Below are 127,600 nucleotides of genomic sequence, written 5' to 3' on the forward strand. Positions count from 1 at the left end.
ATCAACATCTGGGGTCTGTAGGTTGACCTACTAACCTCTGACCTGGATGATGTCATCTCTGAGCGCTGTATGGCTCATTCTGATAATAATGATTCCACTTTGGGTCCATTTTTAGCTCAACTAGCCAGAGCTTTAGTAAGTCCAGGCTGCGGAGAGGAAGCCTGTGGAAGCTGAACTTCATCCAGCTGCTCATTTTGTCCTGACAGGTCGGAAACATGCAGAAACCAGTCCCTCCAGGATTTCGCAGGCTTTTTTTGTGATTGTTGCGGCCTAAAATGCCTGATTTTGCGGCCACATTTTGAAAAAATTGCGGTGCATGTTGCGATGTTTTAAGGGCTTTTGTTGCGATTAAATTGCGGGAGACAGCGAAAGTTGAAAAAAAAAAAAGTTGCAGTTTTGTTTTAAATAATTAAAAATCAAAGGAAAATTGAAAATGTTTAAATGTTACAAAATAATGTGAGGTCCTGTTATACCAGCAATTTTCAACTTGTTAAGAAAGGCACAGGAAAATTACACAGAGTTGAAAGTTGTTTTACTTTTAATTAAAATGTCTGTGTAAAAAATTGCTGTAAAACAACTGTTGCCATTAAAACAGTCCAGTCTTTGAATAAAAAGGGGAGGGTGGCTACTCAAGTCCAGGGCCAGGGCCTCGGGATGGGGGAAGGGGCACCTGGCCGCCGGCTGCTCCGCTCCGGCCCTGCAGTGGCGCACTCACTGGATTCCCCCTCGGCGAGTGCTGCGGGGTTGATACACAGGCTCGGGTGGTCAACCAGGACAACTCACACACTCAACACGTTCAACTCAGCTTGTGTTCCTTTACTTATCACTTTGTGCACATTGTGTTAAGTTTCTTGCCATCAGCCCAGCCACGCCGTTCCTCCGTGGACTCACTTTCAACCACCGCTCCGTCCAGACTCACACTCTCTGCTGTGTAACTCGCGGAAAGCACCGACAATTGGTCCAATTTGCGGAAAAGTTGCAGTGATTGTACAAAATTGCAAGATTGCAAAAATTTGCGGGGATTGGTTGAATTTGCGAATCGCGAATTCCTGGAGGGACTGAGAAACGAACCGTAGTATTAGTAGTAGCAACAAGCTGCGCTGCGCCGCGCTCAATGATGACATCATCCAGGTCAGAGGTTAGTAGGTCAACCTACAGACCCCGGATGTTGATAACAGCTAACCCCGGACTCAGAGGGGAATAGCACTAGCGTGTCATAAGAAAATATTGGTGAAATGAACGAGTTTCTCTTCAGATAATGTGTTTGTGTGAGACACCAAAGTTATCTGGGTGAGTAAATGATCGTATTTTATGCTAGAAATAAGGTCCAGACTGTAAAAAACGGCAATTCCCGTGTTAAACCCACTCACGCCTTCTCCCCTCCCTGTTTCCCACTTGCACGGGTAGGAGGGACGAAAGTGGGAAAAAGGAGTACTTGCGCAGCACACCAAACTAGCAAAGTGCGCCTAGACACACCCCATTGGCACGGCACACCCGCGCTGCGCCTCGCTGGCACCTGATCTGTGAAACTAGAACCCTATGTCTCCAGGAGAAGACAACAACCTCCTGCAACAGGGAAAAGCAGTAGTCTGGGAGACCAGACCTCCTGCCTATAGTTCAGGTTTAAAACATTTATAAAACATATAATTTCCCCATAACTGTGTTAATAAACATGTTCAAGTTGAAACAAGCCTACTGATAGATTAAATCAGCCCAAGTGAAATTCTGAGAGGCTATCAGGCTTTGGAAGCTATTACCTAGCAGTGATTAATAAATTAGACCCAATCCCAAAACTTCATGACTCCATCAAAGCCATGGTAGGTGAAGGCCTCCAGTGTGGGACTGCACACCTCTTCAGCTAGGCATGCCATACTGTTTGTCTCACAGCTGTCCTCTGTGCCAGGGCTGATGTAGATCCCGTCACCAGAGTGGATGGATGGATCCTCGTCAAAGTAGTTGTGGGGCCGCAGCAGGACCCCACCCCCGTTTCCCACAGTCACTGTATTAGGGATGTCCTCCGCATGAGGGATGTGGAGGAAACCAGTGGTCACCCAGGCAACTAAATCCTGTGAACACATACACATCATGAAAGTTACCTCATGACAGATGTCCAATTTATTGTTAACATATATATATGTACTCAGTTTTTATATGTAGGTAAAAAAAATACTACTTACAGTATTTTTCTAAGTAAATGTAAATTACACATCAACACACCTCATCTTCAATGCTTTCATTGTCCTCAATGTACTTGCTGAAGTCAACAGCTGGAGTCCAGATGTTGTTTTGATTGTAGAGACCGCTGCTGGTCTGCTCTAAGTCCTTATGCTTGGTGATGGCCACCTTATACCTGGACACCAACAAAGGAAGGAGTGGTCATTAACAGCACACTGAATCTCTGTACATTTCATAGATACTCCAGAGTCACATGACCTCGCTGGGCGTCAGTAGACAATAATACTGGTAATGTATCATGTATTCACTTCTTTTTACTGTTTCTGTAATAAGCCACTGAATGGTTTTCAGTGACAGTATGTGTATTTTCTGCATCTTCTTATTTTTTATTCCCAGCCATGTTACACAACAAGTACTTAGGCAAGGCAATTTTATTTGTATATCCCATTTTTACAAACAGTTTGTCTCAAAGGGCTTTACATGGCATCATAACAACATCCTTTGCCCTTAGACCCTCACATCGACTTACTGTCATAATAGTTTATATTAAAGGAGAATTCCGGTCATTTTTGACCCCCTAAATCGTTGTCCTGATGGTCACCCAGTGTTGGGGGGAGCAAAAAACGCGACTAAAATTGATGCAGGCAAACCAGAGTTACACCATGGCTAGACGGCGCTAGGTATAGCTACAATATTAACACATGGGGGCATTTCTTTCAACCACAACAAACACTCAAAAAACAATCAAATATCTATGGTACATGACTGGAATCCTTGTGACTGAACTCATATAGTGTACAGTATAAACCTAACCTACCTAACCTAACCCTAACTCTGAAACATCCTGGAAGGACATTACTATCCGATCGCAGAGCGCCTGCTCTCCCCGCCACAGAAACAAACACTTTTTCCTTGTTGTGATGATTTCTTTACAAAAATAAACGATCGAGCAGTGCAGTGGTAATGTCCAAAATATCTCTGACCGTTTATATTTGAGTAAGTGAGTGATTACAAGCAAAAGCACAAAGTTTATACTGTTTACTGTACACTGTGTACACTATATGACCTTAGTGATGTCTTGTAAGCATTTGAGTCATGTACCATAGATATTTGATTGTTTTTTGAGTGTTTGTTGTGGTTGAAAGAATTGCCCCCATAGGTTACATGCTGTCATTCCGACATCCCACCATTCCAACACTGGGTGACCATCAGGACAACGATTTAGGGGCCAAAAATGACTGGAATTGTCCTTTAAGTTCAAATGGAGCCTACTGTAGGTTATAATTCCCTGGTCCTGTCGGCATGTACAACACTTCTTGTCTAAAACAATTTCTAATCATTCCCAGCTGTCCAGGCCTACCTGGCCCAGGACATGGACCTCTCCTCTGCCTCGCTCTCTGGGAGGTGGTCTCCTGTGAAGCTGAACACCTGCAGCCTGTAGGAGCGCTGGTGACCCCACTTATTGGTCTTGTTACTCGCAATGTGAAGGTAGCGAGGAGTCTTGGTGTTGTAGCGCAGAGCTGCCTCCTGTGGAAGTGTCACAGTAGACATTATTCATATGTTGGCGCAAACAAAAAAGTACATACATAACAATTCACTGTCTGTCTCTTTAGCTGAGACCTGTGTGGCCCCTGGAATCAGTCATGTGACCTACTGTAACCCAATTTCCTGTCTATCTCAACGGTCCTGTCAATTAAAGGCAAAAAGCCCGCCCAAAAAATGTATGCAGTATAAAAAAGATTAGAGTCAGTGCAAAGCAGACTTGAGAGTAGAGCCAGTGCAGTGGAGAGGAAGGTGAGGAAGGCTGCCAGTACTGTATGTGGCAACACACAGAGCAGAGTTTATAAGAGAACAACTGACTCAAACTGACTTTTGACTTATTCCCGTTATACTAAAGGAAGTGAATGAAAGCAGACCTGTTCTGTTTTTAGTTGCTTCTCCACCAGCTGAGGAATCATAGCATGGTGCTCAGGCATCCACGGCATTGACACATTAGCATACTCCATGTCTTTGGTCTGGAATACATTCTTCACTCCTGCAGAGGAAACAATGCTCAAATCATTGTAAAAAATAAATATTTTCTGTTGTAGTTTTTGTGCCAATAGGTATTTTGAGTCTTCTGTATATCCAATGTATTTTCCAGTTCATTTTTCAATCAATTACAAGATGCACAATAGGATTATTCTTGAGTCTACAATGTGGCAAAAGACTATCGGTAATGGATGGATGTGAAGACTCTTTATTGTTGATTGCTAATTGTAACAGTGAAAACAATAACACCTATGTATAAAGGTGTTATCATTTTTAATGTTAGTTGTTGAAGTGGAAATAATAATATTATGCCCATTATCAATAGATAACAGCAATGATAATAACGTGCCATCAGATTTTTCTCTTAATGGCTATGGTGGTGTAGGCTACATTGGTTTCATCATCAGTGACAGTGATGAGCAGCCCATTTTTTTCAACAGTTTGTCTCAACGGGCTTTACACAGCATCATTACAACATCCTCTGCCACACTGACTGAAGAAAAACTCCCTTTTACCCTTAACAAGTAAAAAAAAAAAAAGCGGTTCTGGCTCTGTTCTTGTGTGCAGACTTTGAATACAACTCTGATGGTGTGTCCCAAATCGCGCACTTGTGCACTTACACTTAATATTTTGAGTGCATAAGTGCGTTCACACTGAGCAGTGCGCGAAAATGTAGTGCGCTATGCGCACTCAATTGGCGCACTCAAACGGCCAGAAAATTGAGTGTGGATCGATGGACACTTTCCACACTTAACGGCCGCCATCTTGGTGACGTAGCGGAAGCATGTCACTACTTTTCAAACGGCAGCGGTTGCTTTGAGCAGCGACGGAGCTGACACCGGCTTAAATGTCTTTAAAAAACACTCATAACAGCACAACAACAACACTAACACAATAAAACACAACTTAATAGCTCGTTTTGATCGGCAAAAAGCGCTGTCAAGTGTCGGCGATAGGGCTCCAACGGCCAGTTGCTATGGTTGCAATCAGAATTTAAAAAATAGAAGAAGCAGCTGTCGAGTCATTTCCGGTAAGTGCGCAGCAGCAGTGTTTGATTTGAGACGGTACTAACCTGTCGCTTTACAGTGTACTGTAAAGCAGTGCACTAAGAGAAGTGTGCGATTTGAGACACAGCATGAGTCTTGCCACTTGCAGAAATTATATTGCCAGCTACATGAACCAAAATTAATAATTCTCAGAAAAACCTGGCTGACCGACAAGCTCCCTTGAGTAAAATTGAACAGTATATGAGTCAATCCACATAGCCTGGGTTTACCCATGCTGCCTCTGGCGATTTTATTCGCTCTGCAAGTCAGCCTGGAAACCATGGACCCAATTTTTCCTCAACGAGGGAGCCAATCAGAACGGGGGAGGGGGCAGCAAGAAGATGTCGACACACCGAAGCGACTTTGTTGATAGCTTGTCGATCCAACATGGCGGCAGATGCAGCGTTAGAAAGTGTTTTAATTTAGACCGCAAGTTTATTTTGAAAAAGAGCAACATTTAGCGTTTTTTCCTCATCGGATTTCTGTCGCTCTACGTACGTCATCGGGTATGATTGATACGATTGGCTATAAGCTACGCACAGACGCATTTGAAAGAAATTCGTAGCGCCCAATAAATAGCACTGAGCTTTCATAAACCACACTTCAAATACGAAAAAATGAATGGGTGGTTCCCAGACCGAATCTCAATCTACATTGAGATGAGGTCTGGTGTTAGCCAGCCTACAATCCACATATAATTTTAAGAATCATTTAAATATTCGCCATGCTATGAAATAATTATGTATAATTATGTAATATTAAGACACAAAATACTCTGAACTACTTGTCACTCCGCCCAGCAGCCATGTCTGGAATGTAGTTCCAGCTGCATTTGCCTCAAAAACAACTCCATTTCGTAATATTACATTATTATTTCATAGCGTGGTGAATGTGCAGGTCACAACTTGTCCACCAGAGTGTTTTGGAGTTGTTGGATTGTGTATTTCATGAGTTTGATGAGGGACAGGAGACCTGTACCATTCACCTCCATTGTGTTCACTGAGCAGCTCACGTCTCTGCCCCGCAGATCTCAAAATAACATGCACCAATAATTAAAGGGATAGTTCACCCAAAATTGAAATTTCACTCATTATCTACTCACCCTCATGTCGACTAAGGGCTGGGAGAAGTTTCAGAGTTATCGTCAAATTTGGACGAACCAGGGTCTGTCATCTTCCCAGTTCGTCCAAATTTGACGAACCGGGAAGAGGAGCTTCGAGAAGCTTCCGCTACAAAACAAGCTTGAAATATAGACTTATTTAATTTTTTTCGGGACAATTTCGCATTTCGGGGCTTCAATACAAGACGGACATTACATACAAGCAGCATGGGTATTTGGATGTTTTTTGGTGTGTCTTTTTGTTACGAAGACAGTTGGTATCCATTTGCTACCGTTATATGGACATGCACTGCTACGCCGAGACCCCCTGTAACTCAGAGAAGCCATGGAGGACTCTGAAACTTCTCCCAGCCCTTAGTCCACATGAGGCTGAGTAGATAATGAAATTTCAATTTTGGGTGAACTATCCCTTTAAAGCAGAAGTAAGCGATCCGGTCGTTTTGGCTAACTTCTTGTCAGCCGATGGAGTTAGCAGTCCCCGCCCTCGTCCCTACGTCACCACATTCACGCGCATCCCTTGGCTGCACACACAGAGAGGACCGCCCCTTCATGCCGTTCTCTCTCCTCATTGGATAAAGGTTGTAGGATACAAGGAAAGTTTTCTCCTCGGCTTACAGCAGAGCAGAGTGACTGACAGACCCGTGTTTCAGACCAAACACTCTATATAAGTGATTGCTGTCGGAAGACGGAAGATATAACTAAGGCTTATATTAACACAAACGTTCCGCTTACTTCTGCTTTAAAGGTAATGAACCTATTGCTATGACTAAAAGGATTATGGCAATAGGCAATTTTTTTCCAAAATATTAAACTATCCCTTTAACTCACCCAACACATCCAGGTCCACCTTAAAATTGATGAAGTGCGTGTGGATGTTTCCCAGGACCTTATCCGCCACCTGGTGCCCATACTTCAGACTCCCCTCCACCAGGTAGGAGGAGGAGATGTATCCGGTGGCGTGAACCTTGGCCTCCACTGATCCGGTCTGGTAGAAGATGAAGTCCCACATGTAGTCGTAGTTTCCTATGGCTGTGATGGTTCTGAACACTAAAGCGCTGTTCACCATCCCTCCATAACTGTTGTGGAAGAAGTCAGCGAAGTGCCTCCGCAGGGGTTGACCCATGTTGTGCTCAAATATGCAAATTGAGTTCCTGAATAAAACCGGGGCTGGGACATCGATGTAGCGATATGTGTCCACATATGCGGCTTCATAGGGGCAATCCACTCCACGGACCAGCTCGTGCGCAAAGCGTCCTATCCCGATGCTCGAATCTAAAAACTTGGTGAGGATCATCCCCGGTGACAGCGAACCATACACCGACATGGCCTCCTGTACGCTCAGCTCGTAGGCGATCCTCTCCCCCCTGAAGCGCACATCAAACACCCTCATCCCTGTCAGAGAGCTCAGTCCGAAAGCGAAGCTCCAGTCCAGATACAGGACTTGGTTCTTGCTGACACTGTAGCGCGCTCCGTTCGGATAAAACGGCTGCGGGCCGACTCCCACAGACTTGGTCCTGGGTTTCAGAGAGCCATAGTCACTGGACTCCTTGTAAACAATCTTCTTAACAGATCCATCATCATATTTCTGTTGCAGCTCCTCCGCCGTGTCGAAGTACTGTCCGTTATAAAGCAGCCGCTCCACTTTCCAACCAGACGCGTTTACGCCCTCGTGATTGATCAGCACCTCGAAGCCCACCGGGTGGATGTACATGCCGCTCACATCCCTGAAGAAAGACACCCAGGTCTTTCTGTCTCCGGATCGGACCCCGCGGGGCATCTGCTCGAATACGTTCAGCTTCTTCTCAGGTCCCGCGTCGAAGCTCTCCTTCAATAGCCGTGGCAGCTTGGTGAAAACCTCCGTTTCCAAAAGAATGAAGAGCAAACCGTACTCCCCGATGGTGACTGTGCGCGCATAGATAGGCAGGTCCACCTGGTACCTCTCCATGGTGACATCTCGGTGGTATTTCGGGTTGGGAAGAGGCCCCACGACGTATTCTTTAATTGCGCCTTTGGCACCGTAGAAGACCACCACGGTCGCCTCTCTTGTGGGCTTGCCAGCTTTGTTGTCCAAGTAAGCCAGCACGTCCGCTTTCTTTGGCAGAGACAGGTCTATTAAGAACAGGAAATTTTCCGACGGCTTGGTCATCTGCTTAGTGGATATGTCCAAGTCTTTCTGCAGGAGCATGTACTGCTGGACCTGCAGATACTCCTCCCGGCTCAGGTCGGCGAACACCAGGCTGCTGTCGTCGTGTTTGCCCCGCGGGGCTTGGACGCGCTGAGCGGAACATTTGGGCGCCCTGTTGGATCTGATGCCTATCAGAACTATGTTGAGGATGATGGAGACGAGGAAGAGGAGGATGAACGCCCATTTCAAAAGAGAGTTCATTTTCTTCTCTGCCATTACGCACGTGCTTGGACGCAGAGGGCAGAGGAATGAGCCAGGGGTTGGAGCGCGCGCGGCAAGAGGAGCGGCGCGCCTCCAACATAGTTTGTTCCCACCCTTATCTACATGGATTCCATAAATAATCGCTCCTCCCCCTGCTTTAGAAAAGTTACAGACCTGTGACTTTATGTAACCTTCAGTGTCCACAGCCATAGGTCTATGCTGCCCTACAAAGGCAAGGTGCAGTATCTGTAAAAATGCCAAACTGAGAAAAACAGCCTTTTGTGTTTTTCATTGTCAGGTTTAAGCATCAAATTATGAATAACTACCAAGTCTATAATTGATTAGATAAAGGTGGACTGAATTAAATGTATTTTCTAGTTTGTCTTTCTGACCAATTGTGTCTGTTTTATGGCAGATACTGCACTTACAGCAAAATAAAAATCCCAATAACTCCGGAAAGTTTAGCAGTACCAATATCAAATTCTACCGGAGAATCTGCCACACTTTTGATTGGTCAAAAATTTTTTTTTTGAAAAAATGCAGATACTGCACTTTGCCTTTGTAGGGCAGTATAGTTCTGTACTATGCATTAGTAATAATAATGATCACAGCTATCAAATCAATCAATCAAATTTGATTTATATAGCACCTTTCAAAGCAAATAAATGCCGTTCAAAGACATGGAGACTAATGCACGAAGATTAAAAACAACAATAAGATATAGCAATAGTAAAAAAAATAACAACTTTTAACAACACTAAAATTTAATAAAATAGAATAAAATGCAGGATAGGGCAAAATATAACAACACTCAAAAGAAAGATAATAAGAGAGAACAAAGTAATAAAATAGAAGAATGTAAAACTGTAAAATAGAATAAAATCACGATGAGACTATAACATAAAAACCAGATTAAAGAGATGGGTTTTTAGCCTACGTTTGAAAGTGTCAATGTTTGTAACTTCTCTCAGATCCTCCGGCAGGCTGTTCCACAGTTTGGGGGCAAAGTGGCTGAAAGCAGCATCACCAAATGTTTTTGTTCTGCTCCTCAGAGCAGAACAAATACTAAAAGAGAGGAGCCAGAGGATCTGAGGGGTCTTCCTGGTTCATACAATAAAAGCATCTCTGAGATATAATCTGGTGTAAATCCATGGAGTGCTTTAAAAACTAATAAGAGAACTTTAAAATTAATATGGAAACTAACAGGCAGCCAGTGTAAGGATTTTAAAATAGGCGTAATGTGTGCTCTCCTTCTGGTCTGAGTGAGGACTCGTGCTGCAGAGTTTTGAATCAGTTGCAGCTTGTTAACTGTATTCTTGTGTAGACCAGAGAAGAGAGCACTGCAATAGTCTAGCCTGCAAGTTATAAAAGCGTGCAGTCTCTCTGTGTTGCTCAGAGTGAGAAACGGTCACACTTTAGAGATGTTTCTTAAATGATAAAATGCTGTTTTTGTGACACAGCGTATATGTGGTTTGAAATTAAAATCTCAATCAAATGTCACTCCTGGTTTCTTGCCTCTTGACTTGGGTTTAGACCAAGTTTGTTTAGGTAAGAGGCCAGTTTCTCTCTCTGAGCTTTTGAGCCCATGATTAGTATTTCCGTCTTTCCAGCTTGAAGAAACAAACTAAGCATCCGGGTTTCAGTGAAAAGAAAATCTTTATTTGTGTGTTATTTGAAGTAGGCCTACAAACACACTCCATACATATGTGCACAAAAACACGGACATAGATTAGTAAATGCTGTCTGAAAGGCTTTTGTTATTCCATCCTTCTTTTAGGATAATTAAAATGTCTGAAACATACCTCAGAAGTACAACATGTAAAATGTGTATCATAAAATAAATATTTCTTTACAACTGTCTTATCCGTGACCTATATACAGTATACTGTGAGCTTCCACCAGTTTTGAATGAACACTTTAGCTTTTCCCTGTATTTTTGTGATTAATTATAATGGAATAAATCTAGTTATACAAAATATTGTGTCATTAAAAGTGTGAAGTATGAAATAGAATTTAACTAGATGTTAATGTCAAAGTGCCCAGAGCTAAAAGATTTCAGATCCATATCATGATTTTTTGCTGTAGGAAGGAAGCCTGATCTATATTGTATTGTAGTGTATTAGGTTTCAGGCTGTTTTTGTGTTTGCTGGATGTTGTTTGCACTCTCCATTCAATCATTTTTTCTCCCTAAAAACTAAAATGGTGTCATGTGTCGTGCTTTTGTGAAAGTCCTTTACCCTTAATCTCTTCTTTTCACAAAGAAAACAGTGTTAAATGTCACACTTTTGTGCCTGTCAAAAGTTAGGAACAAGACTAATGCAGCTAACATAATACGACGCCTCTGCAAGGAACAGGACCTGACATGTCTTTTTAAGGATTTTTTTTTTAGGTTATGTGAAAATCGAACATGGTGGGGGCATGTCCAACTTACTTTCCCACAAATCCCACTTGTGTAACTGCCCTTGACGTGTCTGTGAAGGCAGATGACCTGAGAACACAACATTCTGATGTTAAAGAATGCTGTGCCATCAGGACGCACACACACACACACATTAATGTTTATACACTGCACCCAAACTGAATTAATGGATCATATACATACAGCTCAAATTAATGCACATTTAAGAATGCGCTCTCTAACATGAGGGTACACACACGTCTGTTTCCACTTAAGCTATATAAATGAGTGTTTAGATTGACCCCGTGGCCTTCATACATTCCTGCTTTTTTCTGGATAGACTCCCAGGCTCAGTTCCAGATGGTGAACTCATCACGTCCTCCCTCTCTCTTGTAGGAGTACAACATGTGACATTCAATGTCTTCTCCTGCCATGCATGTATTTACACTATACGAAACATAGTTTGGTTTAATCAACGCAATCCGACTGTAGCTGCGAATCCTCAAGTGCAAGACTCCACAGTCAGCCTCAGGACTCTGTGAAATGACGAGCCATTATCAGTGGACTGGAGCCAGAGCTCCCTGGAGGCTCTTCAACACCTCTGTCAACGTATCCTTTTTGTGAAAGCTAAACCATTTTTTCTTGTATCAGACTGTAAACATTTCTGCTGTAATGTTGGTCAGGGAGGTCCATGGGGATCATCTAGCTTTTTGGAACCAGCCTCAAGGGGCCATATACAAAGAGTGGAGTTATAAGTACTTCTGTGTTGGCTTCATTTTTCAGCCTCAGAGGTTGTCTCCTGGTGCTGTAATGTGCAAATCTTTTTGTTAACAGCACAAAGAAAGATGCTTCTTGTTCCATTGGGTACTCCTCATGGGTGTTAATAGCCAAAAGTCATATGATCCCTAGCCTCGTAAACCAGCCTCTCGCGGAAATGCATTTCATTTCATTTCTCGGGAGAGTCTGGCCTCATCCCCCCTGCAAGCGTTTGGGGTGGGCGGGAGCTGGGCGGGAGTAGTAGCAAAGACGGTTTAATATCTTTGGTAGTAGCGTTGACAGACAACCCCATTCAGCCAATCAGCAAGTCGGTGTAGTGACGGGGCTTTGCACCAGTCGGTCCCTGATTGGCCAACGTGCTGTGTCACTCACAGCGGGCGACGCTGATTGGCTCGGCCTTCTGAGGGTTTCAGTCCAAACGTTTAGAATGGGGATGAGGCCAGACTCTCCCTCGGAATGAAATGAAATGCACTTCCGCGAGAGGCTGGTTTACGAGGCTATATGATCCCTACCCTGGGTGTACTCTGTTATGAAATTGTAAATGACAGCTCATCTACATGGAATGCTTCACACCAACATAGGACAGATCAAATAAACATTTTATCTTCAAAACTTGCTTGATAGCTGCTTTAGAACCTAGAGTCTTTTACTCCAGTTTTTTTTGTGAATTTTTGCCCACACTGTAAATGTTTGCATATGTATGTGTTGTAATGTAATATGATGCAAACACTTTGTTCTATGCTAGAATTTTCACCACCTGTACTTTACTTTGTTTCTATATTTCCTAAATAAAACACTTTACAGCAGCCGTAAATCCCCATTGGCCCCGCTTCTCTTTACGACAGTTACTGTTATCAGTACATCTTCCCCCTTCATGAATACAAACATATGAAGGGTTAATTTGCAAAAGCAGATAACTCGGTTTTTAAAAAATTCTAGAATCCTAATTTTTTACTTTTTATTTACATAAGGTGATATCAGTCAAACCAAAGTTGAGTGACTTTGAGATGTAACAAAACAGACATATCTCAAAAAAATATAGTTTTATTGAAAACAACACTATGCAAAGAATAATTACAAAGCCTCAGCTCATTTTTTTCAAAATGGCACTTATCTGCTTTTGCAAATGAACTCTTCATATACAGACAGAATCAGAAGCAATCTGTTGGACAGCAAGAAAGTGTAGTATAAAATGATGTGTATCTTGACTGAGTATGTAGTGACTTATTTTAATAATGATAAATTACGTGTAGATCATATTATGTAACTTTATATGTGAATTTATGACCCTTTAAACTTATTACCTGTCACTGAACTTATTAGCTTTGTAACATTTTAAAATGACAGACTGGTGCAGAGGAGTCAGGATGTAACACTATTCCTTCCTCTTGTGTTTGGGTCACCAGTGACCCGTTTTCAGGTTTTAAATGCATAGAAGTACCACATAAATTTGTTTATAGCATCAAAGCTTTTTGATTTTGTCAGAAACAAAAAAAAAAGTTTCACAAATTTCTAAAATTTTGACCCGGTTATAACAATAATGAGAGTTAAAACTGAAATCATAAGTGCAAAACCAACCTTTTAATGGATAAGGAAGCAGGGCCGGCTCTACGCAGGGGCAAGAGGGGGCAGCTCCCCCTCAAATAAATGTCTTGCCCCCTCAAATCCAAATTTTAGAAGTTGAGGAAGCACATTTTAATATACTCAAAAAATGTGTGTATTACAAGTTGACAAAATTATCTGCAGTAGCACAAAAATCCGCCGAAAAAGGGACACTGGGCCTCATTCACCAATATCTTCTTAAGAACCTTCTTAGATTCTTTCTTAAGTTGTTCTTAAGAAGTTCCTTAAGAAAACCCTACGTCAGATTCATCAACGCGTTCGTAAGCCTCAGAATTGTTCGCAGCTGTGTTCCTACTTGATGAATGCCATCTCCTCGTAAGTTGAGGGCGTGTGCCAGGTGAGTCTAATTAACATAGGATTAGCATAGGTAACAGCCCCATCAATACCCGTAAAAGGGCATGAGACTGCAGGGCCGTGTGCACACAGCACCCACAGGCACTGAGCAGAGAAGGTGAAGTGAGAAAGAAAGTTGAAATGCGCAAATGAAAATCTGGGAGGGAGCACCAGACTCCAAACGTAAAAAGAACGTAAGTAGTGAAGTGGCGCTACTGCGGCAGGAATTAAACAAAGAAACAAACAAAAGGCTTATATTTAGTTTATATTTTATATTTATATTTAGTAGCGTCAGCCGTGGATGCAGCTCTTCGGTTGTTATCAAAGAGACCACACTCTCACATGTGCCACCATAAATATCATCATATTATCACATATGAAAAAAAAACAGTTGTGTGTAGTGTGAACACTTACAGAAAGTGCACTGTTGCAGCCCGCAATTAGGAAAAAAAAATCATATCGGCAGCTGTATGCCCCCCCCCCCCCCCAAGAAAAGGGGGGAAAAAAATGATATGAATTAAGTGTCTATAATGTTTTTTAAGAGACTGAAATGATTCGTCAATTATTATTATTAATATATATGATTATTAAAAACATCATAAAAGATAAGAAAATAATTCTTATTCAAATCATATAGGCTAATATCATACAACTGCAGAACAAAAGAAAACACTAAAATCGGTTATTTTTGCAGAAGTCTCAGCACTTAAAAGTGCGTAAGTATACTCCTGACTGTTCGTAGATTTTGTTCTTAGTTAAGAACAAATTCTGGATAAGAAAACATTCATGAATGCCACAATCTTCGTAAAAACTTCGTAAGTAGGACTTAAGAACAAATTTGTTCTTAAGAACGGTTCGTGAATGAGGCCCACTGTTCTTTTCTAAAATGTTTTTTTTTTTAGTATTCATAAGACTACCTTTCAGTTTTGTAAATCTTGACCATAGTAGACCCCCCCCCTCTCTCTCTTCTCAGAGTACACCAGAATGCTTCACTCACATTTTAAAATCACAAAAATTTTCTGGGGGTGATACCTAAGGGGGTTAGGTACTCACTTTTTTCACCCCTCTGGGTTTGCAATGCATCTTCACCCCTAACCCCCCATATAATGTGGCTCTTTGCATTCTGACAGTAAAAAATTTGGTCTCTAAGACCTTGGTTGGCCACCCCGGTCCCTAGTTGGACAGGTCTGAAGGTAGAGGCCTGACAAAGTGCAATCCACTTCTCCAGGTTGGGGTTGGACACATAGCCAACAACCCAATTCAATGAAGTTACTATAAGCACGGAGAAAAAAAAGTGCCGGAGCATGATGTGTTCACATGATGCCCCCTTCACATTTCTGACTGCCCCCTCATATATGCCTGCCTAGAATCGGCCCTGTAAGGAAGCCTAACGTAACCAAGAGATGAGAAACAAAACTGTCCCTAACACCATAAATGGTAGCAGAAAGCTGACAAGAGGAAGGTTCAATTGATGACATGGTGTACTGACAAAAAAGGCCCAGGGACCCACACCAAAAAATATTGAAACCAATATTTTCATGGATAAGGAAGCCTAACAATGTAACCAAGAGAAGTAAAACAAATTGGATGAAAAATGTTCTTAGGGTATTTTACAGCTGATTTAAAACACGGGTCAAAACCGACCCTAACACCATAGATGGTAGCAGAAAGCTAACACAAGACGAAGGATATTCTAGAAAGCAACCAGCAAGAACACTGGATGTATCTGAGCAGCACTCAGCTGAGACACATGGATCACAATGGTGGAGAAACCTCTGGGCCGTCAGAGCTGTTCAAGACAAAAGGACAGCTTCAGGTCTGTCCCCACTGTGTGTCTCACGTATGCCACCATCACACAAAGTTTGTCAACTCAGCATTTTTGTGAAATATCAAAGCCAGTGTTGACGCCATTGTCTATGATTGGATTGGTTTGAATAAGAAAGGTGATATCTTCGCCAAGATAAGGATTATAAAAGGTGTATTGAGGGATGATATCAGTAGTGTCCAGCTGAGTAGTAGAGTATTGTTAGTTTTGTCTGTCCTCTTTTTCTTTTTTTCTGCTTTTCATCTGTCTTTGGATATGACACAGGTTTTGTTATCAAGGAATAAGATTGTATTGCATTAAAATACATTTGTCCCAGGTACCTGATAGTTTATTAGTGTATTTAAAGTATTAGTGGTGAGGTAGAAGTCAGGCCCAGTCCTGGATTTCAGGCTCCATTGGCAGCTTTGGTGAATCATTGATCCTAGATTGCAAGTTAATGCGCCAATTCGAGTTAGTGACACAACACCTGTGCTATAAGCAACTGAAGGGGAAGTACAGTAGACATGCATTGTCTATTAGGACGGATGTCATCATGGAAGCACCTGCTGCAGGCACTGCTGCTAGTATTACAACTCCAAACAATGACTCCCCTGGAAAAAAATTGTGAACGTACTGAACTCTGGGGTGGTTAACGTTTCAACCCACTGGCTGCATTTGCAGGAAATGTTTTTGTACACTGAATTGAAAGTCTCTTCCTGCCAAATTAATGTCCCTTTTCTGCCCCATTAAAGTTTATAATTATGCTGTGTTTCATCTTTGAATTTAGTGGAGTTTAGCCAGGAAAGTCCTGGAAAAGTATTTGAATTTGATGTTTAAGGATTATGCTTACGATAAGGAAGCCACATTTAAAGGGACAGTAGCATTTTTTTAAAAAGTGGGGTTGTATGATCTACAAATAGCCCCTAAGTACTTAAATTGTAGTAGAAGACTCTCTGCACTCCTCCCGTTAGCAACGCCAGCCCATAGCCCTGCCCAGAGATTTACAGCATACAGTGTTGTGAATGGACCCAAAGAAATGGCCTATTTTCGCGGCCTAAAAGAGGTTTTACCTGAAAAAAAAAATACACAGTTCCATTGTTCGCTATAATATAAATTTTTCCAGCCCCTCAAAGTGCAGGAAAAACACAGTTTTTATTTGGACCTAACCAACTGCTGATCGGCGGGTGCTAACCCTGGGCGGAGGGATACGTGAGTTGGTTAGCTCCAAATAAAAACTGTGTTTTTCCTGCACTTAAAGGGGCTGGAAAAAATTATATTATAGCGAACAATGGAACTGTGTATTTTTTTTTCAGGTAAAACCTCTTTTAGGCCCGAAAATAGGCAGTTTCTTTGGGTCTGTTCACAACAATGTATGTTGTAAATCTCTGGGCAGGGCTATGGGCTGGCGTTGCTAACGGGAGGAGTGCAGAGAGTCTTCTACTGCAATTAAAGTACTTAGAGGCTATTTGTAGATCATACAACCCCCCCCCCCCCAAAAAAAAAAAATGCTACTATCCCTTTAAGTTCATGTCTTTCTTTGTTTTACTTGGAAAAAAAAAGTTTTGATACTTAATCGAAGTACATACAGTATAAGATACTTTAAGATTTTTATTCAGGTAATAAACTTCTACCAAAGTTTGGTTGACCCAGAACCTTCTTGCTGTACCCCCCGTGCCACACAGTGTACAGACATGAAAGCAGAAATAATAAGTGAATATTCACTCATTTCATTCCAGAGTTAGTCAATATATTTTAATTTTCAAGACAGAAGATTTTATTTGAATTTGCACCTTGGCAACAAACAAAAATACAGTTAGCGTCTCTGTGCTAAATCTGATACTGGTATCAGGTATGCAAACCATTTATAATAATAATCCTACAACAAGTGCCATTTGATTTGATGGTTTGTTTGACTCCAACCCCAAATCCTTGAAGTCCTCTCATGTGCAAACAAAAGACAATCTTTAATCAATCTGGTAAACATTTCCTCCAAAAGACAACACAGACACACACACACACACACACAGGATAGCAAATTCATCCGTCACACAATAAGCCTGACAACACAACATCCACAGCTCTAGAGCTTTACATTTCCAATCAGCCTTCAAGCTTTCAGAAGAAAAAAAAATAAACACATCAATCTCAATTCTTTAACTAATGCTTCCAAATACTGTATAGGTGATTTCTGTATTCACATATTAGTGAGGAAAAAAAGATACACATTTCACACTGTCACACACTGTTTGATTCCAGTTAAGGTTCTGAAAGATTGTACTGTACAAACTCTTAATGTGCTGTGCCAAAGCAAGTACATAAGCTCCAAGACCTTACCGCTCCGAAGAAGTACAAAACAAATTAATATGAACATGTGAATTTGCTGTTTTAATTCACTAAAAATACTGGACCCTATTTCACTCAACAGTCACTCTAAGCAGTTTTTTAGTGAAGACCTTTATCATGTGTAATGTTACAAGAGAAAGACTGGAGTGAGATGTTTCCAAAGACTTTGGCTGTGTGCTTCAAAGGAAGAACTCATTACATCATCTAATACCTCCTCACCTGTAGCTTGCTTTATTGTTGTTTTTATCTCTGGTCTGTTATGTATTCATGCTGGCTTGTTAGAAGCAAATTTAAGAGCAAATGAGTGAATCGTGAATCACCAGCACTGAATTCACTTAAGTAAATGACCAGGTAGAAATTTGATGTAAAAAAGCCTTTCATTACAATAGTGCAGCCTCTACTTTTCACCCAGTATTTTAATTACTGTAGGAATTGCTGTAGCGGCCTACTAGGAGTAGACCGTGCATGTAAAACATTAGTGTTTTGGTTTTGATTTTCTTTTCTACTACAGAAACCCCCAAACACACCTACTGAAGTATGTATGTGTCCTGATTATCAAATTTATTTGTGACGTTGTGAAACACCACATCTATCTCCCCTAAAGTCCTGTGATTGGTCCATTTTCTGAGCAATGACAATGGAACAGCAGAGATGACAAGTGTCTGCACCTGTGTGACAGCTCTACCAGAGTTTGTTCACATACTGTATCTTACACTTGCCTATGTAGCCGGTGTTATCTGGCTCCACAGTGGGTGACAATGCAAACCGCTTTGCCAAGAGGTCAATGACCGCTTGGCAGTCGGGTTTGCACATCCTTTATGGGTGAGTGAGTGCACCCGGACCCTCCGTTACACCTACTGTCAATGTATTTGTTTCAAATGAACCAAACTGTGTGAAACGTCCTGTCATATAGCGGACAGAAGAGTCTGACTGGACAATTTGATAATCATGCTGCAATTAGCAAGGTATGCAAAGGTATCAAAAGGCTTGAATTAACTAGTTCATTTAAAGCACACTGAAACTTTCAGTCTGACTACAGGTAGAAAACCTGATCCAGAGTCATACAGAGGAATGTTTGCTTTCAGTGGTCATGTAATCATCTACAGCAGGTTACAGACATTACAGTAAAAGGTGTCTGAGATCAGTGTCTGTGTATTCTCCGGTAATACTGACAAAGTTTAAACAAAACAAAGATACAAAATAAATGCTAATAAAAATGCAGCCAAAATCTAAGATACTTTGACATACACAAGCAAATAATCAGCTTGTAAAACATGATGTGGTTCCAGTGCAGGTGGCATTACTCAGCACCAAAAACACAACCTAATGAGATTGGGGACGAGCAATTTGGATATCTTCTGTTATGGCATATATAAAACTCATAATTAATTGAAGTGTCTGTTTTAGACCCTATATAATGATAACAAATCAAGAGACTTTATCATATTTACTACATAAAAGTCTAACATTTGTTACACAGCAGCTCTGCCCATGATGTACAATACAGACTAATAAAACAAGATATATTAAAATAGATCCCTAGGAACAAATGTTGTAATGACAGATTTATATCATGTTCTGATATGTTCAACATTGCAACAACTTCAGTGATCAGATTTGTTCTGAGGCCTGAACCAGACCAGTTCTTAGTTGCCATGTTTTGCAATCCAGACTAAAGAACCAGAGCTATATTTGTGTTTGAACTAATACTAACTATTGGCTTGTCTAGCTAATGCTGCCATTGGCAACATTCTTGAGCATTGTGTACTTGGAACATGTGACAAACACGTGCATGCAGAGGGTGGCACAGTAAGACACTTGTTAATGAATTCACCTGAACTAATAAACCCAAGACGGAACCTTCCAGGCTCAGTCATACCAGCAGTTCCAACAAAAGCATTTTGCAATCATTACTTCATTTCAATGGAAATGCTGTATGAAGTTTAAATCGCTTGTAGGTAAACTCCTCCCCTTTTGCATCCATTCCATTCAAGTGAACTTAAACATGCAAATGTGTGCAGTTGACCTGATGCAAGACAGGGGTAGATGGTGTGTGCGTAAACTTTACTGTATGTCCCATTAGCTTGGAAAGTTGTTGTAAAAGAGTCAGTCAGTGGCTCACTAAATACAGTAGTTTACTGAATAATAGCCCTGCAATTAGTGACGACCCCTAGCACCACAGTTTTTGCAAGGTAGTGCAAAAAGTTCACCATAGTCTGGTAGGACTTAAAGTAGCACTATCGCAAATACAGCAGTAATAGCAATAAAAAAAAAAAAACAGAAATATGCAATAAATAGGTCCAGGGTACCTCCTCTCCTCTCAGTGCAGATGTGAATACTTGACAATGACTAATCATTACTTTCCCAGATGAAAGTAGAGCAGGAAAGTGTCTCTGTCTCATTTAAAAACTAATGAATGATTAATGTTTTCTATTCCGATGTTGTGGTACCACCAGTTAGCTTCAACATTGTTTCACTGCTGCACGCTGCTATAGTGCTCATGGGCTATGTGGCCTTCGTGTTTTTGAAATGTTATATTTTAACCTCAATCATTTGAGACTCTAGGAACATGTCTCTTTTTTTTCCAACTCTCTTTTAAACTGGTAAGCAAAAAAAAGCACCTATACTGAAAGTAATACCACAGGCAGGTGGTGTTTGATAGTTTATACAGGTTCACAGAGTTCCCAGTTTGTTTTCCCTCCGACTGGACCAGTCAGAACGGAGATAAGCAGAGGGACTGAAAAACATAAATGAACACAAATGAATGTCTTTGTTCCACCTCTTTCATCACCCAGCATTGTTCTTGTTCCCCGTGTCCTTTTTTCTTCTTCCTTCACAACTTGAACTCCTTGTGTCAGTAGTGAGTGGAGTACCAGTCATTGTCGGTCATCTGAACGAGCTCGTTGACGACATCCAGCAGGTTGTAATTGTGTTTCTTGAGCAGCCGCTGGTTCAGTAGCCGGTCGGCAAAGCCCATCTCCACCAACACGGCCATCATGGTGTCCTGAGTGGATGAGTCAACCGGAGGCTAAATGGAAATATGATCTCATCAATCCATTGAACCTGCTGTTGATTAAAAACTTGATAATACCTGGCTGCCCCAACCTCAAACAGAAACTCTCCAAACAGGAGGGACTTGTAGCAGCGACAGTTATGACATGATGCTATGATGTAAATTCTATTTCAACCCTTTCTTAATATTGCAGCTTAAAGCAGAAGTAAGTGATATATTTGTGTTAATATAAGTCTTAAATAGTTATATCTTCCGACAGCAATCACTTCTATAGAGTGTTTGGTCTGAAACACGGGTCTGTCAGTCCCTCTGCTCTGCTCTGAGCCCAGGAGAAAACATTTATCGTATCCTACAGTTTTTATCCAATGAGGAGAGAGAACGGCATGCAGGGCTGTGTGTGCAGCCAAGGTACGCCGTGAATGTGGCGACGTAGCGACGAGGACTGTTATGGTGCGTTCAAGGAAACTCGTATTTTTCCGACCGTGAAGTGGTACCAGTTCGATCTGGTACGAGTTCACGGGTCAGAAGTTACGAGTGGCCGTTATAGTGACTTTCACCGGTAAAACAGGTCGGAAAAACACGAGTGGGTTGCCTGAAACGCTACAAAGTCATAAGTTGTGACTTGAAGCTGTAATTTACGATTTCAAAAGCCTGCCTGGAACGCAGCATTAGCGAAAACGACCGGACCACTTACTTCTGCTTTAAGATAAGATAAGATAAGATAAGATACAGGGTTGCAGCAGCAGACGACAGCAAATAAATGTAGAGGACATATAATAAATAGCAAATAGCAATAGCAGATGGCAATAGGAAAGTACAGCTCAGTCTTAGATAGATACACGTTACTGTACCATTAGAGGATTCCAACTGAGGTCAGATATAAAAAAAAACAACTTAGAGGTGCATTTCTAATTTGAGAACTTTAAAAAGAACACCTTAACTACACAGAGATAAAACTGGGTTATGAAATAACATAATTAGATAAAGCACTTGCTGACCTGTGTGGGGCCTTGTCCAGTGAACAGGGCTTTGTAAGCAGAAGCAGCTACTGACAGAGCTCCCTTCACCAGGCCGCTGGTGATGCCTGGGTTCCTGAGGAGAAACAATAATCTATAATGTGACAACTCAGTGTCTAAAGTTCTGCTGTAAAATGACTAAACTTGACTTAACTTGAGCATAAATCTCCAGACTCTACCTTTAAAGTGATAGTTCACCCAAAATTCAAATTTCACTCATTATCTTGTATTATCTTGTATTGGAGCACCAACATGAGAAATTGTTCTGAAAAAAATTAAATAAGTCTATATTCTAAGCTTGCTTCCTGGTCCGTCCAAATCTCGCGAGATTTGCACCGGTGTCAATGCAAATCGCGCGTTTTGGACGGACCAGGAAGAGCAGTGCTGGGAGCTTCCGCTCCAAACAAGCTTAAAACAGAGACTTATTTAATTTTTTTCGGAACAATTTCTCATGTTGGGGCTTCAATACAAGAGGGACATTACAGACGAGCACTATGGAGGTATTTGGATGTTTTTTGGTGTGTCTTTTTGGACGAAGAAAAGTGAGCCCCGTTCTCAACCATCATATGGACATGCAGTGCTGCACGGAGCCCCGCTGTAACTCAGAGAAGGCTCGGAGGACTCTGAAACTTCTCCCAGCCCTTAGTCGACATGAGGGGGAGTAGATAATGAGTGAAATTTGAATTTTGGGTGAACTATCCCTTTAATAACTTTTTATTTGTGTTTTTCTAGAAACATGACTGGGTGACTTCTCAGCACTGACTGCACACCAGCTTCCATTGGAAGCCCAAAGAAGTCCAACAAAACTAACAAAACAAACTAAGCGCACAATGCAAGTTCCACTTTAAGGAGTATTAGACATTACTAGAAGAGTTCTCTGGTGCTCATCTCTGCCAAGAGAAAACAATCCTTCACAAGAAGTGACAAAAACATTTCCAAGATCCTCTCCTATAAGCTTCTTGGCAGAGGTAATATGATGTTATGCAACAGAAACTCTTCATGACCCTTGCCTCTAATTTGACATGTGACTTGCTAGATCTGTTCTGCGTCTTACTTGCAACAGTGTCTAAAACTTGCCTCACTCCCTACATATTACTTGGTAGATAGTAGACACACACTTCAGTGCGATCAAACAAAATCCAGCCATGCTGACAGTGATTACCATAACCATACCGGACTTTAACCTTTAGTAACACTAGCAACTGTGACTGACTGGTGCTAGCACGTCCTGGCAATTGTGTTCATGGTCAGCATCCTGCTGCAACCGTTCACCCACTAGTCACTGTCAAGCTATTAGACTAAAATAACAGTATGTCTATTTTATAATATTATTTATTATACATTATTAAACCTTATTATCCATAATAACAGTGCTTTTTCCTTTTATTCACATTTACATTCCTCACCTATTTGTGTATTCCTTCATAGTTCGAAATTGGCACACATGCTGTTTAGTGTGTGTGTGTGTGTGTGTGTGTGTGAGAGAGAGAGACCTGGGATCTTCAGGGTTGTCCTCTGTGTCCTCAGTAGCTTCTATATCGTCCCCCTGGCTGTGCTCTGGACCAGAGGCTGTGGGACAACAGATATCACATTATCCTGATTTCCATCACATCCATCCAGTTTGAAAACAGGGAGAAAAAAAAAAAAAAAGAAAGTAAATGAGGCAGAATGGGATTAATGGGATTTGATGGGATTGAAGCAGTTTGCAAACAGAGTCTGCAAACATTTCTATTCATAGTTTCACTTGACGTCATGGCCGGAATCTACCCCAGGGGGGCAGAACAATGCTCCTTGGCTGCCTCCCAGCCAACAGAGGGACTGAATCCCTGCATTTATTGAAAGGGTCAAACACCGTACATGTGGATTATTACATTTTTAATCATTATACTTGTATGTAATTGTTCTAATATGAAAATAATTTATTTTCATAAATTGTTCTGTTACACACCAGCAGAGTGTAACAACAAGGTGGAATATTATAATACAGTCCACAATGGCTGGAACTTAGTGACATGTTGTGAATAGTACAACCATGTGTCATGGATGTCTCCTGCACAAGGTGCCACACAGAAGCTTCTTTCTTACTACCTGGTAAAACCACTAAAATCACCTTTTTCCCCATTATAATCTGAAAGTTTAACTTCTCCTCTTAGACCATCAGATGTTTCAAAAGTGTTTCATGTTGTGCCAATGTAGAGCTGTGTATAACACATTGGTTCATTCAGCTCTTCTTTGTCCCAAGGAGCTGCTGTGTGCGTGAGTCAGGACTCTGGTCTCTGGTCAGAAATAAAATATGATCAGCTTAGCAAAACCAGAGGCTATCTCTGTGTTAAATACGATGGAAATATATTGAAAATATGCCGCACCTGACTTTTACAGGGAATGGGAGATCTTTAGATGGTTTTATTCGATATTACATAAAAAACACTACCCTTAAAGGAACAGTGTGTAACTTATAAGGCTTTTTATTAGCAAAAATCTAATGTTGCTCCTGTAAATACGTAGCCTATTTACCAAAGTCTGATACACCTTGACACAAACACGCTCCGTAACCTGTAATCTTTTGATTATGACGGTTAAGATAACACAAACACACACGTCGTAACATTGTGTAACGTTATCCACCGCTCCATGTATTGATTTTTCGCCGGCTTCATTGTAAACAAATGCACATGGCTGAGAGGAGGGTTAGCAAAACAGCAGAAAAGTGACCAGACTTGCATAATGTAGTTCCTCTTTGATTAAACATGCCATGTTGGCTATATGATAACTTTCTTAAATTTGTGTTTGTACTGCAGTGAAACTTGTGAGAGTCACCCATGTACAAGAAAAACATACTGAGGAATGTTGTCCTAATAACAGACGATATCTGTGGAAAATTAAAAAAAAAAAATCGTATGTGTAATGGCGTAAGTACTTGGTATCGGTGAGTACTCAAATGCAAGTACTCATACACTACTCGTTTTGGAAAAAAGTTGTATTGATGCATCCCTAGTTATCAGTAATCGGTTAGTTTGTGAACGTGTTTGTCCTCGGAGGCCACCGTCACTTTGCCGACGGGAGGGGTGAGCTCGAGCAAGTGAGTGAGCGCTGCAAACTAGAATATGAATGCTGGATGTCACGGTTTCCCCCCAATTATACACACTGGGCCTTTAAAAGAGATAAAGAACAACCCATTGGAATTTGACATATTAACCCAGACTACAGGTTCAGGTTATTTTTACTGGACCCGTAGGTACTGTAAACCTTTTCTGCAGTTGGAATAAAGTGTCCAGCCTCAAACAAAACAGACAGTTTGGACCAATCACCATTTCATAAATTTCACCAACCACCAACCACAACATTGCCTACGTTATACCTGATGACACCTTGTTTCAAATCCAACACACCGGTGAGCAAAGAGGTAGGTGCCAGCCTTTTTGTTTTTTTGTGTCTGTTTGAAAACAGGAAAGACACTTGGGTTGTGATTGGTGCTGAAATGAGAGAGAGCCCTAAGTCTTGTTTATTTCATCAGTGGTAGTGAGTGACATGGCAATGAGCTTACCATACTCGCTGTCACCATTTTGGTCCTCTTCAGAGTCCTTGGCTCCTTCCCCAGCTGCAGCACCAACATCTGTTTCTCCACTGGTCTCTGGACTGAAAGTCAAGAGCAAGACATCTTTCAATCATTTCCTGTGCGACAGACACTGAACGAAAGAAACGTACACAGGAAAACACATTATCATTAATTAAAAACGGAAGGTGAGAAGACTAGTGTGAGTTAGGGGTGGTGAAAGAAGTTAGTTATTGATTAATCACGATTATTGTATGGACGATTATGAGTCCATTATTAAATTTCCCAAAATCAATTATAATTTAGTTTTTTAAATTGTAATACAAAACAGGGAATACATAGTGACTCCAGGAAGAATAGTCTGCATCATTATGTAGACTAATGGGGATCCAAAGAAAACAATAAACAATAAACTCCTGCGGTTACTGTTATGCAGGATTGAACTGCATCTCAGTCTGGGCTCAAAGCAACATGACAACAGGTCACACACTCGTCTCCTTTCCGTTCGTCTCCGTGGCGGTTAAGCTCCGACTGACGTATCAAACCCTCTCCGTCTCCGGAGCCCAAAGCAGCTTGAGACCCGAGATCACAACATCACGAGGAGCTACACGCTGACGTGATAACAGCCGTGTATAAGTGAGACGTAAATGTAAACATCACATTGCCTTAATGAGGTTGCCTTGCTGTTGCGTTACTCCGTGATTTTTTTACTTTTCTGTTTGTTTTCTTGTAGAACAGATGTGTTGTATCGTAAAATGTTTCCATTTCCGTCCACTACTATTATTTTTTCTCCATCAATAACGTCATGTCAGCTTTAGCTTTAGGACCCATGATGTGAGACTAATATTGACAATTGATGATTTTATTGTGTTAAACGCTCTGGTGGACAAGTTGTGACCTGCACATTCACCACGCTATGAGATAACGGAATGTTACAAGACAGAGTTGTTTTAAAGGTAAATTCATGCTAAACCGCTGATACGCGTTGCCTTCAGGGACAGTTTTTCCAGTTTTCAGCAAGCAGTCTCTGTATTTACCTCAAAAACTGCTCCGTCTCATAGCGTTCCGATATTATCTCATAGCGTGGTGAATGTGCAGGTCACAACTTGTCCACAAAAGCGTTTTGGAGTTGTTGGATTGTGTATTTGATGAGTTTGATGAGGGAAACCAAGAAATCCCATGAGCCTCCGTAGCGTAGCTCTGAGCAGCTTGCAGCTCTGCTCCGCTGTTCTAAAAATAGCTTGCACCGACAAATACAGGTAATGAACCTACTGGTATGACTATAGCGATTATGGCAATGGGCCAATTTGCCAAAATGTTGAACTATCCCTTTAAGCAAATAAACACCCGTGTTTGGTGTTTTACGGTAATTGTAATCGAATCGGGAAGTCGGACCGATTACCCACCTCTAGTGTGAGTATGACATGATTGTTTCTATAGGGTTAGACATGGTGCTTGGGAAGGGGCATTAGACTGAATGTTTCCACACAGGTAAACATCGAGGAAGTGATGATTCAAATCAATAGTGAAATGAAAGCAGATCAAAAAGTTTATGGGGATTATAAAATATTGGGATATACTGACCTTGGCATTAGAATGGCATTAGGTGGTGCCACCACTTCGGGCGTGAGCGGCTCGTCATCCAGTGTCTGAGATGTACACAGCATGTCGTTGGCACTGCTGGTGCCCGACAGCTCCGTCCCTGCAGCTGGAGCCGTTTCACTGGCTTCACCCACCTGCCCCTCCACAGTGCTGCCTGGGGAGTCTGACAGAGTATCGGTGTCTGTGGGGGTTTTGGCAGGGATGTCACCAGGCTGAGACAAAGCAGAGCTGGAGCAGAGCAGGAGATGGAGATGGAGAATTAAACAGACTGAAATAACCAAGTCTCTCGTGTGATTATACAAGTCAGAGTGTTGAATGTATGTTAAATATAGACCTTTTCAGAGAGTATAAACAAATACAGGTGTTACCAAGGATACTAATTAAGGCTCCATTCCATTTAGTGTACCAGAGCGTTTTCTAATGAGCCACACCTGTCTTTGTTTATACTCTCTGAAAAGGTCTATACAGCTCCAGACCACTTCAAAATGTTCAGTTTCTCTGGTTTTACTATTTATAGGTTTGTTTTTGAGTAAAATGAACATTTTTGTTTTGTTCTATTAAAGGGATAGTTAAACATTTTGACAAATTGACCCATTGCCATAATCCCTATAGTCATTGTTACCTTTAATTGTCGATGCAAGCTATTTTTAGAATGGTGGAGCAGAGCCGCGAGCTGCTTAGAGCTACGCTACGGAGGCTAATAGGATTTCTTGGTTTCCCTCATCAAACTCATCAAATACACAATCCAACAACTCCAAAATGCTCTGGTGGACAAGTTGTGACCTGCACATTCACCACGCTATGAGATAATGACAGAACGTTACCAGGCAGAGTTGTTTTAGAGGTAAATTAATGCAAAACCGCTGATGCGCATTCCCATCGGGGACAGTTTTTCAGCAGCAGTCTCTGTATTTACTGTACCTCTAAAACAATCCTGCCTGAAGTTCCTTTAATGCAAAGAAAACATATCGTTCATATTCATTCCTCAACAACACAACGTGAATATTTTAACTTAGGAAGGGTTTATAAATCAGTTTTGGTGATGATAATGTCATAATGTTTAATCCCAGCAGTGGTTTTTATAACCTTCCTATAAAACCAGATGTGCTTCAGGTGATCGATCAACTCATCAGTGTCTCATTAAGTAGAAGGAGTTGTGTTTGTGTTTAAAACGAGTGTCGTACATGTAGAGATGCTTTTTAAGAAACATTAGTAAATGTGGTCTCTTTGTTTTTTCCAGAGCTGTATATGCAACCAGTTTTTTTTTTTTACAGGGAACTCCGATTCCTGCATACCTGTACATGGACTCCCCCAGTGGCCGACTGGTGTCAAAGCAATCAGGGAGGATGATAATGTAATCTTCTGAGGAGGTGGAGGAGGAGCGACTTCTAGCCCCCTCTCTCTTGTCCTCTCCCTCTCCCTCTTTCTCCTTCTGCTCCTCTGGCTCTTTCTCTGCCCTCTTCACTCTGGACTCCTCACAGACACTCTTCATGTGGAGCTCTTGAGCCTCATCTGTCATGGGCCAAGACAAAAAGAGCATTCAGTAAGACTCACTCATCATCACTAATTATGTAAAAGTAGCCTATACTGGGTCATTTGCAGTAAACTTGGTGAAAGAACTGCACATATGCAGGGGAACATAATAACCCATCAAATCTAGAAAAGCATCTTGTTACAGGGTGGTATCCACTATCCAGGATGTATCATTAATCTCTCGGGAAATTGTGGTTGCTGTAGAAAAATCAAGACTATGATGTTGTTTGTAAGCAAGATCTGGTGGAAGAAAACTTTTGGCATGCACTCTAGGCTCAATTCTGTTGTTGTTAATTAACTTTAATTGACCAAAGACAAATACAAAGCATTCAACATGTGAGGGAAAAAAACACAATGTCCTGTACATAAACAGTGTTTCCTCAAGGTTAAATGCATAATTCCATTTGGTCATTGCACCATTCACAAGTCCTGAGTGCAGATGCCAGATCTAATGTATGGACTTTTATTTTCACCCATTTAAAGGCTAATTTTCAGCTTCCAACATGTGGAACAGAAGTTAAAGATATAAGATTAAATTGAGCAGAAACACCGAAGCTTAGAGTGGTAAAGAAGAAAATGAGATGAGGAGCAGATTGAGTTTGTGACTCACTGAGTATCATAAATAATTGTTTTATATATTTATAAATTTTGACAGGTCCAAAATATATAAATATTTACATCTGGTTACGTTGGCAACGTCGGCATGAAATGATCTCTGCGCCAACAGCATTAGTACGTTTATGTCAGTCACGTGAGGCGGAGCTCAGGCAGGGCCAGATTCTCTGTGGAGAAAATGGAATCGTGCTAATGCTAATGCTAACTAACAGTCAGCCGGTACTGTAACGTTTCCGGTGCAGGCGTGATGCTGCGGGTTTGTCGGGTTTATCTGCAGTTGAGTTAGTGTGAAATGAATGATGTGTTTCCAGTCTGTTGTCAACACCAGAGCTGCTGCTCGTTAAATACGGTTAGTGTTAGCTTAGCTTTAGCTACTAGCTGCTTCCTATAGGCGTATACCTGGCAACCAGTACAATTGAAGGTTGGAGTGAGAGAGGACGAGTTTGACACTTACTGGTCGGGAGGAATTAAACTTGTAGCTAACACCTTTAAACCAGCAAAACATTTAAATAAATAATTTAATTACTTGCTGATGTAGCCTACAAACACATCTGGAACAGCTTCACTCACTGAAGTCACTGCAGTGAAGCTAAAACTCGAAATCGGAACCTCATAAGAAGATGTTTTAATCATTTAATTGTTAGTACCATTCCTGCACAAGATTCAAACATCAGGTATCAAGTGTCAAAAACGCAAACCCTGTGTCACCTGTAGCTGCCTGGTCCCTCAGCGTAGAGACAGCGGCCGAAGCGTGGAGCAGGGTGGGTGCTGAGCTGGGGCCGGGCCCCGGGGTCGGAGCCACAGACGTAGGAGCAGGCAAGGAGGCTTTCAGAGGGGAGGGGAGGGAAGCCTTCAGTGTAGCCGGTGGTTTCATGGTGTTATTGGAGCTGCAAGGGTTACTGTCAGGGCTGTCCTCTCTTTGGATGGTTTTACTCTTCACACAGGAGGAGCTGCCCTGAGCAGGTAGACAGGGAACTAACAGCAAACAAGGATGATGTTAGACACTGTGATGTCATACTTTTCTCCTTCTCACTGTGGGAGAAAATGGGGAGGACTTGAGTACAAGGTATATCAACTGACTGTGTCGTCACAGACTAGGGGTGTGACGATACACTCAGCTCACGAGACGAAGCGATACACCATATTGGGTCCACGAGAACGAGATGAGACGATATTTTAATATTACTTTTGAGAACTACAATGACAAAATATATGACTGGACAAACTTTTTATTTTTTAACTGAGTCACAAAACAATGCAGGTGCATTTTGAAATGTTTTATAACTTTGTAAGCATGACCTAAGCATGAGCTTTTAACTGGTGAACTTCTCTCCACAAGTTGAAACTAAAACTAAAAATTATAAAAGTTAAAATAAAATAAATGTGTCTTCTCTTTTTCTTTTTTTTTTTTTTACAGTTTTTTTTACAGTTACAATATGCAAAACTTGTAATCAAAGTACTACAATTTTTTTATTGCCTGTTTATTCGGATGGGGCGGTGTGTCAGTGTTATCACACTACACGCACAACTCATCAACCGACCCTGTGCCTGCTAGACAGCTTTTCACTTAAACGAGAAATATCGTAAATTCTAATCTTGCGAGATCTCGTCGCACCCCTGTCACACCCATGAAGCACTGACATATTTCATGAATTACTTCACTTTTATTTAATTGTCTGGATATTTGTTATGACCCCTTAGGAGCAGCAGAACAATCTGTCAACACAATAATGATGTTATCTGTTACAGATACTCCAGAAAAATGCTGTTATGATGTTTATATGGTGCAATAGGTTGATAAGAATATCCTGAGTTCACCCCAAGTGAATTCTATGTGTTGCTGGGTGACGGCTCAGCATCATGTCTGATATGACTGTATTCCTGCTGCTGATTTTCCAAAATGCATTTTTTCAAGTTCCAAAATGATCTTTGTTTTTTTAATGATTACTTTACATATTCTTATTTTAATTACACACTATGTTCAATGTGATTGTTTCCTTACTTGTATTGTGGTGGAAATTTGCTATGATTAGTATTCTCCTTGTAATGAGTAGTAACGTAGTCTTTGAAATAGTTGTAGTCGAACCTTGTAGTAATCCTGTTAACTCCATTAGTGGAGACATTTGTGGACTGACTACAATAAACCTGGGGGCAGAGGAAGGACACTAGGATGACCCACATACAACCTTGTTTACTAGCTGATCGCGGGTGTAAATTCCTATAGATAAAACAACAACTGGGGTAGACATTTGTTGAGTAACACATCTGTTGAACTGTTTTATTGCCTGGGAAAGCTAGAAGTGCTTGTAGTAATTGTGTTCTGTTCCCTTCTCTATAGAGAATAAACGTGGGTGCACGCTACCTCTCCAGTCTTGTTCTTTGACTCTCCACCTGCAGAACCAACATTTCCGCGACAGTATCTTTTTCCAAGAATCAAATAGTTCAACATTTTGGCAAATTGGACCCTTGCCATAATCGCTATAGTCATAGCAGTAGGTTTGTTAACTTTATTTGTCGGTGTAAGCCATTTTTAGAACGGCGGCGCAGCAGGCTGCTCAGAGCTACACTACGGAGGCTAAAGGAATTTCTTGGTCTCCCTCATCAAACTCATCAAATACAAAATCCCAAAACTGACAAACGCTTTCGTGGACAAGTTGTGACCTGCACAATCACCACACTGTGAGATAATAATGGAACATTACGAAACAGAGCCGTTTTTGAGGTAAATACAAAGTAAATACAGAGTCTGCTTGCTGAAAAACTGTCCCTGAACGCAACGCGCATCAGCGGTTTTGCATGAATTTACCTCTAAAACAGCTCCGTCTCGTAACGTTCCATTATTATCATCTCATAGCGTGGTGAATGTGCAGCTCACAACTTGTCCACGACAGCGTTTTTGAGTTGTTGGGTTGTGTATTTGATGAGTTTGATGAGGGAAACCAAGAAATTCCCTGAGCCTCCATAGCATAGCCCTGAGCAGCCTGCTGCTCTGCTCCGCCGTTCTAAAAATATCTTACACCGACAATTAAAGGTAACGAATCTACTGCTATGACTATAGCGATTATGGCAATGGGCCAATTTGCCAAAATGTTGAACTATCCCTTTTAAACCAACAGCACATTCATAAAATGTGACTTTACCTGTCCTTGGGCAGGAGCCTCTCAGAGGGGCGTGGTCAGGGGCCTCCTCCAGGGTCATTGAGCGAATTACAGTCTCACAAACGAACTGGGTCCCACTGATGTCATCCTCCCCCTCCTCCTGAGCCGGGACTCCGCCCCCCTCAGATTCTGAAACTGCTCCACGAGGGAGATCTGAGGACCAATGACAAGCGGAAAAGTGCAGTGTGAGACAAACCAGAGAGCCTGTGTGTCCTCAGTCAGCTGTTCACCAGGACCACAGTGACACACAGGTGGAATTACAACAAACTCTAAATGAAAAGGAATGAAAGATCTATTGTTGACTGTGCGAATATAACTGACTGACAATAGCATGTCATTTCTAAAGATTTCTGAGAATTTCACTTGTCAAAAAAAAAGAAAAAGGAATCAGTAATTTCTGACCAAAATCATGTCATTATTGCTTATTTCATCTTTTTTCTATGTGTAGCCGATGTTAAAGCAGATATCAGGGGCACGGCCGTTTCGGCTAATGCTGTGTTCAAGGCAGGCTTTTGAAACCGTAAGTTACAGCTTCAAGTCACAACTACGACTTGGTAGCGTTCCAGGTAACCCGTAGCTCGTGTTTTTACCGTCCTGTTGTCTGTGAAAGTTCCCTATAACGGCCACTCGTAACTTCCGACCCGTGAACTCGTACCAGATCGAACTGGTACGACTTCACAGGAAGGAAAAACACAAAGTACGAGTTTCCTTGAACGCACCATGAGTTAGCAGCCCCCGCCCTTGTCAGGCATCAATTGGTCCTCGTGCTACGTCACCACATTCACGCGCATCCCTTGGCTGCACACACAGCCCTTCATGCCGTTCTCTTCCCTCATTGGATAACACTTGTATCCCACAAGGAAAATTTTCTCCTCGGGTTACAGCAGAGCAGAGTGACGGAGAGACTCGTGTTTAGGCTGAAATACTTCATGTAAGTGATTGCTGACGGAAAATAGGACTATTTAGGACTTATATTAACAAAAACATTCCACTGATATCTGCTTTAATCTGGCCCTCTGCGTTGTCTTTCGGTACAGACTGCCCCAGGTAGGGTTTGAATCCTGGTCTCCTGCACAGCGGGCGACGATGCAAACTGTTGTGCCAAGAGGTCAATGACTGCTTGGCAGTCAGGTTTGCACGTCCTTTATGGGTGAGTGAGTGCACCGCGGACCCTCTGTTACATATGCATCACTTATTAATTGTGGCTCCAGGTGATCCATTAATGACATTCAGGAACAATTCACTTCTGATACCATACTGAATGCTTGTAGCACTAGTGCCCTCCCCTGGAGTTGTGACGCGTCAACCCCAGTCTCCCTGAAACTGCCAGTTTGCGTCTGCCATTGGTTCACAGCAATTTGAAGGAAATGCAATTTTGCACTTCCTTTTCTGCTGATATGTGCTCTAACACAAGAAAAATGCCACAGGAACATGTGAAAAGCACGAAAAACACGATTTTCATGGGAGGGGGTCTTTAATGATGTGCAACTGCCACAGCTTGTCTATTCCATATCATCACAAAAAGAACCATTCCCTGTCTTTTACAGTGGAAGAGACAAGGCCCTGGTGTACAGTATTGTGTGTGTCCAAGGCTGTGAAGGCTGTAGAAGACATCATGTCTTGCTCTGGGACCTCAAGTAGAGAGACCAGGGGCCTGTTGTTCGAAACCTAGATAAGGGATTAAGCCGGGATTTAGTTTGAATTTAGTCTCAAATCAGTTGTTTGAAAGCGGGTTAAATTTATCCTGGTCAAGTTACTACAGTGATTTATTCTCTGCAGCTAACCTGTTCTTGGCCTGATGACAAACAAAATGCATTTACAATAATCAAAAAACATGAAACATTACAATATTTATTTTTTTATTTTTCCATTATTAGGCCTATTCATGTATTTCATGATTTCCAGTTCCACTTTTCTCAAGGTTTTTTTTTCTTTTTAATTTCTCTATCAGGCTCCATATCCTGCAGCTTTCTCTTCTCACACTAAATCTTTGCATCTGCCAGCGCTGCCTGCTTCTTGAGATGCAGGCCATAATACACATGTCTGACAGTTTGTGAATTCTGTAAAACACATATCAATTAGCACAGAATTGTGGACACTGTGGATGTTCTTCAGGCAATACTCACTATTATTGTAGGCAGGCTGTCAGGGTGTTCAGCATCTGCGTCCATCTGTTACATATGATATTTTCTATGACCACCGACTACATCACTGGCTTCTCATAAAAAGCAATGGAGCAAAAAGAGCAATAGATTCATTTTTGTTTTTATTTTTATGAAATATGTTACAAAATAAATATTTGTCAAAGTAAGAAAATAATAATACCGGTAAAATTAAATGTGTGAGCAGGCACCTTCCAACTAATTTAGACGCCTCATCTTAACATTGTTATCAGCAATTTATTGAAGCACCAGACTGCATAATGTTCTTATATTTAATTAACTTTCACCTGTTGTGCTTTTGGCCACTTGGATTTGTGCTGTATAAACGTTACTTTAGATTATAAGACATTTGTGCAATGAATCAGCTTCATTGCAAGTGCACAGCTGTTAATTTGTGCAAGGAACTTGAGTTGTCTTTATAGTTTTGGATTACTTTCACACTCAATCAGTTTGCGGTTTTCCGCCATGCTCTCTCTGAGCTTTATGAGCGGTGTTTCCTTTTTTAAAATTTTTTAAATTGTGTCACCCTTCGTCAGCATTAAGATCCGCTGTTCATTGGAGCAAAGTAGCCACATCTGTCCTCTCATCTGTGAATCTGCGATCAATCTCTGTGGTCTATCAAAGAAAGCTGTGGCTGCGCACTTAGACAAATGAGTTCCACCTGGCCTGACAAGCCTGTTTTGGCGTTCGAACAACGGATTTATGTTTTCCACTTATCCTGGATTTCTTTATTCTACTTTCAAACAACAGGCCCCCAGCTTAGATAAATGACTTAGACCAGTAGCCCTCCTATCACACATCATGAAGACTTTGGGGCAGCTACTTCTTGATCTTCAAGGAAAATCATCTGCTGGAACACACATAAATCTGTTGGAAGACTGGAAGACTTTCCTAAACACCTGCTCCTGAGATACTACAATATCAACAAATCTCTACCAACAACTTTAACAAAGTATGAATAGAAAACTCATTACCCATGATACTATTGATGACTTCTGTCTCTTCCTGGATCAAACCCAAAGAGGGACTACTCTTGTGTTGCAGGTGGCCATCTTGAGAGGACACACAGGGGGTCACATCTAAGAGACATAAACAGAAACATTTACTGAGCTCTCCGGTCTGTTTGCTAGTCAGCAAACATGTACCAAAATACAGACTGCAGCACAGATCCCAGCAGTACCAGGATCAGCTTTTAAACACACTGCAGCAATGAGTGTGTTTACATGGACACAAATCTCTCAGCTAGGATTGTATTTTTGAGTTTGCATAGTAAACATCAAACTCTGCAAAAACATATCCTGGTTTTGAAACCAATTATGCTAGACAGAAATGGCAGAGAAATGGAAACATCTCTGAATACTGCTGACTACCTGCACAGGTGGGGCTTCCACCAACTGAAGGTCATATCCGGAGTGTGATGAAAACCAGGATGAGCCCCATTCCTGGGACTCTGGGCCTGTCCCAATAAGCACACTCCAGACGATCACACTTACACACTTGGGCGTGCGCGTTCATGGGCTTTTAGGCCCAATCCCATTTCTCTTTTTTACCCCTACCCCTTCGCCTACCCCTTGCCCCTCGCCCCTTGAAACGGAGAGACAAGGGGACACCCCTTCAACAATCACATACGTCATCACGTAGTCTCCACTGGCTTTCACGTAAGCTGATGCGGCGAGCTTTTGCCAGAAATCCAATCGCCTTGTACCATATAACTTAATAAAATAAAATAAAACTTAATGCAGACTGATCGGTTCACTGTAAAACATTTATTTATTTTTGTAAATGTGGTGATTAATGTACGTAGGCTACAGAGCCCAGAGGCAGCGCTGCTCTTCTATCCAAGAATACACATGAAGCTTCACTTTTCATTCAAACAAACAATGCTACTGCCACAGTTGTTAGATTTCATCAATGAGACCAACATTTATCTCCTAAAAAGGATTTACTAAGCCAGTAGTAAACCTCTAAAAACCTGCGGGTAAGTTAATTAGCGATGGCCTTCTCTCCCGGGTCGAGAACGTAATTTGGCCGGCGGAGCAGCGCTGCAGACCGGCTGCTGCCTCTGTGAGGAGCCGCTCCTCCTGGAGCTTCACTTCTCCGAAAAAACGTCGGAGCAAACTTCTAACCAGCCGTCATTTGGATAAACTAACTGCACATTTGTGACCTAAACAGTTACTTTCTCCCATGAAAAAATATTAAAACTTAATAAAGTGACGTAATAACAGCGCTACAGCAAGAAATAAAACAGCTTTTCGTTTTACAGCTACCGCTGCCGGCTGCTGCAAGATGCATTTTGATATTTTGACTTTTCATATCCCTCCGTTTGAAGTGTGCCTCTGAAAAATCTCCGTTTGAAGGGGTATGTAGCCCTACCACTTCCCCCTACCCCTCTGTCCTAACAGGAATTTGGACACCCCTACCCCTACACGTGAACGCGCAAAACGGAGGGGGTAAGTGGTAGGACCATGGGGGGAAATGGGATTGGGCCTTAGTGTCAGTGCGCAAGTGTGTCCCATTTCTCCAACGACCGAAAGTGCAGCGTGCTTGATTTGCACTTTACCTACACTTAACGTAAGACCGCATTGGTGAAGTCACTGGGAGCCACAAGCCACGTTTAGGAAATGCGATTGAATTAATTTCAATAAAATGAAATGAACTTTCTTCTTCATAATTATAACTTTGTAATGTCATATTTTATATTCATCATGCTCTGTTCATGTTTTTATTTTATTTTTTTCATTTTTCTTGTTTGTTTTATTTAGGGTTGTGCATAGAGACACTTTTGGAGTAGACGAGACTGTAATCCAGCAGCACTGTTTATTTAAACTGCTGTGCTGTGCTCTGTGTGTGTGTGTGTGTGTGTGTATGTGTGTGTGTGTGCGTCATAGTTGTGCTAGTGTGCGCAATGGCACAGGCTGCACTTGTAAAGTTTGTCTCGATTGCTTTTAAATATCCCCCCACGCGCTTGGCCACTTAATACATGCTTGCACACTATATGCAAATATACACTCCGCCGGCAAAACGTCACCAAAGTGTGTGCATAACCAAGCGCACTGAGCCAAGTGTGGAGAAATGGGACAGGCCCTCTGTCCATGTTCAACACACTGCAGCAGCTGGAACCACTTAAAGCCTTCTTACCAGCAGGAGTGTTGTTTGGGACGCTCTCCAACTCCTGGACGATGTTTATGTCCAGCAACTCGAAGGACAGGAGATCCTGACAGAAAAAAAACAACAGACTACTAAAGATGCTCTAAAGCGAACTGTGAGAAATAAAGGAGGGGAATGCGTACAGAAATAAAATAACAGACAGTTAATGACTACAAGCTGAGGGGTTAGGACTGTAATTGGACAGACAGATGAAAATATTTGAAAATGTAAACTTGTGCCTTATTTTGTGATGGTTTTTTTTTTTGCCATGATTTTTCAGTTAGTCATAAAACATGAGAAAGATATTCTGTCTGAGTCTTTACGTTTATGTGCAGTCACATCACATCTGTTGGTAACTGAGTTCAAAATTAAAGGGATAGTTCAACATTTTGGCAAATTGGCCCATTGCCATAATCCCTATAGTCATAGCAGTAGGTTTGTTACCTTTAATTGTCAGTGCAAGCTATTTTTAGAACGGCGGAGCAGAGCTGTGAGCTGCTCAGAGCTGCTACGGAGACTAGGAAATGTTGGGCGAGCCGACCACAAATAATAATAACAAAATAACGAGAAAGACAAAACGATATATCGAAAATGGACCCATTAACAAGTCTAGGTAACGTAGATTCATCCACATTAATATGAGACTCTTTTATAATCAAATACAAACTCCTTGTTGTCCCTTTAAAGGTAACAAACCTACTCCTAAAACTATAAGGATTATGGCAATGGGCCAATTTGCCAAAATGTTGAACTATTCCTTTAATTTTGAACTCAGTTACCAACAGATGTGATGTGATATGTGACAGTTTGACGGTGGGAAGAGTATACAAAGGTGTGTGTTTAATAATAAAAAGAAAAAGGTATGTGTTAAAAAAAACAAACAAAACTAAAAACAAGTATGACTATGGCCAACTTTTATTCAGTAGAACTCAAATCGTTTGGTCTCTTATTGTTGATATGGTAATTGTGGTTATAGTAATTAAGTTAATCAATAAAAGTAATCATTTAAGACCAGCTATCTTCTCAGAGCTTAAAACTTAAAATTTTATTTCAATGGTTTATGACAATTAAATAATCAATGTCCAGCCTTTGCGGCTTACATTCCATGTGTACACCAGTGTAAAGATTGCAGCTTTCATTACCTGTGCAGTGAGCAGGTCTACAGAGGGAATGTAGTACTCTTCTTGGTCCGATGACATTAAAACTTGCTCCCTAGAGCCGACATAAGCTTTTCCATCCTTTGACAATGGGTTCTTACCCTGCAGATAAAGACGATGATTTCAGTCAGATAGTTACCCATAATTACAGTGTGCCTCTGTGTTTGTGCATCTCCCTGTGTGTACTTTAAAGGTCCAGTGTGTAATAATTGGCTAGGTTTATTGGCAAAATCTTAATATACTACCCATTTATACATATTTGTATATAAAAAATATATATTTGTTATAAAATGAATTTGGTTTTTGTAGCCTTATAATTATTCTTTTATATGTGTCGCCATCTTGTGCCGCCATGTTTGTACGGCAGCCTGAACGGAAAATCCAGCCAGCCAGAGAGCATGTCTCATGAGTTTCGTGTTCATAATTAAACCAACACAGAAGAAGAAGGAGGAAACAGCAGACATATTGTAAAATGGTTTAGATCTTCACCTCATCGCTCCATGCTCCTCAAATACTCCCAGTCGTGGTAAACAAGTTTTTTTGTCCTCGGAGGCCACCATCACTTTGCCGACGGGAGAGGTGAGACAAACTAGAATCTGAACGCTAGATAACACAATTTTTTCCCCCCATTTTACGCACTGGACCTTTAATTTTTTTTATGTTAAGGGGATAGTTCACCCAAAATTAAAATTTCACTCACCCTCATGTCGACTAAGGGTTGGGAGAAGTTTCGGAGTCATCCGTGCCTTTTTGGAGTTAGAGGGGGGGTCCGGGCAGCACTGCATTGCCATATGACGGTGGAGAATGGGGCTCACTTTTCTTTGTCCAAAAATACACACCAAAAAACATCCAAATACCTCCACAGTGCTCGTCTGTAATGTCTTGTATTGAAGCCCCAACATGAGAAATTGTTCCAAAAAAATTAAATAAGTCTATATTTTAAGCTTGTTTGTAGCGGAAGATCCCAGTGTCTGAGTTTACGGCTCTGCCGGTGTCAGTGCGGCTCTGCCACTGACACCAATTTCTCATGTCGGGGCTTCAATACAAGAGGGACATTACAGGCGAGCAGTATGGAGGTATTTGGATGTTTTTTGGTGTGTCTTTTTGGACGAAGAAAAGTGAGCTCCGTTCGCTACCGTCATATGGACATGCAGTGCTGCCTGGACCCCCCTTGTAACTCAGAGAAGGCACTGATGACTCTGAAACTTCTCCCAACCTTTAGTCGACATGAGGGTGAGTAGAAAATGAGTGAAATTTGAATTTTGGGTGAACTATCACTTTAAAATATCAATTCAGTATGTAGCACTTAATTAGTGTGACTGCTGAAGCAGTCACACTATTGTTCTTCTGTTTGGCCATTTTCTTCCGCCTTTTTACGGTCTTCTTCTAGTCCTTCATACTTTGTGCTATTTCAACAATTCATATATCAAACGTGCAGCTTTTTTTGAACTTTATCGGCATTACTTTTCTCTTTTTAACTATTTATACTTTTTAAAATATTTAACTTTTTCACAAAAAAATCTCACATTCATCAAAGTCTCAACCTCTCTTCTTCACAACTCCACTGTAGTGTAGGGGTTAGGGTGGATGTTTGCCAACCCTAAGGTCACTGGTTCGAATCCAAGGGAAGAACTCTTGTTATGTTATGTTGAATTCTGCTCTCCTCCCCCGCCTTCAATTGGTTACAGGTGTTTGTTATCTCCTTGATTACTCGTACCAGTTTGCAGCACATCATCACATTACAATGAATGACAACAGGTTTGAAAGCAGTGTGCTCTCTGTAGCCGAGTGGCAGAGTAAAGGTTTAGTGATCATATGGTCATGGGTTCAATTCCTGCCTCAGTCTTTTCACTTCATTGCTTGACTTTTGATTCCAACTAGAAAAAGCATTTCCAAGAATGGAAATGGTGTGACTGCTGATAGCAACTGAACGCTGTTGCAGAATTAGCAAATAGTGCAAGCAGTGATCACCATACAAATGTTTGACCAAGATCGGAATCGAACCCACAACCTCATGGTCATTAGACTTCCACTCTGCCTCTAGGCCACGGTGCACACACAGTTGCAGAGACTGTTGTCTGTTAATGATCTGCACACTGTCAACATCAAGAAAGCTTGAGAGTCAAGCTTGAATGACTTACAATGAAAATTTCTGTGAATTTCAGGCTGAGAGCAGCAGTTTCAACATGAAGCAAGTTATCAGAAGTCAACAGAGGACGACTGGGAAAATAATTCACTATAATTGTTGTTGAGGCAAGATTTGAACCAGCAACCTTCAGGTCTCCAGACCAGCAAGCTAACCACTAGGCTACAGACAGAGACAGTATGTGAGGGGTAAAGAAAACCTTTGATAAGAGGATCACTGGCTTCTGCTTAAAAACAAAAGTAAGGAATCGAACCCATGACCTCATGATCAATAAACCTTTACTCTGCCACTTCGCCACAGAGAGCACAGACATAAGCATGTTGCCATTGTAATGTGATGATGTGCTGCAAACAGTGGCAGAAGCAATTAATGCGTCTCTTAACAAACACCTGTAACCAACTGGACTACAGACAGAGTTGTGGAGAAAACTCTCAGCATTGGGCTCTGAATGAGAGCAGAGAGCTCCCTGGCTGCATTTAAAAAATATTTTAAATTATTATCTAAGTCTCTTTGCATTTTTGACCAGAATTTTAGCCAGAAAACAAGTGTGGCTACAAAACTGGAGAAAATAATTTGTCTAGAGTTTAATTTGCAGAAAAAGTTAAATATTTGAAAAAAGTATTAAATAGTTAAAAAGAGAAAAGTAACGCCGATAAAAGTTCAAAAAAAGCTGACGTTTTGATATATGAATTGTTGAAAATAGCACAACACCTAACACACTAACCATATGGTCACAGAGAACCTGAGAGTTACAATGAGCTTTATACTATGAGGAATCAAAGACTGTCCAATGACAGCTGAATAATTGGAATCAAAAGTCAAGCAATGATGTGAAATGACTGAGGCAGGAATCGAACCCAGTGACCATATGAATCACTAAACCTTTACTCTGCCACTCGGCTACAGAGAGCACACTGCTTTCAAGACTGTTGTCATTCATTGTAATGTGATGATGTGCTGCAAACTGGTACGAGTAATCAAGGAGATAACAAACACCTGTAACCAATTGAAGGCGGGGGAGGAGAGCAGAATTCAACATAACATAACAAGAATTCTTCCCTTGGATTCGAACCAGTGACCTTAGGGTTGGCAGGCAGTTACCCTACCCCCCTACACTACAGTGAGTTATGAAGAAGAGAGGTTGAGACTTTGATGAATGTGAGATTTTTTGTGAAAAAGTTAAATATTTTAAAAAGTATAAATAGTTAAAAGAGAAAAGTAATGCCGATAAAGTTCAAAAAAAGCTGCACGTTTTGATATATGAATTGTTGAAATAGCACAAAGTATGAAGGACTAGAAGAAGACCGTAAAAAGGCGGAAGAAAATGGCCAAACAGAAGAACAATAGTGTGACTGCTTCAGCAGTCACACTAATTATTCAGCTGTCATTGGACAGTCTTTGATTCCTCATAGTATAAAGCTCATTGTAACTCAGGTTCTCTGTGGCCATATGGTTAGTGCTCAGCCTGAAATTCACAGACATTTTCATTCTAAGTCATTCAAGCTTGACTCTCAAGCTTTCTTGATGTTGACAGTGTGCAGATCATTAACAGACAACAGTCTCTGCAACTGTGTGTGCACCGTGGCCTAGAGGCAGAGTGGAAGTCTAATAACCATGAGGATGTGGGTTCGATTCTGACCTTGGTCAAACATTTGTATGGTGATCACAGCTTGCACTATTTGCTAATTCTGCAACAGCGTTCAGTTGCTGTCAGCAGTCACACCATTTCCATTCTTGGAAATGCTTTTTCTAGTTTTCAATTCAGTTTCCTGTTTTCTTTATTCATCTACCCATTTGCTCTACCTGTGGCGTGACGCAAGGTGACACCAGTATCCCATCAGCCATCATGGGTGCGGGGGCCAGTGGGTCCACCAGGATGCTGCACCACACCCTCGGTCCAAACTGCTCTCCAGCGTGAGCTAGGCGCCAGTGGGAGGTGTAGGAGCCCTCCAGGGCCGGAGCACAAAGCGCTATGCTCACTATACCAACCTGGATACAATCAGTATCACAACAAATCACACTCTTGAGCATAAACACAGTGCACATGTCGCAGCAGCAATGTGCTTTACTGACGATATCTTTGCAACTCATTGCAACACAGAGAAAGCGAGAGGTATGACCTTCACTGACTGTGCTTTTCTGCAGATAAGTGAGGATGAGAACTTCCCTCATGTGGCCACCTCACCTGTCCTGGCTGAAGGAAGGGAACAGACACTTCTCTCCAGCGGTCCCCAGATCCCACCGCCAAGTTTCCCCACATGAATTTCAGCTGAAGGAAGCAAACAAAGCGCAAAAGGTCTGTATCTCATGTATTCATAGGGATTTATTAAACCTGCAGTGATTACGGTTCTGTTGGCTTCCGTCTGCCTGCACTGGGGCAGTTTACAGCCAAGGCGATTGAGAGAAGGTCTCTTGTCGCAAAAACAAAGCGCAGTTCTAGCAGCAGAATGGACATTGTACCAGAGCACTGTGGTGAAGAGGGAGCTGAGCTGGTGGTCAAATCTCTTCTTTTACCACTTGATCTTAGTTCTCTCCTCGGTCTATGGTCAAGACACTGTTGATACAAGCGGCTGAAATCTGAATCAGAATCACTTTATGGATCCCCAGAGGGAAGTTTTTCAGCGCACGTCAAAACAACCACTGCGTTGCTTCTCTTCACACCAAAGCTCTATTTCCAGCTGTGCCCCCGCCTACGCCTTTTTCTTCATGCGCTGACCAGCTTCCTTAAAGGAATAGTTCACCAAATAATGAAATTCAGTCATTAGTGACTCACCCTCATGCTGATGAATACTCCCGAGTAGTTTTTTATTCCTCAAAGTGCATCTGGAGACCTGGGAGGCCGGTTCGTAGTCCAACAAAAACTTTATATGAGTAATAGGGCCTGACACAAAAACGTCCATAAAACTACACAAAAACCATTTAATATTCCTCCACACGTGTCCTGAAGGGATATAGTCCAGAGTAGTGGAAACAACGTAATTTAGGACATTTTTAAACTGTCTAAACAGTCCTGTATTGAATTTGCCTGGTGCGTGCTCTTGCGTTCACGAGATGCACGTGGACATGACCGGACTTGCCTAAATGACGTCATTTCGGGTAAACTCTGGACTATATCCCTTCAGGACACTTGGATTGCAGTGGACGAGCAGTGTGGAGGAATATTACATGTTTTTTGTGTAGTTTTATGGACGTTTTTGTGTCGGGCCCTATTACTCTCATATGAAGTTTTCGTTGGACTACCAACCGGCCTCCCGGGACTCTAGATGCACTTTGAGGAATAAAAAAGTACTCCAGAGTATTCATCAGCATGAGGGTGAATTCCCTTATTGTCTACCCCTGCGTAGCTTGATTGACATAAAACATAATCGCAATTAACATTTATCCAGCAAAGAACTGAACGCATACATTTTGTATCGATCAAGAGAAAATTCGATGAGATCGACCGTATTAACTTTTTATCGATGTTAATGATATTTAATCGTATTTTACTGTTTCCATAAGGCATTTGCTTAATGCAAATAAAAGTGTGTGGATGGAAACATGGTTACTGTTGGGTCAGATTTTCTCTACACCCACATAAGGTTTGAAATCTAATGAATCTCTTGGTCATTTTGTGAGATCACAATACAGTTATAAATCAGGATCGGCTCTGAGCAATCCGGCCATATACTACTGCTACTACTTAGTTAGTACTGTTATGGCCGTGGAGGTCCTTACCTTAGTGTCAGAGCTCCAGCTGACTGTTCCAGTGTTCCTCATCTTCCAGTACTTGATAAATTTGGTTCCAGGACGCAGTCGAGTTCCATCGGGAAGGTTCTCGTCCAGAAATGCAGCCGTCATGGCTGGAACCACCAGGGGACATGGGCGTTTTGGACGTCTGAGATGAAGGAGAAATGGAGTTACTTTAATCCACCACTGCATCCAACTTGATCTGTGCTTTTAGCATTTTTTACCAGTGTTCTTCAGGCCAATGTCATATTTCCCTTCACAGCAAATGTAATTGTTGAATTGTTGTTCCCCTACATTCATCTATATTATTTCCATCCATGTTATTTTTTTTGCCAATTCTTGCAACTGTTCATCCATTACCTCAAGACCAACTATTATAACTTTGTATGCATTACCACTTCCACAGTATTGCATGGCAAACAAATGTGTATTGTTCTCCAAGTAGCCATTTCAGGTGTGAATGCACCTTTACACACTTAGGATACATCTGAGATCTGATCACACTGCTAAAAGAATGAGGCCACATGTTCTCCACACCTAACCCTAACCTCACACACATCCAGTATGTACAGGTGGACACACTCCTGCTCTAATCTCCTCTGTCACAGTCGAAGTCTCAACACAGTTTCATCATGAGGAGGGTTAAAAGAATAGTTCACCCAAAATTCAAATTGCACTCACTATCTACTCACCCTCATGTGGACTAAGGGCTGGGAGAAGTTTCAGAGTCCTCCGTGGCTTCTCTGAGTTACAGGGGGTCTCGGCGTAGCAGTGCATGTCCATTTAACGGTTGCAAATGGATACCAACTGTCTTCGTAACAAAAAGACACACCAAAAAACATCCAACTACCTCCATGCTGCTCGTATTGAAGCCCCAAAATGCGAAATTGTTCCGAAAAAAATTAAATAAGTCTATATTTCAAGTTTGTTTGCAGCGGAAGCTTCTCGAAGCTCCTCTTCCTGGTCGGCGTCAGTAATCACACTGGCAAATCTCGCGAGATTTGGACAGACCAGGAAGAGGAGCTTCCGCTACAAACAAGCTTGAAATATAGACTTATTAAAAATTTTTTCGGAACAATTTCACATTTCGGGGCTTCAATACAAGACGGACATTACATACGAGCAGCATGGAGGTATTTGGATGTTTTTGGTGTGTCTTTGTTACGAAGAAAAGTGGTATCCATTTGCAACCGTTATATAGACATGCAGTGATGAACGGAGCCCCGCTGTAACTCAGAGAAGCCACGGATAACTCTGAAACTTCTCCCAGCCCTTAGTCGACATGAGGGTGAGTAGATGAGTGAAATTTCAATTTTGAGTGAACTATCCCTTTAACTATCTAAATATTTCACTGTACCGCTGTGAGTACTGATTGACTCAACCTCTCCGTGTCCATTCTTCTCTCTCTCTCTCTCTCATGCGTGCACACAGCCTGTTGTCACATTCTAAATTTATGTATGAACTGATTAACTTGGAGTGGATCATTTGTAATCAGATCGCTGAAGACACATATTAACTCATTGAGTGCCGCTCTCCTTTCCAAAGTTTTAGTCAAGTGTACCGGCAATTTAGACCATTTTTGACGATTTTTGTAGAGCCACAGTGTATTCTATATTATTGCCACCAACACATACTGTGGCTCATTTGAAAAGGTGAAACTTTATGCTTCAAATGGCCACAAACCGTTTGTTTCTACGTGCCTCCGTTCCTGAGACAACTCAAGCTAAACATGGCTCGTTTTCACCAAAATCCCAGCTTTTTTTCTAGAAAAGGAGATAGAGCGTCTTTTATGAAAGGTGCTCTGTTTGTGTCTGTCGCTCTTCTGACACTCGCATTTCTGGATCAAAGGGCTCGTGTAAGATAAATATATACAACAATTGTTGTTCTATTCACAAATCCACCATCGGGGGTGGGGGGCGCCACTAAACAACAATAACACAGATGCACCGCCCGGTGGTCGTGGTCCTTCTGTGGTACGGGTCGGTGATGCCGGTCTGCTTTGGCCCAGAGACCATCACATTTTACCGCGGGAGGACCTTGGGGAGGACACGGTGTTACTCCAGATGAAGACCGAGCGGGACTGTCGGCTGAGAGCTTCCTGTTCAGCTCCGAGCTGCTGGAGCCTCGCGGGTGAGAGCAGAGCAGCTGCTGCATCCACATGCAGAGCTCCGTTTGCAAAAGCCGAGTTATGATAAAAACTTCCAGATCATGAGCTGTCATGAGTTTTTGATCGTCATCTATTTCAGTTCTGCTCGTCGTAGAGTCCCCAAATTTACACATAAGGTGTGTTAAAGTGTCTAGTTTCATAATTTAAAAAAAAGCAAAAAACGAGAAATCTCGTTTTTGGCACTCAACGCATGGGAAAACGAAAAACGAGAAATTACGTGGTTGGCACTCAATGAGTTAAAGCCCCCTGCCTGTATTTTGGTCTTTGGCTTTGTTTTGTTGTGCATGTGGACGTTTCTGAGTGGAGAGCGAGAGAGTCTGTGTTTTCTCTCCAGCCAATGACGGAGCTCAGGTGAAGCTACGTGCAGTAGGAGGCTCAGGGCTGCTAGCTGCACTAGCCGTCCCGGATGTTAGCGAGTGCTAGCACGTCTCTCTCTCTCAGCAGCAGCAGTCAGGACTGCAAAGAAAAAGAAATACAGTGTGAGTGAAGCGCTGGAGCCGCAGACCGATTCCACACCGTCACCCACAACTAAAGCCTCGGCTGGTAACAAGTATGAGGGCCGTTGTGGTGAGCTAGCTCGATGCTATATTCGGCTAGCGGTAGCGGTTAGCATTCGCCGCTAACACTGTCTTCCCAGCTCACCCCAACGGCATAACAACATAACACTGGAGGCTCCTGGTGTTGGTGATTAGGGGTGGGAGAAAAAATCGATTCACATAAATATCGTGATATCTTTTTTGACGATTTTTAAATCGATTTTTTTTTTTCAAAAATCGATTTTTTTTTGTGGGATTTTTTTAAAAATATTGTGCAATGTGCATTTGTTAGCCTTTTTTACATACAGAGAATACAGGTTCTGAAAAGGGTTTAAGTTCACTTTATAATGGAGTATGTTAATTTATAGGCTCCTACAGTATTTGTGTGCAGATAAATGTTAAAAATGCAGACAAAAAATCGAGAGAATCGGCAATATCGTAGAATCGCAATTTAAATCGAATCGAAGTCGTAGAAGAATCGAATCAGGAGAAAAGCGTATCGTCCCAGCCCTATTGGTGATCGTCGGTTATCGGCCCACGGCTCCAGCGCTTCATTCGGACTGTATTTCCTTTCCTTTGCTGTCCTGACAACTGCTGCTGTCAGGGGCAGGAGGCTACACAGTTGAGCCTGAGAGGAGGGGCTGAGTGTCAATGTTTTGTTTACAAACTGCAACGAACAAAACTCCAGACACTGCCTTTAACAGCAGGTCTGAACAGGGCCTTACTCTGGACTGTTGTGCTGGGTGGCTCGTGGCTGCAGCAGTACGGGGGAGGAGCTTCCGTCTCTGTGGGAGGAGCTCCACTGTATGCCCCGTCTTTCCATCCTCAGTTGTTTGCGGATTTCTTTCACCTCAGCCTTCAGCAAACGTTTCTCTGCTTTCAGCCGCTGCTTCTCCGCTTTTCGGAAACTGCGGTCACCTCGCCTGTAGAACCTGGAGTGGACAACCACACAACAAGGACAGAGATGAAAATGAAGACTTCCTACTAGAGAGGCAAGCTTTAAAAAAAATTTAAAAAAATAAAACATTTTGGACCAAGATCTGTAATATTTTGTTGCGTATAACACACAAACACAGCCTCATGTGTGATGTGAAAATTAATTTTTTTAAAGGTTTTAAGAAATGGCCGTTTGTCCTGTTTGTCGTGCCTCCTTCCATGAGTTGCCACATGAGTTTACCCGAGTAAATAAAACAAATTTAATTGGTCACTATCGAGCGGGCGGGATATTCAATGTTTGGGGCAGGACCAAGCTCGGTGTATGTGTATGTATGTGTGTGTGTGCGAGTGTGTTTAGCTAACGTAGCTAACTGTTAGCTAGTAGACTTGCTACGTTATAGCTTGCTAACTTAGCTAGCTAGGCTAAGTGATGGACTGCAGGGATCTGGAGGAGGAGAGTTTGTGTCCGTGGTCGTGGACGAGTGTCCTCGCTTTTCTCAGGTGTTTGATTGACGGATGATGACAGATCCAATATCATTGGCTGATGAATCGTGAGCAACATTACCCATAATTTGTTCGCCTGCATTATCCAATGCGAAAAAAAACTACCCCACTTTCATCCTGGATTTACTCGAAAATAGAATTTTGCACAAAGTTTGAGCTACATCGTCTGATAGATGAGTGATTACCATAGACTGTAAAAAGAATGGACGTAGCATCCGTGACGTCACCCATTGGTTTTGGGGAGTCGTTTTTGTGACTCAAATATGGCGGCCTGAACAGCGCCATGTTGGATTGGCCGGCCGAGGACCCGCCCACTGGCCTCAAAGCAGCTGTCCACGGAGCTGCTCGGACCTGTCACTCAACGTTTCCGTGCCCTAATTGGCCAGAGTTTTAACCTAATAACAGTAAAACGGTAGAGTTAAAAAAAAATTCACCCCCCTCAGAGTGTGTGCGGGGGTAGAAACTATCAGTTGAGACCAAAAAACGTTCTGACACCAGGCTTTTAACATGTTTATTGAGGATGTAAAGTCGGCGATTTTAACATGGGGGTCTATGGAGAATGCTGCTTTCTGACACCAGCCCCCAGAGGAATCCGAGGGGATTGCAGTTTTTTGAACGCGGAAGCGAGCTTCACTTCTCAGACCAACAACTGCCCCCTTGGTGATTACACTAATTTTATGACCCATAGTGAGCTCAAAATCAATTTTCTTTTGTGAATACCTTTCAGTATCTATTCTTAGTCCCATTAGCAGCATGGCTGTATAGCAGGAACTGATGGGTGATCACTATGTAAACCACTGTGATTCCAAATGAACTCTCTCAAGAACAGCTGAATTATGTTGGTACAAATATTCAAGTCTGATTAATGGCGTTAAGTTCATTGATCCTAAATGGTTCTAATACACACACACAGTACAACATAATAACACCACTTTTTGTAAAATGGACACTTTTAATGAGAAAACTCAAAGCTGAAATTGTACTTGTAATGCAGTATTTTTAGAATCTGCTGAGTCTTTTAGTAACTTCTTGAATGTGAACCAACTTTGGTTTGATATGACATTAAAATATCTACCAACATAAAAATAGGAATATCTTTTTGTAACTATTGTCATACTTGCTATGGTCAGGAGCAGGTGATCCATGTTCTGGAATGGACAGAGGAGTCCTCGCTCTCACCAGGTTGTGACTGGGATCATGAGAAAAACTGCAGGGCTCGCACAGAGTACAGGAGGTACACACACTGATGAGGGACAGAGACAAAGAGTAGACCGATAAGGGAAGAAAGCAATCCAAACAGAATGGGGGGATAGGCAACATTACAAAAAGAGAAATCTAAGGCAAAGAAGGAAATTCTAACTTCAGAAATGAATCTTATTTGAACTAAACTGTCCCAAACCTCAGGTAATTATAAAAATGCCAAATATGTTTGGTATCAGAAGCAGTGACACAATATCAGCTGGTGACACACAGCAGAAATTCTCCTTCTGATGAGAAGACTGAATATTTTCATGTGAATGCATTCAGGACAGGACTCTTATCACACACAGAAAGTTTGAAGCTGTTTAGACAATGTGTGCTAGGGTGAGAGCGCTTTGAATCTTTGTAGTGAACGATCAAAATTGGATCTGCTGATGAAAACTTAAGCTTTTAAAGGAATAGTTCACCAAAAAAAAAATTAAATTCCATCATTGTTGACTCACCCTCATGCTGATGAATACTCTGGAGTAGTTTTTTATTCCTCAAAGTGCATCTGGAGACCTGGTAGGGGCGTTCAAAACTTTATATGAGAGTAATAGAGCCTGACACAAAAACGTCCATAAAACTACACAAAAACCATTTAATATTCCTCCACACTGCTCGTCCACCGCAATCCAAGTGTCCTGAAGGAATATAGTCCAGAGTTTACCCGAAACAACATCATTTTCGCAAGTCTGGTCACGTCTGCGTGCACTGCGTGAATGACGTTGTTTCGAGTAAACTCTGGACTATATCCCTTCAGGACACTTGGATTGCAGTGGACGAGGAGTAAGGAGGAATATTACAGGGTTTTTGCGTAGTTTTATGGACGTTTTTGTGTCGGGTGCTATTACTCTCAAGGTTTTCGTTGGACTACGAACCGGCCTCCCGGGTCTCCAGATGCACTTTGAGGAATAAAAAACTACTCCGGAGTATTCATCAGCATGAGGGTAAGTCACTAATGACTGGATTTCATTTTTTGGTGAACTATTCCTTTAACAACTGTCAATCACAAAGGTTTTCTGATGAGGCTGATCAAATATGAAGACAAGTCGACCACATTAAATCCCTATGAGATGAAGTATGAGGTCCCCAAATTGCAGGACTGACACCAAAATTGCACATTAAACTCAACATGTCTGTTCGACCTTCTGTTTGTTGAAGAGTATGGCTGCCAGAGGCTTTTTGGTGTTTTTTATTTGCCCAACGATTTTCACGCCTGTAGGTAACACCACAGGCATTCTTGACTCCATTTGACATTTTCAAAATGCCATTTTGCCCCACCCATGTGTGAGATCCCTATTCCCTACACACATTTTCATCAGGCCTGGGGCAGGGTAAGGTTTCATGCAGCATATCTCGTCTGCTGTCACATGGTCCCAGCAGACCATGTTAATGCCTGGGTGTGGAGTCCAGGAGTCACTATAATGCATGGACGCTTTGAGTGGCGTGCTGCAAGACCCCTGCAGGGTGTGGGAGCACCAAACCCACTCATTGCTGCTTACAGCGTCAATATTTAGATTGAATTTAGATTTTACATAGAGAAGAAATATCATCATGTAAGTGGTCTTGGTTTTCATTCACGGCAAATTAACAGAGGGAGTAAAAGATGAAAGATGCAAAGATGGAGGAAATGCTTTGCTAGAAACCTGCTACTGATAGAATGTGTGTGACTCTGCACTCTTGTAGCTAATTTTCAAATTTAAAGGGATAGTTCAACATTTTGGCAAATTCGCCTATTGCCATAATCCCTATAGTCATAGCAGTAGGTTCATTACCTTTAAATATTGGTGCATGTTGTTTTGAGATCGGCAGGGCAGAGACGTGAGCTGCTCAGTGAACACAATGGAGATGAATGGTACAGGTCCCCTGTCCCTCTTCAAACTAAATACACAATCCAACAACTCCAAAACGCTCTGGTGGGCAAGTTGTGACCTGCACATTCACCACACTATGAAATAATCATGTAACATTACAAGACGGAGTTGTTTTCGAGGCAAATGCATAGTTGGAACTACATTCCAGACACAGCTGCTGGGTGGAGTGATTTCAAAAGTATTCCCGAGTATTGTGTGTCTTAATATTACATCATTATACATTATTATCTCATCGCGTGGTGAATGTGCAGGTCACAACTTGTCCACCAGAGCGTTTTGGAGTTGTTGGATTGTGTATTTAGTTTGATGAGAGACAGAGGACCTGTGCCATTCACCTCCATTGTGTTAGCAGCTCGTATCTCTGCCCTGTGGATAATTAAAGGTAATGAACCTACTCCTATGACTACAGGGATTTGCCAAAATGTTGAACTATCCCTTTAAAGTGATAGTTAATAGATCAACACACACCTGCACTGGTAGCCTCCTCCAGTGGTCTGCCCCCTGCAGGAGGAACACGGAGGGGTGGATGAGGATGGAGCTCCGGGCAAGGTTGAGGACACCTCAGGGACCTGCTGGGCCTCTGCCCCCCCTACTGCCTCCCCTCTACCGCCTCCTGCTCCCCCCGAGCCCCCTCCTCCCAGTGGCTTGTGGATGCAGCACTGTCCAGAGAACTCCCTACAGATCTTCTCCACTGCTTCACGAACCACCTGGTCCTTAAACTGCGGAGGGGGGCGAGGAAGAGAGTGAGAAAGTCTGTGTTTTAGTAAAAGAAAGACAGACACCTCCATCAGTTATGGGATTTTGAATGCGTACTGTTATGTTATGACACTGAGAGAGTGCATGTGGTTATATAAGTGCAGTGGACCATAAGTACAGGTAAAGGTAAGACAGTACAATAACAGGAAGGTGTCTGTGTGGTGTTCTGAATAGAGCCAGTAACAGGAGACCAGGAAGCCCCCTCTCGTGATATAGGACTGTGTGCACTGTGGAAACCTATGATGGTTGAGGAAGTGTGATGTTAAATGACTTCCCTAACAAGGTGTAGACATACTAAATAAATCATAGAATTACAATAAAGTGTCTCACTATGAAATATTGGTGTGTGACTCTTAAAGCAGATATCATCGGCACGGCCGTTTCGGCTAATGCTGTGTTCAAGGCAGGCTTTTGAAACCGTAAGTTACAGCTTCAAGTCACAACTACGACTTGGTAGCGTTCCAGGTAACCCGTAGCTCGTGTTTTTACCGTCCTGTTGTCTGTGAAAGTTCCCTATAACGGCCACTCGTAACTTCCGACCCGTGAACTCGTACCAGATCGAACTGGTATGACTTCACAGGAAGGAAAAACACAAAGTACGAGTTTCCTTGAACGCACCATGAGTTAGCAGCCCCCGCCCTTGTCAGGCATCAATTGGTCCTCGTGCTACGTCACCACATTCACGCGCATCCCTTGGCTGCACACACAGCCCTTCATGCCGTTCTCTCCCCTCATTGGATAACACTTGTATCCCACAAGGAAAATTTTCTCCTCGGGTTACAGCAGAGCAGAGTGACGGAGAGACTCGTGTTTAGGCTGAAATACTTCATGTAAGTGATTGCTGACGGAAAATAGGACTATTTAGGACTTATATTAACAAAAACATTCCACTGATATCTGCTTTAATTAAAAAGAAAAAGTGAGTGGATAATCTGTTAAAAACAAAGTGATAAAAATGTTAAAGGTCCAGTGTGTAATAATTGTCAAGGCAAAATCGGCAAAATCTGAAGATACTACCCATTAATATATATTTGTAATAATCGCTAAAAAATAAAATTTGTTTGGTTTTTGTAGCTTTTTAATTCTGCTTTTATATATACATATAGCAAGGGTCTTGCTTTAGAGTGTCGCTATCTTGTGCCACCATGTTTGTACGGCAGCCTGAACAGAAAATCCAGCCAGTCAGAGAGCAGGTTTTGCGTTCATAATTAAACCAATGAAGAAGAAGGAGGAAGAAAAGAAGAAGAAGAAGGAGGAAACAGCAGATGTATGGTAAAATTGTTTAGATCTTCACTTCATCACTCCATGCTCCTCAAATACTCGCAGTCGTAACAGTTGTGGTAAACAAGTTGTTTTGTCCTCGGAGGCCACCGTCACTTCCGACGGGAGGGGCGAGTGTGAGCGAGTGACTGAGCGCTGCAATCTAGAAACTGAATGCTAGATATCACGGTTTTACCGCCATTTTAAACACTGGACCTTTAAAGCCAAGGTGACATATTGGTTAATTCTGATAGCTGAGTGATTCCTCTGGCAGAGGAATTAATAAGAAGAGGAAGAAACAATGTTGCAAACTGCTCTGTGTTGTGTTGTGCTGAAATGTGACAAATTGAACTAGTTGATTTTTTTTAAGGGGTTTGCTGAAAATCCTCTGACACTGAGCTGTGTGATTAAACAGTTGTGCTGGATGTTGAGATCAAGCGGGCCTCAGTGAAGGACCGGGGTTGTTCTTACCTTCTCCATGTAAGAGGTGAACCAGGCAGGAGGGGTCTTGTCTTCTTCTTTGGTACCTTTCACTTCTTTCATGATCACCTGATCAACAGTGGAAGATGAAATTAAATCAGGACACAGTGCAAATACTGCTGCTGCAACTACTATATTATACACAACACTACATGTACAAGACAACAGCAGTGTTAAAGCTCCAGTTGGTAAGTTGACGAAAGTTAAAGTAAAATCGGCGACTTGGTTGGAAATTTCAAGACAATACACCGTCAGCTCCCTCTATGAACCTCTGCCAAGACGTACCATATCCATAGCAACACCGGAGACTCCAAAACGATCTCACCATGAAACACACTCTTCTTGTGTGTGTCTGTGTGTGTGGAGGGAGGGAGGGGGGTTGACAGAGGTGAAAAGAGGGAGCTGAAGGAGTACCGTCTTAAAATTTTAAAGTGGCAGACTTTACTTTCACTTTCGTCAGCTCACTACGACGTGTACGAGCTGCGATTGGCTGATTCCGACAAATACGATTCCAGGCTGTAGGTGGAGCCAGAGGAGTTGGATTTTGTCCTAAGTTACTCATTTAAAGCAGAAGTAAGCGATCCGGTGGTTTTGGCTAACTTCCTGTCAGACGATGGAGTTAGCAGTCCCCGCCCTCGTCCCTACGTCACCACATTCACGAGCATCCCTTGGCTGCACACACAGAGAGGACCGCCCCTTTATGCCGTTCTCTCTCCTCATTGGATAAAGGTTGTAGGATACAAGGAAAGTTTTCTCCTCGGCTTACAGCAGAGCAGAGTGACTGACAGACCCGTGTTTCAGACCAAACACTCTATATAAGTGATTGCTGTCGGAAGATAGAACTATTTAAGACTTAAATATTAACACAAACATTCTGCTTACTTCTGCTTTAATGTCCGACTATCATATAGTGACAGTTCCAGCAAATACAGTATGACTAAATAATTGTTACCAACTGAAGCTTTAAAGACAATGATGCCTTGAAATGATGTGATGCGATTAAACATCTACTAATTTGCGTTTGTTGTAAATCACTGTTATGTTATCGGGTTATGTACCAATAGCCTGGCCATTTTGATGTTAACTTCGATGTTATTATAACATCTTAGAGTATACCCTCATGAACGTATTGATTGACAGCACTGTATCCCTACCAGAACCAAAGAATACATGAAACAGTCCTGGGCTGATGTGCTGGACTCTTACCATTCCCTGTTCTGGTACTGCAGCCTGGACTTTGCGGCTGACCACCTGGGCCAGTGCAGGGCAGTGCTGTGGGGGTCTGAAGCCCCTCTTGGGCTCTGCTCCACTGGCCTTGTTGCTGGGGACTCTTGCTGGCTGGCCTCGAGTTTCATACACGTTCATGTGTAGTCGATTCCCCTGCCTTGCTGCACTCTGGGAAAGACAAGGCAAGATTATTTGTATAGGCCATGCTTACCAACAGTTTGTCTCAAAGGCCTACACAGCGTCATAACCACATCCTCTGCGCTTAGATCTTCACATCCACTGAGGAGAAACTCCCAAGATACTTGTTCCTGGTTTCGTTTCAACCGTTATTATTTTCCCTTTCGTTTATTCGTTCCCATGTGGTCTTATATCGCTGGGCGGTGGTCCTCTTTTCGGTTTTGGTTTTCCTTTTAGGAAGATCTGTTATTTAGGTAGTTTTAGTTGGTGGTGGACAGCGGTCCTACGGCCCATTGCTGGGTCGGTCTCTGTCCCCCGTTCCCCTTTTGTTTTGTTCAGCCGGCACCTACATCCCCCATCTCTTTTGAGTACTTGATTCCTGATTTGTTTGTTATATTCTATTTTTGCCTTGTTTAAATGAAGCTTGGATTTTGGTGTTCAAAGTTTAAAAACCTTTGTTTGGCGTCCTTAATTTATGTTAATGGCCTCTTTGCGTTTGAGCCTTTATTTCTTTTGCTTTGGGGCCGTAAGAGTTGTGTACATGAAAACAGTTTACAATATGGAATATGGAAAAAAAGAGTGTTTCATGTTTAACTTTATGTCTTTTGGAGATCATATCATCTTCTACTTGCAGAACTGTTCACATTAACAGAAATTTGGACCAGGGGTGGACAAACCTGTGCATGCCACTGTAGGTTAAAGTGAAAAAATAATTAGCAGATCAAATCGACAAAGTTGTGCTGAAAAAACAAAACAAAACAAAAAACAAGCATGGGCACGTTGAAGATTTTTTATATGGTATATAAAGGCAAAATTGAAAATGAGTCAAAATGGGCTCAGACCCCTAATGGTTAAGCTGGCCTGCTCTCCCTGCTTTCCCTGTATAGGCTATGGCCTAGTCTGCCCAGCAGAAGCTGCTTTCATCAGCTGTTGTTGACTGAACTATTCCATATTCCATATTGTAAACTGTTTTCTTGTACACAACATCCATGTCACGTCTGCTGTCCTGGGTGAGGGATCCCTCCTCTGTCTCCTGATTTTTCTTGGGAGTTTTTCCTGTGTGAGGGTCTGGGGGCAGAGGATGTGGTTATAACGCTGTGTAGGCCTTTGAGACAAACTGTTTGTTGTTTTTGTTTTTCTGTTTGTTGGCCGCTTTGCTCCTCTCCGGCACACCTGTCTGCCTCTGGAGGTGTGCATAAGTTTTGAGTGAAAAATGTAAAAGATAAAAATAAAATGAAAATTATATTGTTTAAAATCTGTACTTTATTAATTCGGCCCCAAAATACACAGAAATCATCAAAATATAAACCTCCGATCCACGTCAGACATCCCTGCTATATTCATCATATTTAGTATCAGCGGATTCAAGCATTTTTTCCCATCCTCCAGATAAATATTTATTGTACTATCAAACTATCATACGGCATCTCTGCTTTTACGTGCTCTATCAAAGGCTTATAAAAACTGGAAGGGAGCTTCAAATCTGCACTTTCGGGTGAAGTTGACAGCAGCGCTCCAGGTGACCTAGTTTTTACAGCGCTTTGAAGTCGTCATGTGATCCGATCATAGACCCCCAGGGGGTTAATGGGAATACTGGTTGGCAGGCTGGTTCCTGAGCAAGCAGGGTGAGGCGTTTAGAAGAGGGAAGGAGGCGATGCAGCCGGCGGACGGTTGGTGCAGAGGAGAGTGAAGGGTTTTCGTCATCCGATGGTACAAAACATAGTATTTCCTCTGCGCTGTGTGTGACCATGTAGTAAGTTTCTGAGACTGTGAACATTCTAGGTGGTTCATTCTGCCTGGATTCTTGGCTGTGCTTGTTTAGGAAATATCTACTGCTGATTGGTTCATTCACAACATGCTGAAAAATGCTGGTTCCCAGCTGCAGTTGGCTCATTGGATTGGAATGATCTCCCTCCTTTTTTGCGTCTCAGGATGTCATTATACTCCTTTCTTATCTTAAAACAAATTGCTCATGTTTCTAAGTAATTCATTTTTTTTTTTTTATCTTTAATCTTTCTTTCTCCATTTTTGTTATTCTTACCATGTTTTTTTTAATGTTCACATCATTGATCCTTGTTATTCAATATCTCTATTCTGTATGTTAGTTATGTGGGTAGGGGTTACGGAAGCGCATTGCATTCACTTGAATAAAAAAAAAAAATCTGTTTTTTCTGAGTAATTTATTTTTTTGGTCGGTTTTTCGAGGTAATTATTTCTGTTTTTCTGAGTAATAATTTTTTTGAATAATTGTTTGTTTTTTTGAATAATTGTTTCTGTTTTTTTGAATAATTGTTTCTGTTTTGTGTGGTATTTTTTTTCCTCCTATTTTTTGGGGTATTTCTTTTCTGACTTAGCTTCGAGATTTCAAAATCCCATGAGAAGCTCCCACCTGCAAGTAACGTAAGGACTGATTTCAAAATAAAGGTGCTATATCAGACTGTTCTGAGTGACACTCTCTGAGGAGTTACTCTGTAATAACAGGTAGTTTCCTTTCAATATAAATCTGAATTTACTTGGAACACAGTGAAAATAAGAATAATTTTTTGTGGAGCATATCCATGGATATATGTTAAGCAATGTAAAAGAAAGCGCCTTTACTCATTGTGTTATGACAAAGTCTCTGGTTATGAGTAGTACTTTTATTTTGAAGGATGTGTGTAGCTTGCCCCGGGAAAAGTTTGTTGATGCTTGTGTTCGAGCCGTCAGTCTGGAAAATAAAGCAATGGTGGAACCTGTACCAAAGTGGAGTTTGAATTAAAATCCTTAACAATGTGTCCCATGGATCTAAGATGTAATAGATCCGTGATGAAGTGGAGGATTGACTGCAGCGGTTAAACGGTACTTGCAGGTGGGAGCTTCTCGCGGGATTTTGAAATCTCAATCTTTGAAAAGTCAGAAAAGAATTGCCCCGAAAAACAGGAGGAAAAAAATTACCATGCTACCACTGTGTACTAGCAGATAACATCCAAAAACGTAAGTATCAAATGGATAAGAGGAGCTCTCATCTCCCTGCATTACTTATTATTTATCATACAATTTCATAATATTGTTGAGAAGGACAATAATTGAGTCTCAAAGGAATTTTAAATTGAAAACAACTGTCCAGTTGCTTTCGATTTAAAATTCCTTTGAGATACTATGACCAGGACAAATGAGAATATGCACAGACAATAATTGAGGTGTGGCCTCTCTATTGTCACAATGTACAATGTGGTGGGTAGGTTTTGTTTGTTTGATCATGCATTTAGTACAGATTGAAATGAACAGCAATGTTTATGTGTCTGTACTATTTTCCTTAAATTTGTAGTTAGGCTATTCCAAATCTATTTCAAATCATTTTATTTGAAATCTAAAGCACATACTGCACAGTGTTACACCTGGAACAGTGCAGTCTCAGTGGTATGCTATATAATATGTAATGGAATTACATGGATTAACCTCTTTTTTGTTTTTCCATGGCCTGAAGCTGAGCTGTGCCACACCACCTTGTAGTTTTCTGTTCTTGTCATGAGCTTGCAACAGCAGGCCTTCCTGCTGTAAATACTGCTAGCTGCAGCCTACAGCTAGTTGATTTCAGCCTTATCGTTGTGTGGCTACTGGCCACTAATGCACTGCAGTGTGATGACACACAAACAAGCTCTAGTTTGTGACGCCATCTGCTGGTTCTACATTGAATGCAACCAATGGACATAAAAATGAGCCACTTCTAGGTCCAAGCTACAGTATCTCTGGATGTTACTGGTTTATAGATCGGATCAGTTTGTTATGTTGTAGTCTTATCTCCTTTGGAGGGGGCATAACATCCAACTAAGGTTACTATTTATTATTTTCAATATCAGAGACTTGGGGTTAGGCTAGGCTGTCCTTGATATGGGCAACACTTCCATGCTGGAGAGAGACAGTCCAAGTGGTTCTGTGTTCTCTCTGTTCTGTGCGGTCTGAAACTGAAATTAAACCCAGTCTCTACCAGTGCCTTTATAACCTGAGTCCGCCAACAGCCGCTGACATTACATTGGCCTACTAGTTATTCTAAACAAGCAACATGCTCAGCTAAATCTACAGTAGGTGTAGCCTGCAGAACTTAAAGTCTCCATAAATACATGAATGTGAACAGTAATAATTGTCAGCTTACCTTTAATGCCTCCTCATACTCAACTGAAATAAGAAACAGATATAAGATTCATCTTTAATGTGACAAAATGTTTATGTGTCATATTGAAATCATTTGAAATGTCATGCCGCAAAATCGCAGCTGCTGCAGATTTGTACTGACCTTGACTGTTGATGGACACCTGAGGAGAGAAAATAGAAGAGTTTAGTTGTAAACATCTCAACCTTTTCACTGTTGTGTCAATTAAATAATTGAGTCACTCCACTCATACATACACACAGTATGAAGGTCATTTTACAAGGCTACTCATCACGTTAAAACATGCTGTAGGCTATATCTTCTGTGTCTGTGAGGGAGCTTGTGGTGTACAGCTGCTAATGTAGAGATGTGTGTTTTGTGTCTGAATTAATAACTCTGTGTTGTTGTTTAAAGGAGAATTCCGGTCAAGTAACGTTCTACAGCTCTAGGTCCCCGAGTGCGACCATAGGAAAAAATCTGAGAAAAATCTGTGCAGACCGGACCTAGCTTTCCTCCTGCTAGCTGCGCTACACTGCAGTTAAACAGCGAAGCAATGGGGGCAGTTCTTCTAACCATGACTTTGGCCTCTATATGATGCTCAAAATATCACTACAAATGCTTTACACTTTACAGCATCCACCAGTTCCTTACCACACAACACTGAATGTGAATAACTCTGTTAATGTGAGAGAGCAGTGTTAACGTGTGTTTTTATCACTGTACCTCTGTTTACTCTACTTTCCTGGGTAGACCTTACTAGTCGACTGTCGAGTTTCAAATGATTTTGGATGGGGAAAAAAGCATCAATATGAATATAACTGCTTTTTTCCCCATCCAAAATATTTTTTTTCGTGTTTGTTGATATGGAAACAGTCCCAAGCTTTGTTTGTGCTCCATACCACATACGTGGTCGTGAGAAAAATAAAAGTGAAGTGAAGTGAAGTGAAGTGAAGTGAAGTGAAGTGAATGTTTTGTTTACAAACTGCAACGAATAAAAATCCAGACTCTACCTTTAACTAAATTTTGAGTCCAGGCTAGGAACATGTTTTTTTTGTACACTAAATTATTTTCACTGGCTTCTGCATTAAAGGCTAATAGCCTAGTTGTTCCTATCACTCCTATCACATAATAAATTCAGTTTTGTGTGTGACCCTCATGGCGCATTGTGTATTGTTAACCAGGGTTACTCATCACCATGAGAAAGAGAAAGTGGAATTAGATGGGTTTAAATAGAGCAATATCGAACAGCTCACCTTATATCAGGGAACCAAAGTCTCAGTCTCAGTCTTTAATTAAAGACCATTACTTAATTGCTGGAATGGCCCTTTAAAATAACACAACGGTAAATAATAAAAAGTGGCTGATCAGCAAATAAAACTTGCTTGACGTCAAAGTCTCTCACCTCCTCGTTCTCCTCATCAAGATAGGTCAGCTGGAGGCTGCACAGGCCATAGGAACGCTTCACCTGAACACAACATACACAAAGAATCATCTGGTGAGGACAGAGGACACAGTGATGGACTAAAAGTAGTCAGAATTCAATTTATGTTCTATTTCTATTTCTCAGCTGATATGTGGGCATGTACAGCAGGGAAGAGAGCACAGTTTATCTCCCATTTTGCTGTATGTGTGTTTATCTTTGGCTCATGTTCATCCTTCAACACAACCCACTTATCGTATATGTATGTATCAGCAATTCATGACAAATGAAAAACAGATAATGCTTAACCTTGTTCAGCAAACTCTCTTGTATGTGTCTGTTTTTGCAAAACAGCGTCTTAGAGTGAAGTCTGACATCTCAGCGTCAGAGCCACTTAAATAAATGAACTCCACCGTGGCTGAAAGAGATTAACCATAAATCCCAGGGCTTTTAGCCCATATTTTACCTTCACTCTGGCACATGGTGTTTACAGTGTCATTGATTAACAAACAGTGGGTTCAGACTGATTCAGTACGCTCAGCCTGGCAGACTATTAGGCCTTTCCTAATGCAGTACCCTGCAGAATGTAGTCATCTACTGTAGAGGTTCTGAAAATGGGGATACAACACATAGACAAGCAGTTACATGGATGAAAAGACTAACAACAAGATAGTGGAAATCAACCAACCAGTCAGAATGCAGCTACAAATCAATAGACCAATTACAAAACATCTACAAATGCACCAAACAGAGTACAACTTCAAATTGGCAAATGAGAATAAAGCTGTAATCAAGATAATATGGCTGCAAAATAATAATAAAAAAAAAACAATATGGCTGTGGATCAACCAATCAGCATGCAACAGAAACCATCCAATCAGAATGGCATGGCCACAAATCACTCAATCAAATTGGAGCAACAAATAAACCATCAAGAATACAGCAACAAACTGGCCATTAACAATCAGTTAACACATATCAATGAGAATACAACTAAAACCAACCATTCATTCACCAGCCACCTATAGATAATCCTACCAATGAGATGGGGCAGACATACAGATCAACCACCAACCAAGTTTATAAGGAGGATGTGCAAAGTCAGGGAGCAAAAATGAACCCTTTGTTACTCTCCCAACATCAGACTGTCAAACTGAGACAAACAAACCTTTTCTCACAAACGTACATGCTTTTACTAAAGCCGGGAGATGGACCAATGGTCAGCTCCAAACGATCAACTGATTGGAAATGAGTCAAACTGAGAAAAAAGGTGTAGGCTAATCATGCAATTGCCCTTGACTAGCTGTCACTTTCAGTTAACCCTCCTGTTGTCCTTCTGGGTCAAATTGACCCAATCTGTTCCCTTCCTCCACCCTTCCTTCGTTCCACAATCCCTTTTCCCTTCCTTCTTTCCTTCCTTCCTTTCCTTCGTCCTTTCTTCTTCTTCCTTCCTCTTTTGATCCAATTCACCTGGTCCGTTCCCTCCCTCCATCTTTCTTTCCTTCCTTTCCCCTTCCTTCTTTCCCTTCTTCCTTCCTTGAACGAATCTGTCCTCTCCCTCCATCTTTCTTTCCTTCCCTTTCCACAATCCTTTTTGCCTCTCGCCCTCCCTTCCTTCCTTCCTTCCTTACTTCTTCCTTCTTTTTTGACCCAATTGACCCAATCTGTTTCCTCCCTCCATCTATCTTTCCTTCATGTTTCCGTTCCTTCTTTCCTCCCATCTTTCCCTTTGTCCTTCCTTCCTTCCTTCTTTCCCTTGGTCCTCCCTGCCTTCCTTCATTCCCTTCGTCCTTCCTGCATTCCTTCCTTCCTTCTTTCCCTTGGTCCTTCCTGCCTTCCTTCCTTCATTCATTCCCTTCATCCTTCCTGCATTCCTTCCTTCCTTCTATCCCTTCATCCTTCCTTCCTTGACCCAGGAGGTCAACAGGAGTGAATAACATCTTCAACGTGTGGTCTGACACACAGCCACTATGGGGAGGTCTGTGGCGCCACCTGGTGGATACAACTGTGTAAGGCAAGGCAAGGTAAGGCCATTTTATTTGTATAGCCCATTTTTACAAACAGTTTGTCTCAAAGGTCTTTACACAGCATCATAACAACATCCTCTGCCCTTAGACCCTCACATCCACTGAGGAACAACTGGCAAGAAAAAACAGGAGAAACCTCAGGGTGAGAGACAGAGGAGGGATCCCTCACCCGCACAGGCAGACATGACATACGTAGATGTTGTATACAGACAAGGAAACTGTCTTTGTATAATTTTACTGGTCGTGCAGGAGGCTGTTCAGTAATCTGTCCTACCAGGCTTAAATCTGTCAAAAATGTGTAATACGCAAACCAACAGGTTATTATAACCAATCAGCAACTGTTTCATTTTGTAAATGAAGACTAAGTGTGGTTAATATTGAAAAGTTTCTTCTTTCGTTGCTGAAGCTACAAGGGGATACACATTTTATCAGACTCTACATGATCTGTACAACTGTCAAGGTTAACATTGAACTTTAAGTCTATAATGTCAGTTGATTCATTGATTTGCTTGTCTCCCAAAATTCATCTAAATTGAAATGAAAAAAAAAAAACCTTCACGTTGATGTATGTGTCCATTGGCAGTCTCACTTTTGGAAGTGGGGAGCAAGCGGCGCAACAACACCTCTACAGCATTTCTTTAAAATGCTGCAAAAAGAGGAAACACAACAAAAAGCTAAACCAAATATGCGACTAGTAGCACAGACACAGACCACATTGGAAATTACTTTCAAAACAACTTTCTCCAGGGAGCACTGACTGGTAATGGACTCTCACTAGAGGCCACAATCATTCAGTCATTAACCATTATTCATTCATCACATAAAAACCTCTAGCCTCTTAGCCACAAATGAACCTGGATAGAGCTGAGATATGTTAGTCATGGTTTCTGACTCATAAATGTCTCATGAAGCTGAGTATTCATCAGCTGTTAAGGTTTTTGTTAAACTCTTTAAAGGGGAATTGCCGTTTTTTTTTTACAATCTGGACCTTATTTCTACTAGCATAAAATACAATCATTTACTCACTCAGATAACTTTGGTGTCATTACAAGTCGTTCCGATGAAATTAGATACAGCTGAGAGAATGTATGTGAGTCTACAGGGCATGTGATATGTGATATAGTTTGCAAGCAGAGTAAAGCATTGTGAAGTGAAGAGCAGCAGTATCAAAGTGGTGTAAAAATATGAATTACAGCTTAAATGGAATACAGATCATGATTAAGATCGGCTTGTGGACTCTGGTTCTACCCAAAAAGGTTGTTTTATGATACTCTAACCAGGTCAACCCTCCTCACGGACATTTAAAGGGGAATTGCCGTTTTTTACAATCTGGACCTTATTTCTGGCATAAAATACGATCATAACTTTGGTGTCATTACAAGTCGTTCCGATGAAATTAGATCCAGCCGAGAGAATATATGTGAGTCTACAGGGCAGCGGAATGCAGCCTCTAAATAACACATTATCTGCAGCAAATATTTTGTTTTTTCACCAGTATTTTGTTATGATACGCTAGTGCTATTCCCCTCTGAGTCCGGGGTTAGCTGTTATCAACATCCAGGGTCTGTAGGTTGACCAACCTCTGACCTGGATGATGTCATCCAGAAAAGAACCATAGTATTAGCAGTAGCAACTTTCAGGTAAACAAACCGCGCCAAGCGGCGCTCAGAGATGACATCATCCAGATAATCCACTAACAAAATATTGGTGAAATGAACGAGTTTCTCTGCAGATAATGTGTTATTTAGAGGCTGCATTCCTCTGCCCTGTAGACTCACATTATATGGATATACGCGGCTCTCGGCTGGAGCTAATTTCATCGGAACGACTTGTAATGACACCAAAGTTATCTGGGTGAGTAAATGATGGTGTTTTATGCTAGAAATAAGGTCCAGTCTGTAAAAAAAAAAAAAAAACAGCATTTCCCCTTTAAACATGCTGTCATTATATATTAAATTGCAATTGTCTAATACTGCAGAATTTCTGGATGCTGTGCTCAACACACTGCAATGTAGAACAATAAACTAAAAATCAGCCAAATAAATTAATAAAACCAAATACACAAAAACACACTGCAAAAATAAACCATCAATTTGACAACACATTCCATGCAAATTTGCACAGGAGAACAGAAGTGTTTCAGGGGACACTTAAATGTGATGAACTTCAGTAGGACTTGTTTAATGCTCAACTGCAACTTTTCTAACTGCAGCTTCATCAATTCAGTGAGAAACAGAAAGCACAGTGATGCAAAGAGAAAGCGAGAGAGAAGGTTGAGATCACACCTCATGGTACCCACCCTCCCATTGCTTCCATCCACTGGAAATACTTTCATTGTTCGAGTTTTTTTTTTTTAAGCTGTTGTGTGTTGGGCAGTATTATGTTGCAGTATTTATTTGTTCTGTAAGACTGAGGTTTTCTTATCAACGAGTTAAGAATATGTGTGCTTTGTCTTGTACCAGACTTTCTTAAATTGGATGGTGCTGTACTCTCATGGCTTCCACACACCATTTTATACTGGATTGATCAAGACAACAGGTGATCATGGTGGGGGATGAGCAAGCAAAAACTGAATAAGCTCTGAGAAAACAGGAAACCATCTGGTAATAATGTAATAATGTGATTACAATATGATAAAATAAAAATAAAAAACAGTCAAGTAGCAGTGGGCATGTATTACATTATTAGGCCGACCATGCTTATGGTCTTCACGTGTGTGTATTTAGAACAGCTCCTGCTGGGCCTGAGACTCTCATCACTACGTCTCCATGCAGCTAACAGGCTTGATGCACACAATTCAAATGGTTAATGTGTAATTCGGACTACTCAAAACCAGTTAGCTGAGCTGGTAAACAGCGTTTCCATGACGACAACCGACTATAATGACACTTAAGGACTTGCAGCGTTAGCCTCCTGCCCTGTGGCATCTCTGCTGTCAGTCTGATGGAAGCTTCACAGCTGTATGGAGCCGATGCTATTTCATCAGCAGCATCTCTGGCGACACAAAAAGCAACCAGAGCTAGTGCACTAATCCCCACCAGAGTCAACTACGACCACAATCAGCAGCAAATGTAGCCTACGACAGTGTGTGTGAGCAGGCTGTGTGCAGTGATCGCCCACTGATCGCCCCTCTCTTACCATGGCCTCCATCGACTCCCAGCTCTTGGTCTCCGTTCCCGACAGGAGGAAATTCTTCGAATTTCCCCTGAAATTCACCTTCAGGTTGATGTAGAAGTCCATGTTGTCGCCTCTCTGGGCTCTAACACATCTTACAGACGACGGACAGCGCGCTCCCCCGGTCCAATCAGGGTATTTGGGTTAATCTCGCCAATTCAGTCCAATGTGACTTATCCAACGGGGGATGAGGGTATTTTGTGTTTACATCAGCACCGAAGACACGCCCACTCTGCACCATGTGTCCGGAACCGCCGAGGTACACCCGCTGCTACGTCACTGTGCAAAAATAGCGCAGCTAGAACTGTGTGGTTGTTCTAAATATGTCCATGGGGTGTAACCTAAGAAAATATATGGACCTCACCCCAACTCATCAACCAGCGGTACTCTCCTATGCTCCTGAACCGTCTCTGCATCAACGTTCAGGTCCGCTCTACTGATGTTCCTGCAGACATGGAGCACTTTCAGGACCGTGCTGTTTTACGACACTGCCACCTAGCGACGGCGGGCGACATGGCCACTTTCTGTCACGTCTAAATTAGTAATGATAATATAATACATCCATGGTCAGCACCCTGGATTTCAGTAGGTAGTCTAGTCAAGTGGTTCCCAAACTTTTTTACATCAAGGACCCCTAAACTGACACAAATTAGACCACGGACCCCCATTGGACAAAATTTGGAAACAAACACCAGAAATACACAAATATTTGTTCTGAGACTGAATAATGTTAGGCCTACTTTTTCAGTCAATGCACGTTCAAATTAGGGCCAATGGAATGAATTTTAGGAGGGAAAAAAGTGCATTACATACTTTTTTCCCCCAGAAATTTCCTTTCCAGAAAAAAGGTTGGGGACCCTCTCAACGACCCTGGATGTCCACAGACCCCACTTTGAGAACCACATCAAAAAATGTTCTTTAAGCTTTCTAATGTAAGGATCCACACCACTGTCACTGTTCTTCATTTAACCATCAGTGATGAGTTCTTTTTGTCCATACTTAACCATAGGAAGATTCTTTAGTGAACATGCACAATAAACTTGCATGCATAGGCCTATTTTGTGGTGTGGTCTCAGTTTTTAGTTTTCAATCTCACTGTTACAATTAACCCTAGGTTGTGTGGCACTCCTTGCATTTGACACCATATAGTGAATTCTGTGATATAGTTTAAACTTTAAGAGGTTTGAGGCACTGCTATTTGTAGTGGACAAATGAGGGGACTAACCCTGGGTCAACATTTGAGAGCCCTACCCTGAACATTCTGCAAGTTGTAGGAGCTGAGACAGAAAGTGTTACAACCATCCCCAGTTTCTCATACTTTAGATGTCTCTCACTAATATGATGTCATTCCAGACTGGATCATGCACATCACACTGATATTTTGTGGCCACAATATACTAACTGGTGGCCATAAAGGTGAACCTTTTATCAGGTTTTATTGTTCACCTCATAGATTGAGTCCTATCCATTCCATGCCAGCAGCCAAAATAGCTGACCTGTTTGGACTGACACCATCAGGATAATGGCATACTGAATGGTGTGTGTTGTTAACATTATGAAACTATAGCTTTGGATAACAGCATAGCATGCTACTCCAAGTCATTTCAGAAGACAGAAGACAGAGCTACCATGCCATCAGTAGCATGGTAGTGCAATATAGACACAGGTGCAGATATCATAGTAACACCAGAACACACATAGCTTGTCACAGCACAACCCCTATCCCATCCTGCCTCAGGTGGAAGAGCAACCTAAATAGTTAGCCTCCTTCCGTTATTACATCTGACAGAACTATTCCAGCAAAATATACATACAATACAATACATATTTATTTATATAGCACATTTAAAAATACAACCCAGGTTGTCCAAAGTGCTGTACAATAAAACACACAAGCAAAACTAGTGGCAATAAAACTAGATGGGATAGGTATAGGTAATGTAGCTACAATAAAACATGCAATAAAACAATAAAACAAGAGTGAAGACATATAAAACCTAACTAAAATGCCAAGGAAAAGAGATGAGTTTTTAAAAGAGATTTAAAGTGCTCGAGAACACAGACACTATGGTATATAATATATAATACACTGTTGCCCATAAAGTTGGAATAATTTTGACTTTATCAAGAATAAATCATTGTCATTTCATGGGAAGAGGTAATATGTATTCATAGCTATACATATAATTACGTAAAATGTTTTAGGCAACAGTATGGTGTATATGTTGACTGTATGTTTATTTTACCTATTTATTATCCTTAATTTTAAACATATTATACCGACAAATATTGAAAGGCCTTAGGATGGACACTTAATGTAACATGTCTACAACATACAAAATATACATAGGCCTAATCATGCAGGGCATGTCAATATAAGAAATTGTTGTAATTTTAATATGCTGTGCATATGTTTTTATTTTATTTCTATATTTTATGTCTACAATTATTTAATATATGAATAAACTAACTAACTTAACTCAAGATCAAAAGTTGGTTTTCACCTGCAGAATTTCAGGTTCATTTCAACTGGATGAACAAACCATTCATTAATGAGCTGAATGGAGATGTGATTAGGGGAGGGGCAGTGTAGGCCTACTCGGACTGCTTTACTTTGAAAGCTCGTAACAGGAAGTGTTTGTCTGTTGTGTTGTGTTGTGTTGTGTGGGTGTGACGGTGTTGGACTATGGACTGCAGTGTGTTGGACCCATAAGTTGAACCTGTGTACCGCTGTCACGAGCACAGACGAACCCCGACGCAGCGTAAATCATCAGAAGCGGTCAACAGTGTGAAAGACGCGGAGCTGTCAGGTGAGCTGTCAGTCCTGTGGCGAGTGGCTGACTATGTCGCAGATCAGTAACTAACGGGAAATGAAAGTAAGCTACGACGTGTTGTAAAGAACTGTCGTTATGTGCTGCTCTAGTACCACTTCGTGTTGTCTCGTGACATTTGTTTACACTTTCTGTTCACCTGTGTGTCTATGTGGCTGTAAATGACGTTCACAGGGAGCCGCACTTCAGACTTTCTATCTGGTGTAGTAGTGCGTCCATAGGTTAGACCAGGACAGGGCTTATGCAAACGGAATCATTCTGAATGTTTCAAGAATGAACATAAACATATCATAAAATGAATATCTCAGATACAAAAATTGAATTTGTCACAAATATAACACAAATATAGGCTAAAGGACATTGCAATTGAAGCTAAATGTTGTAGGCCTACAATTTAAGAGGAGGTCATATGTGGAATAATGATTTTTATCAATTTGAATGAAGGGATAGTTCACCCAAAATTCAAATTTCACTCATTATCTACTCACCCTCATGTCAGCTAAGAGCTGTGAGAATTTTCAGAGTCCTCCGTGCCTTCTCTGAGTTACGGGGGGGGGGTGTCCGTGCAGCAGTATTTGTCCATATAATGGTTGTGAATGGATACCACTTTTCTTCGTCCAAAAAGACACACCAAAAAACATCCAAATACCTCCATACTGCTCGTCTGTTGTCCCTCTTGTATTGAAGCCCCGACATGAGAAATTGTTCTGAAAAAAAATTAAATAAGTCTATGTTTTAAGCTTGTTTGTAGTGGAAGCTCCCAGTGTCTCAGTTCACTGCTCTTCCTGTGTCAGTGCAAATCTCGCATGATTTGCAGTGACCGGTGGAACAATTTCTCATGTCAGGGCTTCAATTTGAATTTTGGGTGAACTATCCCTTTAATAGAATTATGTTTACTTAAAGGTCCAGTATGTAAAATGGGGGGCAACTAGCATTCAGATTCTAGATAGACCCCTCCTGTCAACAAAGTGACAGTGGCCTCTGAGGACAAAAAAAAACTTGTTTACTACAACTGGGACAACTGGGAGTATTTCAGGAGCATGGACCAATGAGGTGAAGATCTAAACCATTTTACGATATGTCTGCTGTTTCCTACTCCTTCTTCTTTGTTGGTTTATGGCGAAACCTGCTCTCTGACTGGCTGGATTTTCTGTTTGGGCTACCGTACAAACCTGGAGGCACAAGATGGCGACACTCTCTAAAGCAAGACCCTTGCTATATGTATAAAAGAAGAATTATAAGGCTACAAAAACCAAAGAAATTTTATTTTATAGCGATTATACACTTATACAAATATATTCATGGGTAGTATATTCAGATTTTGCCAATAAACCTTGACAATTATTACACACTGGACCTTTAATATATTGATATATTCTGTGCAAAAAATATTTGTAGTATGTTACTGACGATATTACGATAGTTTTGCAGTTGACCCATTTCTTTCTCCAGGTATGGGAGCTGTTCTTAGCATGGGTCAGGGTACCAGCAGGTCTGGACCACAGCGCAGTGGGAGCCATGACGACGACCAGCAGTCTATCATTGAAAAGGATGACCTCAAGAGGAAGTGCTCCAACAGGAGAGACAGCTCCAGAGAAACAGTTGACTGTCCAACCTGCAAGGGTACTGGGCGGATTCCCAGAGGTACAGAACACACACACACACACACACACACACCTGGACAGCTCAGTGCCAGACACAGTGGCTGTGGAATGAATCTGGGCAAGAGGACGCCAACAATTACAGTTTTTCTCAGTCGCTTTGGTACATTTCTCGAATCATTCTCGACATTTGCAAAACAGTAAGTGCATTTCTCAAAACAATTTGTAGCAAAAACAACAACAAAACAATGTCAATGAACATGTCAGTGCCATCAGAATGACAAGTCCTTGTGTCATTGTGTACGGAAGAATTGCTTAGTCATGTTGTTAACCCTCTAGGCGCCAAAGTCGCATTATTGCGACAGGCAGCATGCTTGGATAAAACAGGATATCTTTAAATCTACTGCCCTATATTGTTACTGCTTGGAAGTTGGTACCACTAGATGGCGAACACGTTCAGCTTCAATCCTGACGTCATTTGTGGGTGTGTTTTTCTACAAAATATCTGAGAAAAAAAGTTTGATTGGCGCACAGCCGCTCCACTTTTTCTCGCGGAGCTCACGCAGCTCACGCAGCTCGGAGCGACCAGGAAGTGATCTTGAGGTCTTGAGAAACACCGTGCGCCCCCCCACACACCACACACACACACACACACACACACACACACTCGTCACCCCCCCCTCACTCCCTCCCTCCCTCCCAGCCCCGCAGATCCGTGTCGCAGTAGGCTACTGTGGACGAGCAGCGGTGTCGGCGGGACTCCTCGCTCGTTTCAGCCGCTGTATGACAGACGCCCGGCCGGGGGGGGGGTGTAATCTGGAGGGATGTTCTGATGTAAACTATGGCTACAGTTTTGATGACAACTTAAAAAATTTCTACCAAACTAACGGTACATGCTACAGTTTTGCAACTTTCACCAAAATGTCGCCCCAATACTGCTGAAACTTTTGTCCATTTAAACATTCATTACAAATTATGAAGTCCATCACTCAATTCAATAACTGTAAAACTTCTTAAACCTATGTCTTCCCACAATTTCTGCTCAATTGTCACCGAGCATCTCCAGTCTGTCCTACACAAAACTTATTTCTCAGATTTTTTGATTTATCAAAAATTTAGCCTACAGTGCATCAAAATGTTTGAGTGTAAACGCTACTGTAAACATATGCAAATTCTTGAATTTTTCTCTCATGTGAACATTGCAGTCAATGCAAGAATGGCATATTTAAACATCAGTTATTCACTTATGGAGCAAATCAATCATTTAAAAAAAAACAATTACCAACATCTCCATGTTGTCTAGATGCATTATGTGTATTTTCAGATTTTTGTCTTGATAACTGAATTTTTTTTTTTTTTTTTTTTTTTTTTACAGTGGTTTCAAATCTGCCTGCACGACAGTGAATGGCTTTCTCAATTTGTGAAGCCACTGTTGAATTGCCACTTACCAAGTTGGTTCCAGAAGTTGAGGGTTTTTTGATGTGCACAAGTGACACAATGATGTGAAGATTGAACAAGTAGTTTTGAGAATTTCAATTCTGATCTGAGAAATGTACCAAAGCGACTGAGAAAAAGACACGCACTACCTCTTTAGTGTGTCACTCTTATCTTCAGTGGGGCAAGAAACCAAGCTCCATGTTATGTGTGTTACAGGTCAGGAGAGCAAACTGGTGGCTGTTATCCCCTGCAATGACCACAGGCTGAGACCTAGACACACGTAAGAAAAGCAAATACTCAACACTTGAACTTTTTGACACTCAAACCGAAAACATGAAAACCATGGCTGGACTATATTGATGTGTTTGATGTCTCCTCCTCTCTCAGGAAGCTGTACGTTGCCGCGTCCGTCGGTGCGTGCATCCTGGTTAGCGCCCTGGTGCTGTTCTTCCTCTTTCCTCGTGCCGTCCTTCTGTCTCCAGTATCTGTGCAGTCATCCATTGTTTATTTCACTGAAGATGACGTTCAAATTAACATCACGGTGGGTAGAGAAAGGAGGAGGGAGAGCAATGGCATTGATTTTAAACAATGAAACTAATTGATTCATTCTATCGCAACGCTTTCTCCTTGTAGAATGTGTTGAACATCACCAACCACAACTTTGCAACGGTGCAGGCCTATAATTTGACAGTGCAGGCCCTCAACTATGTCACAGTGGTGGGAGCAGTGTCCATTAACGAGGTCACCTCTGTCAAACCTCTGTCCATCCAAATGGTAAGACTTCCCAGTTTATAGAGATAGACAGCAGTGCATTTTAGCATACATGATTAGCTGGAGGCTTTTATATGAAAACACATGTTTATATTGAATTAAAAATACTCATTGATGATGGATATGGACCTGGAAGGCAGTGTGAGAAAAGTGAAAGACTTCTCTTTATTACAGTACTCCTTTATGATCCCAATCAAGCTGACCGACCCTGGCTTAAGGTGAGTTACCGTACCTAACTTGACAAAAAAAAAGTTCAAGTAGCTTGTTAAGGGGCGCCGTGTGCAGCAGTGGGTTGAGCAGGTAACCCATATACAAGGGCTATTAGTCCTCGCTGCAGTCAGTACTGGTTCGAATCCGAATTCCCCCTCTCTCTGCCTCCCCATTTCCTGTTTCTCTCAACTATGCTATCAAATAAAGGCAAAAAATGCCCCAAAAATATACATATGTAATATAAAAAAATTAGCTTGTTAACTATAAACTTTCAGATTAAAATGCCTGTGTAGAACCTTCATAAAAAGAACAGATCTGTCCACAGGCGTATTGGATGTGAACTAAGCAACGAGTGTTGTGGTTGTGACATAGTTTGTAAGCAGAGTAAAGCATTGTGAAGTGAAGAGCAGCATCAAAGTGGTGTAAAGATTACAGCTTAAATGGAATACAGATCATGATTAAGATTGGCTTGTGGATCATGGTTCAACCCAAAAAGGTTGTTTTATGATACTCCAACCAGGTCAACCCTCCTCATAGACATTTAGAGGGGAATTGCTGTTTTTTACAATCTGGACCTTATTTCTGGCATAAAATACGATCATAACTTTGGTGTCATTACAAGTCGTTCCGACGAAATTAGATCCAGCCGAGAGCCGCGTATATCCATATAATGTGAGTCTACAGGGCAGCGGAATGCAGCCTCCAAATAACACATTATCTGCCGAGAAACTCGTTCATTTCACCAATATTTTGTTATGATACACTAGTGCTATTCCCCTCTGAGTCCGGGGTTAGCTGTTATCAACATCCGCGGTCTGTAGGTTGACCTACTAACCTCTGACCTGGATGATGTCATCTCTGAGCGCTGCACGGCTCATTTTGATGATATTGGGGCTGTCCCATTTCTCCACACTTGGCTCAGTGCGCTTGGCTACGCACACACTTTGGTGACGTTTTGCCGGCGGAACGTATATTTACATATAGTGTGCAAGCATGGATTAAGTGGCCAAGCGTGTGGGGGGATATTTAAAAGCAATCGGTACACATTTGACAAGTGCAGCCTGTGCCATTGCGCACAGTAGCACAACTACGACACACTCACACACACAGCACAGCAACAGTTTTAACTAGAAAAAACATTTCCAAGAATGGAAATGGTGTGAATGCTGGAAGCAATGCTGAATGAGCTTGTAATGTCCGTCTTGTGCTGAAGCCCCAAATTGCGTAATTGTCCCGAAAAAAATTAAATAAGTCTATATTTTAAGCTTGTTTGTAGCGGAAGCTTCTCGAAGCTCCTCTTCCTGGTCCGTCCAAATCTCGCGTGATTTGCGCCGGCGTCAGTGCGGTTACTGCGAATCACGCGAGATTTGGACGGACCAGGAAGAGGAGCTTCGAGAAGCTTCCGCTACAAACAAGCTTAAAATATAGACTTATTTAATTTTTTTCGGGACAATTACGCAATTTGGGGCTTCAGCACAAGACGGACATTACATACGAGCATCATGGAGGTATTTGGATGTTTTTTTGTGTGTGTTTTTTTACGAAGAGCTCTGGTGTCCCTTTGCAACCGTTATATGGACATGCACTGCTACGCCAAGACCCCCTGTAACTCAGAGAAGGGACGGTGGACTCTGAGAATTCTTCCAGCCCTTAGTCAACATGAGGGTGAGTAGATAATGAGCGAAATATCATTCTAGGGTGAACTATCCCTTTAAGCGCCACAAAACTCCTCTCTCCCTAATGATCTGATTGATTACACCTGTGTGGCAGCCTGCCCTCAGAAGTTACCATGGCGACTACCATGCTTACATTTTACTGTGTGGAACAGTGTTGTGTTTGTGTGTTTATCTGTTTGTGTATGCGTGCATGTGTGACTGTGTGTGAGTGTCTGTGTGTGTCTGTCTGTGTGAGTGTGATGCCTGTGTTTGTGCGTGGACATTCTCTGTCAGTCTGGTTTATCATGTGTGTGTGTGGGGCTGTGTTTAAAAACATCTTAACGAGCGGCCAGGCTGCAGCTGCACTGTTCTATTTATAGACTTTGATAACGAGCTGGCCCCTACAGCTGGACCAACTGCACACAGAGCAGAGCAGAGCAGAGCAGAGAGATTTGAGCTCGGAACAGCTTCCCAAAACAGCCCAGAAAAAGATAACCGTACCTCTTATCAGAATGTGGCCATCTGACCATCTGGGCAAGCAGACCTTCCTGAGCGAGGCAATGTGCATTAAATGTTTGTAGGGCAAAAACTTTTCTCAGGGTCGCAAGGTAGAAAAGGGGGGCATTTCTGCTTTTCTAAAAAAATCAGCTCCTACTTTTCTATTGATAGCTTTCAGTGACGTCACTTCCCAGGGACCTGGCGGTCAAAAGCAACATTCCAAAGTGGCCCCGCAATGGACTTTCTATGGACAAACAACCGAGTAATGACTTAAATCATCTGCCAGCAGCCGAGAAAGAAAGATATAAAAACAGCTTTGAAGTTTTGGGCACTTGTGACCCATATTCAACACCAGCTGCTGTATACCAGCTGTTTAAGATGACCAGTTCCCTGCCGAAGCTCCAGTTGGGCGATGTTTACATTTACCTGGTGGAGAATCCATCATCCTCCACCGCTTGTAACCAATATTTCCGGTGTTATGGCTCAACTGGTGTCTGATTAAAAGCCCCATTTTGTAGTTTTTTTTATCTTAAAATAATGTTTCTGAACTCGTTGAAGTGGTAGAAATGTACCTGTAACTTCCCTGTGTGGGAACACCGTCCTGGTACCGCAGCTCCGCTGAGCTCCACAGTCTGAGCTCCAGCTCACTGAGCCCAGGCTCCCTGCTCCTCTCACCCACAAACCAGAGCCCTTAGCTGGGCTGCACGGTGACCAGCTGCCCCCCCTTTACCCCCCCGGAGCTTTGCTACGCACCGCTACCGACGGCAACGATGACGGCGGTCCGATAGCAGCGGGACCGGCGGCGGCGATGGTAACCCGGCGGGACCGCCCGCCACCGGACACGGCAACAGCACCGCCCGCGGCGGCAGCGACACGGTAACGGGGGTCGGGACCGACCGCGGCGCGGCGAGGACGATGTTGTTATTGTATTTTCAGAGTGTTTTCCATTAGTTCGTAACTTTAACATGACAGGCTTTGTCATACTGTGCAGTGTTGTGCAGAGTGAGAGTAGTGTGGCGCTGACTGACTGTAGATTGCCTGAACAGGTTCACTCACAGAAGCTATTCGCTGCACTAACATGTGAACTGTGGCTTGATTTGTGAATTTGTGACAAATCTGCGGACGGAAGTGCAGCACAGCTGTTGTTCGGTACGGTAACCAGTTAAATCAGACACCAGTTGGGCCATAACACCGGTATTTTTGAAGCAGCAGGGAGCAGTGTGTGTTTTTCTGCCTTGTCCTAAGCCGCGGACAGCGGGGAAGTGGATTGTTTTGACCGCCAGGGGGGCGTTCCATACGGGCCGTGACGTCACATGAAAGCTATCAATTGAAGTGGATGAGCCACTGGAGCGGGTCTAGCTGCACAATTAGGCTCACTGAGACAATTCTGTAAGTCTGTCTGCTGTTTTGAGCACATTAAATGAGACACAACAAGTGTGGCTAAAAACCGGTGAGGAAATCATGTGTCTAGAGTTTAATTTGTGGCTGTGCTGGCAATTTATCCAGAAAAAATCCTGAATGTTTTTTCGATCCCTCTCACTCTAACGATGATGTCACTCACTCTGACCCAACCCCATACACACTCATTGAAAAGTGTGAAATTTGTCAGAAATCCTCATGTGCTTTTAAAGGATTTATCTCAAAAACGGTACAAGCTATGAAAAAGTTGTACATACAGGATGAATACATTAGAAGTTTGTCTACAGCTCAGAATTTGAATGAAGTCTCTAGCTGAAAGTATGTGGACGCTTTAAAGTGAAATTCCGGCGTAAGTGTAAACCATGGTCAAACACACCGTAACACCGAGTTAGACCCCCCCTCGAGAGATCAATTTGCCCGACCGCTACATTCACGAGATCCACCAACTTCAGCAAATACCGCAATATCGCCACACACGGCGCTGTCCGGATCCACTGTCTGACCGCAACCAAAACGCCACCATTTGCCCAAAATAATGCTCAGAACTGCACCAAATGTCATCAATAGTACACACAGGGTCCCAGCACGTAGTACGAGTTGTCAAACATCTGCTAGCTTTGCCTGTTTTCTTTAGCAAGGAGATGCAACTCAACTCACCTACTTCTCCTCCGGGAGCCGCTCGTTCGTGAGGAAGCCCTGACGAGTCGATCACCGAGTGCACCGGAGTTCCGCAGCTCTTAAAAATGCTCATTTGCGCCTATATCGTGGCCAGCACTCGATAATAATAGTTATAAAGTGATATGCAAGATATAAAAAAAAAAAACTCTGATTGTATTTCCATGAGGTAATTGTTGATTGAGCTGCGGAACTCCGGTGCACTCGGTGATCGACTCGTCAGGGCTTCCTCACCAACGAGCGGCTCCAGGAGGAGAAGTAGGTGAGTTGAGTTGCATCTCCTTGCTAAAGAAAACAGGCAAAGCTAGCAGATGTTTGACAACTCGTACTACGTGCTGGGACCCTGTGTGTACTATTGATGACATTTGGTGCAGTTCTGAGCATTATTTTGGGCAAATGGTGGCGTTTTGGTTGCGGTCAGACAGTGGATCCGGACAGCGCCGTGTGTGGCGATATTGCGGTATTTGCTGAAGTTGGTGGATCTCGTGAATGTAGCGGTCGGGCAAATTGATCTCTCGAGGGGGGGTCTAACTCGGTGTTACGGTGTGTTTGACCATGGTTTACACTTACGCCGGAATTTCACTTTAAAGGCTGAAAGAGGTAAGAAGATTTGAAGAGTTTCAAGACTGTTCCAATGCATTCTCTATGGGGAAAAAAAAATCAGAAATAGTTGAATATTGCAAAAAGTATGAATAGTTGAAAAGAGAAAAGACATAGCACACCTGTCCCGAAAAGGCTGAACAATTTGATATTTGAATTGTTGAAATAGCACAAAGTATGAAGGACTAGTTACATGACGAAGAAAGGCAGAAAATGGCCGAACCGAATAACAATAGTGTGAATGCTTCCAGCATTCACACTAATAAACAGTGCTGCTGGATCACAGTCTCATCTACTCCTAAAGTGTCTCTATGCGCAAGATTCAGATCATACATGTAAGCCCAACTCTGTAAGTAAATAAAACAAACAAGAAAAACGAAAAAAATAAAACCATGAACAGAGCATGATGAATATAAAATATGACATTAAAAAGTCATAATTATGAGATAGAAAGTTAATCTAATTTTATTGAGATTAATTCAATCGCATTTCCTAAACAGGCTTGTGGCTGCCGGTGACGGCGGACTTCACCGTGGTGCATTGTGGGATTTATACTTGGCCAAATACCGCTCGGACACTTACCTTAAGTGTGGGTAAAGTGCAAATCAAGCGCGCTGCTTTCGGTCGTTGGAGAAATGGGACACACTTGCGCACTGACACTAAGCCCATGAACGCGCACGCCAAGTGTGTAAAGTGGGATCGAGTGTGCATATTGGGACAGGCCCAATGATTCCACTTCGGCATTCCGGAGTCCATTCTTAGCGCAGCTAGCCAGAGCTTTAGTGAGTCCAGGTTGCCTGGACTTACTTACAGGTCATTTTGTTCTGACAAGTCGGAAACACGCAGAAACGAACCACCGTACCACCACGCGGCGCTCAGAGATGACATCATCCAGGTCAGAGGTCAGTAGGTCAACCTACAGACCCCGGATGTTGATAACAGCTAACCCCGGACTCAGAGGGGAATAGCACTAGCATATCATAACAAAATATTGGTGAAATGAACGAGTTTCACGGCAGATAATGTGTTATTTAGAGGCTGCATTCCGCTGCCCTGTAGACTCACATTATATGGATATACGCGGCTCTCGGCTGGATCTAATTTCATCAGAACGACTTGTAATGACACCAAAGTTATCTGGGTGAGTAAATGATCGTATTTTATGGAAATAAGGCCCAGATTGTAAAAAACAGCAATTCCCCTTTAACTCTCAGACTCAGAAATCACAATCAATGGCCATGTGATTTTCTGCGAGAATACAGAAGTATAGAAAGCTGCTGTAGTTATCATGTGTCTCAGCTCTGTGTACAAAGTCGTAGAGTAGTTTATAGCGTTCTATGTTGTGTTGTCTGCGTGTTCAACAGCTGTGTATCCGTAATCATTATTGTAGCTGCCTCTCTACACTGATCATTCATTGGCTGTTTGGACTTTTTTCTCTGCAGGGACTACTGTAAGAGACCTGCCTATCCTGTCCACATTCTGTATCTGCACCTACAGTAAGTGTCCAGTTAAACACAGGGCCATGGTTTCTCACACTGTTTCAACCGGCAGTGAAAACAAGAAGATACGTAGAGGGCTTGAACATCAGATTGTCCAGGGCTCAACTGGGGAAAGTTGTCAACAGTTTAAGTTTTTGAATGCGTTGTTGGCAATGCAATTTAGTGATGAGTTTAGAAAGCTGTAACTGGCTTTGAAGAGTTTAAGATTCTTTCAAATTTTATGAATTTTCATGAAGCATTTTTCTGAATAATGGTCGGAATTAAATCATTGATCTAAAAAAAGAAAACAGACCACAGTATTGTAGCTACTCTCTGACCTCTGGTGAACTCCCTCAAAGGTTTGCAGGTCATAGATAATATTGAAAGAACTTACAGTAGGCTATATATTGCAATCTTAATACACTCAAATCGGCCAGTTTTACATAGGATCACAAAACAGTTTTCTGTAAATTAAGATTAAAGGAGAATTCCGGTCATTTTTGACCCCTAAATCGTTGTCCTGATGGTCACCCAGTGTTGGGGGGAGCAAAAAACGCCACTAAAATTGATGCAGGCAAACCAGAGTTACACCATGGCCAGACGGCGCTAGGGATAGCGACAACGCTAACCTATGGGGGCAATTCTTTCAACCACAACAAACACTCAAAAAACAATCAGTGTCATGAGGTTTATCCCAGTTTGGCCACAGAGTTTCCCAAACTGTTGCAAATGACACAGTGAACATAACTCTCTAAAGAAACACTCAGGAATTCAGCCAGGTGTCAGACAGACCCACAAATTAACCACAGGCCAGATCCTTTAATAAAAAAGCAAAGTGGCTTACACCAGTAATTTTAAGGATGAGTGAATGATTTGCATTGTTGTCAAAGAAACACAGGGTTTACATATATATGATTGATTTGTAAATAAATTATTATACTTATTTGATTTAACAGAGACTGTGAGGTCAAACAGCACCAAGTGTGAGGGGAAAGGGAGTACAAGGACCCATACTCTCCACTCAGTGGGTCTCCTTGCCCCTGTAATACATTTAAACCTCTCAGTCATCTTCTTACTATGAGTCATTTGGTCCTACTTGAACTTGGTTGCTTGTCATTAGATAGATAGGTATGTTTGTACTTTTATCCCTGCTTTTCTTACTAAAAGGTTATGTCAGGACAGTTTTTCCATTTCCACTGAGACTATTGTTGACTTTAAGTGTTGACTTCTGCCCCAGTTTGCTCACATGACTGGTGACTGGATTAAAACACCTCCCCGCCCACAAAGCTTCAGTCAGCCCTCAGACTGGATGGGGAAGAAAAACCTCATTGTTTGCCAACATTTAATCTAACCTCAGCTGTCCACTGTGTTACTCACTGTTGTAGATTTTGATATTTTGAACCTGGTTGTTGCACTGTAGAGTACCAAACTCCTCCTTTATCTAGAGTCAAGACTTAATGTTAGTGAGTGTATGTAGCTGTTTTGTTTTGGTCAGATTATTTATGGTGTGTGTGTTTGTGTCACTGCAGGATGTCGATGACTGTTTACTACCTGGCCCACTATGAGCAGCTCTCTCTTGAGGCGTATGAGTACATCGACTGTGGAGCAAACAGTACTATACCGCACCCTGTGCAGCCCCCACCCCCCTGATGGATGAACAGATGATGGACACATACTTTTTTATTTTCTTCCATGAACTGTGATACTGTAATGTTCAGAAAGATACGACCATGTAGCAGGATGCCATTCATTTTCCTGGAGTGATGGATGAGGCCTGGAAAGATGTCTGGTGGAAGAAATTGGTGCGTTTTCCAGATTAGTGCAGTTGGTTGGTGAGAAAGCTGGTAATGGAACCTCCGTCTGCTTGGACTCTGCTGATGTTTTTCTTTGGTAGACTTAACACAAACAGATGAACCACAATCATGTTGTGGTAGCAGATCTGTGGTTTAAAAGCTGATACTGATACTAATGAACCCATCTATGTTCTGGAAACTATCCTTTAATGAATCTCTCTAGAAGAAGTTAATATATCAATATAATTTGGTAACTGTGATAACAAGTGCAGGAATTTAGTATTTTGTCAGGTCATTAAGTCCATTAAAAAGACAGTGGTCCTCCAGTTTGATGCCATTCAGAAACTATATATAGGCTTTCTTTGCACAGACCTGGATAGTAGGTAAATGGCGCCATCTGATGATCATCAGTAAAAATGACTGATTTTACCTCTTCCTAACAGGGGGAACCACCGACATTTCAGAATGCATCATCCTACTGTTATTGCTGTGCAATCAAAAACTATGTTTAAAGTGGAAGTCAATGGGTCAAAAACATCCACTAATTGTAAACTTAGGCTGAAAAAGTTCAAATCGGATACTACACAAAAACTAATAATGCATCAAAATCAATTTTGTTACTAATCTTTGACATATCCTAGACTGTGAAACACAAAAGTAATTTACGCCAAACCTTTCATCTGGCCCACTTTTGGAAGTGACATCTGGCCCTAAGGTATATTAGCCTTAACTGAACCATAATAAAACCAGACTTCTACCAGGAGTAAACTAAATTTAAATAATTATATGGCTCATATGGTCACATACTGTATGGAATATGCGTGGCTCAGTTCTGTTGAATCATTGTGGCCCACATATGGTTGACAGACAGAATGAAACTGGTACTCAATTTTTTTTTCCCGCCTAATCTAAAACACACCTTCCATCTGGCCCACATTAAGAAGTGAGTGACAGGTCAACTCTGGTACAAAAAATATAATTGATTGTGATGATTTTAGTGCAAAATCCGTACTGATTAAGTTGTTCAATATATACTATATCACTTAAATCACCCAAAATCAATATGAGAAAGAAACACATATGTTTTCCTTTCAAATTGTACTTTTTCATACTTCAAAATTGCCTTCAATGAACTGTACAGGACATGTAGTAATAACATCCATTGCAAAACAGAATCAGAACAAATCTGATCAAATACAGTAATACTGTACAGAACGATTTAGAAATATTAGAAATGAAGAAAGTTTAATCCGTGCATCAAAACTCTGTCTGTCTTAACTGTCAGTTAACGCTATCGTTTGGTCAAGTGCTTTAATTTCAGAACTGTGCCATAAGAAAAATTCCCTCCAATTTTGAAGGTATATGAAGGTAACGTGGTTAGGATGTGGCCCTCGTGTTTTGCCATTATCACATTTGCCAGTTACAAAACACCTGTGGCTCAAAGGTATATTCTATTATCTTTGCCAAGTGCTTCAGTTACAGAACTGTCCTAGAAGAGATATTCCCTCCAGTTTTGAAGGTATAGAGAGCCTAAGCGGAAGCAGGAAGTAACGTCGCCATGGGATCTCAATTCGGAAAAAATCTCCATGTAAGTGAACGGGAGTCAAAATTTTATTTTGTGATCCGATTGAATTGTGCCATGAGAAAAAAATATGACCTTAAAGGTACATTGTGTAGGAATTACTCCCATCTAGTGTTGCGGTTGTATATCGCAAGCAACTCAATCGTATTTTTCATGTTGCATTCACGTGAAATTGGGCAGACGGCAGACGGACGACAGCCGCTGCACGTAACGGCATAAACAAGCCTCTACGTAAACAAGTGGTCCGTCAGCATGAGGCAAAACAATACACGTGACAATATGTTGTCATGGCATATGTTATCGTATTGTTTACATGACCCACATTTTACCGGCTTTCTCTCCACTTCTGTGACTAAAATGACATCTGGTTTGTTACCAACGGCCTTCTGCCCGACTGCAGGTGAATGCAGCATCAGTGTAACGCTCCATTCCTCCTCCCTGCGTTACCACGGTGACTTTTCACAGACGCCACCTCGACCTGAGCCGACAGCTTCGGTGTCTCCGCTGAGTTTCCGTGGTTTCCTACCGTCACGCTACCACTGAACGTAAAAACATGGCGACACCACATGGCAGTCAGCACCGAGCTTACCCGCTCCATGTAGATATGAATGATATGAACGGCTAATTCAGAGCTGAAAGGAACACTTCAGTTTGTTGATGGGGGGGATTACTGAATGAAAAACATACTTTTGAATGAAATAATCGATTTTTGTGAATAGATAACAGGATAAGTTACACAATGTCCCTTAACTTACTTAAAACATCACGTTTCATGCCAAAAAATCAGAAGTTTATCGTAAAACGGCAACGGAAGAATGTATTTTGTGTGAAAACTGGCCCTCAGCACATACGCAGACCCCCGCTTCTTTTTCCAGTGGGTGGGTCTGGGAGGCTAAACAGGCTGCTGAGGATATTCCTGACGACTGCTCCCACAGAGCCGGCCCGAGGCATAAGAGAACTAAGCACCTGCTTGGGGCCCCGTGACCATTGGGGGGCCCCTGAAGGGCAAGTAACTTTTTAAAGTTGCGATGCGTAACTTCTGTCAACCCTTAGAGAAGCACAGCGTAATTACAAAAAACTTAAATTGTTGTTACACTTCAAATTGTGGTTGCAGTTTATTTAAAATCCAAAATGCAGATGATGTGTTTACAGTAATGCATTGTCTGTTGGTTTATTTTGTTACTCGGACACGCATTTCTTCGCACACGCTTGCACGTTAAGATAAATAAACACAAACAGGCTACACATGCACACACACTGGCCTATGGTATTTGTCAATCGTTTTATTTTGAAAATTGTTGTAATTTTGAAAATTGACCGGATTCTCTCGTGTTTCTTTGTTTGACTTCCTGGCTTTACGCGATCGCTCGCAGCTCGCGCACAGGACTCCTCTGGTCTCATGTTTCTGAGGATATATAGTTCTTTATGACTCTGGTGGTGTAAAATGTCTAAATCTTTTGTGTAATATTATGGAGGCCAAAGGGAAAATAATATTCTAGTGGCCTTCTGCTTGACATACAGTTCAAGCATTATACTGTATGTATTCGTGTGTTAGTTCATACAATATCATGGTGTTATGTGATGTCTTCCTCAGTTCTGATTTCACAATTTCTGAATAAACGTCATCTCTTGTCATTCTGTCAATGTAATCCAAAGTGTATGCAAACGGACCAACGGCTCAGAGATGCGATGCTTGGATGAGATGGCACATTATACAATTCTGTCAGCCATGCATTATAACAAGGCTGCACTTTAGTCTATATAGACTTCAGTATCTAATGTATTAACATGATGGTTTAGGCCTCCTTTTTAGTCGAGGAGCCTCCACACTAAGTGTAGACACACATGGAAAATTTCCTTCACAATTCATAGGTGGCATTTATTGACATTTAGTGAATAAAAAATAAGTCGGGTTGTTAGTGTTTTATTTAGCCTATTAAGCTTTTGAAATGTAGACATACATTTCCAGCTTTTCTGAGATGAGAAAAGTAGGAAGTCACATTACTCATGTTAAATCGTACTGGATTTCAAGCGAATTCATATAGAAAATTATAGAGATCATCTCACACTGATGCAGGTTTAATAAAAGCCAACACAGATCTTCTTTCAGAATCTCCACACAGTCCATGAATCCAGGTTGTCAGAGAGCAGTGCCGTTCCCCCTCTTCCTCACCACTGCTGGCTGTAATGCAAAGACTTGAAAGATAAAATGATAATGTCTGATTAGTTAAGAATCCAAAACTGACACTTTATTTTATTACTCTCCCCAATATCAAACTTGACATCACATTGAAGAAAACAGAGACAAATGACCCTCCCCTCACAGACAGGCCCAGTCCCTTAGATAACATATCCTTTATGCAGCCCACATTACCATCCTGAGCATCTTTGAACTGTGGATGATGATTTTATGTAATAAATCGCTAGATCTCTACAGTATAGAAATATAACCTACTCGTGGGAAAATTAGGACATGCTATGAAAGCCTGTGTGTTTTTTTTAACATAGACATATGGATATTTAATATCAAATGTTAACAACACTGGATAATTCAAGTAATATAACTAAACAATTTAAACAGAAGAAAAGACTTTTTAATTTTTTCACATTTCACATTTATTCCCACTTATGAATGGCTTTTTGAGGGAGGCTTGACCTATTTAAACCTCAAACATTGAGTTTGGTGTGCTCTTGACTGCTGAAGTAAGAGTGAACACCATGGAGAGCTGTCTGAGGCCTTCATAAAGAAGACTGCTTATGAGTCTGATAAGGTATTTAAAAAGATCTCAAAACGATTTAAAATCAGCCATTCCACTGTCTGGAAAATAGAAGACATTCAAAACAACTGCCAATATGTCCAGGTCTGACCGTCTAAGCAAGTTCACCTCAAGAACAGACCACAAGAAGTTTCCAAAAAACCCTAAAATGTCATCAGGGGACCTAGCAGGCTCTTGCTACTGTTGATGTGCACATGGCTTTCATAGGGTTTTCTCATTTTTTTAACATGACTGTATAGTTTTCAAGACCATATCTTTCATGTGGTAATGCCATCAGCACCTATGACACAACAGACTGACCAGACATTCACAATGTCTTTTTCATCACATGTCAAAACATTACTACCTGTGATAATCAAATTGTAATAAAATCATATCCTCCACCCTCACTATTGTTTTGGTATTCATCATGCTACATTTAATTATCATCAGAAAGACACTGATACCTACCGAGTATCTGTTTGGGATCTTGGCGTCGTAACGGACAGATGTGTTCAGGTCCTCTTTGCATTGGGGACACTGACCTCCATCTTAAAACAACAACAACATATGACCAGCTAAAACAAACACAAAAAAACAATAAATCTGAGATTTTTGACTGTTCATCCTTGTTATTTATATGTCAACATAAAGCATCATGATACCTGTTTGTTCTTGTGTTGTATGGGATTTGGCTGCATTGCATGAGCTGGTATCAGGACCACTGGGTGGCAGCTGTAGAGAGAAAGGTGAGTGGGAGACGATAGAAAGAAGAGAGCATAATTATAGTTATAGTGGTCTGTAATAGCTGAACATTTGGCTTCTAAATGTTTCTTGGGAAACTACAAAATATATAATGTAACTTTAAATTTTGTTTAATATACAGTATATACAGTATACTGGCATACATTTTTTTCCTTTATTTCATTCTATTTTGTATTATTTTGTTTATAATGCTATTCAAGCCATATCAATGTTTGTTTTGCTTTGTTATTTGTGCAATTGCTTTTATAGGTGAGGTTTAAATATAAGCCTATAGTAGTGGGTTTCTACCTCACCCACACATGTTTTTTTATTTTTTTTATTTTATTGTTTCTTTGATAATTGTGCAAATAAGCATGAATTGAATTGGACAAGAGATACTTCCACTGCCCTCAACCAGCATCCTCATCATAAAGAAAGACAAAGTCTGCTCTCTCAACCACATGCCTGTTCAAGTCGCCTTTGGCCAATTCTGTTTGTAGATTTTTCCTCAGTACTCAACACCATGCAGCCCTCTTGTCAAAACCTGCACTGCCCAGCAGGGTCTCATTTTATGGATCATGGATTTTTGTTTTTTTTGCAGATTGACCGCACTGGCAAATGGAATTTTATCAGATAAACTGGACACCAGCACAGGCTCACCACAAGGGTGCGTCCTATCCCCACTTCTGTTTGCTGATAGTGGGGTCAAATTAAGAACATGGTCCTCCTAAAACTGAACCAAAATATATTTTATTTATCATTTATCATGTTTTTATTTCTGAGGGTTGAGAAGATGTTTGGCATGTTTTGCACTGACTTTTAATTTATATGATGAATAAACAATTGAATTAATTGAACTGAATCAATTCTCTCAGTATCCAAAAAACCCATCTTAAAATGTCCAATATAGTCTGTTTGTTGAGAGTATTCTTTGTTTCTCCTTCACCTGCTGGTTCCCATCCCTAAGTGTCAAAAACAGAAATCCACATCAATCAATAGTTGACACCTGAACCAAAATCACCAGAGTGCTCCTTTGCAGTCCGGCCTCATTTTATGAGGAACAGGTCAGAAGAAAGAACAAAGAGGAACAGCACCCAAGTTCTCCACTTCAAAGGGGAATTGCCGTTTTTTACAATCTGGACCTTATTTCTAGCATAAAATATGATCATTTACTCACCCAGATAACTTTGGCGTCATTACAAGTCGTTCCGACAAAATTAGCTCCAGCCGAGAGCCGTATATCCATATAATGTGAGTCTACAGGGCAGCTGAATGCAGCCTCTAAATAACACATTATCTGCAGCGAATTGTTTTTTCACCAATATTTTGTTATGATACACTAGTGCTATTCCCCTCTGAGTCTGGGGTTAGCTGTTATCAACATCCGGGGTCTGTAGGTTGACCTACTAACCTCTGACCTGGATGATGTCATCACTGAGCACGGCTCGGCTGGATCTAATTTCGTCGGAACGACTTTTAATGACACCAAAGTTATCTGGGTGAGTAAATGATCATATTTTATGCTAGAAATAAGGTCCAGATTGTGAAAAATGGCAATTCCCCTTTAAGTCCCAGGTGCATTATCTTCAGAAGTTTCCAAAGCAATTCCATTTTAGCACAATGACACTTTCTAACTTACCTCCCCGTACCCTTTAATATCATTGTTTTATTTTCTTTCTTTTTTTTCCCCCAATCTTGCTGCCCGGGACCATTTCCCTTCAGAATTAATAAAGCTGTCTGACTATAGGATTCCTGGTGAAGTGTGATATTTGTGAAGTATAAGTTGTTTTCCTGCAGTCTTCGTCTGCCCTGCTTGTTTGTGAGTCACTGACCCAGTGCCACAGGTGATACGTTACCATTATACCAGCACTAGGACCGGGTGTTAAAACAGAATGAAAACTGTGCTCAATATTCTAATTAGAGCTCATTCTCTTCTCACTAAATCCATCAGGGAAACAGTCCATTGAAGATATTTGAGCTTCTGCTCTCTGTGTCATAGTAACCAGGTGACCTCAGCCTCTATGCAGCACTGGGTCTTAATTACTTTAGTGCCTAATGAAATGACTCTACTTATTCAAATTTGCTGCGACTGAACCCAGGTATTTAACAAAAATATTGCAGCAAACTGCAACACACACAGTCTTGACCCCATGCTGGAGTGTCACATGTCTCGGCTCCTTTTCTAATCAGCTTAGCTGTTGTATGTAGTAGTAGAAGTAGAAATTCTGTTTCAACTATTCAAACTAACAGAAAATGGAGATGTCTGTCCAGTATTTCAAATAGCTGCTCACTCTAAATCAATGACTTCATCATCATAGACAGGCCTACGATTAGTGAGTACTAACTTACATTTCACCAACCTCCTCATTAATGGCTCATTTATGTCACATCAAGGTCATGCTTATGTTGCGTGTTGTTGTTGTTGTTTCTACTTTTTGTTATATTATAAACTGAAAACTAAAATCCAGTTCGTCGTCAGAGAATGGTTACATGTTACAAACCTGCTGTCTGTCCCTTATCCTGCGGTTTACAAAACTCTGACGCTTCCTGGCCTCCCAGTGCATCCCGGACATCCTGCTGTGCCGCAGCTGGAGGAATATGGAACAATCAATGCACCAAAAATGCACAAGTCACAGTCACAATAGACCCAAACAGAATCATAAACATATGAAACACACTACAACACAAAAACAAAACATACAGAATTACAAGACAAACATCACACCTGTACAGCCTCCTGTGTGAACAGAAGGAGGGTCTAATGAAGTCTAAGCTACATTATGAGAATATAACTAGAAAAGGCATTTCCAAGAATGGAAATGGTGTGAATGCTGAAAGCAGCTGAAGCAATGCTGAATAAGCCGAAGAAATCATTGAAACAAAGTTGAATTGGCTGAAGAAACTGCTGAAGAACTGTTGAAAAAGTCTGACACTAAACTGAAACATATAACTTGAAGGCTGAGAGACTAATGCCTTTATAAGGGTGAAAATCTGTAGAAATGTTAAAAATGTAGAAGAAAATGCAAAAATCGGCGATAAATGGCGATTTAAAACTGAGATTGATCAATCTCTTCCAAACATATCACTGTGAAAATTAAACCACAATTAACCTTTGTAGTCAGAATAAAAAGAGGGATGTGTCTGAAAACAAAATTATTCCAACTTTACAATGCTTTTAGCATTCATTGATCAAACATACGTAGGGATGTTATTGTGATTCAAGCATAAGAGGCAGGTGTTGTGTATTCTACTGCGGTGAAACTGCATATGGCAAAAACCTGGGGCATGAGTGCAGCACATGAAACTCTCAGCTACAATAGGCATGGTGTTATATTACTGTTTATTATTTACAACTCAAGACTGCAGCTTAGATTGCAGCTGAATGAAGAGCAGAGTGTGGTGTTACACTTACAGTTCATACTCTGTCCACTCCTGACACAACAACATGCAGATGTAAATTTGCACATTCTGTGCTACTGTACTGTATGCATCTGACAGTAGACTAACCTGATACATCCAGACTTATTACTTATTTCCTTTGTGTAGGCCTATTCACCTCACACATACTCTAACCACCAAGGCTTATTGCTAGTTTGACCCAGTTTGTTGATAAATTGGCTGCAGGGATGTGTACAATAAACATTTTCAAATGACACAGCTGTCAGCCAGAACACTAAAGACACTTTAACATTACACCTCCAGACCCAACCTGGCTTTTTTCCTATTCATAACAGTTTCACATAACTTCACACAGTCAGATGTTCACACATCTGTTTCTTTGACAAAATGTCACATTTTAAGAAAGCAGATGTAATTGAAACCTACCCCTGAAATCCAAAACTAATAAGCCATATATCTTCTACACAAATAAATGGATGAGTGTAAATTTATGACCATAGAATTAGGGGGGAAAAAGAATAATTCAGTAACAATGTTCACTCACCTGGAGAGAAGGAGAGAATCAGCCTTGTCAGAGGAGTGGTGAAAGCTGTGGTGTCTGTCCACCTCCTCGCTTCTGACTCTGTCCTTGTTAGAGGGGTTTGTGAGAAACATGATCTCCTGGGCTGAGAGAAAAACAGAGAGATAGAGCAGGCTGGATAAATCATTGCTGCGCCACCTTAATTACAATGGTGTGTGTCCCTGTGTGATTGTTTCATAGTAACTGAGTCCTGTGATAAACAGGTGACCCCATCCCATCCTCACCCTATGTCAGCTGATATATAGTTGGATGTCTGGTCCAAGGCCAGGGCTAGATATGATATTGTTTGAATATTTTATAACTAGATAACTTAAAGCAGAAGTAAGCAGAATGTTTGTGTTAATATAAGTCTTAAATAGTTATATCTTCCGACAGCAATCACTTATATAGAGTGTTTGGTCTGAAACACGGGTCTGTCAGTCACTCTGCTCTGCTGTAAGCCGAGGAGAAAACTTTCCTTGTATCCTACAACCTTTATCCAATGAGGAGAGAGAACGGCATAAAGGGGCGGTCCTCTCTGTGTGTGCAGCCAAGGGATGCGCGTGAATGTGGTGACGTAGGGACGAGGGCGGGGACTGCTAACTCCATCGGCTGACAGGAAGTTAGCCAAAACCACCAGATCACTTACTTCTGCTTTAACTCATAGGTCTTCTATTTGAAAAGGCTCCAAGCTTATATAGAGAGAGCAGGGCACGTTGGGTCATTTTTGACATTAGGCTTTATTATTGAAAAAGTGTTTGTGTTTCATTCATTATTTTACTATATATCTGTTAGCTACAAATAGACACCAAAAATAAATTCCTAGCCCTTTCACATTTCAAACAGTTCTACCGAAAGCAGCAGGTGTGCAAATGTCCCAACGTGCCCCATAGGTGGGGCATATTGGTACATGTAGGGGGTTGGGACAGTGTTGTAAATTACCTTTAAAATGGTTGCAAACAACATTTAATGTTGTGTGTAATCTCCACAACTGCATATATTATTTATGATGTATTTATTATTTTAAAGATATCCACAGGACCACTAAGTAAAATGTAACATGTAAATGACGAATGAAGAGTACAACTGTCCATTCAACATCTCAAAATTATATTTTAATTTGCAAATACATTAATCATTATTTTAAAAAATTGTTTGTTTTTTTCAAAGAAAAAACTCAATAACCCATGAACTATTGAATAATATGAATACAATAACATATTTCCGTGTATATTAACTGTATTAACTGTATATTTGTGTGCATTAAAGCAGAAGTAAGTGGAATGTTTGTGTTAATATAAGTCTTAAATAGTTATATCTTCCGACAGCAATCACTTATATAGAGTGTTTGGTCCGAAACACGGGTCTGTCAGTCACTCTGCTCTGCTGTAAGCCGAGGAGAAAACTTTCCTTGTATCCTACAACCTTTATCCAATGAGGAGAGAGAACGGCATAAAGGGGCGGTCCTCTCTGTGTGTGCAGCCAAGGGATGCGCGTGAATGTGGTGACGTAGGGACGAGGGCGGGGACTGCTAACTCCATCGGCTGACAGGAAGTTAGCCAAAACGACCGGATCGCTTACTTCTGCTTTAACTCATAGGTCTTCTATTTGAAAAGGCTACAAGCTTATATAATGACATTGGGCTTGAACTTCATATGTTTTACTTAACATAGCCTACTATTTAACATATTAGTTAACATATTTAACATATTAACTCATATAGGTCTATTTAAAAACTCATTCAAGTTAGTGGGGCACGTTGGGACGCAGAGGCCCAACGTGCCCCATGTCGCACGAAACATGGCAACTATCATATCTTGTAAGCATTACTACTGACTAAAATTATATCATGTTTGATTTTTGTGACATGTATACAAAAGGTTGAAATAGAAAATTACTTATACGAATACATCTAAAATCATACCAAGTCATGAGCCATTAAAAATGCATACAGCTCTGACTTCAACTATTAAAAACCCTATTGTCTTGGGTTAGTTTCAAAAACATCCGTGCCCAGTGGGACATGGGAAAGAGAAAGGAGTGTTCAGCTCTTTGTATGACTGCCATTTTACAGCTACATCTCACACACAAACACACCCACATTCCAAATGCATCTGAAGAGTTCCCAATGTCAATATAATTAGTTTCACCCTCAATCTGCAAATCATCTGACAGCTCTGGTGCTATATTCAAATCAGGACTTTTATACAGCAGCTGCCTCCTCCTGAGTTTCCACCGCTGGATCAAACAGCACAACACGGAATACTGTCAGATGTTCATGGCAACGTTTTATCAAACTACCTGGAAACATTATTTTCTGTGACCTCTCAAAACCTCATCAGTCATCGTGTTTTCTCAACAAGCAGTCAGTCAACCAGGCTCCAGTCGGCCAATCAATAGGTCATCAGTCACACACACACACACACACACACACACACACACACACACACACACACACACACACATGCACTCACACACGCACACATTTGCAAACAACCATATCATTATCACAATGAGTACCAGGCATCAAGGAAAGAACTGCGTGGGCTGTTATCATACAGGTCAATGCAGATGAGCCATTATGTAATAGGTGGTTCAACTTGACCCATGACGACCTGTTAGCTCTCTGAGGCTGAATGTGAAAACACAACCCTTCTGTCCATAGTCTGTCCATTCTTTGACTGTTTTTTTGTCAATAAAGGTCCACAAATCTAAAAAAAATAACATCAAAAGGGTTTCACATAAAAGTATTCCAGGTTATGATTGTTGCCATGGGAGGTCCACTATGACTATCAGACAGCTCATACTCCGCTGTCGCAAGGACCATCATAAAAATCCTTCTTGCCAAACATAATAGGACTTTATAACAGAAAACTCACTGGACTCCTCATCAGTATTCAGCACAGTTTTTGCATCATTGCACCACTGTTATCTATCTATTTATGTAGGCTATATTACAGTAATGTGTCTATTTTAGATATATATTCTATTATAGATTTGTAGATATATATATTTTTTTCATATTGTTTCTATTTCATTCTTCTTATTTCTATTTGGAGTAATGTGAATACCTGCTGCTCTGGGACAATTATTTCCCAGCCTGGGATGAATTAAATATCTTTTATCTTATTATTATACTTGTATCCAGAAAGCTTGACAGGATCCTACAGTAGGCTATCAAGCAACTTGATCTGTTCTCACTTTGACCCATGGGCCCAACCCTTATATACAGTCTATTGCCCAACCATAGACTGCATATAAAAAGAACAGGAGCATAATAAAATTATCATATTAGCTTACAGTATTAGATCATTTTGACAGAACACTGTATAGTGTACTTATAACCCAGATCATGGATCTTTACTAACATTGTCATAGTGACTGTGTTAGTTGATGCCTTAACCCTAGAACACTAACGTTACAAAAAGTAACACCATCACTAACGCCGGGTATTTTTTACCCGATATAATATACCCATAAAAAAATATTTCTCACCAAAGTATATTAAAATACAACAATACATGGCAAATTGAAGTACACTTCCTTAATTTTCCACTGTACAATGTTTCACAAAATGAAAAAAAGGTTTCATGGTGACCCTATAAAAAAATGTCCAAAATTTGTGTTTTTTTTTTTTTTTTTTTAACAAAAACTTCCTTAAAAAAAAACTAATGGAGCTGGGACTTTGTCCTTCAGACCACCCATTTGTGGGACATTTGAGCCTTATTTGGTGGAGTAAAAAGAAAAAAGAAGAATTTTCAGCATCACCAGAAATGGTCGCCAGATTTAGATACATAAACACTAACGTCGGGTGAAATCCACCCGAACATGTGCCTGCTGAAAAAACTAGGGATGGGAGCAGGGTAACATGCCTACCTTCAATGACGTCACTGAGCAGTATGAAGCTACCCAGGGACCCATGAAACTCAGACAACAGCAACATAATGAAAATTATGAAACAATAATTTCATGGGTGAAAATCACCCGACGTTAGTGTTCTAGGGTTAAGATGACTTTTGAAGTGAGTTGGCCCTTAATAAACATTTCACTGGTTGAGCAATATATACTGCCCCTACCCCCTACCTCTGCAGACTGCCCGATGACACTGTAGCTGCATTTGCACTGTTTATTACTGTCATTTAAACTAGTGTTGTTTTTATTATTACTTGCTTTTTAAATTATATGTTGCCGAAGGTATCAGAGAATAAGAATTTCATTGTAGGCCTACTGTGTGACCATAGACTGTATAAAGCAGAGTGTGACACTGTCTCCGGTGCATGACAGTAAAGATTTGAACTGAATTTGAATTGAATTGGACAAGAGGTAGGCCTACTTCCACTGCCCTCAACCAGCATCCTCATCATAAAGAAATTTTCTGTTCCTACAATCAAAGAAAACATGATTTGTTTTTGTTAGAGATTGGCAAAAACATGATTTACATTAGGCTATAGTGAGTTTCATTATATTCATCTGAATTCTGCACTATGGCACATTGCTATACCGACTCTGATTGCAGCTACATGATGCTATTATTGTAATTCCACCAAAGTAAAAAACAATTAGGATGTCTTACGGATGTGGGCGTGGTTTCTTGAGGAAAGTCCATGGAGGACTCCTCCTCCCTCCCACAGCCAGTACAAAAGAATCCCTCCCTCCGACGTCACGGTGGGGGTTGCTCGCGCGTGCGTTTCTCTAAAAGTGATCTGCACGAGCCTTGTCGCTACTTGTTGTTGTGCAACAGTCGGAGAAACACGTCTATCTATTATCTGTAGCAAAGTCCTTCTAGGCGTCTCTGGCTGTAGCTACTTCACTGAAGATTCGGGTTTTCGACGCACGTGAGCAATGATCAGTCCTGTAGAAGTCGCGCGGGTTTGCTGACAGGTAAGAATCACTTCACACCACAAATGAAAAACAACCATTGTTTGTTGACTTTGTTGTTACCTCGACCTAGAGAGGGTTGTTCCGCGAGGCAAGACATTTAAAAAATACAGTTTTGTTGTTGGCTTATCATGATTCATCAACATGTGTGAGAGCATTGTGTTACAGTGAACATGTCGACTGCTTAACCGGGGTTTTCTAAGTTAAACCCAGCCTGGTCCAGCTGTGGAGAACAAGGCGCAGCAGGGGGTCTGCTCTCCCCGCCGGGTCAGACTTTGTGGTCCAGTTTTCCAGTCATGTGTAGGAGACGACTAGAACCGGAGAGAACAGTAGGCGTGTAGCTGCAGTACAATGCCTCTTGTCCCGCTTCCGTTCGCCATTCACCGCAGCCTGAGTCCAGAGGCTTAGCTCCCAGCTTTATGGTCACTTTCATCTCCTCAAGCAGTTTAACCTGCACCCGGGTCAATCATAGTACTAGCCTATATATTCCATTGAATTTAGAAAACAGTGCATGTTCATCTTAATATTCAAAAAATGTTTAAGGAAAGAGAGCCAAGAGGGAAATTTAACTTAAAACAACCAAACGGCTACTACATTAAAAAGTAGCCTATGTGTATCTCTGTGGCATGGTGTGAAGCTTGCCAGAGGATGTCAAACAAAGCAAAAACATAACAGTTTAAAAATAAATTAAAACATAGTATGATAGAAAGCTATAAGCAGGACGGATATCATTTGGGATTTGACTGCAACTTTAATGCTGTTTATTTATTTTTGGCTACTTTTTTGCTACTTTCCGTTCCACTGAAAACATCAAGAGCTCCAAAGGTTTAGGCTAACTGAAATGAAGAATTAAAGCAAGAATAGCTTCAGCCTACACCAGTGTTTTCCAACCTTGGGGTCGGGAACCCATGTGGGGTCACCTGGAATTCAAATGGGGTCGCCTGAAATGTCTAGTAATTGTTAAAAATAAAAAAATAAAAAGATTACAGATAAAAAAAAATTCTTAACTAATTATTATTCTTTTTAATACTTTCACTTTCTCGAATATAAATGGAGTTCAAATAAAATGCAGCATATAAAAATATCTGAGCTGGCGCATCTTGATTGACGGCCGCAATCACGATCATTACGGGATGTCAAAATGGAGTCGCAAGCCAAAAAAGGTTGGGAACCAGTTGGCCTACACCTTTTCGATCTATGCAACATTTATGAATTAAGTTTGAATTAATGAATGTTGATTGATGCATGACTGTAACAATTTGTGCACAAGATCGAATGAACTACTACCAGAGACGTTCTGCTACTACTACATTCCTAATATTGTTCTGAAACATTCATAGTGCAGTTTGATCCATGGTTCTGTTGCTTTTATTGTAAGGCAGATGGTTGGTCTACTGACAGCCTAGCACTCTTTGTTAAAACTCCTTCCTCCCCCTTTCCTATCTTGTCTCCAGGTCCTCAGTGACAGTGGCCGGCTGCCTGTCCCCCAAGTCTAGACTCCTCACCACCCTTTGAAGTGAGGCCAGGAGTGTGAACTGGTCTTCAGCCAAAAGGACTACCCCCTCCCCCTCCTGCTACCTTCAAAGCCTACTTCTGACACAAGTGATACGCGGAACCTGAACAACAGGAAGACGGTGGTATTTTAAAGGACCATCCACCAAGGCAATAGTTTGGTCCTACACATCCTTTGAGGGATTGTTCTGTAACTGTAAACATGGGGAATCAATTAACAGAAATTGCCCCCCACACCCAGCTCCTCCCTGGCTTACAGTCATTGCATATCGTAGTGATTGGTTTAGACTCGGCGGGAAAAACCTCCCTCCTCTACAGACTCAAACTGCAGGAGTTTGTGGAGACGATCCCCACCAAGGGATTCAACACGGAGCGGATTAAAGTGGCCATGGGGAACACCAAAACAAACACCACCACGTTCCAAGTGTGGGACGTTGGCGGTCAGGAGAAGCTGAGGCCCCTCTGGAAGTCGTACACCAGGAGGACAGATGGTCTGGTGTTCGTGGTGGATGCGGCTGAGACGGAGCGCATGGAGGAAGCCAAGGTAGAGCTCCACAGGATCGCTCGGGCAGCAGAGAATCAAGGAGTGCCCCTATTGGTTCTTGCAAACAAACAGGACCTGGACAGAGCCATGTCAGCCTCAGAGGTAATTATGTAACATTAACAGTTTGCATTTTGCATAGCAAGATATGATAAGATGGAACACTTTGTATTGGCCAGAAGATTGTCCCCAATTGTGGGTTATGAATATGGCACCAGTCACTCTGAAACCCATCATATTGAAAATTGCTGCTTTTCTTAGAAACAACACAATGGTGAACATATTTCCAAAACACGCTAGCTAATGTTTGTCTCTTACAGAAAACTCAGTTTAGGCTTTCAGCATACAACTCTGGCCTTCATTACCCTCATTCATCTTGTAGTCTTTATAATGTCAGGTCAAACACTTACAGGGTTTGGTTTGTTCAACCAACAGTCTGTAATGTTAAAAAAAGAAGGAAATTATGTTTGTTTTACAATATTGCAGAATGCTGGGTCTAATTTTAAGACATCTAAAAGCTGGTTCTCTGTGGGATCCAATAAGGTCCAGATCGTAAAAGAAAATGGCAATTCCCCTTTAACATTTAATTTTGGCCATGAAGTGCTGAAGGTGAAGGCAACTGGACTTCTTTTGATTCTTCTCAAGAATCAAAAGAAGTCAGACTGAGAACCTTCATGGACATTTCCCTTTTGGCAGCATTGAGAAAACCCTGAAGAACCTTCTACTTTAAAACGTTATGTCAATTAAACCAGTTAATGTCACCCAGTCTGTCATTTGAACAGTGAAAGAAACGGTGTCAGGTAGTGACGTCTTCTGTTTGATGTCTCTGTGTTCCAGGTGGAGAAGGTGCTGGCCCTCCATGAACTGAGCTCTTCCACACTGCATCAAACACACGGCTGCTCAGCCCTGAACGGCCAGGGTCTGCAGCACGGCCTGGAGAAACTGTACGAAATGATCCTGAGGAGGAAGAAGATGCTCCGACAAAGCAAGAGGAAGAGATGAAGGGAGAGGCGGGAGCCTTCATCACAGTCTGTGACACTTACTGTACGCAACTTCTGAAGATGAAACCAGAGGAAGGCGGACAACACAAGTTGCGATACTTCCAACTCGTTTTTCAAACATGGGCTTTCTTTGTCTTTGCCCATTGTTGACATTGTCTTCCATCTGTGTGGACAGAGCCGCTTCCCTTAGGATTGTTGCACACTCCCTCTCCTCATTGTTAATACTGAAAGGAGTGCAGAAAGCCAGTGCTACTCCAACACTGAAGGATATTTTGGACAAATGGCTCTGGTTCTGCATCCCATCACCATGTTTCAGTGTTACAATAATGTTGCATGATGTTCACTCGGATGCCTGCTCTAGAATACTGAAGGGATAGTTTGGGTCTCCTGATTACCAGCAGTAGATTCTGATCAGTTGGCTCCCACTGAGGAAACCTTGAGAAAATGTGGTGCCAAAGGAAAATACTGTGTAATGGGAACCACAGGAAATATTCTTCATGAAGATATTTGAACAGATATTGGATTGTTTCAGTGGCCATTTTTTTTTTTTTTTTTAATAAACAGTTAATCCACTGATGTAGCGGACTGTTCTTACTGGGATGAATCTACGGACTATGCATGGCTACCTCACACAATCCCATGTCAAAAAGAACAAACCATCCCTTTCAGTCCTGTTGGTGATCAAAACCAGACTTTTGTTGTTATTCTAGAATAGAAACTGACCAGTGTTTGCCGTTGGAGCTACATTAAAGACAAGTGACCAAAGAAAAAACGTACCGACGCTGGCGCTGATGCCTGAGGCTGCTGAGTCCATCCAGGCCATGAGTTAGTTTTTCACTCTTCACCAGAGTGGTTTATCACGGTTGGGTGTATTTCAGGGATGCATGCATGGTTGGATTATGAGTACAAACAAAGAATTGTTCTTGCACTGTAAATATTGTTTTGTAAAATCAAATAAATTATTGAACAACTGTAAATTGTTTATTTCAAGAGTTATCTTAATCCAAACACTAATCTCAGACAACACGAATAACACTGTGTTGCCATTCCATTTTGCTGAGAGGTGGCAGCTCTTAAATGGGGCTTGTCAAGTTGACAGCACAGCATATTATCAACAGTATGAGATAAAACAGTGCATGACACATCACAACAGTAATATGCTAATCTAAAAACACAGAGCACAAGATCAGCAAACAGAAATCATGATCGCAACTTAGTAACAATGAAAAAGTCTGTTTTAGGCTATACATTTGAGCATTGTAGCATTCCTATAGTACAAACAAGGATGTCTGCAGCTGTAGATACTCTGTTGAATTTATTTTCTGTTGGTTCACAGCTCTTTTAAACACATTTTTTTGGGATGCTAATGCTAACTCTGTCCCTTCACTGCGTGTGTGAGGAAGTTGCTGAAGCCACAATCTTGAAAATACAACAGCAGCTAGTTAGCAAAGGTTAACAGCAAAGCTTTAGCACAAACGCACAGGAACACATCGCCTCTTACATAAGCCTGTGTCACGGCATTTGTAGCAGAAAATCTAGTTCGTTCAAGTCAGTCAGATAACACTAAGCTGGTGTGACAGCTCCCCCCTCCCCTGTGCTTCATATCATTCCCCATTGTCATTCACTCCACTAGCTATACAGCAGGAAGAGCAGCTGCACTGACGTCAAAAGGTTGTTCTACCTGTCCAACCCACCCACATGTCAGCTGAACACCGGTGTTGAAAACAGGCTACACTGGATTTATAGTCATTTCCCTTCAGGCATTGGAGCACAACACCCACTGCAGATCAATGATTTGTTTTTTAGTTTCGGCTGGGGGGTTGGGACTGGGCTGGCTCCACTGCCCCAATCAGATAAATCCCATCTAAAACACTGGAGTGCATCATGATGGAGCACATCATAAATACAAAGTGTGTGCTGTGTAGTGTGACAGGTTCACTGGTCACAACATTCAGGTCTTCTTCTCAGAAGACAATAGGGGACAGAAGAAGCAAAACCACACGTTTGTTGCATTTTTGTTATGTGATTCAGAAACGGAGACTTTTGGTTTCAGGAAAAGAAGGAGTCTTTCCCTAAAACCCTTTCGGGGGACACTGTATACCAATATGAAGACCATACTTCACACAGTGTGTATAGCCTAAAGTCTCATCCAGATGATCAGTGGTATGCCATCATCACAGTGAGCACAGCTAAACACAAACGTCAGTAAGAATGACACTAAGTGAAGTGATATCTCTCCTTGAATCTGATCTCAGAGCAGAGTTCTGTCCCAGATGTCGGTTTGCATTCATCATGTAATCCCCTCTAGGGGTTTTGTGACAGCGATGACAATAACAGTGTCATTATCTGCTCACTATATTATACAGTAGAATTGTTTAAGGGGAGATACTACAGGTGAATAGGGTAAAAAATGTAACTAACACATATGAAACGTCCCAAGTTCATCCCTTACATTAAGACAAATATTTTTTGTGTTACGAGTTTTGTAAAATGTTATGTTATTATGTAAATGAGGCAATATCTAGGATTTTAGATCTCTCTTTTTATCACTCTGTGAATGAGAAAATACTGTCACCAGCCCTAAAAAATCACATTTCGCCCTGTTTTTAGGAATAAAATGTTGTATAAATCAGACTTTGAATGATATATATTAACAATCCCTTCTGTAACAACCTTCAGAATATAGGCAGGAATAAAACTGGAAGGTTTGGTGTCTGTAAGTGCTGCTGAAGTGGAGATTTTGGTCTCAGAGTCTAAGGGAAAACTCATTTTGACAAAAAGGCCTATAAAGACTTGTACTGTAAAATTCCATAGATTGTTAATGTAAATCGTACTTTTGCGATTGGTTGCGGATACAGAGGAAATTACCATTTTTGGAGCCTACATAATTGTTCAGGAGAGAGAGAGCTTTACAATGACACCTGACATGACATGGGTCAGACAACAGTAGCATGTTAACTTTTGGTGAATTTAGGAGAAATCTACTGACGAAAGAGACAAAATGAAGTAAAATAAAAACCTAAATGTGGATTTTTCTACCATTTCTTCTGACTTTTCTGAAAGAATACATGTTAAGGACAGTGCCGTTGCTAGGAATTTTGGGCCCCCTGAAAGAATACTAAAGTGGGCCCCTGCCCCCTGACTTTTCCACTTTTTTTCTTAGACTACGTACGTATTATAATTTTTTATTTAGCCCCACTGGGCGCTGGGCCCCTAGAATTATCATCACTTTTCTCCCCTATACAACGGCCCTGGTTAAGGAAGAAAAATAGCCCAAAATCCCAAGACTGATCAGGGCATGAAAAAACAATGTTTTAGTTATGGGATCTCATTCATTTTAAAAGGAGTTCAAAGATAATTTGACTGACTGACTGGATTGGTCTGAGATCAGTTGTGATATTGCAATATGTGCAGAAACTAAACTTGGACATTAAAGAATGACTTCAACGGTCTTCTCTTTTTCTTGAGCAATAAGGGTAAATAAGCAGATACCAAATGAAGTTTTGAAAGGGTTGTAAGGTGGGAGGTGATGAGTAACAGGTGCCCTGAGGAAGATGGCAGGGAACTGGAAAGTAGGTTAGTCACGCCTACACAAATAACTGTGGATCCCAACATGTACACTTCAGCATGCTTATGTCACTGGATTGTGTGTTTACAGTTTTTTTTCCCGATTGCTAACACACTAAAATGACATGCATAGCACACATATTTGAACTGACACTGAGAGAGCAAATCCTCCTCTCAATCTCCAAAACTTTAAACACATTTTCTGCTTTACACACGTTTTGCAATTCCAATTCAAAATGGCACTTAAATGCACTGAACACGGTTCTCTGCATAAGACACAACACTCTGACATAAAAAACACTGCCATTCAAAATGACACGATATGAGCCAATTGGGTTTATGCACAGCTGCACTACTTCCTGAACTTCAGCCAGCTCCTCTGTTTCCTGTTGTCTGCCATTATTGGACAAGCTGATTAATCCAGGTGTGCCTGACCTCAGTAGTCACAACAACAATAATCAGACTCACATTATATGGCTATACGTGGCTCTCGGCTGGATCTGATTTCGTCGGAACGACTTGTAATGACACCAAAGTTATCTGGGTGAGTATGATCATATTTTATGCTAGAAATAAGGTCCAGGTTGTAAAAAACGACAATTCCTCTTTAACTCAAGAGGGGAACACACAGGACGTGACAATAGGAATTTAAAGGACAATTCCGGGAATTCAACTCGGGGCTGTATTTTCCTAACATTTTAGGTCTAAAAGAAGCAATCTGAAGATTTTCGGTTTAATTGTTCCTGTTTTGCGGTAGTTGTATCAGTCCCCGCATCGCTACGGCAGCAATGAATGGGAGCGGATGCAAGTTCCGCTGCTTAGGCTGTTTACATCCCTCAAAGCCGCATTTTTTTTCCACAGACAGCGTCAGATGGCTACTCAAACATGCACCGAGAAGTTTACTTACTTCAAGCAAGCTGACATGTTTGTAAAACTAGATCCAATTCAAAGTCTCCCAGAGTCTCGCGCGAGACCCAAGTTGCCGTGCTCGGTGTATTCAAGTGCAGTGGGAAAGCTCCCGTTTGTGTCATAAACACAGGAATATCAACTCTTGACTTGCTTCAAGTAAAAAAAACTTCTCGGCGCATGTTTGAGGAGCCATCTGATGCTGTCTGTGGAAAAAAATTGCGGATTTGAGGGATGTAAACAGCCTAAGTAGCGGAACTTGCATCCGCTCCCATTCATTGCTGCCGTGGCGATGCGGGGACAGACACAATACTGCAAAACAGGAGCAATTAAACTGAAAATCTTCAGATTCATTCTTTTAGACCTAAAATGAAAATACAGCCCAGAGTTTAGTAATTTGCCCGGAATTGTCCTTTAATATGAAACATAAGAAGCAGCTGCGTTGTTATCAACAACTTAATCTCAAGATCAATGCCAAAGGCTGGTGCAGAAAATGAAGCAGATGGAGACTGCTGTGATTAGAGCCAATATTATTCACAAGACCTTGTCATAGTATTGCATCCATTCGGCAGAAAAAGATGTAGGGATCGATATTTTATGTCATATTACTATGCTCACTCCCTGAGTGACAGCTCCTACTCTGTGGAACCATGCACACGCTCTGGACTCTTTCAAATCCATGCTGAAGAGGCACTTGTTTTTCATTTGTTTGCCCATGTTTGCTATTGAATTAAAGTTATAAATTTTACTATTATGTTCCCTAATAGTATCAGTCCATGCATGCTTTTTACAGGGCAGATGGATGCACTGTGTCTCTACTCTCGAGCAGGTTGAACAAGAAATGACTAATCACTGATACTTCACCACTACCATCATCATCATCATCATCATCATCATCAACCCTTTTATTTTCTCGTGGGTTGAACATGCCACATCTTTTGGGCCACACTGGCATTGCTTTGCAGCAGCAGGTGAAGGGAGTGTGTCTGGTATTCATGGAATGTGGCACAGCTGGTGTTCCTGTTCACATACCACACAATCCTTAACTCACTCACTCTCAAAGGAGGAGTAGAGGGAGTGTAAGAAAATGCATATTTAGATGTTTTTGTTCTATTCTGTAGTCACAGTTATTACAATGCAACTGAACAACTATCATTTGTAAGTAAGTACTGCACTTCTTACTACAGAAGTTTTCAGGTCAGTGTTTTAGAAAAGCTGACTTTACATTGAACAAACATGCTCTAAACAGCGCCGGATCTGGAGAAAGTCAAAGTTAATGTCAGCTTAATGATAGGTTCACAGACTACATCAGTTCTGATCTGTTGAATCAAAACCCCTCATATCACAATCTGAACATCACAAGCTTCATGCAGGAGGATTTACTGCTGTTTTAGAATGCATCAGTTTAAGCTACGTAGATGTTCCTATGGTGCTGGTTTTCATTTCGGAACAGATTTACCTCCAACATTCACATTCTTTGCTTTCTGGCTTTTCTATGTCCTCTTTTGGGCACACTTGAGTCATGACAGCCTGTGAGACATGAACTTTAGCAATTAAACAAAGTTGCTCTAATTTCCAAGAATAATTTCAAGTGGTCTCTAAAGCCACAAATCACTGAGGGCTTTAATTGTATGCTCATCTCCAAACCAGCACTTCCTTGGATTTGGATCAGTGCAGGGAACTTCCAACTGGAGATCCAGTCCAACGCTGTAACCACTCGAGTGCACCACGGCATTAAAGGGGAACTGCCGTTTTTTCGACCTTATTTCTTTACTTTACTTTATTTGTTTATTTGGGTGGGACAGTGCACATCATTGTACATATAAAAACATGTAAATGTGCCGGATTATAGCAGCGATGCTAATTTCCATCCGGAGTCCCAAAACATAAAAACAGTACAGTGACAGAAAAACATAGTATTATAAACGACACAACAATGCAGACAACAAGGACATAAATTATGATCATTTACTCACCCAGATAACTTTGGTGTCATTACAAGTCGAGCCGCGTATATCCATATAATGTGAGTCTACAGGGCAGCAGAATGCAGCCTCTAAATAACACATTATCTGCAGCAAAACTCGTTTATTTCACCAATATTTTGTTATGATACACTAGTGCTATTCCCCTCTGAGTCCGGGGTTAGCTGTTATCAACATCCGGGGTCTGTAGGTTGACCTACTAACCTCTGACCTGGATCATGTCATCTCTGAGCGCCGCGCGGCTCATTCTGATAATAATGATTCCACTTCGGCATTCGGGTCCATTTTTAGTGCAACTAGCCAGAGCTTTAGTAAGTCCAGGTTGCAGAGAGGAAGCCTATGGAAGCAGTGGTGTATTCTAGTTTTTTGCAGTGGGTATACTGTCTATACTCTAACTCACCCGTCCCAGAAAAACACATTTTACAACAACAACCATCTTGGAGCAAGCACCATGCTGAACTTGTGGCTGATGCTGCCTCCTAACATGTTGATAATGTGGCAAGGTGTAGAGGGCCCGGGCGGGGATTGAACCCACACCTCCCGGGTAAGAGTCATGCACGCTTGCCAGTCACCCAAAGGGACATCCCCTTGGCCAAGTAGCCAGGGCACATGATCAATTGGAGGCATAGTGACAGGAACCTCAACTGTCACAATAACATACCCAGTCTTTCAGAATGCTCTCAACAAGATGTATGCTGTAGGCTATGCATTAGTGAATGTGATTCAGATTCAGATGTTTATTTAATACATGCATAACAAACATCTGAATCTGAATCACATTCAGTAATGCATAGCCTACACAGTACAGGCCTACATATTGAGAGCAATCTGAGAGACTGGGTATGTTATCAACATGTTAGGAGGCAGCATCAGCCACAAGGATGCAATGAGATTGGTTGGAGGAGGTGTAGAGATGCACACCAAAGATTTTAGAGGTTATTCTGAACAACTTCATAACATCATGATGGACCAAAGAAGCAGCTCCTCTCTCCTCACAGCAGGACAGAGAGATACAGAACATCCTTCATACCTACCGCCACCAGGCTTTCTAATTCTTCTGCAAATGGTAGATGAGCTGACAGACAAATGATGTCCCCTTGGGGCTTAATAAAGTCATTCTTACTCTTATTCATGTATGCAACACAATACTTTTAACAGCCAATGAATAAATTATTTTTATTAAAGGAGAATTCCGGTCATTTTTGAACCCTAAATTGTTTTCAGGCAAATGCAGGCAAACCGGAGTTACACCATGGCTAGGGATAGCAACAATGCTAACCCATGGGGGCAATTCTTTCAACCACAACAAACACTCAAAAAACAATCAAATATCTATGGTACATGACTAGAATCCTTACGAGACACCACTTAACTCATATAGTGTACAGTATAAACAGTATAAACTTTGTGTTTTTGCATGCAGTCACTCACCTCAGAGCCTAACTCTGAAACATCCTGGAAAGACATTACTATCTGATCGCAGAGCGCCTGCTCTCCCCGCCACAGAAACAAACACTTTTTGTGATGATTTCTTTACAAAAATAAATGGTGGAGCAGTGCAGTGGTAATGTCCAAAATATCTCAGACCGTTTATTTTTGTAAAGAAATCATCACAACAAGGAAAAAAGTATTTGTTTCTGTGGCGATTAGTTGCGTTTTTTGCTCCCTCCAACACTGGGTGACCATCAAGACAACAAATTAGTGGTCAAAAATGACCGAAATTCTCCTTTAACACTGGAAAGTGTGTCCAAACATTCTGCCACCCCTCCATGTGAGTAAAAAAGACTGGCTTCAGTTCCCTGATTGTGTGTTGAATGTGTCCCTCCAGGTCTGTCTGTCTGTCTGTCTGTCTGTGATGATGTCATCAGCTTACCAAAATTCCTGAAATCAAAATGAATAGAATGTGATGATGTCATCAGCTTACACAAATTTCTGACATCTAAATGAATGGTGATTATGTCAGAGTGATGATGTCATGCGGTTCCTTTGATGTTGGGTCATAGGGAGCTATGTAGCTGGTCACAGACTCAGGCAAATACAGACAATCTTACAGTACAGTCAGACGTGGACTCACATTGTGAGGATACTTGACGTAGAAAGATAATAGACAATAGAAATGGCTTCAAAAAACATGGCCAATTTATACAAAAATGAATGGGTCGGAATTCAATCTGCCTGCAGAATTCGGCACACTGAAATTAAAATCAAAACGAACAGGCAGCCATCAGCGGACATGTATGACACAAACCCCAACACCTGTGGAAAAAAATTCAGTGAAGTCTTAAACACACATTTAGCTCAGGAGAATCGAGTAATGGCTGAACTGAAGAAAAGACAGAAACAAATAGAGCAGAATGAAAAAAGAAAATATGAAGCACTGGCACAGCATCGAGTGATAGAAGATTTGAGACAGGAGCAGGAAAAGAACTGTGAGCGAAAGCAAAAGAAAACACAAGCTGTAACACAATACTGGACACAGCAGATGAAAGACAAACAGCTGCAAAGAGAAAAGGAGAGGCAGCAAGACAAGAAAGATGGAGAATATCTCCGCAGGCTTGACGAACTCCATGCAGAGGAGCAAAGACGCGAAGTGGAAAAAAAAGCTCAGTCAAAGAAAATTAACCTCAAGAACCAACTGGAGGATATCAGCAGGTCACAGCTCCAGAGAGAACAACAAAGAATCGAGAGGGAGAAACTTCAGATTCCAACAAATGGAATGCCACTCAATCGAAAACGTGAACAGCCAGAAACACTGAGAAGACTCCAAGTCCAAAAGGACATAGTTAGTGACAGACTGGCAGCTACAAAGGAGAAACTCGCTGCTACTAGAGCTATGCAAGAGCAACAACGACTTGCCCGAGATGTAGCCAGGAGAGAGGCTGAATTTGCAAAGCAGCGGAAGGAAAAAGAGGAAAAGAGGGCCGCTGCACTTCAGTCTGTGTCTGACCACCGGCGGAAAGCCATTCTCAAGAGAGAGCAGGACACACAAGCAGAGCTACAGAACAGCTTACGTTGGCTGCAGGCTAACAAAGAGGCTGACGCGCTGTCGGTCACAAATCAAAAACTGAAGGCCCAAAAGCTCCGAGAGGAAAGAATCAAACTGGACAACGTCAATTTGACCTCTGCGGCTGAAAAACGTGCTCAACTTGAGCAGGGCAAAAAAGAGGAATTGGCCTCTGAAGCGAGGAATGCAAAACAGACTTCCCAGAAGCAGCAGCATCTCCATCAGTATGTTAACCACGACCTTCTGACGGCAGCACAGCATCTGTACAGTCAGGAACCACACAGCTCTACAAACACTAGGCTGGCTCATGTGCTACCCTGCAGCCCAGCCATGTCCACTGCAGGTGAAGCCACCTCATTTGAACTGTATTCAGCTCAATTATCCAAGCCGGCACACAATAACCCAGACCTGAGATACAGAGAAACCACAATTGTGGACAACGTGGCATCCTACCGTCTGCCGCAGGCCTCTGCAAAACCCTTCAGGTCCTGCCTCCCGCCCATCTGACATTCTGTCATGTTAATCTCCTAAAGTCCTTTCCATCGTGACTCTCCACACCTTTCTCCATTTTTCTTCTCTTCTTCTTAATTTCTCTCTCTTATCTCTTTCGTTCCTTATTTTCCTTTCTTTTGGGGTTTTCTCCAGGTGCTCTGGTTTCTTCCCACCCAACAAAACCTTAAAAAAAATTAAATAAAATTAAAAATACATTCATATGCGTTATCAAATTTCTCTATGTCAATAAAACTTTGAATTTTACAAAATAATGTTAATAAAGAAAAAAATTGTTCTTTTCTTTTCTTTTCTTTTCACTGTACTGTGGTTTTATCTTCTACTGTATCCACCTTTTTCCGAATGTCAAAAACGTAAGCTGGTTTTGCTTTTCATGGTTTCGGTAGTCGCTGTAAATGCATGTTTTGTTTTTTTTCAATGAAAATCTGTAAAACACATGGATCATCACACCAGCTTTTAACAATGGATATCATACAAATTGACATCCGTGTTAAAAGCCAGCGTTAATAGATCCATGCATTTACCGGAACTATGACAACAACTGAAAACCATGGAAATGTAAATGTAAAATTCCACCGGAAATGCAAAACCGGCTTCTGGTTTTGACCATAGATGACGTTCAGAAACTTGTGGATAGCAACATGAACATTAAAACCTGTAACAGCGGATAGCTTGTAATACACAAATTGTGTCTATGTTATGGCCGTTATTTCTTTACTGTTGTTTATATGTTGGGGTTATGGGGTAGATGGCGATGAAAGATGTTAAAGCACCATAAAAGAATGTTCTTTTTTCTATTTTGCAGAGAGTGTATCCAGGACAGTTACTGTACTGGTCTTTTATAATAAAGTGTTGGAAATGTTATTATTGTAATGTATAAACATAGATTCAAACAATAACATCCAAACAAACTCCTCCTTCCTTTAAATCAATTATAATGATTTATTGTAACACATAATAGATGCACGTTCTGTTATATTGGTCTTCATATTGGTGACATCGGAGCCACAGTGGAGCCAGACGGATAGAGATAGAGATACTTTATTCACCCCAGGCTGGGAAATGATTGTACAGCAGCATTCACATTGAAATAGAAACAATCTGAATTGTTACAACAATAAGTATTGCTATCCTGTAAGCTGTCTGCAATTACATCTACCTCAGTCCGTTTTTTTCCCTGTTTCAGTTTGTTGTTTACCACAATCATGCTGCCGAATGTTTGTACGTAACATAACTATCTTACTGAGCGGCTACAGTATGTGAGGCTGGGGAATTGCATGTCAGACACAGTGGTGAGCAGTGTAGGAGTACCACAAGGTACTGTGCTCTCACCTTACCTCTTCACACTTTTCACTGCAGATTTCACATCTACATCTGAATCTTGCCATGTTCAGAAGTACTCTGACGACACGGCCATAGTGGCATGTGTGAAGAAGGGACAGGAAGATGAATACAGGGACCTGGTGGAGGCGTTCACAGACTGGTGCAACAAGAACAACTTGTTGCTTAATACATCAAAGACCAAAGAAATGATTATTGACTTTGGCAGGTCCAAAAGATCCTTACGGCCGGTGACTGTGGATGGGGTGGACATCGAGAGGGTTCAGTCATACAAGTACCTTGGAGTACACCTTGATGACAGGCTGGACTGGTCCGTACACACAAATGATGTGTACAAAAAGACACAAAGCAGGCTCTTCTTTTTAAGAAGACTCCGGTCTTTTGATGTCTGTAATGTAATGCTGCGTATGTTTTATCAGTCTTGCAAGTGTTACATTCTTTGCTATTGTCTGCTGGGGTAACAACATCAAGGTCAGGGACAGGAACAGACTAGACAGGCTCATCAAAAAATGTAGCTCTGTGATGGGGGAGGGAGCGGAGCTGGTAGAGGCTGTGGTTAAGTGGAGGATGGGGTGTAAGTTGAAGACCATCCTGGGTGACCCCCAACACCCTCTACACAAAACCCTCTCAGGTCAGAGGAGCAGCCGCAGCAAAAGGCTCATCTCCCTGACCCGCAGAACTGAAAGATTTAAGAGATCATTTGTTCCTGCTGCAATCGTTTTATATAACACTTGTTAAAATGTTTTTTGTGTTCATCTTTTTTGTGTCATTGTTGTGTGAGCTACTGGACTAACTTGAATTTCCCTGCTAGGGATGAATTAAGTATTCTCTATTCTCTATTCTATTCTATTCTATTACGAGGGTGAAGCATCTTACTGAACACAGATGTGTTGAGGCAGATATTGTTGTTCAAAATTGCTTAGCCTACACTTTGAAAACCCCTGCTGTTGCTGGGTAACGATGTGGTTTGTGGTTCCATCTTTGTTACCATCCACCCATAGCCCTTGCAGGAAGTGTGGAGTCAAACCAGATTAACCCCAAAAAGTGGCAGATCTACCCAAGGCCGTTGTATAGGGGAGAAAAGTGATGATAATTCTACATAATTCTGCATAAGACCCTGACCAATACTCATAGTAATGCTGCATTAGCATCAAAACAAATTAGGCTAAATAAAAAGATGATAATAGTCTAAGAAAAAAAAGTGGAAAAGTCAGGGGGTAGGGGCCCACTTTAGTATTCTTTATGGTGGCCCAGAATTCCTAGCAACGGCCCTTGATCTACCTCCTTCCAGGTATAGGTTATGGAAACCAACCTTGTAGTCTAGCCTCCTGAGACCCTGCATCCTACGAGGACATTACATTTTTGCCTCTTAGCACCATGATACTCCATTTTTAAAAACTTTGACCCATTTAGGGACACTGCCTGTGCTATTTTGTGGCGATATCACAAATTACACCAATTTCTTTGGGGGGAAAAAATGACGGGAATTTCAGCCGGAGCCTTCTATGGCAGTTCCTGGAAGATAAAAGACCAAGGTAAGAATTAAATCCAAATTTTATGAATTAAACCAGTGTATTTATGTACAACAATGTCTCTGTCTTCATATGGCATTCAAATTTGACACATTTTAGTAATAGTAGCAGACTAGGACATCAATACATTTCACGTCCTCGTTTGAGGACATTGGGACTATTATATATATATGTTATGTTATTAAAGTACCATTTTGTTTTCAAAGGAATTGGTGTAATTTGTGATATCACCACAATATGGCACAGGCAGTGTCCCTTAAATGTGGCTAATAGGTTAAAGTTTTTAAAAATGGAGTATCATGGTAGCCAGGCTAGCGCCGCCTACTGGTTCCGGCAAATTTCATTTGCCTCAACAATGTAGTCAGGACACTAGCAATGCGTTTCGGTTTGCTCCGTCCGCCAGAGCGGACGGACCAATCAGCGAACAGACGGGTAAGTGAAGGCGATGACGTTGAACTCAAGCGCTCAAGATTAACCTATGAGCTTAACCGGTGTATAGCACACGTGACCACCAAGCAGCAGCGATTAGTTGAAGCAAATGTAAGCAACCGCCTCCCGGAAGCAAACGAATCCCTATGGCTCAGGTTCAGACGCTTTTTGAAATGTAATGAAATAAGCGGCTGATGCATCAGGCTAGTATCATGGTGCTAAGAGGCAAAAATAATGTCCTCCTATGAGAACGCAGGGTCTCAGGAGGATTCATATTTCTTAAAAACTACTGTATGGTGGTATAATGGTATTACTTGACCATTCCACTTCAGACTGAAAAAATCAGGCCAATCTGATGTGGCATTTCAGAATAAAACCCCTTTGAACTTCCATATTTCACTGTATTCTATGTACAGTAGGATTAATTGTTTTTTGACCCAATGTCCTCATATGAGGACACTGATTTTTGAGAGAACTACTTATTGTAGAAAGCTGAAATTTTGAATTTACACAAATTGGGGCCTTCTGGTCCCAAACAGCTCGGGTCTCAGGAGGCTAGAGCAGTGAAGCTTTTATCACTGCAGCAATAGGGAACACTGTTAAAGCACACCAGATGCACCCATAGTCATGGAGATGACGTAGCCCAGAAGTCCAATAAGAAAGTCCCCTGGTTGGTCCTCTGAGGGAACAACAGAGACAGCAACATCCACGCTTCTAATCATTGATCTGGATCTGGATCAATAAGATGATCTAGGTTAAAAACTAAACCTTTTCATTACTGTGTTTTTGATTCATGGTGGTTTTGTACAGCAGTTCATTCTGCGGTAGAACAAGAGGAGGAACAAAGCTAAAGAAAGACTCTGACCAACCTGTTGAAGGCTAAATTAAAAACTATCACATGACGCTGCAAACCGCTTCAGCCACAAAGTCATGACTCTTTTCACTTTTTCTGCTTCAAGAGGTAAAAAATAGACATATGTTGAGGCCACAAAAACATTATTATCCTTCTAAAAGATTTCATTGTGCTCTGTGATTTCAAATGTCATCATATTTCAGCATGTAACTACTGGTTGTCTCAGTTCAGAGGCTAGAAAATGACACAGTGGAGCAGTGGAGCAGAGTGACACTTCGGCACAGTCACACTTTGCTCTGAGTAGGGGAGAGTGGGGTAAAGTGAGACACTTTTTACATTTGCTCCCCTCTAAGCGAGCTAAAATGATTTATGAGTAAAATTTACACATTTCCCATTAATTCAGGATGTTGCCTAGCAATGGAAATGATCAGAATGTATTCAGGACAAAGGACAGTGAAAATATGATTGTTTTAAAAAAAGTGGTCTTGTGTCTCACTTTACCCCAGCTCAGGGGTAAACTGAGACAGACTAGAGAAATCAATGGGGTAAACTGATCCACTTACTTTTTCCACTCTGAAACTACCATAACAACACATGTTGTAACAGTCAGAATCCTGACAGCTAGCTTGACAACCACACTTCCCAGAACTAATGTCGGACTAGTAGCAGAATCATGGGGATTGGTCAATTAAGCACTTTTTTTTTCTCAACACAAAGTGACTCAAGAACAAAATCAATACAACACAAAATGTTTTAATTAACATTTAAATGACAGATAGAACCAGTTAGATAGTCTGGGGGTCAGATTGTAGGACCCGACAATTGTGACCATTTTGATCAAAAGTCCTCTTTTATGTGGAATGTGACTAAAATTGAATGTAACCAATAAAGAAGCGAGCTGACTGAGAGCACATAGCATAACAAAGCAGTGTGGCTACAGGTCATGTTTGATCACGCGAGATTTCTGGCTTGGGGGACGAGATTCTAGTGTAAATCTTTGTGTGTGGTGTGCTCACAGTCTCACTCATGGATTTATTATAATACATCCATGGTCTCACTTTACCCCGCAGCATTTGTCTCACTTTACCCCAACACCCCCATTTTAGAAAAAACGACCTCTCTTAGAAATTCAGGCCAATTTTCAGCCAGCATCATCACATGGTTGTATGTGTTGGTAGTTCATCATCATGTATCATAGAAGTTTTTTTACGTGACTCAATTTGCTTTGGCACAACAGTTGATTAAGTTGACAGCAAGAAAATTTACTTTTACATGCAAAAATCATATTTTTGTGAAAAAAACATGCTTTCCACAGCATCATGAGGTCCTCTCCTTCATGACCATGGGGTAATGGAAGGGGCTTGAAAACATAATGGTCAGATGACCATAAATGTGTTCCGTTTTCTAGATATAGGGGGTGTCTCACATTACCCGGTGTCTCACATTACCCCACTCTCCCCTACAAACCCTGCAGCTGTAACATTTAGGCCATCTTCGCAATACTTCTACTTTACCAGACCTCCATTTTAACCAGCCCTTTCTACATTAGCTTTACCATTGTAACCAGCCCTATCTCTGCAGGTGACATGAAAGTGACCTCCATATTAATTATATTATATTATATTCTAAAAATCTGGACAAAATCACTTGTATAGGCTACATCTCTCACTGATAAAATGGTTGATTCTCACTGACATTGTTCAATAATAATAATAATAAACAGTATGCCAAGAATAACTGTGTTTAGATTAGAGTGGGGAGTGTCCTCTGGTTGTTACCACAGTGTTTACCTGAGCTAGTGTAAGTGGATGTGTCTCTGTATACGCAGTTCAGCCCCCTGCTGGCACAGCATGTGTCAGAGCAGAGCAGCTTTGGCACCAAAGGGACAGAGGCCAAGGGTGTACACAGACATTATCCAGCTTGTCTGACAGAGGATGATGTCCATTTGAATGACTGTTTCCAAGCTGTAATATATCATAATTTTGTTTGCTTCACTGACCAGCAGTGAGACTGTATCTGCCTAAATGTTGCGTAATGTACTTTTATGCATTCTAAGGCAGAGATCTTCAACATGGGGAGGTACTGCTGCAGATAAGTCATGAAATTTTTTGGTTGATTAGACTTTTTTTTTTCGTTTCCACATTTATGTTTAAAATGAATGGCAGTGTACCATGCACATGTTTAATATATGAACCTGTGTATTATTTGAATAGCTTAGGTTTGAATGCACAATGTACATTTATACATGGCACTAGGCCCAGTTACATATAACACACAGTTTTATACAATATATTGCAGGGGTCCCTGCTCCCTCTCTGCATCATTTTGGAATTCAGTGGCCTGAAAAACGTCAAGTCCCCTGGCCCCTGCTCTAAGGCAGTGATCCCCCACAGGGGGGCGCCAAAGATCCACGAAGAACTTAAAGGAGGGTAGCCTAATCATTTTACAGTAATGTGTTACAGACGAGCAAGCGTCAGGTCAAAAATACATACAGTTATTAAATTTTTTTTTTATTATTATACAATAGCAATATTCATGTTGTCACTGCTCGTTTAAATAAACATTTGTTTGATTTATCCTTTGTACATTGTTTATTGATTATTTATTAATTGAAGCTCCTGTCTGTAGCCTACAAAAGGTCAGAGTTTAATAGCCTTGAAAACTGATATTCTATACTGAGTCAGTGTATTATGCCTGTCTACAGTCAACAGAGGCATAAGCGAACTAAGCACCTGCTTGTGACCATTGGGGGGCCCCAAAAGGGCAAGTAACTTTTTTAAGTTGCAGTGCGTAATGATTGTCAACCCCATTATAGCTCCACCTAGGCCTATCACAGGGTCAAGTCACCAACATGGGTGCTTGTGTACTTAGGCTATCTCACCAACAATGACATAGAAAACAGTACACTGTAATGTTCAGTAGCTGCAGGTAAAGTAAGCCTATGGATTACAGCACCAGTCACCCACATCACCAGGCTGCGACTGCCATCTACTGGTGGAGAGCAGCAGCAACTAAACACGCTTGAACTGAAATCAGGTGAGTTTACTCCTGTGTTCAAGCATTTAAACTAATTATAATAAAAAAAATCTGAACAATTAAGTGGGAGGCTAATTAAATAACAGAAACTAATAATGTATCTTGACTCCTGAAACATCCAGGGTTCTACATGAGCACACAGTTTCTGCCTCTGAGAGCGGTGCCGATGACACATCTGTCAGGGCCTTAGCCTACTGAAACTTTGTTTACAAATGGTTGAAAGAGCTTTTTCAGAGAAAACAGCTGCCTGCTGCTGCTGCTGCTGCTGCTGCTGCTGCTGCTACTAAAATGACAGTCCACAAAAAACACCAAATAATATAAAATAGGGTGAATTCTTCTATTGGTCACACATATGAAGATACATACCTCTCAGTATAGGGACATGGGGTTAGTAAGAGATGCCACATCAGTGGCCGATTTTAAAAGCAGTAAAAAATAACTTCTCTTTTTACAGCTTAGTTGTGTGTATATACTATACTGATATGTGTATGTGATTGATATGGTTTTCATTTGCATACTCTGTGCTATTTGTTTTAATTGTATTGCATTGTGGTTATTGTAAGCTTGGGCTTTTCTTGATTTGATAACATGACAGTGTTACTAGTATTTATTTAAATACTGAATACTTCATTGTTGCAAAACACCTGTCACAGTTGGTTCTAAATCAGTGAGGCTTCAGGGATTGTGGATGAGCTGAGTAGTGTAAATGTGACTGGAGGGCTCTATCACAACAACTTCTTCTGCTAGGTGCTCGCTCGGCCTTGCAAGAGCTATTAGAAGACACACCCACCTTTCTCTCACTCCCTTCAATAATACCACAGTCACTTCCTTCACCAAGTCAGACTGCACAGCTCCATTCGTGTCGACTGGCCAGAGTCCACGAATACAATCCTTTCACCACTTCAGCCTGATTACACAGATTACACACACAAGAAAAGGTAAATCCTGCTCTCTAATCTCACTTTTTTTAATTACATAAAGTCAGTTTCAATAAGTTTAAATACAATGTTGTAGTTGCTGATGAAACTGGTTTGTACTTTCAATCTGAGCCTAATCTGTTCACTAATCTAATGGATGTTGTTTCTCATTGGTTCTCTGTCTGTCTAATGAGGCAGGGTCAAAACAAATATACCACCAAAAATAATGTAATTTATGTATGTCCATGTACTAGACTGAGTGAGGATATATTTAGGTGTGAAACTGTTGCTTTATGATAATAATCTGTGTTCAAAAATCAAAAGGTACATGTGATCCTGCAGGTTTATTGTTAGAGAGCAGAAGAATATGTAACAGTGAAAGCATGTTTGCACATTGTGCACCACCCCTGATAAAAGTGCAGATATCTCACACTCATTATTGACACAGTTAACAATGTTGCTGACAAACTTTGCATATAATGTGAAATTACCAAGCAGTTCTTATAATATCATGTTTCTCAAATAAGTGTCTCCCTGTCTCTAATCTCACCCTGGGACCTGTAGCAGCACATCTGTAGACCAGCTGGGACAGCAGCCACATTCCAGCAGCCCCTCCCGCCTGCCTCTGTTCAGACATGTCACTCTACAGCTTTGGCCTGGAGCCACTCTCCTGCCACGCCTGGAACAAAGACAGAACCCGTGAGTGAAACAGACAAACATACTGAGCTCCCCACCCTCATGCTGCACTAATGTTGTCTGGAGAACCACAGACAATCTGATTATCAATACAGGAAATGGACTCAAAAGGCTTTACTACATGCATCTGACTGCACTTGGAATGCACAATGTCTAATGCTGTCTGGGTATCTGACACTGCATCAACCCCCTGGAAAATGTAGTGCTTCACTCATTGAAGCACATTCAATGCACTGACACTTAAAGGGATAGTTCACCCAAAATTCAAATTTCACTCATTATCTACTCACCCTCATGTCGACTAAGAGCTGTGAGAATTTTCAGAGTCCTCCGTGCCTTCTCTGAGTTACGGGGGGGTCCGCGCAGCAGTATTTGTCCATATAATGGTTGTCAATGGATACCAACTTTCTTCGTCCAAAAAGACACACCAAAAAACATCCAAATACCTCCATACTGCTCGTCTGTAATGTCCCTCTTGTATTGAAGCCCTGACATGAGAAATTGTTCCACCGGTCAGTGCAAATCACGCGAGATTTGCACTGACACAGGAAGAGCAGTGAACCGAGACACTGGGAGCTTCCGCTACAAACAAGCTTAAAATATAGACTTATTCAATTTTTTTCGTAACAATTTCTCATGTCGGGGCTTCAATACAAGAGGGACATTACAGACGAGCAGCATGGAGGAATTTGGATGTTTTTTGGTGTATCTTTTTGGACGAAGAAAATTGGTATCCATTGACAACCATTATATGGACAAATACTGCTGCGCGGACCCCCCCGTAACTCAGAGAAGGAACGGAGGACTCTGAAAATTCTCACAGCTCTTAGTTGACATGAGGGTGAGTAGATAATGAGTGAAATTTGAATTTTGGGTGAACTATCCCTTTAAGGAAACACATGCAAAGAGACAGAGATGTTGCAAATTCAGATCCTAGAATTTTCCTGTTTTTCTTGTGTCAAGTCTCTGTCCACAAGTTCATGTCATAGCTGAGAACACACAGGACTCGGAATCCATGACTCAAAGACCATGATGAACTGGTTCATCTTTATCTTACAGGTAGTGTAGGCTAGAGAAGGCAGGAGCAATATACTAGACAAACAAGCAGACAGGCAGAGGTTCCAAAGAAATTCCAAAGACATCTAAGAGTTCTAGCTAAGCTCTAAGCAGTCAAAAAGATGGCAGACAAAAATAGGCATGTACAGGCACGGACTGGAACAAGACATATGCACTAGACACTGGGATAGTACTGTATATGTAACGGAGGGTCCGGGTGCACTCACTCACCCATAAAGCACGCACAAACCCAACTGCCAAGTGGTCATTGACCTCTTGGCACAACGGTTTGCATCGTTGTCTGCAAGTAGACCAATATTTATAAAGGAAACTAGTGAGGGAATGAGGAGGAGGAGAGCTCATGAGCACGGGGAGGTGAGTGGGAAGGCAAGAAGAGATTACTATGAAAATGAACAGAGGGAACTTTCATGTTTCCCAAATGATCTCTCCTATGTATTTTCCAAAAAATAACCTTGGACACATACATAATACCTGGTGGCAATATTGTCCAAATTATTTTGTGATCCCTGCATTTTTATTCCTAAACAGCATGTTTCTCAGAACCATTTGAATTTGGAGACTCAGTGACAATGTCGTGTTCTGTATCGATCTATTTCTATGACTTCACAGAGATTGCAGTGAGCCCTAACAACAACGTGGTGAATATCTATGAAAAAAAAGGCAAAGGCTGGACCAAGATCCATGAGCTGACAGAACACAGTGGACGGATAACAGGTACTGCCACTTACATCAGCCAGCATTTACAATAACACAACAATCAATTGAAACAAATTTTCTTGGTAAAGGGAGCAATCAGTCCTTAAACCTTCATCATCTAGACAAAACAATATTCTATAACCAAGACAATAGAGTATACGGCTACACCTTAGGCTGTATCCCTCCTCCATCCACAGTCTGGTACAAACCTGTTTATACAGTCAAATTAAACATCAACCATTTCTATGAATATTTGTTATAATTACAATGAGAAGTCTTGGAGTTATGGTTAAAAGTGTCTGTGAGGTCACACTGACAGTGACCTTTGACCTGTGACAACCAAACATCTCAGTCCATATCAATGTTTGTGCTAAATTTGTTGCTATCAAAGTCATCAGTAGTATAAATATGGTGAATACACTGACTGGGGGCCCATTTTAATTTGGATTTTACACCACTTTTAAGCAATGATGATGATGTAATGATTTACATTCAGATAGCTTAAATATATTAGACAGATAATATTAAAATACAGAGTAAAAGTAAAGTTACTTCCATACATGATTTCATTAGACATTTAGACCACAAGGGGGGCTTTGTTTGTTTACATGTCAGTTGAGAGGAGGTCAAAGTTTGAACCGTAGAAGAAGAAAGGGTCAGTTGGAAAACGTTGGAAGAAGAGAGATTGTTTATGTTCTGTTGATCGTCGTTTTAATGTACTGTGATAGTCTTTTTCGTCAGTAAAAACCCAAAAAGACAGCGAGAAGTCCTGCTTTGTTTTTTTCATAGAAGCTGCAGCTAGTTCTCACAACCTGGTTTTGACCTAAATTACTCTGTAGGTATCAAGTTAAGTGCGTTTACACAGACCTCACCATGCAGCTCTTCTCCCCAAACCTAATTACCTGGGAGTCCCCTGAGACAACCCACCTGTGGATCTCAGGTCTATCCAATGCCACACGGCTGCAATAGCCCCCATCAGAATCTGACTCCCCTAAAGGTACAGGGGGAGATGGATTTTGTTGGATGAAAACGGTGACTCAACAAATATAAAATAAAGTAATAGAAAGACATGTCACGCGAACCAAATTAGCTGGAAAAGCTACAACAGATCCTATTTCATCACTGACAAGCATGCCCATTACAAGAACTTTAGAGTAAGAAGTCACTCTACCCCCTGGTTCTCAGTGGATCTACTGAAGTCCTCTGACACCAAAGACACTGCTAAACCAGCAGACTGGTTTATATTTCAGAAAGCTATGGATCATCACGGTAATTCAGTCACCTTTTGGAAAACAGTCAAATGCTGCCTGTGTCATCCACATCTAAACCAGCCGTTTCTGGAGATATTGCATTCTCAAGGCCAAAATTATATGACCTCTACCCTCTAGCCAGAAGTTAAATGTGTATATGAAGAAATGTACAGGGATACAGGGGTATTGCAATCACAAGGCAAAAACCTAGTTAATTCATAAATTAGTAAAGGTAAATAAAAAAAATTGACCACTAATATAAATATCCACAATTCAGTACATTGTTGTGATTTCTTAAGTAAAATATAGCATTTCGAATCAAAGCTAATACAGTACTTGTTGGTGTAGCCGATGTTAATCTGGCCCTCTGCAGACTGCCCCAGGTGGGATTCGAACCCTAGGTGACGATGCAAACCATCATGCCAAGAGGTCAATGACCACTTGGCAGTTGGGTTTGCACGTCCTTTATGGATGAGTGAGTGCACCCAGACCCTCTGTTACATTGGCAGTCTGGCCATTTCTCCTCTGATGCAGCCTCATTCTGTTAACAGGCATCGACTGGGCCCCCGAGTCCAACCGCATCGTGACATGTGCCTCTGACCGCAATGCCTACGTGTGGACTCTGAAGGACGGCGTGTGGAAACCCACCCTGGTCCTGGTGCGCATCAACCGTGCAGCCACATGTGTGAAGTGGTCGCCTCTGGAAAACAAGTTCGCCCTGGGCAGCGGTGCTCGTCTCATCTCTGTCTGCTACTTTGAGAAGGAGAATGACTGGTTAGAAAAACAATAACATAATAACATAATTGATAATAACTCATCTTGGAGCGGTGTAATATGGACAAACATTGAGCATTGTGTCTCATCTGCATAATGTCATGAATCACCATTCCACACCATTTTATTTCTTTACTTCATACACAGGTTTCTGTTTAGCACATTCAAATGCAGGGTTTGACCTCTTTCCCTTCCTACCAGGTGGCTGAGTAAACACATCAAGAAGCCTATTCGTTCCACGGTCATGTGTCTGGCCTGGCATCCTAACAACATCCTACTGGCAGCTGGGTCGGCAGACCTCCACTGCAGGTAAGACCCCGACCATGACTGTGATGTTGAAGAGGAAAAGCAGACCGGAGTGTTCATTCTCTCCACACAGAGTCAGAGAGAAATATTTGCATGATATACAAATAATTTAGATAAAGTTAGTCCAGGGCTAAGTTGTTTTTTTTTTTTTTGCACCTGTCCCTTTCTATTATTATTGAGCAAAACGTCTTCTGGAAGTTGGGTGCACCATTGTTCTATAACAGTGGTTCCCAACCTTTTTTGACTCGTGACCCCATTTTGACATCACAAATTTCTGGCAACCCATGTGATCGCGCCCGTCATCATGCATCAGCTCAGATATTTTTATATGCTGCATTTTATTTGAACTCGATTTATATTTGAGAAAGTGTTGTTTAAGATTGTGTGTGGTGTTTTTAATCATACATTTAAAAAGAATAAGAATTAGTATACTTAGAATATTAGAATTCTTTCATCAGTACTAATTTCTTTATCAATTCCTAGACATTTCAGGTGACCCCATTTGAATTGCAGGCGACCTCACGTGGGGTCCCGACCCCAAGGTTGAAAAACTCTGTTCTATACAGTAACATTGTCAGGAAGTGAAACTTAGCATGCTTTGTCTGCATTATATCGACTTTGACAATGTCAATTTATCAGTCCAAACAGCAACCTAACGCCACAAAGTCTTCAATCACATTTCCTTGCTTCTCAGGATTTTCTCAGCCTACATTAAGGACATCGAAGACAAGCCTGGACCCACGGCCTGGGGGGCTAAGATGCCTTTTGGTGAGGTGATGCTGGAGCATAAGGACTGTGGAGGCTGGGTGCACAGTGTCTGCTTCTCTCCCAGTGGAGACCATCTGGCGTGGGTGGCCCACAACAGCAGCATCACTGTGGTGGATGCTACCCAGAAGAAAGAGTGAGTACTGCAGTATTAATATTGAACCAGAATGGAGATGAGGTAGAAAATTACACTGTCCCTGTATCTTCTTGTATCACGAGTGTCTGGTGACATTACAGTTTATCCTCTCTCTGTCTGCTCAGAGTCACCCAGCTGACCACTGAGTATCTGCCGCTGCTGAGTGTCCTCTATGTCAGCCCCACTGAGATTGTTGCTGCGGTAACTATTGTCTGTTCTATGTTTGTTTGTATGTATGTATGTATGTGTGGGATGTGTTTGACCTGTCTGTGTGAGCGTATCCTCAGCGGAACTGAGGTGACCAGATCACCCACTACACTTCTAGTATTCATGTCCCTAATTTAAAGCTGTAATAATCAGAATTTGTATTTTGATTAATATCAACAAATCTGCTGTTTTGGCATCTTAGAGCATCAACCAGATTTCCATTTGTTTTTCGCTCCACACTATTGTAGAGGCTAAGCCTAAAGCTTAAAGCCACTGAGGGGCTGCATAGAGCGGTTTAGATCGACCCGCTTGCCAGCCACCGCATGTTCGTATGTGTCAAGTGAAGAAGACAGACGACTTCAGGATTGGTAACTTTTGTAATGATTCTTTATTTTCCTCACCATAACGATGTGCTACATCTGTTACTAGTGTGGCAAGGTGAAAAGGGCCCGGGCGGGCTTCGAACCCCAGACTCCAGGATAAGAGTCATGCACGCTAACCACTTGGCCAAAGGGACATCCCCTTGGCCAAGTAGCCAGGGCACATGATCAACTGGAGGCATAGTGACAGGACCCGTGAACTGTCACACTAGTGTGAACAAAGGTCCATAATGCACCACTCACCAATACGACTCGCCTGCCGTAGCGTGGCAGAGCGGCGCAGTCGAAAACTGTATGCAAGCAACCTTTATTTATATAGCACATTTCATTATATGTGGAAGCACAATGTGCTTTACAGAGCATTCTACAACAATAAAAACAACAAAAATTAAGATTAATAAAAAATAAATAAAATAAAAACACAGTTAAAACAATAAAACACAATTATAACAATAAAAAATAATAAATACATAATTAAATAAGAGTGAAAAAAAACAATAAAACAATAAAAAACATAATACCAGACTAGGCACAGCTAAAAAGTAATGTTTTTAGATCTTTCTTAAAAGATAATAATGTTGGGGCGCATCTGATGTGCAAGGGGAGGCAGTTCCATAATCTTGGGGCATAGTAACTGAAGGCAGCCTCACCAGTTTTCGTGCTGACCCTGGGAACAGTCAGAAGGCCTGCTGCTGATGACCTAAGGGGTCTACCTGGCTCATAATATAAAAGCATGTCTGACAATAGCTCCTCCAACTAGCAACACCTGACCCCGGAACAATAGTTCCCACCTATGTAACCCAGTGCACTGAGGACACCTACTGGCCCCATACAGACACACACACACACACACACACACACACAGAGAAATGGCTCATACAACTATCTACCCCGTATCCAACACCATATGAACACGGTCAGATGTCATAATAAACTTGAACATTAACATTCTTAATGTCTTGTGTCAATGTCAGGGTCATGACTGTTGCCCATACCAGTTCACCTATCAGGGTCCTGGTGCCCTGGAGATTGTGAAAAAGCTGGACATCCCCAAGCAGGCGGCTAAAAGCAGCATGTCAGCCATGCAACATTTCCGCAACCTGGACAAGAAGGCCACTGACGACGACAGCAACGAGCTGGGCACCCTTCACCAGAACAGCATCACGTAAGATTATTATAGGATCCACCAAAGTGGTTTTCAGTTTGGGTTTCTGAATAGTACAATAGCATGTACTTACGGTATACACAATGAAATACAATGAACCAGCTGTTAAGTTACCCACCATGAACTGCAAAGCCTCCTTTCCTGATCATCCCACATCTCTCACTCTCTGTTTCAGTCATTCCTGTCAATTCTTAAGAAAAGGTATAAAACTCCCACTGTATCTAGAGGGAACCCTAGGTGTGCACTGGGATCCAACAGTATCACCATGTTGGGTTTTTTTTAGTAGTAGTAGTGCTTTATTCACACATACAAAATCATAATTAATTTGATAGAACATAGGTCTCCTGAGGAAGCTATCTAAGAGCCATTTGACATAGATTTGACATGTAAACATATACTTAACATTTAACACACAATGTATACACATGCACTTGACACTTACATATATTTAACATACTACATATAACACAACATACACTTAACATACAATTTGTAATCCCAGAATGTACATTTATATGAGTTCAGCAATTGTTCCTTTAGATGGCGTTTAAACAAGGAGATCCATTGTGATGTTTTGAGCCTGTCACTCAGCTCATTCCAAACCTGTGGGCCCGACACACCACCCTCATACTGGTTCCTATTAGTTTACGGTTTTTGCCTACGATGAGGTATTTATGTCCGGTATTGTGTGTATTGCAGTTTGGTTTATAGCCACAACCATTACTGAAAAATACTTTTTACCATGACTCTTGTCATACTACTTATTTACCCAACTTGTTAACAGATTCCTGTTGACATTTCTGACATAAATCTCTATTTGTATATCTTTTTCAAAAAACAAGTTTGAAAACATTAAAGTATACATAGTGCAGTTACTGATTTATAAATACAATGCACAGTGAAACAGAACTAAAAGTGTATTTACATGTATTAATCAACTTTGAGCACAGAGCACAGACATTTTATAACGAGTAATAATCTGCTCTAATAATGTAAATGCATTGTGTGTTGTTATGATGTGTCCTGCAGGCAGATGTGTGTTGTATCAGGCGAGAGAGCCAAGGTGGAGCAGTACAGTAGTGTGGGCCTGGATGGAACCATGGTGATCTGGGATTTTAAGGTAGCTATGTCCAACAATACAGACGTGAAGCTGTGATTTAGTAAGATTCCATGTTAGTCATTTGAAATAAGCATAGTATAGTTCTAACATAGCTGTGTGACAACTGAGCAAACCTCAGTCATTGATGTAGACCAGTAGCTGCTGTAGATTTCTACACAAAATGTTTTGGACTCATCCCACACACTGAAATTATGAACACAAATAATATATAATAATATAATAATATATATAATAAGAAAAATTTCTGGCATTTTGTGGGAACATACATGCAGTAAATGATAATCCTCATCAAGAGTTGAATCTGCGATCTCCTGTTTGAAAGCCCATATGGGTTAGCCATACCTATCAGAACATTCCCAGATAATATTCTGAATATGACAATGCAATTCTAATTGGCAGAACTGTAACAGACTATGACATTATCACCAGGGCCGTTGTATAGGGGAGAAAGGTGATGATAATTCTAGGGGCCCAGAGCCCAGTGGGGCCCACAAAAAAAAACCCAGTAGTCTAATCTTTGTATGACTGAACTATTCTGCATAAGACCCTGACTAATACCCATAGTAATGCTGCATTAGCATCAAAACTAAGTAAATAAAAAATGATAATACATCCGTAGTCTAAGAAAGAAGGGGAAAAGTCAGGGGGCAGGGGCCCACTTTAGTATTCTTTCAGGGGCCCAGAATTCCTAGCAACGGCCCTGATTATCACTAGGGAAAAAGGATAAACAGAATAGGTTCATTGGAGAAATGTGCTGGTGACTAATTTCACTCCAGACCTGTGACCTGTGATGGTCAAAAGCAGCTACAACAGCTCATTCATGCTGATTACATTCTGAGGAAGAACTGGGTAAATGTTCGGCACTAATGGCAGCTCCCACAGAACAGTATTATGTAATTTTATCTGTCAATTCAACTGTGAGGCATCAATTGTTCTAACATGTTTGCACTTTTACTTTGCAGCACTGAACTGAAACAGATATATCCAGATGGAAGATATCCCAAAAAAATACATCTGTTATGAAACCATGTGCATGTGCGTGGAACTACTGATATGTTTTAATGTGATCTGAGAACACTGTCAGCATCTGTGCTTTGTGATATTTGTGAATAAAACATATTTTACACAAATACCAAAGGTGTCTACAGGTGTCATAGTGTGACACTTCTGTGTTATGTTTGTAGTACATTGACATTTTCATGTTACTTATGTATGTCTGTGAGTTTTTGTTTTTTTATGGTACTGGTATAGGCCACTGCCTTTACACAGCTTTGTAATGCTCCACAATGACACCGAGGTTATAATTCTTAATTTAATATTAAGGTCATGGTGGGTGGTGGTGAGGGAGTGTCTTTTTAATATTCTGCCTTTCTCACATTTATGGGGCGCACAATGCCACAATACAATGAAATATGGTAGATGAGCTGCCAAACAAATTAATTTTTCAAAATAAGTCATTCTTATTCTTATTCCCACATGGAAAGAACCTATAGGTTTTAATATAGGTTTGAATATATGTGACATACATAAAATTGGCCATTTTCATATATACACATGCTAATTTATATGCACAGATAGACTGCTTATAGGTTTCATATATGCACATATATCCGCATGAGGATATATAGGATATATGCGCATATATGAAACCTATATGCAGTCTATCTGTGCATATGCACCATATATATGAGCATGTACGTGTATGAAAACGGCCAATTTTATGTATGTCACATATTCAAACCTATGTTAAAACCTGTAGGTTCATTCTGTGTGGGTTCTTATGATGCATTCATACAAAAGATGTTCCTCATATTAGATACATGTAGGCTATGAGGTGCTCCCCAGGCTGAAATGATAACATCGCCCACACAAATATGTTATGGTGAGATGTGCTGGGTTTGTGTGGCTGTTTATTAGCATTAATGGTTGTGTTATAAGACTTTTAAAATATGAAAATCATATTGCCCCAGTCTTGAGTGAACCACCTCTGTCATCTTCAAGACTTGTCTTCTGTTTTTGTTTGTTATTTATTGGTAGGCTGTCCTGATAATGTTAACCATTGACATTAATTGTGTAAATGGCACAGGCTGTCATTACCACAGGAATACTTTATCTTAACTATTGCAGTGTTTTTTTGTGTTATTTAGGCTATGTTTTTCCGGCTGTGGGAATGGGGCAGTCAGAAAACAGACTCATACACTCATATATTACAGTTACAGTTACCGTGTGCCT

General features: G+C 41.3%; 6 protein-coding genes across 7 annotated transcripts; 4 read left to right on the forward strand and 2 right to left on the reverse strand.

Moving 5' to 3' along the window:
- Positions 1-1,568: 1,568 nt before the first annotated feature.
- Positions 1,569-8,961, reverse strand: aoc2 (amine oxidase copper containing 2). The gene is made up of 5 exons (XM_085785078.1): positions 7,201-8,961; positions 4,092-4,210; positions 3,536-3,702; positions 2,218-2,350; positions 1,569-2,066 (listed from the first exon to the last, which is right to left on the reverse strand). The coding sequence occupies exons 1-5, from the start codon at positions 8,771-8,773 to the stop codon at positions 1,776-1,778; spliced, it is 2,283 nt and encodes a 760-aa protein (XP_085641204.1). The 5' UTR covers positions 8,774-8,961; the 3' UTR covers positions 1,569-1,775.
- Positions 8,962-17,583: 8,622 nt separating this feature from the next.
- On the reverse strand, positions 17,584-67,002 carry nbr1b (NBR1 autophagy cargo receptor b). Its single transcript, XM_085785079.1, has 24 exons — positions 66,741-67,002; positions 61,558-61,620; positions 60,300-60,318; positions 60,159-60,181; positions 55,829-56,017; positions 54,614-54,691; positions 52,595-52,845; positions 50,128-50,253; positions 48,296-48,502; positions 44,856-45,015; positions 43,324-43,407; positions 42,942-43,127; positions 38,978-39,094; positions 37,827-37,902; positions 35,663-35,767; positions 32,509-32,679; positions 30,077-30,343; positions 28,516-28,732; positions 27,203-27,448; positions 25,610-25,701; positions 23,559-23,634; positions 22,048-22,141; positions 18,889-21,064; positions 17,584-18,744 (listed from the first exon to the last, which is right to left on the reverse strand). Exons 1-23 carry the CDS (start codon positions 66,840-66,842, stop codon positions 20,891-20,893), a joined length of 3,123 nt encoding a protein of 1,040 aa, XP_085641205.1. The 5' UTR covers positions 66,843-67,002; the 3' UTR covers positions 17,584-18,744; positions 18,889-20,890.
- Positions 67,003-69,418: 2,416 nt separating this feature from the next.
- Positions 69,419-83,713, forward strand: LOC146983505 (transmembrane protein 106B-like). 2 transcript variants are annotated; one of them, XM_085785111.1, is made up of 8 exons: positions 69,419-69,586; positions 71,060-71,251; positions 72,862-72,925; positions 73,033-73,186; positions 73,279-73,419; positions 73,591-73,634; positions 79,916-79,969; positions 81,481-83,713. In XM_085785111.1, the coding sequence occupies exons 2-8, from the start codon at positions 71,062-71,064 to the stop codon at positions 81,599-81,601; spliced, it is 768 nt and encodes a 255-aa protein (XP_085641237.1). In that variant the 5' UTR covers positions 69,419-69,586; positions 71,060-71,061; the 3' UTR covers positions 81,602-83,713. The 2 variants fall into 2 exon arrangements, with proteins under 2 accessions (XP_085641237.1, XP_085641236.1); XM_085785110.1 differs by having other exon boundaries at positions 69,452-69,652.
- An 11,806-nt stretch (positions 83,714-95,519) lies between these two features.
- Positions 95,520-99,693, forward strand: LOC146983506 (ADP-ribosylation factor-like protein 4D). The gene is made up of 3 exons (XM_085785112.1): positions 95,520-95,665; positions 97,117-97,820; positions 98,553-99,693. The coding sequence occupies exons 2-3, from the start codon at positions 97,377-97,379 to the stop codon at positions 98,715-98,717; spliced, it is 609 nt and encodes a 202-aa protein (XP_085641238.1). The 5' UTR covers positions 95,520-95,665; positions 97,117-97,376; the 3' UTR covers positions 98,718-99,693.
- A 7,596-nt stretch (positions 99,694-107,289) lies between these two features.
- On the forward strand, positions 107,290-108,685 carry LOC146983507 (uncharacterized). The gene has a single exon (XM_085785619.1). The coding sequence runs from the start codon at positions 107,291-107,293 to the stop codon at positions 108,683-108,685; it is 1,395 nt and encodes a 464-aa protein (XP_085641745.1). The 5' UTR covers position 107,290.
- Positions 108,686-116,719: 8,034 nt separating this feature from the next.
- Positions 116,720-126,520, forward strand: LOC146983508 (actin-related protein 2/3 complex subunit 1A-A). The gene is made up of 10 exons (XM_085785113.1): positions 116,720-116,817; positions 117,361-117,495; positions 119,179-119,283; positions 121,067-121,289; positions 121,491-121,598; positions 122,290-122,496; positions 122,622-122,697; positions 124,058-124,248; positions 125,278-125,368; positions 126,331-126,520. Exons 2-10 carry the CDS (start codon positions 117,432-117,434, stop codon positions 126,334-126,336), a joined length of 1,071 nt encoding a protein of 356 aa, XP_085641239.1. The 5' UTR covers positions 116,720-116,817; positions 117,361-117,431; the 3' UTR covers positions 126,337-126,520.
- Positions 126,521-127,600: the final 1,080 nt, after the last annotated feature.

This window comes from Trachurus japonicus, chromosome 8 (genome assembly GCF_045865225.1).
Source record: "Trachurus japonicus isolate A0001 chromosome 8, Traja_1.0".
Taxonomy (NCBI): Eukaryota; Metazoa; Chordata; class Actinopteri; order Carangiformes; family Carangidae; genus Trachurus; species Trachurus japonicus.

What these genes read in the sequence shown, in the direction of transcription:
- LOC146983506 (XM_085785112.1), top strand. Translation starts at nt 97,377, where the DNA reads ATGGGGAATCAATTAACAGAAATTGCCCCCCACACCCAGCTCCTCCCT. An exon ending in GAGCCATGTCAGCCTCAGAG is followed by an intron (nt 97,821 to 98,552) that starts GTAATTATGTAA and finishes TCTGTGTTCCAG; the next exon opens with GTGGAGAAGGTGCTGGCCCT.
- nbr1b (XM_085785079.1), bottom strand. Translation starts at nt 66,842, where the DNA reads ATGGACTTCTACATCAACCTGAAGGTGAATTTCAGGGGAAATTCGAAG. An exon ending in TCACCTCTTACATGGAGAAG is followed by an intron (nt 52,846 to 54,613) that starts GTAAGAACAACC and finishes CCCCCTCCGCAG; the next exon opens with TTTAAGGACCAGGTGGTTCG. An exon ending in CTGGACAAGGCCCCACACAG is followed by an intron (nt 21,065 to 22,047) that starts GTCAGCAAGTGC and finishes ATTTCCATTTAG; the next exon opens with CCTCCGGTTGACTCATCCAC.
- LOC146983508 (XM_085785113.1), top strand. Translation starts at nt 117,432, where the DNA reads ATGTCACTCTACAGCTTTGGCCTGGAGCCACTCTCCTGCCACGCCTGG. An exon ending in CTGGAACAAAGACAGAACCC is followed by an intron (nt 117,496 to 119,178) that starts GTGAGTGAAACA and finishes ATGACTTCACAG; the next exon opens with AGATTGCAGTGAGCCCTAAC. An exon ending in ACACAGTGGACGGATAACAG is followed by an intron (nt 119,284 to 121,066) that starts GTACTGCCACTT and finishes TTCTGTTAACAG; the next exon opens with GCATCGACTGGGCCCCCGAG.
- LOC146983505 (XM_085785111.1), top strand. Translation starts at nt 71,062, where the DNA reads ATGGGAGCTGTTCTTAGCATGGGTCAGGGTACCAGCAGGTCTGGACCA. An exon ending in AGGCTGAGACCTAGACACAC is followed by an intron (nt 72,926 to 73,032) that starts GTAAGAAAAGCA and finishes CTCCTCTCTCAG; the next exon opens with GAAGCTGTACGTTGCCGCGT. An exon ending in AACCTCTGTCCATCCAAATG is followed by an intron (nt 73,420 to 73,590) that starts GTAAGACTTCCC and finishes TCTTTATTACAG; the next exon opens with TACTCCTTTATGATCCCAAT.
- aoc2 (XM_085785078.1), bottom strand. Translation starts at nt 8,773, where the DNA reads ATGGCAGAGAAGAAAATGAACTCTCTTTTGAAATGGGCGTTCATCCTC. An exon ending in AGCAACTAAAAACAGAACAG is followed by an intron (nt 3,703 to 4,091) that starts GTCTGCTTTCAT and finishes ACACTTCCACAG; the next exon opens with GAGGCAGCTCTGCGCTACAA. An exon ending in AGGTCCATGTCCTGGGCCAG is followed by an intron (nt 2,351 to 3,535) that starts GTAGGCCTGGAC and finishes GTTGGTGTCCAG; the next exon opens with GTATAAGGTGGCCATCACCA.
- LOC146983507 (XM_085785619.1), top strand. Translation starts at nt 107,291, where the DNA reads ATGGCTTCAAAAAACATGGCCAATTTATACAAAAATGAATGGGTCGGA.